The 144,179-nt window shown below is 41.2% G+C and overlaps 3 protein-coding genes across 3 annotated transcripts; all 3 read right to left on the bottom strand.

Moving 5' to 3' along the window:
* Positions 1-18,927: 18,927 nt before the first annotated feature.
* EREG (epiregulin) lies at positions 18,928-34,458 on the bottom strand. The gene is made up of 5 exons (XM_075265149.1): positions 34,256-34,458; positions 24,505-24,588; positions 22,170-22,293; positions 20,739-20,885; positions 18,928-19,760 (listed from the first exon to the last, which is right to left on the bottom strand). The coding sequence occupies exons 1-5, from the start codon at positions 34,296-34,298 to the stop codon at positions 19,694-19,696; spliced, it is 465 nt and encodes a 154-aa protein (XP_075121250.1). The 5' UTR covers positions 34,299-34,458; the 3' UTR covers positions 18,928-19,693.
* A 20,339-nt stretch (positions 34,459-54,797) lies between these two features.
* On the bottom strand, positions 54,798-67,855 carry EPGN (epithelial mitogen). The gene is made up of 5 exons (XM_075283702.1): positions 67,798-67,855; positions 66,369-66,437; positions 64,800-64,908; positions 61,789-61,944; positions 54,798-54,855 (listed from the first exon to the last, which is right to left on the bottom strand). Exons 1-5 carry the CDS (start codon positions 67,853-67,855, stop codon positions 54,798-54,800), a joined length of 450 nt encoding a protein of 149 aa, XP_075139803.1.
* Positions 67,856-79,516: 11,661 nt separating this feature from the next.
* Positions 79,517-129,703, bottom strand: MTHFD2L (methylenetetrahydrofolate dehydrogenase (NADP+ dependent) 2 like). Its single transcript, XM_075285294.1, has 8 exons — positions 129,473-129,703; positions 116,101-116,303; positions 115,158-115,280; positions 100,408-100,560; positions 97,005-97,112; positions 93,377-93,469; positions 80,686-80,811; positions 79,517-79,629 (listed from the first exon to the last, which is right to left on the bottom strand). Exons 1-8 carry the CDS (start codon positions 129,577-129,579, stop codon positions 79,517-79,519), a joined length of 1,026 nt encoding a protein of 341 aa, XP_075141395.1. The 5' UTR covers positions 129,580-129,703.
* Between the last annotated feature and the right edge of the window lie 14,476 nt (positions 129,704-144,179).

The following is a 144,179-nucleotide window of genomic DNA, read 5'->3' as shown; positions in this document are numbered from 1 at the left end:
TGAAGAGCTAAATTCCCTCTACTGGTGTCTTCAGAGAACCAGCATAATGGGGAAATTAATTATAACACAACAGTCTTTATCTGATGCTAATTTTCTGATTCAAATCATAGTAAATATGTTAGGCCTAGTTTTCCCACCATGGCACACCATGATCTCTGTCCACTTCTGTTAACAGTATCGTACAGGGCACAGAAAGTTAGTACAAAAAAGGCCTGTGTGCCAAAGATGTGCCATAACTATTCTGATTTACACGTTTTCTAAACCAAAGCCAAGAATGGCTACAAAAGGAATAGTAAATATATGGGAAGCTCTTATACTTCTACATTCTGCTTAATCTACTTCTGGCTTTGTCTCAAAAAAACCCAAAACAATATCTGCAACCAAAAAGCTGCATTTCTGCAACATGGGACCTCAGCCTAAAGTTGGAAAACCCTGAACATGCAATGAAAGTTTCCATATGTCTTTTCAGTACACTAGCTTGCAGTACACAATTCTCTTCTGATATGAGAACTAAAATTCAACTCATTTTTTTTTTTCTATGTACAGATTGTAAAAGGATAGACTATATGTAAATAACAATAAACTTAACTGTCCCCTTGAATTTCAAACACAGGGGTTCTGTTAGGGGCACAGATGTAGATACAGGGTTAGAGTAGTCAGAATGGAGAGAATCATCAGAACTAAACTTAATGACCGTTAGTGGAAAAAAACGTAACCAAACGACAGAGCAGGATTGGCAGCAGAGATAGCAACGAAGTACAGGAGCGAATGACGGAAGGAGACATCGAGGTAAGTAGCCAGAGTCTAATGCCAGAGAGGGTAAGTATAGCAGAGTAGTAATCCAAAGAGAAGTCCAGGTACACAGTCCAAAGGTCAGAGCCAGAGAAACACACACAGCAGCAGGAACAGGAAGCAACAGGGACGGGAGCTAAAACCAATGTGAAACCAATAGCTGGCATGGAAGAGAGAAATGGAGGGGATTATAAAAACTCAGGTCAGCACATTAATTAAAGCATAATTGCTTAAAGGGGAATTTGTCTCTGTGGACCCGGCAATCTTAAAGGGGCCACAGCAGATGTCTCAATCCTAACAAATTTCGAGCCACTTCGACTGAATGTGTGTCATGACCTGATTGTTTGTGTTGGTGTACTGTTCTGTCGGGGATTTGATCTGGGTTCTGTGATCTGCTGGTGGGTTCCCTACCATTGAGCCATCAGTGTGTATATAGTGTTCTGGTCTTCTGAACACACTTGAGGTTATAGGAGTCTAACCTCAGGTGTTATGTATTGCCATCATCCTATGGGAGGATCTGGGGGCCTTTATTAGGAAGAGGGCTGGCTCCACCAGTTGCCGGTTTTTGTGGTCCCAACTTAGAATTCTTGGCCTGAGGAGGAGGAGGAGGAGGAGGAGTGTTCTGCTTGTGCTTACTGACTAGAAAGGAGTTTGAGTGTTGTTTGTGTGTGAGTTGGTTTTTCCCTCCACACTTCTACTCTGCCCTGGCCTTCACGTCTGTTTGTTTGGCACTATCTGGTTGTTTGAGGTGGGTACCAGTTTATTTTTCCCCAGTCTCGTGTTTACCCTTTCCTCACCTCTCCACTGTCCCTCTCCTCATTTCTCTTGTTTTGTATTGTGTTGTGCTGCATGTCAGTTGTCCAGCACCTCCCGTCCTGTTTGTTTGTCCGCAGCTGCACCTTTATTTCTGCAGGGGTCACCACCCTAGAATCCCCAGTCCCTAGCTTTCTTGCAGCTCTTGCCCTGTCTGTCTGTCAGGTCTTCGTGCTAGAGAGCCAGGAGTCGTCAGGCCCAAGGTTAGCTTGGAGACAGCTGACCACCACCCGTAGGCAGGGCCTAGCTAGCCACCGTAGTGTCAGGGATAGTCTCCTTCCCCTGTCTCCTTAGCGGTGCAATCTGCAGCCTGGAATCTGTGTCTGGACTCTGACACGAACGTGACAATGTGATAGGGGTAGGCGAATGTGGGATAACTTTAAGTATCTTTTCAAAGGAGTACAGTATTTAGAAGGGTCTGGCTACCAATTTTGCTGGAGGAAGTTAACATGAAATCTGTTGATCAGATAAGATCCGATGCTGGTTAGTGTCTTTGTGCACTGTCTCATCAGAGTCAATTGCTTTTAACTATTTCTTTGAGAGAAGACAGCACAAAAGCATTGGGAGTAGGCCGGGCCCCACGTTGCAAAAACGGTGCCTTCTACAGTAGCTGAAAAGTGGATGGAAGTCTTGCTAATCTCACCCACAGAGGAAATGGTGTGATTTCAGAAACACTTGCATTTTTGTAAATCACAGCATGTCAATTATATGGAAATGCTAGCGGTTTCCCTATAGGTATAATAGAGGCAGAAAATCCACAAAGGAAAACTCTGCAAACTTTGGGTATGTTCACATGGAGTGTTCTGCAGGCGGATTTTGACGAGGAATCTGCCTCAAAATCTGCCTGAAAAAAGGTCTCCCATTCATTTCAATTGATGTTCCTCGCTTTTTTTCCCCACTAGCAATTTTTTTAGCTAGCAGGAAAAAGAAGTGACATGCCCTATCTTGCCACGGATTCCGCGGCTCTGTCAGCCGCGGCGCCCGCGGCTCGAGACTCATTTCTGATTAGGCCTATTCATTTGGAATGCATTGCATCGCCATCCCGTTGCAGCTAGCCACGTGGAGAAATCACACAGCGGAAAAGGTTTCTGCTGTGTGAATGGGCCCTTACTGTGAAAAACAATGAGGAAAAACCTCTTGCATTTCCACTGTCGTCTTTTCTGCAGCATTTTTTTAGCAATTTACTGTGTGGGGCCTAAGCCTTAGGCTGCATTCACACTGAGTAACACTGGCGTTTTTTGTGCTTATTTTTGCACATAGCGCCGCATTAACGCCGGGCAATGCCACCGCAAAATAGCGCGGCGCAAACGCGGCGTATACGCGGCGTTAACACAGCGCTAACGCGGCGCTATGTGCAAAAATAAGCACAAAAACGCCAGCGTTACTCAGTGTGAATGCAGCCTAAGGCTGCATTCACACAGAGTAACGCCAGGCGTCATTTGTGTGTAATTTGTGTGTCTTTTACGGCCGTCATAAAACGTTTACATAGAGTTCTATAGGAAAAGACGTCCGTAATTTACAGCCGTCATTTACGGCCGTCATTACAATCAATACATCAATTGTAAAGTCCTGGAAAACCCCATTTAAGGCTAAGGCCCCACGGGCCGTATCCGCAGCACTAAAGCGCTGCGGGAAGAACCGCTGCGTGAACACATTGCTGTTCTTTCCGCAGCGCTTTTAAGAGAAAGTTCACAGAGTTTTCCTCCGCGGACTTTCTCTTAACATTATATCTATGGGAAAACCGTCGGCGTGTCCGTAGATATAATTAAGATTCTGCGATTTGCAAAGCCGCAACGGCTTTACAAATTGCAGCGTGTCCGCCCTGCGATCTTTTCCACAAAGTGGGGATGGGATTCGCATGAATCCCATCCACTTTGCCTGTACTGTACAATGCCGCGATTTTTCCTGCAGTGTCTCCGCTGCAGGCAAATCGCGGCGTTTACTTCCCGTGGGGCCCCAGCCTAATGGTGTGGAGTGGTTTCCTCCTATAATCACTCAGCACGTTTAGTCAGCTAATGCTCAGCAATGCAAGCTTTAAAAAACAAATACATAATTTATGTGAAATAAATATTATATTGTTGTTTCCACTATAAAAAATATCAGGAATATGTACCACCCCGGGGTACCCTTGCCACAGTAGATCTGTAAGAGTGATATAATCATTTGTATCCTCTGACTGGCAGGAAATATAAGGAAACTTAACAGGCAAAAGGAATGTGATTTGCGTAATACTTTTAGGAAATCTATTGTAGAAACATGTATTAACTTATCCCTAGTAAAATCATGAACTTACCTCCAAACATATATTCATATTTAATGTGATATTTGTTTGTTAAGTCAGGAATTGATGTGTCTGGAATGATCTGTAATCAGTGACTCACTTGCTTTATGTACCTATATAGTTAAATTTGACATAAAGTACTATTAAACCCCTCAATTATTAAAGGGATCGGCCAGTTTCAGCATAAACTTGTTAATATTTGTATGATGAAAAGTTATACCATTTTCCAATATACCTTGTATTAATTCCTCACATTTATTTCTCCAGTGCTTAAAAATCAGTTGATAGTTAGATATCTCACAACCAACCAAATTTATCCATCAATAATAAACAAGTAACCCCAAAACTAATACAACTAAACCACAACAAAAATTAAGGAGTACAAAAAAGAATAAATAAAAATATATATTTATTGAAAAAATAATAATAAAACACATACAAAACATATAACATACAATGGAGGGCAACACAGAGGGGTCCGACTGTATAAAAACAGTCCGACAGAACCGTACCCCTCTCACTTACTGATGAACCAGAGAAAACATCCCTATATATATGGTATAAAATCCTAATTACTCTAATCCTTAGAGAAGTAAATAAATGCACTGCACTAACAAGATGCACACATGTAGGATAAACAAGGTGCAAAGAATATAGACCTCCAAAAGGATTATATCCCCTATAACAGAGTCCCCATAATTGAGATATGATAAACATATAATGAAGAGTATCCTGTTAAGAGGTAGATAGGAGGAATAACAATAAATGTCAGGTCCAATGTCAATACATACCCATAGACATGTTGGCAGTGTACATAAACCATAAGGGGTTAACCCCGGAACATCAGCAGTGAGGGAACCAAGACACCCCGATGCGCATTTCGCCTTAGCGTGGCTTCATCAGGAGGTGCTCTGTGTTGCCCTCCATTGTATGTTATATGTTTTGTATGTGTTTTATTATTATTTTTTCAATGGATAGTTAGATATCTGTCTATTGTACTGTGACTATAACAAGCAGTGCTCCTGTGTCCATCACATGGCCAAGGACTGTATATCACACGATCATGGACTGTCTGATCAGCAGACAGTGTAAGGGAATTGCTAGAACAGCAATTCCCCAGTAGCTGCTGGTGAAACCTGGGGGAGGGACACAATAGACAGTGAGCCCTAAGCTGAGTCCCCCCACTGTCCCTTCCTGCTTGCCAGTCTTATACTAAGCAATAGGCGACAACTGGTCGACGGGCCCTTGCTATATATATATGTGACAACACAGAACGCAGACAAGACAAACAACAACAAAGGAAGGTCAGCTAGCCAAGGATCCACTAACAGTTGAGCAACACAGTATAGAATCAAAATCTAAGAGAATAGTCAAAGGGTAAGCCAGAGGTCAAGAATAAGAATACAAATAACAAACAGCAAGAGAAACGCCAGCATGTATGAAGCAATAGCAAGCACCAATGTGAATGTGAGCAAAAAAAAAAAAAAAAAATAGGAAGGAAGAACCTGCCCCAGACCTGATAGGAAGATAGGCTGTCAATCACACAGGTAAGGCTAATATTAACTATTAGAAGGGCAGAGGGAAACCAAGGTGAAGAAGATGGGTGTGGTGGTAAATCAATTACAGAGGTGAAGGAATAGGACAATGTTCGGACAGAGAAACCAAAATCCTAAGCAAGAAATCAAAACTAAACACGCCTCCTGCGCCGCAGCGTGCGAGTGAAGGGCGCATAAGTTCGAATTGGTGCAGATGTAACACTGTGATGGGAATTTATATCCTCATCTGTCAAGAGCCTGTGTGAAACAACTGTATGCAGTTTTGTTATACAGGATATTGTGTTGCCTATGGTTGGAGAGAACAGAAAGATAAGGGTAAGCTCACACTGGGTATTTTGGTCATGATTTTGAGGCTTTATCCGCCTCAAAATCCTGGCCAAAAAGACAGCTCCCATTGAAATCAATTGTTTCGGCTCCCGGAAAAAAGAAGCATTATTCTTTAAGGCGGATTCGCCTCGCGACATCCCCCTGAAGACACTCCCTCCCGATTAGTCCCATTCATTTGGGCCTAATCCGGAGCGGAGTGCATGACTGGATGCCGGTGCACTGCACCGGCAGCCAGCGCAGCTACCCGTATTTTGGACCGAAACCTGAGGCGGCCTCTGCCTCAGGTTCCGGTCCAAAAAACCCTGTGTGAATTTACCCTAACTCATTTGTACATCAGATTGAGATCAGATTGGAATCAGATTGAGATCAAATAACTCAACTAAAGAGAAGGATCCCATGAATTTTCAGATAGAAAGGAATAAGTAAGGGAATACTATCAATACTATCTGCTTGCATAAATTTTAGGCATAACTAAGGTAATACTATGTACTTGTATAAATGTTCTCCCAAAATGACTGGAGGAGATTAATTAATAATGGCACAGCCTATGTAGCTCAAATGCTTATCCAAGTGCAGAGATGTAACTTGAAACTCTTGGGCCCCAAAGCAAAATTTGTAAAGGAGCCCGACCTAACTTGTGTCATTTAGACTATTGGTATATACTGTAGTATGTAGCTCATGGCCTGGTAGCGACTGTTAACACTGCACCCCCTATAGCTATGACCCTGTCCAAATGCTAAACTGAAGCCTTGCCCATTTTTTCAAATTATTGGCTTTCTGCCCAAATGTCATGTTTTTCGATGTATTTATGTCTTTTTTTGGTAAGAATTCATTGATAAACCTGCTCTACTGTTCAAAGTTCTAGACACCAATGTATAACAAAGACATAACACAGGACTTAAAAAAAAAAGTATCGACCTGCAGTTAATACCTTGTATACATTTATCAAAAAACAGCACCCGTCAAGATCTTTTTGCCCAAGCTAATAACTATAACAAGAGGTGCAACTTAACAACAGGGCATCCACTATGTCTAGGTAAAAGAGGGTTTCACCACCAGCATGAATGGGTTTTATGATACAAGAGCAGTGAGACTATGGAACTCTTTGCCTTAGGACGTTGTCATTGTTGATGTCCATCAGTCTAAACATGCTGCTAGAAAGACATATGCTAATATTACAAGGTATTTGTATTAGATTGATGAGATGAGTATTTGATCCAAGGATAAAAATTTTCTTTTAGCATGATGGGATATTACTGGGTTCAAAATGAATCCCTTATAACTTAAGAACATTGGAGGGGATTTATCATTCTCTTATGCTACGTTTCTGACATAAAAACTGTCTCAGGCTAAGGCTCCACATTGTGACCTGCAGCCAATGCAATGCAGAAAAGACCGCAGCGGAAACACATTGGGGTTTTTTCTGCAATGCTTTTCACAGAAAGTCTGCAGAGTTCTATTCTGCAGACTTTCTGTCCCTATTATACCTATATGGAAAATGCCAGCATTTCTGTAGGTGTAAATAACATGGTGCGATTTACAAAAAAATCTACGTTTTTTGACATTGCAGAATTTCCCCTGTAGATATTTTTCGCAACATGGGGCCTCAAGCAATGTTTTTATGCAACCCGCAGCACTTGGAGATGATATGCTGTGGACAGGGCCATCAGCCATGAAAGATTCATCATTATTTATGCCAGCCCAACTTCATGCACCAAGATAATTTGCTATTGCATGATTTGTTATCACTAGGGTTGAGCCGATGCTGACTTTTCAGGATCGATTTTAAAATCCGATTTCCGATCATTTTTCATTTGAACCCGATCTCGATCTCAATTCCGATCTCAATGCAAGTCAATGGGATTTTTTTATTAATCGGAGATCGGATTTTAAAAGCAATCCTATTCACTATACAGCATGGAATCTAACAATTGTTAGAATCCACGCTGTGTAGTGAATCATTAAGTAGCCAGAGGATTTTTTTAAAATCCTCTAGCTACTTAGTCCCCCCTGGTGTCCACTTACCTCCAGAGATGGCTGGTCCGCTGCTCTTCGCTTTGCTGCGGGTCCAGCTGCCGTCTTCTCATCCTCGCTGCCCCCTCCCTGCCAGGTTAGGAGAGTGTGGGCGGGTTAGGAGAGTGTGAACGGGTACTGGGAGGGGAGACGTAATGTCTCCCCGCCCTGGCAGGGAGGGGGCAGCGAGTAGAAGAAGACGGCAGCTGAACCGGCAGCGAAGCGAAGAGCAGCGGAGCAGCGGACCAGCCATCTCTGGAGGTAAGTAGCTTTAATCTCCCATTAGAATGAATGGAGGCAGCCGGCACGCAGGGGGTTAAGGCTGTGTGCTGGCTGCTTCCATTCATTCCTATGGAACCGCAGCGGAGCCTTCACGCTGAGTATACACTATATACTCAGTGTGAAGGCATTGTGGGAAAAGATCACCGATCTCGATCCCACATAAACAGATCGTGTTCGGAATTCCGATCGCGATCGTGAAATTTTCTCGATCGCCGATCGGAATCCGATTTTTTCCGATCACAATCGCTCAACCCTAGTTATCACATAAAGCAAAGATAAAACAAGAAAAGCTATGAAAAGTCATTGAAAAATGTTCTTTTCGATGATTATTTATTGACTTTTGTTGTCTTTTGTGGCATGATATTATGGCAATTTATCACAAGCATATTACGACAAGTGTCATCACAAGTGTATTAAGATAAGCTGCAGTAGCGTTACAAACTGACACTACAAACTTCCCACAGTAACCATTGTTGCGACACACTGCAATGGCATTGGGTTTAGACAAACAAAGGGAAAATCAATTGAGGGTCAAACTGGTTTTCTCTCCTTCAATGGATGGATAGAGAATTATTTAAGGACCAACAAGTGTAAAGATGGTTTGAAAAAAAATTGCTGCCTGTGAAAAAAACCCCTTTAGTTATAATATTTACATACTGCCGAATGAATAAGATACAGTATGTGAGTTGACTTTAATATATATACAGTACATCCTGTTATAAACCATCCATATCTCAGTTATTTATGGTGGCCTTCATTAAATATTGTGCACACCAGCTGTTTCTTGAAAAACCCAAGATGTGTTTGTGACATTTACCTACCATAAAATGCAATATTTGAGACTAACAGCAACATACGTGAAGTATAGTGCGTCTTCTGAGTGCAAAAGAGTTTGAGATGTAGCAGGAGACTGGAGACATACACTGACAAAGCATTGAAAGATATCAGAACGTGGTGATGGAAAAACAAACAAAACACTGAGTCCTTAAAGGCTCAAGTAGCTACATCCTTAAGGAGTTAGTATGCAAAGTGTCGTAAGTAGTAGCATAGTTTCTGTTATACTATCCTGGATTCCATAGGTGGCCATCACATATTTCAAGTTAAGTCCAGCAACATCTTACCTAATAGTCTCTAAGACGGTTCCTTGTTGTAAGTGCCACATATAATATTTTCCATAACAATTCCATCTGAATTAATTTGCGACGAATCGCATTAAACCCTTCTCAATATCTGCTCTAATAGTACAGCGCTGCTGGGAAGGACTTTCCGCAAACCACGGTAGAAGCATGGTACACACAAAAAAACTGTGTGTGCACCCTGCTTTGCTGGTATCAGCCATATGTAATGGCTGATACTGTCCTCTAACACCTCCGCTCAGATCTGAGCTCCGATCGCGGGTGTTAACCCCTGACATCAAATATGACTGCGACATGTCAGGGGTTTTATTATATATTGGAGTCCCGATCAGACCCCAACACGTCTGCCCCATTGCTGTCCCTCTGCATACCTGGTTGATCCTGCCTTGAATGGAGACTGTCAGCCTATGCATCTGCACAAGCTGACAGCCTCCTATATGCTGCAATACACATGTATTGTAGCGTCTACCTATTGAAGAAGCTATCAAAAGATCGCTGCTTCAATCCCCTATAGGGACAAAAAAAAATTTGAAATAAATTAGTGGACCCACAGTATTATATGCTCCCAAGAACCCCCCTCCCCCAGAGCTGATGCTATTATTATACTCTGGGGTGTCTTCAGACTCCAGACTATAATAATCAAAGGCCGAGGGAAAGTGATTAAAAATAACAAACACTTATACTCACCTCACCTTACCTCCTCTGGTTATCCGGCAGTCTGCAGGGTCTTCCTTGCTCCTCTTCTTTCTTGCAACTCAGGTCCTGCTCCCCAGACTTCACTGCTGGGGCCTGTGATTGGGCCTCAGTGGTCACGTGGGGTACAATTACATCATTACGCCAGCACTCTCCACATGACCGCTGGGGCCCTATCAGAAGCCCCAGCATTGAGGCCTGGGGAGCAGGACTACAGTCAGCGGCTTGAGTTCTTTTCAAGCGGAGCTGAGGAGGATCATCAATGCCTATAACACGATCATTATATGGCGTCCCAGCGAGCTGCTGAGATGCCGAAACAATCACGGGCACAGCGCGAGGAACGAATTCAGCGACGAATTCAGTGCCTTTGCCTCAGAGAGAAGAAACAGAGGTACCTCTCCCACAAAATAGAGCAACTAGAGGACTCCCTCCAGGACAGCTCATTCTGGGAGACCTGGCACCATATGGACACAAAGCCCAAGAAAAACTCCCTCCACATCCAAAATGGCAATATCTGGCTCAACTATTTCAGAGGTCTCTACAAAAACATCCCAGAAGAAGACCTAACCCCAGAACAGCAACAGATAACCACCAAACTGAGGGATATGGAGAAAGTCATCAAAGACTTCCAGAACCCTCTGGACTCACCAATCACCATAAAAGATATACAGGAAGGACTTGCCCTGCTGAAAGGCAAAAAGGCCAGCGGCCCTGACGGCATCCTACCAGAGATGATCAAATACAGCCCTCCAGCAATACACGCGGCACTGGCAAAACTATTCACCCTTGTCCCCAACACCGGACACTTCCCCCCAAGACTGGAACAAAGGCCTCATAACCCCCATCTACAAGAATGGGGACCAATATGACCCCAACAACTACTGTACAGAGGGATCTGCGTCAGCAGCACGCTGGGGAAACTGTTCAACAGCATCATCAATAACAGAATCCTCACCTTCCTCACACAACACGGGGTCCTCAGCAAGAGCCAAGCAGGGTTCATACCAAACCACCGCACCACAGACCATATCTACACCCTGCACAGCCTCATCAAGACCCACGTCCACAACACCAGAAGAGGCAAGATATTTGCCTGCTTCATAGACTTTAAGAAGGCGTTTGACTCAGTATGGCACCCAGGCCTGCTCCTAAAACTCCAAGAGAGTGGAATAGGAGAAAGAACTTACGACGTCATCAAGAGCTTCTAGACTGGAAACCAGTGCAGTGTGAAGGTGAATGGGAAAAAGACAGCATACTTCCAACAAGCCCGAGGGGTCAGACAAGGCTGTAGCCTGAGCCCAACGCTCTTCAACATCTACATCAATGAACTAGCTACAGCTCTGGAGGCCTCACCAACCCCAAGCCTCACCCTGAACAATCGGGAGGTGAAGTTCCTGCTATATGCCGACAACCTCCTACTCCTGTCCCCCACCGAGAAAGACCTCCAAGCCTGTCAGTGCTGGAAAAATTCTGCACCACATGGGCCCTACCCATCAACCAGAAGAAGACCAAAGTCATGGTATGTCAGAAGAAGGGCCACAACAAAGCCCCCACCCCACAATTCACACTGAACGGCTCCACACTGGAGAAAACCAACAGCTACACCTACCTGGGGCTGGAGCTCAGCCAATCAGGAAGCTTCAAAACAGCAATAGAAACCCTGAAAGCAAAAGCCTGCAGAACCTTCTACGCCATCAGAAGACAACTGTACCACCTCAAACCACCGGTGAGGGTCTGGCTGAAGATATTTGACACTCTCCCTGATCCTTCTCTATGGCAGCAAGGTTTGGGGCCCAGCCATCTACCCAGACCAGTCAAAGTGGGATTCCAGCCCAACAGAGAACTTCCACCTGGAGTTCTGCAAGTACTTCCTCCAAGTCCACCGCAGCACCTCCAACATGGCCTGCAGGGCAGAGCTAGGCAGACTCCCTCTTTGGCTCACCATGCAGAAGAGGGCGCTATCATTCTGCACATACAGGGCAGCAGTCCTGGCTCTTACCACCACCAAGCCTGGCTGAGCCACAGAGCCCCGAGAAAAAATTATATCCCCCAACCAAGCATCAGCCATCTGCCAAGCCAAAACCCACAACATATCCTGAACAAGGTTCAAATAAAAGGAGTCATTGAGAGAGACAAAGAGCGGTACATTGAGGAATGGAGAAGCGCAATAAATAAATCCAAGAAACTCACCGTGTACCAGTCACTGCAAAGGGACTACACCATGGACACCTACCTGGAGAGAATACGCCACCCCAAACACAGACAGACCCTGAGCCGGTACAGACTGAGCACCCACAACCTGGAGATGGAGATGGGGCGACACAGGCAGACGTACAAGCCACGGGAGAACAGACTCTGCCAGCACTGTGACCAGGGGGCCCTAGAAGACGAGGCCCATTTCCTGCTACACTGTACCAAATACTCAGCTGTGAGGGCCGTCTACTACCAAAGACTCTCTGCCCACATCCCAGACTTCATATCTGCAGACGAGAAGAGGAAACTCTACATCCTACTGGGAGAAGAAGAGGCCACTGTGGAGTTCGCTGCCCAATACGTGTCCAGCTGTCACCAAACAAGAGGAAGACGAGACTCCACGGACTGTTATACCCCAAACCACCCACCCCACCTCCCCATATAGCGGTCACCAACTAAGAGGAAGATGAGACTCCACGAACTGTTGTACCCCAAATCACCCACCCCACCCCCCATACTCTCCCCCTGGACTCCAACTCCCCCCCCCCCCCCTTTACTAGCTTTGGCAATGACGAATATCCATTCGGACGTGCCAATAAAGCCTATTTGATTTGATTTGACTTGATTTGATTTGACAGGCGAGCTTGAGAGCTGCCAAAACGCTGGAGCATGCAGATTATCAATGCCAACAACACGCTCATTATATGGCGTCCCAGTTACACCTGGTTACTTTAAGTGAATATTATAAACTTAAAAAAATACCATAAGGGATGATATTACATATAAAACCAAACTTATTTTCCCAGGACCAGGGCTTTGCTCAAGATTTTTACATATTTCCAACAAGTATTCATTGGATCTGACTATGTTAAACGAATTTTTTTGCAAAAGGAAATTTAAATGATTCAGTCTAGATTGTTGGACTTAAATAACAAGACTGAAGTTAATATTAATGGAGGCAAATTTGATAAATTTACTTCTACAGTTGATACCCACACACGACGACTGTGATCTGATCTGGAGGAAGTAAAGTGAAAAAAATGGAACTGAGATACAGAAGACTACAGAATTGGGAAAATATATAATTGGCAGGCACTAAATTCTACGGCTGCTTCTATTGGACAACAGCCAAGGAAGGATGCTGTATGCAATAAGAGGACTCTCTCAGAAACACTTCTCCAACTCAGAAATCTGTGTCTTCACCATCGTCCTGCTTCTCTTAGCACTCCTTTTTTGACACAGGAGGGATCAGGATTACCAAGAGTCAGAGAAGGACAAGGCGAGGCGGAAGATGCATTCGGTGACAATGACAGAACCAAAATGAATTATGCAAGACCGGTATTACCCAGAACAGTGACAGTTTTAGAATAACAACCAAAAAAAATTAGACAATACCAAAATTACTTTAAAATACAAAAGTAATTTATTAAAAATAAAAAAAAAATACCTAAAAAAACATATATGACACAGGGAAACAAACAAAAGAAGGTTCACCACATTGTGGCAAACAATAGCAAAAACTCTCTCACTGACAAATGAGCAGGGAACCCCCCCCCCCAGGCAATATCCACAATGTTAACAGGGAAGTACCAAAGAAACCAAAAATAACTCAAATAATAACGAATATAGTAAATGAGTAAAGTCACCATAAGTGTAAACTAACAGTACATACCCACAGACATGTTGAATGTAAATGGACGCCAAAAAAGGGGGGAGAAACCACTGTACACCGAGAGTGAGACAAGGATTTACCTTCTTTGCGCAGAAACATCAAGAGTCCGACCTTAAATTCAGGATCATTGATTATATCCTGCCCCCTAGATTTGGAGGGAGCAGGTTTCAGATCTTAAAAAAGAAGGAACTTGAATGGATCTTGCAGATAAATACTCTAAAAACACATGGTTTGAATGTAGATTTCAAGGTAGCGGGAGTAGTATAGAACTAGGTTTGCCTGAGTGTTTCCTCCTTGTGTTTCCTTCTTTGTATTCTTTATGCTTCAGTATAATTAGGTGCATTTTGATAATATTGATATTATATTATACATACTGATAAGAAAATGTTTTTGATAAGAATATATTTGTATTGTACAATTACTTGTAATCTTTTTTATTTATTTGTTTATGGATCATCACAAGAGTTGGAAACATTGATCCCTTAAATTTGATTTTTTTTCTGCCTTTAATATAATCTTGATATCTATGTTATATTAATAAAGTTTCATTCTGTTATATATATTTTACTATCTTTTTGGGCAGTTTTATATATTATTGGTCATTGATGGAAATTATCAGATGACTACACTTCTATAAGGCATGGGCATTATTGGGATGGAGTCTTACGGACTTGTGTTGTTCAACACCACAGTCTGTGTTCCCCACCAGGATTTTACTTGTGTGAGAAAGTGAAAGGCAAAGTACTGGAGTCCCGCTATATCAGCCCCAAATTACTGACTTATGTGTGGTCCATCACGGGTATGGAATAGGTTTCAGCCACAGGTGTGGGTTCTGAGGCTCGCCCATATGCATTTCAAGACAGATCCAGGAAGTTAGGAGGTGTATGGGTCTGTCCTGTAACCTTAAGTCTGATGAGACCAATTTGTGCTTGTGTTTTTCGTGTGGCTGGTAGTAAGCTACACGTATAGTTAGGTTATAACTTCTGTTTAGTTAGTTGCTCGGACAAGCAGGAATTTGTTTTATTTTTGCCTGAAGTTAAGGCTGTATTTTGTTTTGCTTATCTGTGCCTGAAGTAAACATTTATTTATTTTCCTGTTTTTTGTAAATACATCTTTTTGTGTCCCTGTCTTGACCGTTTGGGTCCACACTACTGCTTCTACTGAGCAAAACTTCTCCACACTTGTCTGTCATAAAAATTATCAACATAGTTATCCCAAGATTGCTTGTGGTCTCTGAGTTGTAATATCAGTATAGCTTGACTCAACATAGATTAGTATAATGTTTCTATCCTAACATGGAAGACATCCTCATTTAAATATTTAAAAGTCAGTTTATAGTGGAATCTTGATATGGGTATATGAATTGAGTACCAGTATTGAGTACTGAGTATTGGGTAGCCCAATATTAGTTTTCCTGTTTGAATTATGTGTATAGATACACAGTGTTTTCAATGGGTAATAGAGGATTACTACATGGAAACTGGCTTCCCTCATCAAATATGGCCGCCTTTTAGCTATGTTCTAGAACTATGCATAGATTACTGTCAGTCTGTCAATGGCACATTGTGCTTAATTCTATACTGCGCATGCGCAAGCAGGTCCTTTTTCCTAATATGTGCTGTTACTCCATGTATGGCGTACTTTTGCGATAGGGAGGCTAAAGGTCTGTAGTAGGTGGATACTTTGTAATACACAAGTATTGTCACTTAAGATTGTGGTTAACTTTAGGTTAATATTATCTGTAGTGGCACAATCTATTTACATGTTCTTTATGTCCTCCACATTGATTCTCTATATTTGTATATTGCACACTTTTGCCTTATTACAGTATGTATAAAAACTAATGTATGTAAATTGAGCTGTATACTGCTCATGAGATAAATACTTGAGATGCATACACTAGCACTTAGCTAAAATGTTCCTACTTGGAATAAACCACATCTATCTAATAGCCCAGTGCCCCACCCGACCATGCCAGCTATCTAACCTACCTAGACAATGACCTGCTTCTTGTCAATATTTTAGTTATAGCTGGAAAAGTATTATTTTCTTCAAGACATAGACATCACATACAAGAGAAATTTAGGCAAACCTTTTTATTTGGTTCTGTAGTACCAGTCTTAGTGAACATCACACACATTAATCTGAACATATTACTAATACATTTAGAGATTGCATTGTCGCACATTTCACTTTAATATTGTCTTGTTTAGAAATTATAAAACCAGTCAGTTAAAATAAAGTAAATCTCCACTCTGGAAAATTTCTGCTCTTGCTCCATATCAACAGTAGTCGTGTGCTAGTGTTCATTGACTTGTAAACACCATACAAATATAGCATTAGTTCCCAAATTATAAAGCAACATAATGGCAGTCATGAATAGTGGTATAAAACCAGGTTCACACAGTGTAAGAAAAGGGAGGTTTGAGTCTTAGATTTATATTATTCCTCCTTTTATCAGCAGAGGGATGTTAATGAACTTTATAGCAAAGCCACAAATACGTATTTTTATTAGTAACATTCAGCAAAATGTCATGGAGACTATTGTTATACATCATATTATATGAATATTCATTACATCTATTGCCAACATGAGCCATTCTTGAAACCATTGTATTGTGCCCCTTTATCAAAAACATTTTCACATATCTGTTAGCTAAATGTTCTCTCAACCAACAGCAATCTCTTCCAAGTTCCCCATAAACAAGCAAGCTGTGATTGCGCAAGAATGCATGCTTATTCAGAAAGGAAACGGAGATAATCTGCTGCCAGCCAATTGTCTGTGGTATTCCTATGCTATCTAGGGACTGTCAAGCTTGCCCCTGTTTCCTGACTTTTATCTATCATGTACACCCAGCTCAAGTCAAGGAATCTATTAGACTCCAATACCAAATGCTTCCATGATTTCTGGAATAGATCCTGCAAGTGAGCAACATATGATTTCAGTAGACTGACATGTACTGATGTAGTAGAACAAAATTTCCCAGGGTACCGTAGTTGGACTTGTTTTTTGGGCTGACCAGTATCACTCAGTGTAGAACTGTAGCTCTTTGGGTTCCCCAGATAAATTGATTCTTAGGGCCTATCATCTTTCTGAAAAATACTCTAGTGGCCTGGTTGTTTTCTTCTGGGACCCATTATTGTTTTATAGCTTAATGGGGGTCTATCAGCACCAAAACTGCTGTTAATCCACATATATCCTGTTGCAAGGGCATTTCTTGTGTCAAGAATTCAATTTTTATTCCGTATGTAAATTGGCAGTTCAGGTGAGACAGAGAGCGCCCCAACTGCTTGAGTATCCTGAACCTCCCACAGCACTTGTTTTCTTTTGTGGTCATGGCCCATTACTAGGCCATGCTGTATACGGAAATATCCTATATGAGTGGTGATCACAAAAGAAATTTGGTAACCCAACAATCACGGCCATGCACGTGAAACACAGCTAGTTTGCATGTGGAATAAACATCGAATTTCTCAGCAGTCTGCATTTTGACACAAGAAAGGTATGAATGGTATGTCAACAAAAAGTGATGGTAGACTTCCTTTAGGATCACCAGAGGATTCTAAAACATTCAGGTGGTCTACACAAATTCAACCCTGCTACTTCTACATAGAAAAATGCTACCACAACCCACAAATTGGACATGGAAGATTGTAAGAAATGTAGCATTAAAAAGTCCAAAGACAAGATAAGTTAGGTTGGTTACATTATAGTGTACTTAATGTCACAATATCAGACAACTTCTGACAGTGTAAGGGGGCGTTCACACTACCGTTGGTGTCCGTTATGAAGGTGTCCGTTTAAAAGAAAAAAAAACGGACACCTATCATAACGGACATTAAATGACACTAACTGATGCTAACTGATGTTAATGTGTCCATTTTTTTAACTGATCCATTTAATGGATCAGTTAAAAAACCGGACACATTAGTATCAAGGCTCGTTCACATCTGTGCCTGGTGTCCGTTCTGCAGGTTTCCGTTTCCTGCACAAAACAGGGGCAGGATACGGAAACCTGCAGGACTCTTTCTCACCCTTTCATTTGAATGGGTGAGAAAGCTGTCCGGCCGTGAGCGGCGGTGAGCGTTTTATGCTCTCCGCCGCAAAATCGTTTTTTTTAATCCGGACACAGAGTCGGACATGCAGTACTCTGTGTCCGGATTTAAAAAACCGGTTTCGCGGTGGAGAGCATAAAATGCTCACGGCCGGACCCAGTCTGTGGTTTCCGTCTTCTTGCATGCAGAAGACAGAAACCACAGAACGGAGACCCAAACGCAGGTGTGAACCTAGCATCAGTTAGCATCAGTTGGTGTCAGCATCAGTTAGTGTCCGTTTTTTATACTGTTCGTTTTTTTCTTTTTGCTGTTTATGCTTTCTGAGCATGTGCAGAAAATAAACGGACAGAAAATAACGGACTGTAACTGATGGACCTCAATGTTAAAAAAACGGACACTTTCTGTCCGTTTTTTCAAACGGACAAAAAAATCCTGCATGTGTGATTTCTCTGTCCGCTTGAAAAAACGAACATGGTTGTTAACGGACCCTTAAGGACACAAACGGACAACAGATGAAATCCCATTGAAATGAATGGAAATTGGTAACGGACACAGCCAGTGTCCGTTGCTAAAATCTTGAACGGACAGTAGCAACGGACACTGCAGTCGGACACCAATGGTAGTGTGAACACCCCCTAATAGAAAGTACGTTTAGATCATCCCTTGATAAATGCCAGAATAGGGCGTAATATGCAGATAGAATTGAGTCCTCTGCTGGACCCCATTAGTTAGCTTAGACAGAGAGCTGGATATCTCTCTACTCTAAAAGACCATAGATTTCAATTAGCACCTTTTATACAGTATCTACACCAAAGGGGGGATTAAACCACGATTCCTGTGTCGACTAATCAGATCACTTGTCTCAGAGTTTAAATATGGAGTCCTCTAAACTGGATCCCCCCTTTTTTTTATAATGTAGATTGTGAGCCCCATATAGGGATCACAATGTACATTTTTCCCTATCCGTATGTCTTTGGAGCATGGGAGGAAACCCACGCAAACACGGGGAGGACATACAAGCTCCATGCAGATGTTGTCCTTGGCAGGATTTAAACCCAGGACTCCAGCTCTGCAAGGCAGCAGTGCTAACCACTGAGCCACCATGTTGCCCCCTGTACTGGATCCCCCTTTGAATAATTTTTTAGAACCATAATTCAATTATTTTCTTATCATAAATTAATTTTTAATAAAAGTTAAGGGTGGGATTCATTTCACAGTGATGCATCCTTGACAGACAGCAGGGATATGCAGCATATTTTATAGGCTTGGTTGTGAAAGCAACAAGCAAAGCTGGACACTATTGCCTTACATATAACTATAGGTAAATATTAATTATGAGACTGATTATACCAGATCTGAACAATAAGTTAGGGAACAGATTTTCCACATTTCTGTACAATCATTGAAATCATGGCATGGTATGAATATTCATAACGTTAGTGACACCAGCAGTCAGACATTACAAAAATATTTTTAAATACATTTACAACACATAAAAAGTACATAAATATTTTTTTTATAAAATGTGATATACAAAATTGTGTTTGTTTGTTTTTTTACAAAATACATATATGTTTTATGAAGTGTTGGGAACAAATACTATATACAATATTTAACACTACCCTTAAATAACACATTTATGGTTGACCTGTAGTGCATAATAGGTACTTGAAGGGCTCGCTTATGGCAACCGGCGGGAGCTTTTCTAAGACGGCTAAGGTAATACTCAAAGTAAACAATTAGCTTCTTATGCCATGACACAGTAGTAACAACCCCTTTAAGTCATATAAATAATTTACATTAGAAATGAATTCTTCCATTAAGGTCCTCACAAATGTTGCAAAAGAGTTCCTGCGACCCTTGTGATAATCATGGATTCCTATATGTTCTGTGTACTGACTTCTTTGTATTTCTGGTTGGACTCGCTTGATCTTTTTAATGTATACCTGCAAAGAAAGAAGAAATCCTTATTCATAAGCATTCATCCCATTCCTATTAGGAGGGACTAAGTAAATACTTATACTACATCGTTCTTCATTCTTTACTAATAGGATTGGTGAAGCTATAGGAATATTTGGTGTTCTGAATTAGCCATGATGTTTGGGAGGATTGAGACTGTGTTTGAGAGGACTGAGACATGCTATGAGTAAGTCACAGTTCTAGATGAATGGGTACAGTGATGGCCCCTGTTGCTTTACCATAACAGTAAACACGGGATAAGGAGGTGGATTGACTCGGGGTACAAACCAGCCCAGAAACTTAAATTATGACCCAAATTGAACCCCAGTGAAAGTAACTGTTTAAACAGCCCCGTATAGCAATTCAAATTCTTTGCCATATAAGCATTTCTCATAGGAGAAAGGCAGTCAGAATGAGATTTACAGTAGTTTTATAGCCTCTTGCACAGAGTGATGTGCATGACTGCATTATGGGTGAGCAGCGTGGTCCTGCAGTGTACTTTGTGTGCCGCCATGTGATACCTCCTTCACGGGTAAATAACCGTGATTGGGTAACTGGAGTGCCGACAGTAGCTGACCCCTTCTCTACCTGACCCCTGACTCCTTCTCTACATGATCCCTGACCCCTTTTCTACCTGACCCCTTGCTCATTCTCTACTTGAAGCAGAAAATACCATCAAATACCGTAAATATATGTATTTAATGTAGCATAATGAAGAGCCTATGTGAACCTCCATGGATTATTTTACGACCAGAAAAATGAAGCATGAATCCACAGATTTTTATGGGTATCATGTTCACACTATTTTGATTAAAATTAATGGAACTAGATTCTTTAATCTAACAAATCCCCTTAAGAAAACATTAATGTTTAAAGGCAGAAGATACAAATAATATCTTCAACTGCAATAACTTTTAATAGCTATGTAACATGAAATAATAATTTAAAATTGTATCACCACTTACCATTTATATGCAAAAAACACTACTAGGGCAACTGATAGAAGCAACAATGCTGTTAAAAAGATAGTGAGTGCCAAGTATTCCTCATTCATTCTTCCTTTCACAATATCTGTGTCAGTACAGCGAAGACCCATATAACCCTGTTCACACCTGAGAATAAACAATGATATTATTTCAGATGAAAATAATATAATGCAGTATCATTTATACCATTGTCAATATTGATTGTTTCAGAATATCGAATATGGAGACAGACTAGTTTATCCCACAGAAAAGTATTACTCTCCCTAGCTTAAATGATGCGCAAAAATAGACTGCACAGCCAAAATAAGAAAGAAATTAGGTTAAATGTCTCTAAATATTCAATGCCAGTATAAAAATGAACTGAAGGTGGTAATAAACAGGGTTGGGGGGATATCGTCACTCCATAGGGAGAGACCACCCTATGGAGTGATGATATCCCCCCCGACCCTGTCTATAGCCTCTCACCTCTACCAGGTCAGTACTCTCTACACCAGGCTGAAGAGATGCAAACACATTGAAACAGCCATCCTTGGTTGAGATATTGAACCTGGTAAAATCCCAGCATCATTGCAAACACAAAGCCTCTGGAAGGTCAGGCATGATGTTAAAGTGAGCGACCCCTATAGGGGTGCATGGCTGAGGTTCTGTCTTCCTAATTACATCATGGAAGACAGACTTGCACATCCTCAGCTAGTGCCCTCTATTGGTGTGCACATACTGAGGCACTGACTTCCTAATTACATCATGAAAGACAGATTTGCATATTCTTCCCATGGTGGTAATAAACATCAGACAGCTGAACAAGTGTGCTTGGCCAAGTAATCCAATACCAGACACGGAGACGTAAAACTGGGGAGAACCCTTCACAGGGTAATTCACATTTGGCAAACTGGGGAAAAAGTGGGAGGGTCATTCCAAGGTGGGAATGGTCTTTGTAAGGCTAATACACCACGTAGTGTGACGCAACCAAAAAGCGTTGTGGAAAAGACTGTGGCAAATCCATCAAGTTTTTTTTCCAGTGCGCTTTTCACAGAAAGTCTGCAGTTTTCTGTCCCTATTATATCTATATGTATAATAATTATATTATAATTAATTTTTGGTGTTATGTCTACCTTTTAATACTATATTAAAAGTTAAGTTTTATTTAAATTTTTTCTAGTAGGTTTATTCCATTCTGTGAAGCTCAAAACATGTTTTATTTTTGGTGGGGGGATTTAAAGCCTGCATCTGCATGGGTTGTCAGGTGAGATAGCTGTTGGCTAAATGCTCTCCTATATGTATGGACAACATTAACATTCACAGCCTTGAATGAAGGCAGGTGATCTGGCAGCTCTACCATTCCAGATCACTTTAAAAAATGACTTGATTTACCAACGACTAACCCCTATGAGCAGGTGGTCCTGTACATACCTGCAGTAGTGTTCATCCTCATCTAACAGGTACAAGCATTGGCCATTTACACAGTATTTTTTTACGTCTGCAGCACACTCTACTATTCTTGGTGATGCCCGACTTGGACTTGTAGTTGAATGTACTAAAAGAAAACAAAATATAGTAAATACATGCAAATAAAATGTGTATAAAATGTATACTGCATACACATTACATACATACTATATATAATACAGTATATCTATATACAGATTGCATACATACTACATACAATACATCAATATATACATTACATAATACAATATATTCCTAAAGGAATCAATAAAAATAGGAAATATGGGCATTGAGTAAGTAAGTTTAATACATTGTTCTGTTGTATGAAAAAAACATTGTTTTTGGACAATTAATTTTATATCACCTGTATATGGTTAGTAAACAATGGATAGGACACTGCAATTCCATTTGCCAATAAAAATTAACCTTGAGATGTAGGCCTTACCCTCTGGGGATACTGCCAGAGCTGGCGGAGAGGTCAATGACTCCTGCAAGTCTGAATCTTATAAGACAAATAACTCTGGACTCAAAAGTCCCTACTGGAAGGTGCTGACTTCATGGTCCACAAACTGTTAAGGGACTGTTCTTATTGGCTGCCTGACATTGTGGAGTTCCAGTAATGGAGCATATGTGGGCTAAGTGTGTGCGTGTATGTGCTTGGTATATATGACTGCCCTTACAGAGTTAGTTATCCCCTACCTATATCCTTCCCTGTGTTCCTCTCCCTTAATTAGTTAGATAACCTGTTATTATTAGAGAAGAGCGAGTAGTATTCGATCGAGTAGGTATTCGATCGAATACTACGGTATTCGAAATATTCATACTCGATCGAACACTACTAGCTATTCGCAGTAAATATTAGATTCAGAGCCAGATTTGGCAAATCAATGCTGGTTCTGCAGCAGGCTCATCCTTGATAGTCAGGAGAGCTGGCAGCTTACTGTTACGAGCGAGCTGACTTATTTTCATAGGAATGAATAGACCAGTGTTGATTGGCCAGTGTACAGCATTCGGCCAATCAATGCTGGTTCTGCCGACAGCTCGTCTGTGAGGAGGCGGAGTCTAAGATCAGACCACAGCAGTCTCCATTGTGGTCCGATTTTAGACTCCGCCTCCTCACAGACGAGCCTCCAGCAGGACCAGCATTGGTTGGCCGAATGCTGTACACTGGCCAATCAACGCTGGTCAATTCATTCCTATGTGAAAGAGAGTCAGCTATCTCGTAACCGCAAGCTGCTAGCTCTCCCGACTAGCAAGGATGAGCCTGCTGCAGAACCAGCGTTGATTTGCCGCAGCCCCGTCCTTACTAGTCAGGAGAGCTTGGCAGCTTGCTGTTACAAGCGAGCTGACTTTTTATCAGCGCAACTGCAAGCACTGTGCATTTAAAGCGCACGGTCCCCAAAGACTATAATGGGGTCCGTGCACTTTAGCTGCACAGCGCTCCTCCTAAACACTCTCCTCCTGCTACTCGTGGACTTGGTGATTCTCCTTTAGTCGAATAGTGGTTCCCCTGAAACGAGCATTTTTTCCCATAGACTATAATGGGATTCGATATTCAATCGAGTAGTCGAATATTGAGGCTCTACTTGAAACGAATATCGAATCTCGAATATTTCACTGTTCGCTCATCTCTAGTTATTATATTTGCTTGTACCATTAATAAAATCCGCTTTTAAAGATCCGGACATTATTATGGTTAATATACTATTAGCTGGAATCCCAAAACTCAGTGGATTTCACATTTGGTGACCACGAAGGGAGAAAATGGATTCATAAAATAATTGACTAAAGCCCCAACCTAGACTTCTCTACAAAACTCTCTCTTAAAGGCTCAAACTTCTACAATATATCCTTATACCTTACACTAAGACATATTTCTTCAGAAAGCAAATGCACAACTAAACCAGCAAACAAGAATGACTCTAATAAACATAAAACTTACTACAGCAACTCATATGTAACAGTAAAATCAGTTACATCTATATGTCACCCAGCACTGACCCCATTGCTTGAGTGACATCTTCCACTTTGTCACACTTTTTGTCTGTAGTTAGGGGCAGTTATCTAGAATGGAGAGCGAAGCCTTTGTAGAAGAAACTCCCCTAACGTTAAAAGAGTACAACAGTGCCTTCCATAAAAATGGAGATGCAATGCAGAATATGAAAGACATCTTTGAAAAGAAGAGAAGCCGCTCTACAAGGTACTGTCATTAGTTAGATAGTGATTTTCCTGCGGACAGACTCCCTTTTACTTGAATTTTAATCTATCATGATATTCTGAAAGAAAATCAATATCTTACTTAAACCAGTTGTGCAGTTTTCTCCAGGTTTACATGTAGGCGCTATTGTTGTATCACCCCACACAGTCTGTAGAATGTAAAGACCTATGGAAGAGAAAAAGAAAAGTGTCAACTAATACTTATAGTCATTGAAAAATATACATAAAAAAGATGGCATATAATGGAAAATAAAACCTGATGTAATGTTCTAGGATGTCAGGACATATGGGAACTCTGGTATTGCAGTTTAGCCCTATTCACATCAATGTAAGTACAGTAAGTTGCAATATTACATATAGCCCATTGACAAGAACAGCACTGTTTCCTCATCTTGGATGACTTCTTGAGAATTTAAAGTACTTCAAACTATTAGTACAGTACACTGAAAAAAATCTTATGGTGGACACCAAGGACAAGTAGGATTGAAGTCTGTCAATGTACCTGCAGACCACCATTGAATTGTTAACCTCATGGCATCAAACACGCTGTAGTTATTTGCAAAGAGAATCCGAAGCTTCGTGTCAGCGCAGAATGTGTGACAGATTCAATATTTGTCCTTGTCGTATATGTAGTCATAGACTATGGGAGTGCCATTGTGGTTATCACATCCTCAACCTCCTGGTTTCCAGCAAGCTAAGAAAAATCCCAAACAGAACTCCCATATACTGCTCTAACTCTAGAAAAAGGCTGTGTGTGGGTTTGTGGCTTATGTATGAGGAAGTAAGAGAAGCAAGTACACGTGTGAAAGCATGTCCTAACATACTTCTTATTAATATGTAAATGATCATTTTCCTTGGAAACATCTGGCTGCCCTCAGGTGTCTTAAAGAACTTTGCTTTTACATTTTTAATTACATTCCAAGAACTTACATTGCACATTGCACTCTCCGGTCACCGCACATTATACAGGACGGCCTGCAAGCAAGGTATATACTGCCGGTCATCACAAAGCAATATAGGGCTCAGGTTTTGGCAAGCTAATGGCCATGTCTTCTTAGTCCAAAGCAAATATTGGCTTTGTGCTTTGTAACCAATAACATACTCTCCATAGTTACAAGATGCTTATCAAAACTTTATTTGTTCATGTATTAACTTTAAGGCAAAGATTTCCTTTGCATACTTTCTATAGCCTGTCATGTATTTGAATATGAAATACCAGTGGGCAATAGAATTTACATCGGCAATTTTTGAAATATGATATATTTTTATAATTAATAGAGACAAAAAAAATCTTTCACATTTCCAAACAGTGTAATGCTGGTTCAGGTCTCCGAATGTATATGTACGATGAGTTCCCTGGTTATGTGCCCATAGCTTGAATTCCAATCTGTGGCCTTCATTCTGTTTTTCTGTTATGTCATTGAAGCTAAAGATGGATCTATCCAAACTGGCCAACATAACTTTTTTGTATGGAATGTTTAATGAAATCTGAACCAGACATACAATTGTATACATAGGCTTGGACTGGCCAATAGGGAAACAGGTGAATCCCCTGATGGGTCACTAGTGGGCCCTTAGCGCCCCAACATCAGCTAGAGTGGTGCATGCTGTAGGCGGCCGGAATAAATTCTACTAGTGGGCCCTAAGCATCCCAGTTTGACACTGTGTATACATCTGGGTCATACCTAAGTAGTCCATATCAAGAAAGTAATGCATAGACATGGTATGAACCCAACCTTATTTACTATGGGTGTTCCTCTTACATAAATTATTTACTGTATCTTCTGTTCACTATGGTATCTTCGAGTTCACATTATTATGGGAACATATCTGTGCTATTGCTATTTCTATTGCTCCATCATGTACAGTAGGATTTTCACATGCACGCTTCATTAAGTAGGTTTTTCTACAATTCATCACTGGCTTACACAGTGGTTAGAAAAGGAAATTTTAGTCATGGGAATTGGGAAAGGCAGTTGAACAAAGTGACATGATGACACAGTTAAAAGGAGTCTCTAAGAAGTAAATTGGTAATAAAGCTAATCCCAGTACCATGTAGAGTTGATTCTACAATGCCTAAATATGCCTCTGTTATCCAGCTTTGAAGCCCCAATTTTTGGGGTGTGCCATAGTTTGGCTGAGGTTTGGTCTCTACAATTCCAGGCAAAGTACTTTCTCCTCATTTACATATGAATACAATGGTGATTTACACAAAATGGGGCTTCAAAGTTGAGTAACAGAGGTATACTTGGAAAGTGAAGAAACACTACAAGGTACTGTTTGGTTTTTATTGAATTGACTTCTAACAGACCCCCTTTAACACTGCTGCAATATATCAGTTGGGTCAACATTTTCTTTGTAATACTTTAATTTGTGTTCTACAGGCTCAGTATATGTGATGTATGTAAACTCTGACTCTTCACACAATAAGGTGGTGCCAATGAATAGTGTCCGTAATTGGCATGGATAGTACCAGGGGGAATTTACTAACCCATTCACACCAGTTTTGGCACAAAGATGGGTGCAAATGCGACCTATCTTTGACTCTTGGTTCTTTCTTACGCCATAGATGTACCTCATTGTTCTTTCTGCTTCCAGCTCACCTGCTCAGCTTCCAGCTCAACTTTTTATGAAGTGGGCAGAACGGGGAGGAAACCAAGGTGTTCCAGGGTGGGGATGCCTCAGCCTTACAAATTACCTATAACTCATGCCAGAAAGATGGTGTGAGTTATACCCAAAATCTACGCCAGTTGCTGTTTTTCTAATCTCAAAAAATACCTTTAAATTTGCCTAAGCATGAGTTTTTTGCAGAAAAAAAAATAAATGCATGACTATATTAATTCTGTTCATTATTTCATTAATTTCATTAATTCTTTATTCTGTTAATGAAATTAAAAAAAAAAATTTAAGTTAGGACTTTAGTTTATATGTGGGAAGGGGACTGAAATGGTTATGGAATAAAGCTCACAGTTACGTAACAATAAAAGAAAATCCAGTACTAGCCTATGTACCTTGCTGACATGATAGTAACAATGTCAGCATTTTCACAGGCCTGCATGTAATGGGTGAGATCAAAGTTTGCACCCAGCCCTGTTTTTCTTTACCTGTATGGAATTGTCAGCACTTTGAAGCTTTTGACAATGAGAAAGAGGTAGCCGTCATAAATGACTTAACACACACCTCCACCCGTCCACTCTGTATACTATATGACTGAGAGTCGAATCACATGACTCTAGTGGTGTGCACCTTTATAGCAGATTTTGCGCAACGTACACTAGCTTGTCCTATGACATTGTAACTTGCCTATAGTTGCCATAAATATCTTTATTATTATTAAAAGTGGCATCATAATGAAGCTCATCACATCTGTCTCTTGTCCAAAGTCCTTAGTACTTGAAGCTATTATGTGTTGGGCAGAAGTGGATTATAATATGGCTGTTTTGGGAAGCTTGTCGGAGAGCCTATGGCCAACCAAATCTTTCAGCAACTTTAATAAGTGTATGCCATTTAGAAGTGGCCTAGAATATCAGATGTACCTGTATAAAAAGACCTACGTGCAACTAGCCTCCTGTAAGCAAGGGGACATCATCCTAATGTGGGTGGTGCTTGCCTTCTTCAGGCATAGCAAGGGTCCCAGTTGCTCTTTCACCACCAAAACTAAAATTATTGTCAGCTACACCCGTCTAATCCCTGGGTTTGCTGGTATCCTGGATGTGTGTATGCATGTGCAATGTATAAACCAAACCTAACACTGGGAATTGATTCCTATGAATTCCTAATCAGCTGATCCATATAAAAGACCCTGATAATTTTCGCCTGGTGGGGGGCTCACAATGTTAAAGGCTGTTTAACATTTTAATCTATTATAAGGAAGATTAGTGATTGTTGTATTGAGCAACTATCATTATTGTTGTATCCAAGAAAGTATTTGGCAAAAGGCATCCATTCCCATCCCCTTCCACCAGCGGTGGCATATCCGATCATATCAAGAAGAATCAATAACCAAACAATAAACTGCGACCTAGGAATAAGAAATCAATATCTACTACCATTTTCTTTGTGTCAACTACTTTTTAATGATTTGAAATATTTGTTATAATAGTTTATTATAATAGATATTTAATAATAACTATGTTACAATTCTGAAGTACAACGGCCATGAATACACCCTACAGTTAATCACATATAGGTTATTCCCAGTTGTCTGCGGACTGTGGTCATAGAATGACTGACAACAGTTACTGCGCCGGCTTACATCATCTTCCCAGCATTACAGAATAGAGCACTTACTGAACATCATTTTCTGAGTGGAATGCCATTCACAAAAGTACAACAAACACTGATGTGGTTTTGTGGAATGTGATTACAATGGTGATGTGATCATAGCTATTAGCACGGCTATAGAGAAAGCTCTGATAAGACAAATCCTAAAATAGCTGCTTTTCAATGTCCCTACCATTGTAAATGACCTTATATGCAAAAATAGGCTGATGATGACACTGCAAAAAGCCCATGAAAAAGCTATCTTTGTTGGAGAAGGACACTTTATATCTACATGCTGACATAATGAACCATTATATAAGTGTACAGCATGATATTATATGTATGGATTTGTTTAGCAAAATATTAGAATTATGTACAAAATATTCAGTGCCATGTACAAAATGGAGTTTGTAAGCTTAGTTTAACCCCTTATAGTGGTTTTAAGTTAGCCGATGGGAGGACTTTTGATTCACTCCCTTTTATGGTGGCAGTTCAGAAGGAGATTGCAGTGCCATAAAGTTGGAATCCAACTGTATTAACCTCTGGTGTGCCCGAGGTGTACTTGTAAGAGGGAGGGAACTTGCTGTCCTAGTGGCCTAATGCTATACTGTGACAGACACAGGCCTTACTATGGCCCAAAGGGTTGCCTTAAGTATTTGGATATTAGGCCAAGCCGAAGGTATGGCCTAAGGGTGCATTCACAAGGAGTAAACGCGGCGCCCTAATAGTCACGAAGTAGTGCATTGACACAGTTTTCTGGTGAACAGGGTATGAAAAAGTAGCAATTTTTGATACAAGTGAATGTTTTTTGCATAAAAATTGTGGCTTTTTCAGTTTCACCACATTTCAACAATTTGGAAGAATAGGGCAGAAATCTAGGTGGGCTAGGGCTTTACTATAACTCACACAAGAAAACTCATATGAGTTATACCAGAAATCTATACCTGTCCCTGACTGGTATAGATTTAATTTCTGGCACAAAGGACCTCCTGTAATAAGCCTGAATTATTAAGGGAGCCACCCTGCCTCCCCCCCCCCCACCCCCTCAAAAAAAGAAAGAAAAATTGAAAACCCAATTTTATTGTGCAAAAGTACTACGTACATATATAGAATGTGGCTTTCATCTAGTGCTTGTCAATGCAAGCAGACACCCATCTTTTCCTGGTTTGGATTTGCCCGTGGACCTGATAGTGCTGACCCTACCATTTGATGTTCCATATTTTATGTAGTCGGATATTTGGGCTCAGTATAACCAAAAAAAATAATACATAAAAAGAAAAACATAATACATTTAGTTGAATAGTCAATTTGACCATGCTATATATAAAATATTTTAAGCTTGGCTCTTCCGGACCTATAATCTAATTATGTATCCAGTATGACATTGACATCATTTTGGCGCTCCTCTGTATATGGGTAGGTGTTACTATTGTAATATACATAAGCCTTCAAAATGTGATGCAACTTCCGTTTAATAATACAAGTTTAACTCAGAAGTGATATAGTGATCTGTCAGGTTAATGATAAACTAAAAGAGGATTGAAGTGACCTTGGACAATGGTTTTGTGGTTGGGTAACTGGAGAGCTATTCTAGTAGTTTTTCATTATCCTCAGGCTGCACTTTGTACACCATGGCTGATTATGATGATCCGAAACCAACTAAGGATCCTATTACATGCGCAGATATCTTTTCAGTAATACGTTTCGATCAATGATTTTTAATTTGAAAGATGGGCCCATAAACGACACAATAAGGCTGGGTTCACAAGGGAGTTTTCAGGACCGGACTTTGACGCAGAATATGCATCAACACCCGGCAAAAGAACCCACCTCCCATTGAATTCAATGGGTTCCTTTTTCCGCAACCGATTTGTTCCCGCTCGCGGAAAAAAGAAGCGATATGCCCTTTCTTCACGACACTCCCTCCTGACTAGGCCCATTCATTTGGGCCTAATCCGGAAAGGAATGCATCCAGTCGTGGCTAGCCGATTTTGACGTGGATTACACAATAGAGAGGATTCGAATACTAGATTCGAATACCTCGCTCCATAGGAATGCATGTTAGCGGCCGGCGCTGCTGCCCAGTGCTTAACCCCTTGCGATACGGCCGCTCCCATGCATTCCTATGGATTAAAAACTATTCAAATCTAGTATTCGAATCATCTGTAGCGAACAATGATTGAACAATGACTACCACAAGTATTCCTCCACCTTACGGCTACATTGATTATTGACAGGGCAAAGTGATACTGATAATCTGCATCTTTTATGTTATAGCACAATTGGACCTGGCCGCTATCAGGAATGAGTGTTCCTAGGAGTGCTTGTTACTGATAATTGCCTTGAATATAGAGCAGCGTAATAGGGCCATGAAAGGGGCTATAAACATATCATGAACTCCCTACTGGATAAAAGATGTGTGCAAAGTTAATAATTTCAAGGCCTCTGCAATAATACCTGAGGGTCAGTGATGGCTCTCAGAAGCCAGATTTGTGACCCCTATTGACATATAACCTCAAGCACCACGTTATGACATATTTAGTGTCTTTCCTTCACACGCACATAGTATATTCATACTTCATGTAGATACTTGTTCAGGTATGTATGGCATAGCACAAACGGCAATACAAATTGTATCTCTAACATGCAAATTGTGAAATCCAGAAAATGAAGTCATTACACGGATAATTGGGATTTCTGCTCATATGAGAATGTAAAAAAGTCACCACGAAAACAGAAACTATGGTAGCTCATATTTAATGTGGGTTTGGTTAGAAATGTAATGTGCAACCTATAATTATGAATAACAGTGTCCAAAAATGTAGCCAGGTTTAGTAATCTGGCTCATTCTGGATCGCAGACATTTTTGTGTTTAACCCCTTTCCTTTGTGTTAATGGGAGGGATATGTAGACTTTTCACATGGTTAGTCAACGAACATTTCTAAATACCTGCTTGTCATAAAAAATGTAGTTTAACAGCCGCTACAACAGGATATTGCCCATGTTTGTTCAAGTATAGCCTCGACTTCTTGAAACTGCTGTGTCCTATGGGGAGGGCCCTGGTTCCTATCCAATTGCTGGTAAGTTAACTCTAGTTCTGCTAGTTTATTATACTGAGGAATGTGAAATAAACAGGGCACTCCTGAATATGGCCTACCTACAGTCCAGGTAGATCAGATTACAAGCATTTTCTGTATTGTCTCCTAATCTAGAAAAGGATAGGAAATACTATAGGCTTGAAACTTAACCTCCGAATTTCTTTCAAGATGTTAATTTTCCTAGTTGTGTCCACAGCAAGTTTTCCGATAGAAATAGATATTATTGCGTCATTAATACGTCACACTCCTAAGGCCTGGTTCACATGGAGGAATATAGAGCTGATTTGGAGAGAATCTGACTATCAATGATTTCAATGGGAGGCAGTGAGGGATGCACCTTTATATCAGCACCCTGAAAAAAAATCATCCTGCTCGTTTTACCGCAGATTCCGTGGCGGATTCATCTGCAGAACCTACAGCGCAAGGCTGACACTGGTTAGTAATATTATATCTGTGGTTGATCTGCAGTAGAAAGCTGAAAACTGCTTCAAATTCCTCTCCAAATTCCTCCATGTCAACTTACCCTGACTGTTCAATGCTTGTCCAATATAAATGCAGGAAGACGTGCACTCCATTAACCTTTGGAGGTATTCTACAGTACAAGCCATCACTAGCTTCTAGTGTTAGGCCTTCCAGCTAATTCCTCATGACGTAACAGGATATGCTGTCTCTTGTGTCTCCCCCTTCTACCGCATAGATTGTAAGCTCCTGCGAGCAGGGCCCTCAGTCCCATTGTGTGAAGTGATTGTGAATTATCTTTTTGTCTGTTCTTGAACCCTACAAATTGTACAGCGCTGCGGAATATGTTGGCGCTATATAAATAAAATGTATTATTATTACATGTTGTATAGAATCCATATTGGTCTGTATTTGCTCTCCTAGGTAATTTGGTATATTATGGACCCTCAAGGTGAGGAAAATGGTATTTATGGATAATTGAGACAATTTCAGATAACAAAATAGTAGTACCCATATACAATATTATAACATCAACCAATGCCTCTCTACTAATAGATGATGTCAAGGGAAAATTGGATCAGACATGTTGAATTTTACAGGGGTCTTCCTTTTGTCCTTAAATAAGGACAAATAGGTAATAGGTAAAAAAGTAGAATCTGGAGTGTATATCTCCCCATTCAGAACACATTTAAGCATGCTATGGGTGGGGAGGCTGCAAGGCATAGCTGTGGGCTATACAAGTATACTAGGTGTGGGGGAAATCTTAAGACCTAGTTTAAATGGTTGTAATTCATCCACAAATTTACGGTTCATATTACAATAACCCCAAGATCGTGACTAGCCAAATTTAGATCATCATATGATATTATGTTGTTATGTTCAGCAGAACAATATGGTGTCTTGGCGTTCTGGCTATAATATTATGGCTATTATGGTCATTTGTAGAAATGCAATTGGGAGGAAAACCATCAAACTTCAGACAATCAGAATAAAATCTTTGCATATCATCCAGGTAAGATTCATACATGGGACCTCAGTGCTGCTCAGTAAGCCACTATACTGGAATGTACGATCGAAAAATACATTGTAGAAGGATATATATATTGTGTGTGTGTCGGTGTGTTATTTAATATAATTATATAGTTAATAAAATACAATGGTTGCTTGGGGATGCCTCATAATACAACTGGGAGTGAAATATTACAACAGATAATCTGTTTACATGCTCATAGGTCAGTGCTGTCACCAAGCCTAGTCATCTACTTTTCCCAGGCTCAAAAAATCCTACAGCAATCCCTGTCAGGTAGTTTCAGTGACAGTGCTATACATAGCATTGTTACTGGATTAACAGATAATGATGTCATTATTATGAAATCCATCATTGAGTTACTGCTAGAATATTATGCAGTATTGCAAAATTATAGATGGCCATACACAATGTGGAGTTGTCAGACAAGAAACCGCTCGAGTGACAGCTATCAACCTTGGTGCTGGCCAGACCTATATGTCTACAGGGATATCATGGGTGACTGCCTACTAGACACCTTTGGCACCAATAACTCCAGAAAAGCAAAAGTGATCCAAATGATATAGCAATAAAAATATTTGCTCATATCTGCGAATAATTCTAGTCTAATTGTTCCCATAATTAATATAGTGAACATTTACAGTAATACATATTAAAACAATCTCCATTTTAACTATTTCAATTTTAAACACATTTGGTTTATTTCAAGGATCAAACCTTGAGAATATTTAGAATATCTGTGACCTCGTATACGAACGGTATGTATGTTAACATGATTGTCAAAGCTTATATACATAAATATATATTTTTAGTATTTTGTGCAATGTAAATCACTTGTCTGGAAGATATATCCATAGTAATGGTCGGAATAATTCTGTGTGTTCTGATATGTAAAACTGTCAACTATATATTATAAAGTACTTTGACCATAGTTCAGTACAGTATATAGGAAATAGTATACATATGAAGGAACAATTTATACTCACTTAAGAAAACTAGTGAACTGGAAATCCTTGTCCAACAATTCATGCTGGCAGTTGTCCTGAGAGGTAGGAGAGCTCTCTTGATCTTCAAGCTTACTGTCAAACTTTTCTTGAATGGTACTTGCAGGTTAGGTATGGAGTACTCAGCGGGATGACTAAGACGGCTTAGTGTTCAGACAGGTTTCCCTCTCACCTAGGAATGTTACTGTTAATTCCTCAGCTCTGCTGTGACCTCTGAGCCAGCACGTCATTTATATAACCAGCCCTGCTTGGCTCACACTCCACTGTAGACGTATAATATTGGGGAGGAGATTTTTTTTATCCCTGTCATTCCTTTTTTTTTTTTTGTTCTTCTGCCCACCAGCCGGAAGTTAGTTTCTTAAGTCTAAGTAAATCATATGATCCCACATGTGTTTATTGAGAGTAGTAAATTCTTACAGTGTGATTGGTGGCTGCAGATAAAGTCCCGAAGAAAAAGTATTGTCTTTCATCTTCTTCCTGCTACCTTCACTTCTCACACCCAGGTAAAAGACTCACCCTTGTAACTAGTTTAACTCTTCCAATTCATAAACTCTCTAACAAATAAAAATTATACTTAGAAGCAAAGCAGTGGTCAGCTCACCTAGAAGAGTGCACTTAATCCAGGCTCTGGTACACAGTCCAAAGGCAGCACTTTGTTAAAAGTCAATTATTTTATTAGTAAGCAATTAAAATCCACATATACAGTACTGTATATGGACTAACACAAACATAGCAGTGTACCCCTGGAGGGCTCTGGTTCACGTGTTTCTGGCCTGCCGGTCTTCAGTCATAACTATGTCGGTCTGAAAACCTACAGTAAACCCCAGGGGTGCACTGCATGGATTTTCGATGTCTCTACAGGTCTATCTAAACAGTACCAGCTACATTTATTTTAAATGAATCCCCTTTGAACTTAAATAAATACATATATCATGCATAAAAAGTCGAATAACTTTGTACATACCTTTCATTACTTAGAATGTTCTCATTGTCAGTTACAGACTGTAACATGTTCAACAGCTGCATTTATAGTACTTTAGACATCAGAGCTGAAATCTTGTTGGTGCAATGCATGCATAGAGCTTACTCAGGTGACTTGAAGGTGACTAGCATTCGAGGAAGTGTCATATTTTCTACTAACTACATAGTAATCCTTTGTGGAAAAACTAACTCTATAGGAGTTACACATAGACATTGTTTGATTTTTAGTACTGTATGGCTTTGTTCCCACAAATGATAAGCTGCCGCCAGCGATGTTTAGCAGAGGCTTATTCCCCTTTCACAGGGGATGTGGTGATGGTTAACATGAACAGCCACATAAGTCCAGTTTTACATGGTCAAGCCAGGAAACTCAATCCATGCATTGGCTAGATCAGTAGATCCAGCCAACACAGCTCAGCTACAATCTGGCCAATATACTGATCAGGTTTGCCAACTGAAACTTACCCCGGGGACATCGGCCTATAAGTGGGATGCCTGTTTGTAATGACAATTTGGAGAACCATGAATGGCTGTGGTAGATGGAATACCAGATATGACAGTGATAAAGACTAGAGATGAGCGAGTAGTACTCGATCAAGTAGGTATTCGATCGAATACGACGGTATTCAAAATACTCGTACTCGATCGAGTACCACTCGCTGTTCGAATGTAAAAGTTCGATGCAGAACCAGCATTGATTGGCCGAATGCTATACAGTCAGCCAATCAATGCTGGTTCTTCTCCTACCTTTAGAAGTCTTCTCCGTGCAGCTTCCCCACGGCGTCTTCTGGCTCTTCATTCACTCTGCCAGGCATAGGGCCTGGGCAGAGCCGACTGCGCATGTCCGCTTGTAGTGCGGGCATGCGCAGTCGGCTCTGTCCAGGCCCGATGCCTGGCAGAGTGAATGAAGAGCCGGAAGACGCCGTGGGGACCCAGCAAGGAGAAGACTTCTCGGAGGATCCAGCCCGACCCTCACTTGTGGACTTGGTAAGTATAATTTGTTCGAACGTTCCCTACCCCTGAAATGAGCATTTTCCCCCCATAGACTATAATAGGGTTTGATATTCGATTCGAGTAGTTGAATATTGAGGGGCTACTCGAAATGAATATCGAACCTCGAACATTTTACTGTTCGCTCATCTCTAATAAAGACATAATTCAAAATCTATAGCAAGATCAGTGCCACATCATAAACGTGTTCACAAACTTATTTATCTTTTAATGTTACATATACATATGGCAATGTCTGTAGAAGCACTGTGGAATATGTTGGTGCTATACACGTAAGCAAAAAAATAACTAAAAACACATTTCATAAAATGTGCCAAAAGTGTACTCATGCATTAAATAGTGTCAGCCCTGGGGCAACATGGCTCAGTGGTTAGCACTACAGCCTTGCAGCACTGGAGTCATGGGTTCAAATTCTACCAGGTACAACATCTGCAAGGAGTTTGTATGTTCTCCCCATGTTTGAGTGGGTTTCATTCTATACTTCAATAACATACTGATAGGGAATAATATAGATTGTGAGCCCCATATACAAAACATTACTAGCACCCATTGTGTATGAATAAAGAAAAAACACTTCCTTAGACTCCTGTGCTGATACTCCCATTGCTGGAAATGAATTGTGAACAAGTGGCAACTTGCATATCATTTCCTCTGTAGCACTAATTTCTAAACACTCCTAACAGATATCAAGACTTGCCTGCTGTCCCAGTCTCCCCATATTATAGAAGGCTCATTGACAATTCGGGAAGTGAATGCATAATGTGCATTAATTACACAAGAACATGTTGCGGTATGATTCACAGGCTCTACCCCAGGTCAGGGTGGATTAGTTGTCTGATGCTTGAGCCCCTACTAGAAAACATATCATTTTCTAATAATGTAAGAATCTATGGTCGTGTTCTTTAGGCCTTAGCAGAAGATATTATTTCACAATAGACATGTTTAGGAGGTTCAAAATTTTTTTTAGTTAAAACATGTTGTTTGCTGAATTTGTTATATGGCATATGTCAAAGTTTTATTATGAGTTTATCATTAACCCCTTCCTGACATCTGGCGTAAATGTACGGCGGATGTCGTTCATTTAAATATGGCAGCCACCATAGCCACGAGGTCTCTGCTATATTATACGGTGCTAATGCCATGCTAATGCAGTGATCGCATATAAGGCCCCTGGCGCCTTGGTCAAAGATGACCGAGGTGCCATTTTGCCAGCAGCGCCTGGGAGTTGCCATTTTGCCAGATATCGACAGCTCCCAGAGCCTATTGTATTGAAGACTCCTAGGCTTGTTTCCCATATATTTGTATGGCAGACTGAAATACAAATGCTGATATATTGCAATGCATTCAATACATTAGCATTGTAATACATTGCATTAGTCATCAGACCTCCTGGGTTTCTAGACCCCTAGCGGATATACTAAATGTAATAATAAAAAAAAAGTTTATTTAAAAAAAAAAAAAATTAAAAAAACAACTACAATTTTTAATTACTATAACTTATACAAATGAAGAGCTCAACGGAAAAATGGCCTAAGTCCAAAAATCAATATTGTGAGAAAAACGAAATTTAAAGTTTTAGCCTAAAGCAAACGGGCATTATTGTGGAATATATCTATCCAATGTAATCAGCTAATGAACACCGTTAATCCTAATCATAAATTGTATTATTTATTAAAAAAATTGCAGCTTCATGTATAAATATTATTTATTTAATATTATTAATTAATTACTACTATTATTAAACGATGAAGAATAATAATTACCTGCCTCCCTTTTCGGCGCTAAATATGTGCAAAAGTCGATTTAGAGCCTTTTAAACAATAAGACAAAGTTTTTACACTAATATAAACAACAGACCGGAAGTCACGATTTCAATGAAAAAATGACCAGTGAGAGTGAAGTAAGTAAGTTTGTATTGGACTTAGGCCATTATTCCATTGAATGTAAATTCTTCTGCATTGAAATATATGGACTTAGGTCATTAATCCTAGGTACCTTGTAAACCCAATGCATAGAACGAGGTACAAAGAAGCTTTCTAGGTAATAATTTGAAATATGACAAAATGTGGACTTAGGCCATTTTTCCGTTGAGCTCTTCAAATATTTTTCATCTAGGGTGAACGCCATAACGGGGGGGAATAAAAAGTGCCAAACCGCCATCTTTTCGCTGTTTCACCTCTGATTCAAAAATGTTGATAAAAAGTGGCCAGAGCAATATATATTCCCCAAAATGGTACAACTAAACCTAGCCAAGTAGAAAAATGCCAAATATGTAAGTATCAAAATATGGCGACTTTTAGAAAAAAATTTTTTTTGTAAAGTTTTAGATTTTTGTAAGGGGTTAAAATGTAAATAAAACTATATAACTATGGTATCCCTGTAATGGTACAGAAACACAGAATACCGGTGATATGTCATTTTGGCTGCAGAGTGAACGCTATAAAAACGAAGCCAGTAAAAAAGTTGCACAAATGCACTTTTTCTTCAAATCTACCCCATTTCAGTTCTCCAATTCCCCATTCTGAATGTTTCCCAGTATAATGTACAGCATAATAAATGGTACCATTATAAAGTACAATTTGTCCTACAAACATTAAGCCTTCAAATGACTCTGTGAATTGAAAAATAAAAAAAAGTTATTAGGTTTCTAAAGCGAAAATAGAAAATCAAAAATTCCTCTGATGGGAAGGGGTTAACTGTTAACTGAGGTTTTTACTGCTGGAAGAGCTGAGAGTCACACTAGATATCAATCATTGTGCTTGAGTTTTCATTGACATACCCCTATGGAATGGAGAACAGAGAATAAGCCAAGTATAAGCCATTTATATATTGAAGGGGTTGGTTGACAGACCCCGATATGCATTGACCATAGACACGGCCATCCCAATGGTGCATCTAACAGCTCTTTTGCATACGGAATAAAAGTTGAATTTCTCAGGAGCAAAATGGAACATTGACACAAAAGTGATATGTACACTATACCACTTACTACCACCAGAATAGTATATAAATGGTGAAGAAGAAATTTTGGCTGTTGTAGACAAAAAGCTCCATTTCATAAAGTGATGGCCCGTCACTCGAACAATGATCAAGGAGGTTCACCCTCTCGAAACCTCACAATCTTCAGTGCTGGTATGGTGCTGCATCCCCTTGCTCCTTGGGGCTTGGAGCTTCTCTACACAGGGAAAACTTAGAAGAGGACACAATACTAAATGAGTGTAGCAGACGCTTCATTCTCAGGAGTCCCAGAGAAGCAAATTTTACAATCCTAATTTGAGAATTGTAATATACATTGCTCATATATTCTTGTTTAGCTTCAGGTTTCTTGAGTGATTTCCATAAAGCTGACTGTACTCATACCTAGATTTCTTGAATTTTATTTTCTTGCATATCCAGATATAAAACCTGTATAAGGCACAAAGCTTCCCCCAGCTGGTCAACACAGAAACTGCATTGAGCCTGAGCCTGAAAAAAGCACAGAAGCAGGGTAAAAGGGAAAAAGGGTCAATTTCTAAATGATTGTAGAAGATATGGGCAGGAAGGAATGAGATACAAAGATAAGGTCTTTGGAGTGATCTAAAATGTAACCTTACCAAAGTTCTGAGTGTCAGAGGATACTTTCTTGCAATGTAACGTTTCTTGCCATGGCAAAAAACGCGACATTTTACAGTCCTAACCAAGTGTGTGAAATTCTGGCTAATTTCATCCATACATTGCAGAAAATAATCTTGCATTTTTGTCAATTATACCTACGGAATCGCAGGCAGCTTCCCTGTAGATATAATGGAAGCACAAAGTCCACTCTGCGAATTTTTTTGTGAAAAGCGCTGCGGAAAAAACTGCAATACGTTTACGGTTTTTGCCATAGCATTTTTTTACTCTGGCCTGCCACATGGGGCCTTAGCCTTAGACTTTTGATAATGATATTTGTGTATATATAGCTTATTAAACCTAAATGGATAACGGAATACCAAAAATTAAAAATTAAATAGTAACCAAAAGGGGTTTTGGTTACTATATATAGCTTATTATCTTAAATTTACTTCAGTATTTCTGTAATATTTCAACTAAAGTGATGCAATAGTCGAAATTCCAAGCAACAGAATCGTCACCATTATCTGTTTAACTGATCATATTGCTTCACAGAAAGTTCATACAATGTTATTGGAATATATGTTTACCCAAAATGATTGCAAGTCACAATGTTATTGAAGTATTTAATAGGCATGACAGAAAATGGAATGTAAACGTGCACGCGTTCCGGAAACGCTCTTGCCTGTTATGCAATCTCCAGGGTCTATGGCACTTCACTGCAGCTGTACATGTTTATAAGAGTTTCAATGCAACAGATCACCATAAATAACAATTTATACAAGATTATACAAAAAAATACGACTTCCTGGAATTCTGAACTAAAACAACTAGTGATGCCGTGCTGAGATTTCCCAAGTCGCTGGAAATAAACTTGTGATGTATTAGGCACCCAGTAGTTATTTAGTTTTCCGTTTTTCTATTGAGAGATGAGGCCATTGCAGAAGCATGGAGCAGTTACAAACTGTCTCTCAGTCGGGAAGGCTCAGTATATCCAAGTATTACACAGACACCCTATTTATATATAATGCTTTATTCTCACTGTGGTAGATCTGTAGGAATATTGAGTAGTTTTTCCAGGTTACAGCTGATCAGAAGTGTCCCTGCCATGAGAGAACTAGTGATCAGTTTTTAATGGCCCTTCTCATAAAAATTTATTGTATATTCATTTGTATATTTAACTTCCAAACACATAGGGATTATTTTACTGAAAACCAAAAGTCAAGATTATATCTAACATACAAAATAAAAAAAAATTTAAAATTAAAGTCATAATCGCAGTGTTGTCATCCCCTAGTAACTGGGAAAAAATTATGTATACCATAGGAGATGCTACAGTTTTAAAAACTGCTTCATGCCCTAATACCCTACTGCTCTTTGCTGTTACATATGAATAGAGATTAAAAAAAAAAAAGCATAGACTAGAATTTGTTCTTGGGATATATCATAATCATTGGGGAAACAGCATTAGGCCGGGTTCACACGGAGTATTGTGGCTCGTCATTTGGTACCAAAATAGCGCCACGTGTATGGTACTGGCTCCCATTGAAGACAATGGGAGCGTATACGGCCCACAAAAGATCCCGCGGCGTGTACATACCAAATGACAAGCCACAATACCCGGCCTTAAGGTACCAGATGCGCCGTTAATAGCGGGTCACACCTCCGCGAGCCCAGATAACTGCAGCAAGACGATGAGGCATGGACTCCACGAGGTGTTGGAAGAGTTCTGGAGGGATATTGATCCAAGCAGTCTGCACTGCAGCTCACAATTGGTCCTGTGTAGTTGGCGCTGGGTCCATGGAGCAGACACTGGTATCCACAGCATCCCATAAATGCTTTATGGGGTTGAGGTCAGGCGAGCGGGCAGGCCAATTGAGGGTCATGAAGTCACTGGTGTATTCCTTAAGCCACTTTGGTGCCACCAACAAGCGATGACATGTTGCATTGTCCTTTTGGACTAAACTAATGCTCTCTATGCCACTTGATAGCACTCCTCTGCTTCTGCATCATGCTGTGTGCCCAAACAATAGTTTATGGACACATACACTCACCGGCCACTTTATTAGGTACACCTGTCCAACTGCTCGTTAACACTTAATTTCTAATCAGCCAATCACATGGCGGCAACGCAGTGCATTTAGGCATGTAGACATGGTCAAGACAATCTCCTGCAGTTCAAACCGAGCATCAGTATGGGGAAGAAAGGTGATTTGAGTGCCTTTGAACGTGGCATGGTTGTTGGTGCCAGAAGGGCTGGTCTGAGTATTTCAGAAACTGCTGATCTACTGGGATTTTCACGTACAACCATATCTAGGGTTTACAGAGAATGGTCCGAAAAAGAAAAAACATCCAGTGAGCGGCAGTTCTGTGGGCGGAAATGCGTTGTTGATGCCAGAGGTCAGAGGAGAATGGCCAGACTGGTTCGAGCTGATAGAAAGGCAACAGTGACTCAAATAGCCACCCGTTACAACCAAGGTAGCCAGAAGAGCATCTCTGAACGCACAGTACGTCGAACTTTGAGGCAGATGGGCTACAGCAGCAGAAGACCACACCGGGTGCCACTCCTTTCAGCTAAGAACAGGAAACTGAGGCTACAATTTGCACAAGCTCATCGAAATTGGACAATTGAAGATTGGAAAAACGTTGCCTGGTCTGATGAGTCTCGATTTCTGCTGCGACATTCGGATGGTAGGGTCAGAATTTGGCGTCAACAACATGAAAGCATGGATCCATCCTGCCTTGTATCAACTGTTCAGGCTGGTGGTGGTGGTGTCATGGTGTGGGGAATATTTTCTTGGCACTCTTTGGGCCCCTTGGTACCAATTGAGCATCGTTGCAACGCCAAAGCCTACCTGCCTTTATGACCACAATGTACCCAACATCTGATGGCTACTTTCAGCAGGATAATGCGCCATGTCATAAAGCTGGAATCATCTCAGACTGGTTTCTTGAACATGACAATGAGTTCACTGTACTCCAATGGCCTCCACAGTCACCAGATCTCAATCCAATAGAGCATCTTTGGGATGTGGTGGAACGGGAGATTCGCATCATGGATGTGCAGCCGACAAATCTGCGGCAACTGTGTGATGCCATCATGTCAATATGGACCAAAATCTCTGAGGATTGCTTCCAGCACCTTGTTGAATCTATGCCACGAAGAATTGAGGCAGTTCTGAAGGCAAAAGGGGGTCCAACCCGTTACTAGCATGGTGTACCTAATAAAGTGGCCGGTGAGTGTATATAACATTGTTGTTGTTGCATTACCCACCTAGCAATGTCATATATAGATATAAACTGTTTGGGCATGCAGCTTGGCACAGAAATGAGGTTTTTTGTTTTTTTCAGGAGTTCCTGGAATGCCACTAAAGTGAAATTCATTGGCATCTGACACCATTTTCCAAACTTCACCCCTGATGGAATTTATCCAGAAGGGTACTGATCATTTTATCTCCCCAAGAGTTTCATTAATGTATTTTTCAGAAATGAATGTGCATTGGATGGTGAAAAGTGGAAATTTTTATTTTTCGAGAAAAATACAGCATGTCTCAAAAAATACAACCCAAAAGCTATTGTACCCTGGAGAACCTGCTTAACAGTTTTTGAGTGTGTGTTTCTGCCAACACAAGCTAGGCACAACATATTGAGAGATGAAATTGTGTACCTCAATGCTCCCTGACTTATGCTCATCATGTGTTTCAACTAAACTCTATATTAAGGCCCCTTGAAGATACCTCATCGACCGCACATTCAGCGTCTCCCACTCGCACACCACCTCCTCACCTCGCCCTCTCTCTGTAGGTGTCACCTAGGGCTCCGTCCTAGGACCCCTCCTGGACTCCATCTACACCCTTGGCCTGGGCCAACTCATAGAATCTCATGGCTTTCAGTACCACTGCTATGCCGATGACACCCAAATCTACATCTCTGGACCAGACATTACCTCCCTGCTGGCCAGAATTCCAGATTGTTTAGCGGCCGTAGCCTCCTTCCTCTCCTCCCGCTTTCTCAAACTCAACACGGAGAAAACAGAGTTTATCATCTTCAGCCCATCCTGTATGGCCCCTCCACCTGACCCATCTATCAAAGTTAATGGAACCACAATTACCCCTGTCCCACAGGCCCGATGCCTTGGGGTAACCCTGGACTCTGACCTATCCTCCAAGCCACATATTCAAGCCCTCAACACCTCCTGCCGCCTCCAGCTCAAGAACATCCACCGAATTCGCCCCTTCCTCACCCAGGAAACTAGCAAGATGCTCGTCCAGGCCCTCATAATCTCCCGCCTAGACTACTGCAACACCCTTCTCCATGGACTCCCAGCAAATACCCTCGCCCCCCTCCAGTCCACCTTAAACTGCGCTGTTCGCTTAATCCACCTCACCCCCAGATCTTCATCGGCTGCTCCCCTCTGCCAGTCCCTCCACTGGCTACCTATAGCCCAGCGAATTGAGTTCAAGCTACTAACGCAAGCTACTAACGCTAACATACAAAGCCATCCACAACCTGTCCCCTCCATATATCTCTGAACTAATCTCCCACTACCTGCCCACACGTAACCTCAGATCCTCCAATGACCTCCTGCTCCGCTCTGCTCTCAGCCACTCCTCACACAACCATCTCCAAGATTTCTCCCGTGCATCCCCCATACTCTGGAACTCCTTACCACGACACATAAGACTGACCCCCACAATCACAGGCTTCAAGAAGGCCCTGAAGACTCACCTATTCAGGAAGGCCTACAACCTCCAATAACACTATCACCGCACTGCCATCTGTACAGTCTCCCCCTCTCCTTCTGTCTCTACCCCCCTTCCCTCATAGATTGTAAGCCCTCGTGGGCAGGGCCCTCTACCCCACTGTGCCAGTCGGTCATTGTTAGTATTATATCTACCTGAATATTCTGTGTATTGTATGTAACCCCCAAATGTAAAGCACCATGGAATTAATGGTGATATATAAATAAATAATAATAATAATAATAATAATAATAATGAAAGTCCATGGCCGTGGTCAGTGTGCCATCCGTGTATTTCACAGGTAGCACACTGACCCATTCTTTTCTATGGGCCTGTACACACGACAGTGAATTTCATGGTCCTGAGTGCGGGCTGACACTCTGGGCCGCAAAATATAGAACAGATCCTATTCCTGTCCTATTATGCGCCCCGTGTTTCCGTGGCTCCTATTCATTTAATGAAATTGCTGCAGAAGCATGACCCATCCATGGGTGGCACACAGAAAACATCCACATCTCCCCCATGTGCTGCCCGTGCTTTTAATTAATGGCAGGCCAATCATCTTTAACTGGCCTAACTCATAAAACTGAAAAAACATATGATGGACCCAAGTGAGCTTCACGCAAACTTCTATAAACTGGCAAACAAGCCTGAGAAATTGCTAGCCTCTAAACTCAGGGCTAAATATGATATATCAAATATGGTAGTCGAGTGAAAGAATCATTTCCATTCCCAGAAATTGTACTCCGCCCCCACCTCTGCCCATTCCCCAGAGATCACCTCCTTCCTGTGCTCCCTCCACCTTCCTACTGTAATTGTCACTCAAGCCACCTCCTTAAATTCACCATCTATGCACTGAAAGCGTAACTAAACTTTCAGACACCTTTTGTTTTTCTGACAGTATTTGTGTTATTCATACATTTTGTAATATACTTTATTACCAAACTACCGTATTTTTCGGACTATAAGACGCACCTAGGTTTTAGAGGAGGAAAATAGGGAAAAAAAAATTTGAAGCAAAAAATGGTAAAATATTTAATATATGGGAGTTGTAGTTTTGCAACAGCTGCAAGGCCACATTGACAGGTGACCCTGCAGCTGTACGGGGATGCAGAGAGTGGGTTTTTTTGCGGGGCCAGAAGTACTTTTTAGTTATACCATTTTGGGGAATATCTATTGCTTAGATTACCTTGTATTGAAAAAAAAACCCGGTGGTTTATGACATATGATTTTCTACTTTTATATATATATTCTAGGGACAGGAGGTGATTTAGAACTTTTATTTTTCATATTTTTATTATATATTTTTAAAGTTTTTTTTTTTTGTTTTTTTTTACTATTTTATTCCCCCCGGGGGCTTGAACCTGCGGTCACTTGATTGCAAGTCCCATAGACGGCAATACAAGTGTATTGCCGTCTATGGGACGTTCTGTATATTAGTATTACGGCTGGTCATAGAGACCAGCCGCAATACTAATATAGCCGTGACAGGCCGGGGAGCCTCATTAGGCTCCCGGCTGTCACCCGGACAGGTCGGCTCCTGCGATATCGCCGCGCAGGAGCCGGCCTGCAACTTTACAGGTACGGGGCCGGTGGGGACCGGCCCCGGGGGAGAAGAGGCCGCTGACAGACTGCAGACCCGGCATCCGCTGTACTAGAGAGGCGGATGCCGGGGAGGGATAGACGCCAGGGCCTGAGACATCGCTGCCCTGCCCTGCATGAAGCCAGCGGCGGGGGGACGGAGGAGCGGAATAGCATCACCCCTGCCGCTGCTGTCTTCATGCAGGGCAGAGGATCGTAGCAATGTCTCAGGCCCCGGCACCTGTAATGGCGTCTATCACTTGCCGGCATTCGCCTCTCTATTACGGCGGGTGCCAGGCCAGGCACATTCAGACTATAAGACGCACCCTTCTTTTCCCCAAAAATTTTGGGGAAAAAAAGTGCGTCTTATAGTCCGAAAAATACGGTGATTTTGGATCCATTCTGCATTTTTTCACTCTTTCCCTTGTTTCTGTATTAAGAGCTGCTCCTACCTCTCGCTGAATGTTACTGTTCCAGAAGCGCAGGGCTGTGTAAAATGTAGAGGGGGTCACTTCAAACAGTTAAGAGCAGTTTTTTACCTTTTAAAAATTTTCACCAAATTTCATATTTTTAATAAATAAATGCAAAAAATAGCGATCAAATTTTAATACTAACATAAAGTACAATGTGTTACGAAAAAAATGACATCACCTGTATTTTTTGGGTTGGTACAATTCCATTGATGTCAAATTTCTATATATTTTTTATGTTTTAGCCTCTTAAAAAAATTCCAAATTTTTGCCCCCCCCAAAAATAATTCTTGGAGTTGCCATATTCTAACTTTTTTATGTTTATGTGTATGAAAATGTGTAAGGCATATTTTTGGAAGGGACATAATTACTTTTTAGTTATACCTGTTTAGGAATGTCTGTGATCACTTTTTATTAAAATTTTTATGAGAGCGAAAACAGCGAAAAAATGACAGTTTGGCCCTGTTTTCCGCAATATGGTGTTCCCCAAACGGGAAAAATACACACACAGATACCTAATGTGTATGTGTTTCACAGTATTTTTTTTATACTTTTATATGTGTTCTAGGGAAAGGCCTTGAAGTAATTAGAACTTTTAATTTTTACTTTTAATTTTATTTTTACTTTTTAATTGTGTATTCATTAGACCCCCTAGGGTCTAATAAAATGACAATTTATTAGAACGAAAACTTATTTTACCCCAGGCAGTCTGATCATTTTTATGTATTGCAAAATACATCCATTTGCATAGAGCAGCCTGTAATACAAATGTAATACAAATGAATGGCAGTGCAAACCTGGGAGCCATCAATAGGCTCCCACCTGTCATGGTAACTGACTCCAGCCCCCGAATGCTGAGGAGGCCTTAGGGTGAGTTCACATGGAGTAAAGTGCCGCGTGATGTGGCACGTATACACCGCGTGAGCTTTTGCGGGCCATTCACGCTCTCATTGATTTCAATGGGAGCCAGGATTGTATACGCGGCCGCAAAATCATGGCCGCAAAATAGCACCGCCACATCACGTGGCACTTTACTCCGTGTGAACTCACCCTCAATGTCTGCAATCAGTGCAAGCAGGGTCCATTCACATGGAGGAAAATGGTGAGGAATTTGGTGTGGAATTTCAGCGCTGAATATAAAGCCTCCCATTGACTTCAATGGGTTCTTTTTTCTGCTAGAGGAAAAAAAAGCTAGCAGAACCCATTGAAATCAATGAGAGGCTTTTTTCAGCGTGGAAAATTCCACACCAAATTCCTCACCATTTTCCTCTGTGTGAATGGACCCTAACACTTCTATTTTTGAAAATATTCTTACTTTGCAGCTTTTTTTCCACACCTGCCTAAAACATTTAAACAGTACTTTATGCGAGCATTAGCTTAGAAAATGTGTTACAATGCCTTAAAATAATTCCACCAAAACCTGTGCTTTGAAAGCCTAATGGCACTCCTCCCTTTTGCGCCATACTGTATGCCCAAACAGCAGTTTTCATCCAAATGTGGGGTATTTGGGGAATTTGCATTACAAATTTACGTGCCTTTTCTCATATTACTTCTAATTAAAATGAAATTTTGGAGCAAAAATAGATTTGTTTATTAGATAAATCATTTTCACAGCCCAAAGTTAATGATTTCTAGGAAACGTATATATATATATATATATATATATATATATACACAGTATATATATATATATATATATATATATATATATACACAGTATATATATATATATATATATATATATATATATATATATATATACAGTCCTATGAAAAAGTTTGGGCACCCCTATTAATCTTAATCATTTTTTGTTCTAAATATTTTGGTGTTTGCAACAGCCATTTCAGTTTGATATATCTAATAACTGATGGACACAGTAATATTTCAGGATTGAAATGAGGTTTATTGTACTAACAGAAAATGTGCAATATGCATTAAACCAAAATTTGACCGGTGCAAAAGAATGGGCACCCTTATCATTTTATTGATTTGAATTCCCCTAACTACTTTTTACTGACTTACTGAAGCACAAAATTGGTTTTGTAACCTCAGTGAGCTTTGAACTTCATAGCCAGATGTATCCAATCATAAGAAAAGGTATTTAAGGTGGCCAATTGCAAGTTGATCTCCTATTTGAATCTCCTCTGAAGAGTGGCATCATGGGCTACTCAAAACAACTCTCAAATGATCTGAAAACAAAGATTGTTCAACATAGTTGTTCAGGGGAAGGATACAAAAAGTTGTCTCAGAGATTTAACCTGTCAGTTGCCACTGTGAGGAACATAGTAAGGAAATGGAAGACCACAGGGACAGTTCTTGTTAAGCCCAGAAGTGGCAGGCCAAGAAAAATATCAGAAAGGCAGAGAAGAAGAATGGTGAGAACAGTCAAGGACAATCCACAGACCACCTCCAAAGAGCTGCAGCATCATCTTGCTGCAGATGGTGTCACTGTGCATCGGTCAACTATACAGCGCACTTTGCACAAGGAGAAGCTGTATGGGAGAGTGATGAGAAAGAAGCCGTTTCTGCACGTACGCCACAAATAGAGTTGCCTGAGGTATGAAAAAGCACATTTGGACAAGGCAGCTTCATTTTGGAAACAAAAATTGAGTTGTTTGGTTATAAAAAAAGGCGTTATGCATGGCGTCCAAAAAGAAACAGCATTCCAAGAAAAACACATGCTACCCACTGTAAAATTTGGTGCAGGTTCCATCATGCTTTGGGGCTGTGTGGCCAATGCCGGCATCGGGAATCTTGTTAAAGTTGAGAGTCGCATGGATTCCACTCAGTATCAGCAGATTCTTGAGAATAATGTTCAAGAATCAGTGACGAAGTTGAAGTTACGCCGGGGATGGATATTTCAGCAAGACAATGATCCAAAACACCGCTCCAAATCCTCAGGCATTCATGCAGAGGAACAATTACAATGTTCTGGAATGGCCATCCCAGTCCCCAGACCTGAATATCATTGAACATCTGTGGGATGATTTGAAGCGGGCTGTCCATGCTCGGCGACCATCTAACTTAACTGAACTTGAATTGTTTGTCCAAAATACCTTTATCCAGGATCCAGGAACTGATTAAAAGCTACAGGAAGCGACTAGAGGCTGTTATCTTTGCAAAAGGAGGATCTACTAAATATTAATGTCACTTTTCTGTTGAGGTGCCCATACTTTTGCACCGGTCAAATTTTGGTTTAATGCATATTGCACATTTTCTGTTAGTACAATAAACCTCATTTCAATCCTGAAATATTACTGTGTCCATCAGTTATTAGATATATAAAACTGAAATGGCTGTTGCAAACACCAAAATATTTAGAACTAAAAATGATTAAGATTAATAGGGGTGCCCAAACTTTTTCATAGGACTGTATATATATATATATATATATATATATATATATATATATATATATATATATAAATTCCTTGTGAAGTATAGTTTCCTAAATAGTGTAATTTATTGCGGTTTCCACCAGTCTGGTACCTCATGGTGCCTGAAAACAATTTCAGCAAATTCTGCCCTTCAAAAGTCCAATGGTGCTTATTCCCTGCTGCATCCTGTTGTTTGCCCAAATTTTTGTTAACTTTTCTAACCACTATCTATAAAGTGCAATTGCAAATTATCCATCTGAAGTGTATTATCCATTTCTGTTTGAGTGATCATGCCAGTGTTGGTCCATGGGATATATTGTTAAGGCCACAAATGATCATGGCTCCATTGAAGGATGTCCTATCACATTCAGCCAGGTCAAAAGGAAAACACACACGGGCCACATGGTGGCTCAGTGGTTAGCACTGCAGCCTTGCAGCACTGGGGTCCTGGTGTTCAAATCCCACCAAGAGCAAAAAACCATCTGCAAAGATTTTGTATGTTCTCCCCGTGTTTGCATGGATTTCCATCCCATATTCCAAAAAAGACATACTGATAGGGAAAAAAAATGTACATTATGAGCTCTATGTAGGGCTCACAATCTACATAAAAAAAAGGAAAACACACATATATATTACTTTTTCCACAAAACTTGCATCTTCTCTATATATTTTATTCAGCTTAAAATGGGTATGGACTGACTAGAAAAAAAACTATTTCCAAAAGAGATCTTCAGAAAACAAAGGCCATGGATATTAATATAAACATGTATATAACTCAAGAAAAGTTTATCTATTATTCACTGCATCCTGGCCCTCCACCAAGTGCTCATATTAGGGCTCGTTCGCACAGGGACAGAGGGGGCGAATTTTGGTGCGGAATCCAATAATACGCCCCCTCACAATGGTGGTCCATGGAGACCACTAGCGATCTTTGTTCTGTGAGCGGCATTTTACTACTCACGGAAAAAAGAAGCGAGCTGCCCTTTCTTCAGGTGGATTCTGCGGCTCATTGAGCCGCGGCGTCCGCCTTGCGCTAGCATCCTCCGGACTAGTCCCATTCATTTTGTGCCTACTCCGGAGCGGGAAGCCATATTTTGGTCCCAATTTTGATCCCGCTATATATATAGATATTATATATAAATATGCTATTCCGTTCCCGTGTTAACTAGGCCTTAGGGTGCATTCACACGATGTAACGTGCTGCGTGATCTGGCACGTATACGGCGTGTGAGAGTTTTCGCACCGTAAAAGCTCCCATTGATTTCAACGGGACTTAGGATCGTATACGCCGGGTTATTTTGCGGCCATGATTTGGCCGTATGCGTGCCAGATCACGCGGCATGTTACATCGTGTGAATGCACCGTCATAGTATCATAGTAGACCTATAGCTTTGCTGTGATCTTTACATTAGTGCTGAATACAAGGCTTTTCATTATTATTTCCATAAATACTATCAATGTCATACAGTATATCATATTTCATCCTTAGGGATTTTATGGTTTTGTGGCAAATGGAAAATATAAAAGGTCTACAGCCTACAGCTAAATTCCTTTGCTATATGCTAAAGGTTAGCCATTACTTCACATGTCAAGCTTATCTAAAAATATGCAACACATTGTAAAATTGCTGAGATGCTAGCCATAAATTCTTTTTTTCTTAGTTTACAGTGATATCCATCCACAGTAAAGGAAGTTAATGTTGAGAAAAGAATTACATTACATCCTGAGCTTGCGCTACTCAATATGGATGATCATTTTTATATTATCAACCACTTTCTTAATAGACACAACTAAGACTTTAATAGATATGTGTGGTAGAGAGAAAGATAGTCCTAACATTACAAGATGACTAGCACATTAATATTTTGAGAAAACAATCAATTTTGGAAAATATAATAAAAATGCAGTACAGTAAATTTGCACTTTGACACGAAAAAGGTAAGTCCACAGTGACCCTACAGTAGAATGTAAGTGATTTAGAAGTAATTTTGGTAGTGGTAGACTCCCTTTAAATACAAAAGATCTGAGTTATCTCTCGATCACTGTGCTGTACATATGTGATACAACATTGGAAGTAGTTAAATGGGCATTTCAGATACAAGAAGATACCCCCAAAGGATAGGGGATAGCTTGCTTATTAATGGCTGCCCCATAACTGAGACCCCTCCAATCTTGAGAACCAAGGTGCTCTGCACCCCAGTTATAACCAGGGCTCGTCTCATTTTAATGGGAACCACCAGAGATAACCGAATGTTTACTCGGCTATTTCTGGCAGTCCTCATTTAAATTAATGGAGCTGTAGACACTGTACAGCTAGGAGCCCTGGTCATAACTGCGGTGCACAACACCCATTTAATAGTTGGTTGCCTGCTGTTAGGAATCTCAGTGTGCTCCTCACTGCAGCACTGATCGCTGCTGTTGCCTGAAGGTTGCCATGCCAACATGTGAAGCTTTCTGCAGCTAATCAGAGCACTGAGATGCTGAGTCAATCAGCAGCTGAGGAGGGATATTTAAAGTTTGTTCTGGACTCCCCATGTGCCTGCTATTAGTTAATTGTGACTAGTTTTAGACTCCTGTGCTCTGATCCTCTGGTTTGCAGTATTCCAGACCTTGTCTTTTTTACTGAATGTTCACTTACTTTTTGATGTAGCTATGACTGTTAACTCCTGATTGACCTCAGCTTTGATTCCACTCTCTTGGTTTGACCTGCCTTGTGAGTTTTACTGTGGGTTCTGGTTTGATATCAGTTTGTAGTCCATCTATTTTTTAGAATAAATTTGTGGGATGATGATCTGGGTCCATATCCAGCTCAAGACCAGCCAGCTTTGCAGTGGGCTCCGCTGAAGATGTTTGGGTAGCCTTAGATTCTATCTCCCAGCACATTGTGAGATCAAGGTTAGCTTATTTCACTGCTCTCTGGCATCTGCCAGTTTCTTCATTTTTGGAAATTGGTTGTGGAAATTTCATAAAATCTACGTTAGGGCTACTCCTTTTTATATGTTCCATTAGAGCATATAAATGTTATGGAGCCTTTCACTTGTGATTCACTTTTATTAACCATAGAGGAGAGCAACTGCAAAGAATATCTTTATCTGTAGAACCCAGCAAGTACAAAATGTTTAACGTATGTGTATTATGTGGACAGCCTATTAAGCTTCTCATACTATATGTATATTTCTCCAGTGGTGATGAAATGCAGGAAGACGGGGGTCTGCGCTCACTGGTAAGACTTGAATAATAGCCGGAAGAATAGATGTAGTGGTAGAAAGTAGGTTCCTTTTATTGTAAAAACAATTAAAAGCACGACGCGTTTCAGACCACCACGGGTCCTTTCTCAAGTGAAGATTTAGCTGAGTGAGCCGGGCTGTATACATCCAGCCCGGCTCACTCAGCTAAATCTGCACTTGAGAAAGGACCCGTGGTGGTCCGAAACGCGTCGTGCTTTTTACATCTGTAAGAGACACATTAGAAAAAAATGACAAATTAAGATTAATTCAGAAGACCAACATTAACCACGTAGCCACCAATATAATTTACATTTAAGTAGAAAGAGCCATGAAAATTAACAGGGTTTTCCAGGATTGACTGCCAACTCCTGGTACTCCAAGTGTGAAGATTTAGCTGAGTGAGCCGGGCTGTATACATCCAGCCCGGCTCACTCAGCTAAATCTGCACTTGAGAAAGGACCCGTGGTGGTCCGAAACGCGTCGTGCTTTTAATTTTTTTACAATAAAAGGAACCTACTTTCTACCATTACATCTATTCTTCCGGCTATTATTCAAGTCTTACCAGTGAGCGCAGACCCCCGTCTTCCTGCATTTCATTTTCTCTCTCCGGTTTTCCGGTGTTTCTGCGGGTTTTGCTGCCACTCCCACCTGGATTTTCACTCCATTTGTGATCACAAAGACACAGACTCTTCAGGTGAGAGGCCAACTGGTATATTTATTTAAATTCATAATTACTACAAAACTAGTATTAATACTACGCTCAGAGCACTCGGTGTCTCTCGTTTTTTGTTTTTGTACTGCTCTCCAGTGGTGATGCTGCAAGATAGATTGATCAACACTAATTGTTAGGGAGCAGAGCAGCAGGATCCCCTATATTCAGCTTATTCTCAGGAGACTTCAAAGTAGGCAATCCCTATTAGTCTACTTAGATCAGTTTCTTAGATCAAATATTGAAGGGTGATATAATTGCTGTATTTGAAATGCAAGATATTCTAGCAAATACAGTTTTCAAACAGCCTAAAATTTCCACATAGCCAATAACACCAGTAACTTCCTTCAAAACACTGAAGTGACAGCATGGGCACAAAAATATAATAATAAAGTAGGAAATATGATTATTGATAACATTATGGTCCTCCAATCTCATAGTTCGTCACTGCTCCCATGTACACATGATGTCCATCATGGCAATCCATCTGCTGGCTGTATCACTGAAGTTCCATCGGCATTGTCACCGGTCCGGTCATTACACATAGAGCAACACCAACAGTAAGGGATCACTGATAAAGAACTCTTTAGGGCAATGCAGATATTTTAAGACTTCAGAAACCCTATTAGATCAATTTTCACTTTGTAACTAGGTTTGTCAGATATTAAACAGAAGTTCAGTAGCGAGGCCTTGAGGACAAGTTTTGAGCAGTTCGACCAATGAACATTTCCACATTGCAGGGAGTGAAATTTTTTGCAGCCACGATATTTGATGAACAGGTGACTTGTGTTGTTTGTCCTTTTTAGTATATTGCAAATCAGTCCAATATATGGATTTATGGCATTGTTTCCTCTATATTACATTTTACGTGATTTTGGGCTGACTTTTTACATCTGTAAGAGACACATTAGAAAAAAATGACAAATTAAGATTAATTCAGAAGACCAACATTAACCACGTAGCCACCAATATAATTTACATTTAAGTAGAAAGAGCCATGAAAATTAACAGGGTTTTCCAGGATTGACTGCCAACTCCTGGTACTCCAAGTGTGAATAAACAGCTACATTCCTTCATTGTTTGCAAGGTACTGCAGTCCAGTCCTATTCACCTGAATGGGATTGAATAGCTGTGAGCTAGAGTACCAGGTAACAAGCAAACGTAAAGTGATATGCATGATAAACAGTAAAGGGGACAAAGCACAAATGATGTACCACCCTGGTCCCCAGTGCCTTACAGTTGGACCCTACTGATAAGATATTGATGGGCTATTTTAGGCCCCGTTCACACGGGGAACGGAAGGGCGGATTTTGGCTCCGAGAGTGATGCGGGGAGCCTCGTCACTCTCGGGCCAAAATGCACCTGCCATGACTGTCGCAGATTCCGACAGTCGCAGCTTCCCACTCCGGAGTAGGCTCAAATGAATGGGTCGACTCCGGAGGTTGCTGCCGCAAGGCGGACGCCGCAGGTTAACGAGCCGTGGAATCCGCCTAAAGAAAGGGCAGCTCGCTTCTTTTTTCCGCTAGCGACAACATGCAGCTAGAGGAAAAAAGAACGCTAGCGGTCTCCATAGACCACCATTGTGAGGGGGCGGATTATGACATGGACGCCATAATCTACCCCCTCTGTGCCCGTGTGAACCTTATAAGAATAATCCATCAATATTGTAAACTCATAAATACCCTTAAGGTTAAGGCCCCATGGGACATCCTGCAGCAAAAAAGCACTGCAGGAAAAACCGCGACAACAATGCATCGTGGTTCTTCCCGCAACGCTTTAGACAGAAAGTTTGCGGAGTTTTCCTCCGCAGACTTTCTCTTACAATTATACCTATGGGAAAACTCCACGACGATTTTTGAAAATCGCCGCACTGCAGTTTTTACTGTAAAGTGGGCATGGGATTTGCTAGATTAAATTTTTCCTGTGGCGTTTCTGCCATGGCAAAATTGCAGTATTTCCACATTGCAAAAACGCAGTGTTTTCAAGTACCTGCAAAGTGGATAGGATTCTGGATAATCTCATCCACACATTGCAGAAAAAAATCTGCAGCGGAATTTTTTTTTTGAAAATTACAGCATTTCAATTATATCTATGGAAACACTGGTGTTTCCTGTACAAGTATAATAAGAGCATAAAGGCCGCAGCTTTTTTTTTTTTGCTTCACTTTTCTACATGGGGCCTTAGCCGTAAGGTCTATATATCTATACATAATAATCTACTCACTATGTTAAAGGGTTTCTTGGCTTCTGTCAGTAGACATTACTATGGGTATTTTTAACATTGGCTGTATTTTTGACATTACTAATACACGTGATAAGCTAAGCTTAAGGGGTTGTCCCATCTGGAACCTTTTATGGATGGCCGGATCCTGTGCATAGATGAATTAGGCACAGCCATTTATTACATATTCGAACATTCATTCATATTGGCATGATTCATATAAATAAATAGTAAATTTCGTCTAAAGGGATTGGCCATATTCCAATGGAAATAGTAGCAGAAGGCCGGGTGTTAGAGATGTTAGAATTGTGAATGATCATCATAATAATAATGAATTTTATTTATATAGCGCCAACATATTCCGCAGCGCTGTACAATTTGTAGGCAGTGGCGTAACTAGGAATGGCGGGGCCCCGTGGCGAACTTTTGACATGGCCCCCCCCCCCGACCGACACCGACGACCTTGACCGACCCCCTCCTACGCATTTCTGCGCGTTCTATTATGCCCCATAGTGGCCCCCTAACACAGTATTATCCCCCATAGTGGCCCCTGCACACAGTATTATGCCCCATAGTGGCCCCTGAACACAGTATTATGCCCCATAATGGCCCCTGCACACAGTATTATCCCCCATAGTGGCCCCTGCACACAGTATTATGTCCCTTAGTGGCCCCTGCAAACAGTATTATCCCCCATAGTGGCCCCTACACACAGTATTAACCCCCATAGTGGCCCCTGAACACAGTATTATGTCCCTTAGTGGCTCCTGCACACAGTACTATGTCCCACTGCGGACACCCATAAACAATTATTATACTCTGGGGTCTTTTCAGACCCCAGAGTATAATAATCGGAGACCCGGGGGAATAAAAACATAAAAAACTACTGTTACTTACCTGTCCCCTGGCTCCTATGCTGTCTTCTCTGCTGCCTTCTGCGCTGCTGTCCCTGTTCAATGACGTCGGACGTCACATGACCCGGGACCCAGGCCGGGTTCATGTGACGTCAGAGACGTCATGAAGGAGGCCTGGCAGGATCGTGGAGAGGTAAGTAACATGTTTTTTATGTTCCTTACCTCTCCCGGTCTGCCAATCATTATACTCGGGGGTCCGAAAAGACCCCCGAGTATAATGATAGCAGCGGTAGCAGCTGTCACCGGGCCCCCAATGTGCCAGGCCCTGTGGCAGCTGCCTCTGCTGCTATAGCGGTAGTTACGCCACTGCTTGTAGGGTTCAAATACAGACAGAAAGAATGACTTACAAAGAAAGTCATTTTACACAATGGGACTGAGGGCATCAAAGTATCTCTATCCCAAGAACCCAATTCCATAAACTGGCTTCTGTTTTCAACTTATTCGTTAGGAGATATAGGGAAGATTTACCATTAGTGTCTTAAGATGCATGAATACATGAGCAAAAATGACACAAAACATAGCAGAGGTGTGAATAAGTCAATGTAAAATTCGGAAGTGAGCTCAGCAGGCTATGTGCTTTCCAATACTTTCCTGCTACGGATGCCCACCAGTGCTCTATGAATTATTACATAGAAGTGAAGTCATTGTGAAGTCTATTTTAATGTATCTATCATCTGATTTACTAAGACTAAATGCCATATCCTGGTCATTTTTATGTTCGGTGTAAGGCTTAGTATGCTTTAGTAAATCTTACCTTAACCTTTACATGACAGATACTACATGGGCAGACACATTCTTCCAGAAATATGGTATTTTAATGACGTCATTAAAATTTGTAGAAGATTAAATAGACAATAAGAATGGACTACTGTCTATTTCAGGTCTTTATATATCACCAATTTCAGGTATTGTGAATTGTGGCTTCAGTTTCACATATAAGAGTTTAATGTGCTCTCAGACAACTTGGATTTGGATGCTGGTTGTTGAGCATTTGTATATCATTTGTAGTATAAAATAAAATGCAAGGGTTGCTTGACTGTTATCAAGTGAAATGCAGAAGTTGCTTCTTGACAAGGTCATATATAATAAAGGAAACTTCTATCTTGCATCTATAACATACAAATCAACCTGCAGATCAATATGTTCTTCCTCTTTAGCTTGACTTTTCGGATGACATATTCCACCATTTATTTCTAACTCATATCTAAGCCGTTTATTGCCACAGATTTGTATGTCACAGGTACAATATGTTTTATTCTACTGCTGAACAAAACAGCTACTATGCTGATATATCTGACTCTAAATATATAGGTTGATAGATATACTATTTTTAACCCCTTTCCACACATAATGGAAATGTGTGCCTTAATTCACCATGACATACTATTATGTTGTGGTAATGTCACCCGCTCAGAAGCTGTTGTAACACCTGACACCCGCCTGAAACACCTGCATCCAAAGCCGAGCTCCGATCGTGGGTATTAACCCCATAGATGCAGTGATCAGTCATGATCATGGCATCTAAGAGTGCATTCAAAAGGAGGAAAATGGTGCTGAATTTGGTGTGGAATCTGCATCAGATTCAGCGCTGAAAAAGGAACCCATTGAAGTCAATGGGAGGCTTTTTTTCTCACCACTGAGTCTAACGCTGATTCCAGATAAAGGAACCCATTGAAGTCAATGGGAAGCTTTTTTTCAGCACTGAATCTGACGCAGATTCCACACCAGATTCAGCGCCATTTTCCTCCATGTGAATGCAGCCGAAGGGTCCTAGTGTCTTCAGCACTGTCTTGATGTTCATTTGGTAGTCAGGGGCCTGTTCTGTGCCCCAGGTCTGCAATCCTGTATTCTGGCAGGATCGATTGGTTAGGTCTATTAGCCTATACATATGCTTACAACCATTACACATTCCAGTCCCTTTGTATTGGAGGGTATAATAATGATTCAACAATCATAAGATTACTGGTTCATGTCCCCTATTGGGAAATGTAGACAAAAAAAAATAAATCTATGTTTTTGCATTATTCCCCATACACACAATATAAAAACAAAAACTTATTATAAAACATCAAATTTTTCTTATTGCCACAACCTTTACAAACGGTACAATAAAACGAAACCATTAGTTAACCCGCAAAGTGAATGTGGAAAAAAACATTTTTTGCTGTTTCTTCTCACATTCTCAATATATAAATAAAATTGTTATGCTTCTCAGAAGACAATTCTGCAAAGACAATTTATTTTTTTCACCCAAGTAGCGGTCCCTGTTGTCATAAGCAACAAAGAGAATGGGGATCCATGCTGGAGCCCAGGGGAGGTAAGTAATGCAGCTTTTTTTAATGTTTGATCACCTCCCTGGGCGTCTGCAGAGACCCCAGAATATAACAATTGCCCTATGCATCCACATACATGGAAAAATAAAAACTTCTGGGTGTCTAACAAATTTCTTGCAAAGTTTTGGATTTTTGTTAAAGGGTTAAAATGTAAATAAAACTATATAAATTTGATATCCCTTGAATCATACTGAAACATATAGGTGGCAGTGGCGTAACTACCGCCATAGCAGCGGAGGCAGCTGCCACAGGGCCCGGGACATTGGGGGCCTGGTGACAGCCGCTACCGCTGCTATCATTATACTCGGGGGTCTTTTCGGACCCCCGAGTATAATGATCGGCGGACCGGGAGAGGTAAGAAACATAAAAAACATGTTACTTACCTCTCCACGATCCTGCCTGACGTCCTTTCTGACGTCTCTGACGTCACATGAACCCGGCCTGCGTCCTGGGTCATGTGACGTCAGACGTCATTAAACAAGGACGGCAGAAGAGAAGGCAGCGGAGAAGACCGCGTAGGAGCCAGAGACAGGTAAGTAACATTAGTTTTTTATGTTTTTATTCCCCCGGGTCTCCGATTATTATACTCTGGGGTCTGAAAAGACCCCAGAGTATAATAATTGTTTATGGGTGTCCACTATGGGGCATAATACTGTGTGCAGGGGCAACTATGGGGTATAATACTGTGTGCAGGGGCCCCTATGGGGGATAATACTGTGTGCAGGGGCCCCTATGGTGGATAATACTGTGTGCAGGGGCCCCTATGAGGGATAATACTGTGTGCAGGGGCCACTATGGGGAATAATACTGTATTAAGGGGCCACTATGGGGCATAATACTGTGTGTAGGGGCCCCTATGGGGCATAATACTGTGTGCAGGGACCCCTATGGGGGATAATACTGTGTGCAGGGGCCCCTATGAGGGATAATACTGTGTGCAGGTGCCCCTATGGGGATAATACTGTGTGCAGGGGCCCCTATGGGGGATAATACTGTGTGCAGGGGCCACTATGGGGGATAATACTGTGTGCAGGGGCCACTATGTTGGATAATACTATGTGCAAGGGCCACTATGGGGGATAATACAGTGTTAAGGGGCCACTATGGGGCCTAATAGAACACGCAGAAATGCGTAGGAGGGGGTCGGTCGAGGTTGTCGGTGTCGGTCGGGGTGGGGGGAGGGCATGTCAAAAGTTCGCCACGGGGCCCCGCCATTCCTAGTTACGCCACTGATAGGTGGCATTTTGGCTACAGAGTGAACGTCGTAAGAACAAAGTCTGTAAGAAAGTCACACAAATGCACTTTTTTTTCCAATTCCAATTTTTTTTCATCTTCCCCATACATTGTACAGAATAATAAATGGAACCATTATGAAGAACAATTTGTCTGGCAAACATTAAGCCCTCATATGGCTCTGTGAATGGAATAATACAAAAGCTACAGGGTTTGGAAAGTAGAGAGTAAAAAACTAAAATTTAAAAATTCCACCAGTAGGATAAAGTTAAAGGACAATTAAAAAATGATGCCAAAATAAAGTAGAGATATGATCTATAATATTTATTACAGTATTTGAGTGAGGGGACAATCGTACACATCAGGGAGAGTGTGTGCCTACATAGGCAGTACGGAGACTTATAAGTCATTCCTGCTCCGCTAGGGATTCTGGGTAAAAAATATGCAAATCTATTCTCCAGGATGTAATTAGGAGAACAGTGCACTCTGTACGCCACCCTATAGAGGGCAGCATCCTTAACATCATGAACAACTCCGTTATAAAGTCTTTTTAATCATAATGTGGATTTAATTGCCAAATCAGTATTTCTGTCCCAAAAGGAACAGATTCCCAGCTATGGGCAGCGCTGTTTCGGCCTATTGGGCCATCCTCAGCATAGTGTAGGGGAATAGATTTGCATATTTTTTACCCAGAATCCCTAGCGGAGCAGGAATAACTTCTGTACTGCCTATGTAGGCAAACACTCTGCCTGATGTGTACGATTGTCCCCTGACCCTGGTCTATAGTCTCTCACTCTGCCAAATCAGTATCCCTACGCTATGCTGAGGAGGCCCAATAGGCCGAAACAGCGCTGTCCATAGCTGGGAATCTGAATCAAGAAAAATAATTGTGGTAGCCAGTGACAGTTAGATTTTTAGAACAAGCACAGGGAGTAAATTATGGAATCTCTCAATTCTGAGGAAAAAATTATGGAATCATGTAAAGCAAACAAACAAAATAACACTCCAACACATCACTAGCACTTTGTTTCACCACCTCTGGCTTTTATAACTGCTTGCAGTCTCTGAGGCATTGACTGGAGTGATATTCTGGGCTCTGGTGACGGATTCCCCTAAATGAACATACCTTTTTTCCTTGTAGAAGTAGATAAAGGCGATCACTGCGCTGATAAGCAATGCTATTCCTATCCCAATGGCAATATTTGTTGCTTCCATTTCTTTTCGCTTTGATGCTAATAAAATAACGTGTTCACATCTTTCTCCTGTGAATCCAGAATTACACCTATATGAAAGCAGAGGAAAATGGTTTATCTATGCACATATACATATAGCAGTATGAAATTTACATTTTTGGGCCATCTCATGTCCGGGAGAGATTTTTATCCACATGCAGTAAACAATGAAGGTTCTTTTTGAAGGACTGCAAGCAAAGATTTTAAAAACCTTGGTCGCTTTCTGCAAAATTCTGTTTGACCAAATCCCCTCTTCTACTTCTGTTATGCTACGTTAAAGGGGTTTAGTGAGACTATCGATGTCCTACCTGGTCCAACATCTTTCGGTCCTGCTGATCAGCATATTGAAAAGGCTCATATTGAAAAGTTCATTGATCGTTCATGGCCGTACTGCAGCTCAGTTCTATTCAACTGACACTATGCATGCCTGCTATACAATCTACAGCGCTGTGTTTAGTGTGCTGTGCAGAGGCTGCAATGCTAGTCCTCATTTGGGGGGTACCTGGTGTCAAGCAATGTACATCACCAATGTCATACTGGTGGAAAATTCCTTTACAGCAATATAAGGCCACATGCACATGACCATGTATGCAGGCCAAGGGGTCTTGGAATGTACTCTGATGACAACCGAGTGCAATCTGTCCTCCATTGGAGAAGCATCAAAACCCTCCTCGAAAGAGCCTCGGGCTTCACATTCAATTGTTTGAACAAGGCCTCACTGACGCAGTTCTGTCTCCTTTCAATGCTTTGTTCTGTGAATTTCTTTATGACAGTGATTTATAACTGAATTTCCCTAAGACTCTCAGCTCCTTGGGACCTGACCAGTTGCTGTGTTATTCATTCTGCATGTAGCCAATTATTTGCATTATGTGACATCATCACCAAACTATCTACACTTATAAATATATGCACATCAGGGGAGACTTAAAGGAGTGTTCCAGTTCCTTTTTTATCCCCTAGCAAGGCTTACAATAATAAACACTATATGCTCACCTCTTGGCTGGGGATCTAGCAGAGAGTCTATGTTTGGGTCCTCTGCTTTCCTGACCTTTGGCCCGCAAATGAGGACATCAGTCAGTCAGTGGTTGAGCAGTGATGTTGTGTCCATACGCTTGTGTAGTAGCACTTCCCTCCAGAGCGCTACTGCGCAGGCTCACTCGCCATTTTAAATGGCAAGTGAGCCTGCGCAGTAGCACTCCGGAGGGAAGCGCTACTATGCAGGTGCGGGATTTGAAGAGAAGAAGCCAGAAGAAAACATGGAACCAGAAGGCGTCACTACAAGAAGACAGAAGAGGCAGGCGTGCCCGAATCTGACGTCGCATCGTGCATCCCCGCCCATGGTGCACTTTCGGTAAGATTTGCATATATGTTTTAATGCTTTTATTTAAAAATGGGACAGGGGTTAACATAACATTTACGGTGCCCGAATAGCCTTTTTAAAGGCTATTCACGCATATGTGGGGCTCTATTAGCATAATTTTGCTGATAGAGCCCCTTTAATACTCGAGCTATTATATGAACTGCACCCTCTTGATGCTTTGGTCAAAACTGATGGAAGCACCATGACAGCTGGTTGCCTATTGAAGGTTCCCAGGCTTCTGCTATAGACTTCTATTATAGGCTGCACTGTAATAAATGTATTGGGATTTTACAATGCATTATACTAGTGATCAGACCTCCTGGGGTTCAAGTCTCCAAACATACTTATTGGTTAATGTGTGTGGGAAATATAATTTTAAACCCAAGGGTAAGGACTAATGTCAGTGGCAATAATGGAGATGCTCCATCATTATGAACTAAGGTAGCAACTAGAGATGAGTGAACAGTAAAATGTTCGATATTTGATATTCGCTTCGAGTAGCCCCTCAATATTCGACTACTCGAATATCGAATCCTATTATACTCAATGGGGGGAAATGCTCGTTTCAGGGGTATGCAACATTCGATCAAATTGAACTTACCAAGTCCACGGGTGAGGGTCGGGCTGGATTCTCCGAGAAGTCTTCTCCGTGCAGCGTCCCCGCAGCGTCTTCCAGCTCTGAATTCACTCTGCCAGGCATCGGGCCTGGGCAGAGCCAACTGTGCATGTCCGCACTACAAGAAAATGGCCACTTACAGTCAAAGCGGCCATTTTCTTGTAGCGCAGGCATGCGCAGTCGGCTCTGCCCAGGCCCGGTGCCTGGCAGAGTGAATTCAGAGCCGGAAGATGCCGTGGGGATGCTGCGCGGAGAAGACTTCTAAAGGTAGGAGAAGAACCAGCGTTGATTGGCCGACTGTATAGCATTCGGCCAATCAACGCTGGTTCTGCATTGAATATTTCCATTCGAATAGCAAGTAGTATTCGATCGAGTACGAATATTTCGAATACCGTTGTATTTAATCGAATACCTACTCGATCGAATACTACCCGCTCATCTCTACATAGAACCTATAGCAAATGCTAGGGTTGCTTCTGTGGTATGAAGAACCATGGATCTCCATTATAAACAACTACTACAAGTACTACTATAAATCAGTACTACTGCATCATGAGGACACCTGCTAAGGATCCCGAAAATAGAGTTTACCTCCAATACTCCTACAAGACTGGGCAAGTCTCTTGGACCCAGCAGAATGCTCCCACTACCAGTCATTTAATATGTAACCTGGGCATTTTATATGGCAGTTATGTCCTAAAAAATGGGCATGTCTGTCACAAAAAGGAGGCATGTTGGGGAAGGGTATAAGTGAGGTGTGGTCCTGCCTATAGGGAACATTGTCTTGATCTGTGTGACATTTTCACAGCTCTCACTGAGCCATAAGACATTTCAGCTATGCTGTTCATTTACAAAATACTTTGAAAATACTTGTGTCTAGTGAGTCAGCAACCAAATTGATAATGTATATAGCATATAATATATAATACCTGCATATTGGCTCTTCAAGAGATTTAAGGACAATACATTGACCATGAATGCAAAAGCTGGCATAATCTTCAGTGCACCCTTCTTCATGTAGTTTGCTGTCTTTTGATTCTGGTAAAATAACAACATATTAAAAAAAATGTAAAATTACCTAATGTGTTTTATTCACTTTAAATAGGCCAGGGAGCTTCATTCTCTGCTGTCGCTGCCTAATACAATAGCTAGAGCATTGTTGTTTAATGGAATGAATGTTGTTACTTTTAGTACTGTGAGAAAGTGACAGGTAACGTCTTGGAAGGACGCTATATCTCCCTCAGAGTCCTCTCTTATGTATGGTGAGTGAGGTCAGTACAGGGCTGTAGTAAAACCTCAACTGTGATTTTAACCCCTTCTTGTCCTACAGCAAGAAGGAGCTTTCATGCACGAGCCTATAAAGCCTGACAAGACCTCAGTCCTGGGCAGTTCCTTGGGAAAAGTGAAGGAGCCGGGTTCTGTCTCTACAGCCTGACTTCTGGTGAGAGACCTGTGTGTGAACCACAGCCTCTGTTTTGTGTTTGTTTTTCCATGTGGCTAAAGCAAGCCACATGTATAGTTAGAGTACTTTTGTTTAGTTAGTCGCTCAGCCGAGCAGGTTTTGTTTTACTGTTTTTTTCTAAAGTTAAGACCTGTTTATTTTCTGCCAGTTTTGCCAAATAAACATACAGGGTAAAACCTGTTGCTACCTGATTTTTGTGTGTCTTTCTCTGATTGTCTGGGTCCACTGCTGCTACCGCTGAGCCTACTCCTCCATAGTACCAAGGCACAAAATATTAGCACAGTATTTCAACCTAAGCATAAACAGCAGGTAGCCAAGTTACATGTCAATTAGGTCAAACAAACAGTGAATAGTTGTTTGAGTGTCCTCCCCCAACCGCTCAATGTCCCTGAACAGTCAGATGTTGACACCTCTGATAATTGCTTATCTGACGTGGATGTGACATTGGTCATGTAGAACCGTAATACACCAATTCTTCTTTCCTTAGATGTGTGACCAGGAGACTGTGGTTGCGCAGCACGGTGTCTCAGTGGTTAGCGTATGTTGGATTGCCCCCTCATACATTAATTCTGGACCATTTCTGCTGAAATTTTTAAGCTCATTATACATACAGTCATATTACAGCTCCATTTTGCCAGCTGCGGTCACTACATTTTGATCTAATCATTGTCTATTTTGGTAAATATTTGTATACCCCATACAAAGTCTGAGCATCTTTTCTTAGTATCTTCTTCTACGTTATCCTGTGCCAATGTTATTCGTCCTACAAATTTATGAATAAATTGAGAACTGGGTGTTACCAGTCAAGGGTGTGTCCCTATACAGTCAGGCACTATTCAATCAGAGCTGACACCATGAGACAGTTTAGAGAAACCCCTTTTACAAGTGGAATGGTAACACCGACTTGTCAATTTATTTATAAACTTCTAGGAGGAATAACAGAACAATGCACACTTCTAAGAAGCGATGATCCAGAATTGTTATTGACATTTTTACAATGTATATGATTAATATACTACTAATAAAAAAAAAATACCTGATATTCTTCTGTTGGTATATGGAGATGTGGTGCCTGAAGGCTCTTCACTAAATACAGTCATCACATCTTAATAGGAAAAGAACAGATATTCAGTAAGATAAATGGACACTATAAATCGAAGAGATATTTATTTGATAATTCATATTACACCATTAAATGATAATCCCTGCAAGTACATACTGTATAATTGTAGGCATGGAGATATAGTTAGGAACCACGTCACTTATGTCTCGCTGGCTAGAAAATGCTGGTGATGGTATGTACACCTTTAAATAATCGGAAATGTATATAAATAAACCCAATTATAGGTATAGAGACTTATTTATTATGTCATTGCTGGAAGAGAGCACGGTGATATATAATGTAAATTCTGCATGTCTTAGAATCTTCTGGTCAGACCAGTAAGACAGGGAAATTTCTAAAAGCATCATCCCATGTGTTCAGAAGAAACATTCCATAGATTGTGTTTAGTGATAATAATTGCTGTGACGTGGTCATAAAACACATGTATGACAACCCAAATAATGGCATGGGGCTGCAAACAGGTGTGGGGCTGAAGAGTGAAGCAATAACTAGGATTATGTAACACAAATGTTTGTATAGTGGGATGTAATATAGCACCACCTTATACAGGTTACTCAGATAGAATACACAATAAATACACTCATATAGAATAGCTCACTGCTTGTTACACCTGTACACGTCACAGTCAGAGGCATAACTTGACGCTTCTGGGTCCCAATGCAAAATCTGTACTGGGACCCTACCTCACTTATACCATTTAAAATACCCTATAGCTAAACCCCAAATCACCATGATAAACTGTAACATATGTAAACCTTACTTGGACCTTTTATCATCGAGCCTTAAGACTCTGTGGACATAGCTCCTGGTGGGTCAGTAAACCAGTACTCACACAGGTCAAAGACCAATCCTTCATCCATCTCCATTCCTCGTGATCTTTTTTGTTTGTTTGTTTTTATGGGACTTTAGCCAACTCATACCTGCCATATTTTGGTTAAGTCTATACATTGGTTTGGTCCCCATTGGCTTTCTGTCACTAGTAGTTAACATGTTTATTTAGTGGGTCTTACATATGAAGAAACTGCGGGTTCTCATAAAACATCAGTTACTCAACACATATACCATTAGTTCAATGTATATCAAACTCCACTTATTTTACAAAAAAACTAAAATAAAAGTTAAATTCTGCTATACGTAAAATGCCTAGACACCCAAGCCTTGTTAAACCCATGGATATATGAAAAGTTAAACCCCAGACACATTGGCAGAGCTAAGGTGAAAACCTATAAAATGACAATATAAATAATAATAATAATAATAATAATAATAATAATAATATCATTATAATATACAGGAGACATATGCTACCATATGTCATTGAAAAGTAAAAGTAGTGACCTACCATATGTCAGTACTGAGAATACAATGTGTAATACCAGTGTTAAAATCAGTCTTTCCATCTTGTGTTTCCTCTCAAGTATTATGAAGTCAGTGAGATGAAGTGTCTTCACTTATATAGAATGCGGAATGATGTGACTTCTCGAAGCAGTCACCACTGTCTGGATGGCCACCTACCACATAACTCCCTAAGGGCATCAAATTAACTATTTAAGTAGCATAATTTCACTTGTGTGGGTGACGTGAGACATGTCACAACAGCACTTTCCCTTTTTAGCACTTAAGATAGTACTATCGATAGTATGCCGAGGGCTAAACATTAGTCTCGTACAGAAACCAGCCCACTCAGTTTTCTATGCTATTTACCTTTATTATCTTTGTATTCCCACAGGGTAGAAATGTTTCATTTCACATGAAATATAAACTTCAGATATTTGGAAATGTGTCACGTCTTTATAACTATTGTTAGGATGAAAAGCCAATGGGAAAAAATGCAGCTATGACAAAGATGTGTCTAACATATAAAACTAGAATTTAGGACTTATTAACATAAGGGTGAGTTCACACGGAGGAAAGTGGAGCGCAATCTGGCACGTATACACATGCCGGCAGATGACGCGCTCAAAATGCTCCCATTCATTTCAATGGGAGTTAGGATCGTATACAAAATCACGGCCGCAAAATAATGCGACGTATACGATCCTAACTCCCATTGAAATGAATGGGATGTTTTTGCGAGCGCAATCTGCTCACATGTGTATACGTGCCAGATTGCGCTCCACTTTCCTCCATGTGAACTCACCCTAACAGTGTTTAATTCATGAAACAAGGTTCATGTGTGAGCTGCATTTCCTGCACTGACCACAGTCAAGTGACTACATACGGTATATAAATAAAGATACATTAGATATCTCCATGTTGCAAAATCCCCAAACTATGTAAATTTATTCATCCCAGATGGTGAGAGCCGCAGAGGAAATAAAATGCCTAATAGACTGTTTTTGCTGTTTTGGTTCTCAACATAATTTGAATAAAAAGTGATCAAAACATCACACCTAGACCAGTCTCAAGAGTTATATTCATATGGCAGGCCTGGGAGCCTTCAGAAGAACATCCATATGAAGAGGACCAACCCCAGAGGCGATTTTTTAACTTTGTATGGGGATATCGGCATACAGTGCCCGTGATCAGAGTGGATGTTTCTGCCATGGCCAAACCGCAGGGTTTATGCCACATGGGGCCCTGGCCTTAAGGTGGTTTTCAGTTGTTGGCGGTCAGAAACTATGACCGACCGAGCAGTCAAAAAAGCTCGTAATAGCGCTGTATCTACAGCACGTTCTAAAAACTGTATGTTTGTGAGCCTCTGATGATGCTGGCACTGTGAATTAGTCAGCTGAAACGCGTCAGGAACTACATATATCTCGCTCTTATTTTAATAAGTTTGTGTGTGTGTCTAAGCATGTGGGTTCCAGCTTGTGTCTAATAGCCTACATCCCAATGCCCGAGAATAGCCCAAACGGAGATTAGTAATGTCACTCCCCTCCCTAGCTATTTGCTGCATGCAATTGTGAATACTTGGTGGTGTGTTTGTCAGAGAACTGTTACTCTGTATACTAGGTTGATACTTAGTGGCAATTTATACACCATTAGTACGCAGCTATAGTGGAATATTGGGTGGTAGTGACTATAATTGGGTGGGATGCTAACAGAACACCAAACCATTGAGAGTTTTTCCCTTGTACCTATTTAGGGGGAACCCTCTTTTGGTGTCTAAAATAGCACAGCGGCCACATGACCACATACTACGTGAGGAACGTTTAATTGTGTTATTTTGTTACATTGAGACTTTTAACGATCACTATTAAAAGTTATATTTTAGTGTGCATAAAAATTCCCCTAAAACCTTGTTTTGTTAATTGACCTAGTGCACACATACCTTTGTGCATCTATTTATTAGTTTGGTTTTCAGTTGTGTCCTCAAGGGTTAAAGACCAATTTTCTTATTTTTTTTCTCCCAATATACTCCCTGGAAGCTGTCTCTCTGTAAGAAGACCACATACTTATCCAACACAAGACAAATTTTTAGAGAGGGCCTTTTGAAAAGACCACACATTGGACTTACATACACTGTGAGACCAATGTGAATGCAGTTATGTGCATCACTGGACTGCAGGAAGCAAGAGATATTAGCAGAGAAGGTTTGCCATCATCACACTGGAGCACAGTTCATGTCATAGTCAATACAGTATAAGGAAAATGTTTGTTTTCGTACCATGTTAGCCAGTGGGTAGGAAATATAAAAAAAAACAAACTTGATAGTCTTTAGTAGTTGATACCTTTTTAATGGCTAACTAATAATGATGACAGATGGAATGTCTAGGCTCCTTTCTCAAGTAAATTTAAAAACCATTTCTGAAGGATGCATATTTATATACAAAAAGGACACATAGGGACAGAATTGTAGGATTTCTCCTACTTCGTGATAACAAATCACACAGCTCTGATCAGGAGTTTTAACCCCTTGGATGCCACGGTCAAACATGACGAGATTGGGAGGTGCTGTCATGATTAAAAAAAAAAAAAAATACTGATACTCCCTTGTCCTGCATCAGCATCCACTCTGGCGCTCTTCTGGCCGGTGACTGAGGTCCTTCTCCACAGGCTTCACTGCTGGGGCCTGTGATTGGGCCCAGGCAGTCATATGGAGCTCGCCGGGGTAATGACGTCAGCGTGCCAGCGCGCTACATGAGATTCACTAATTTCTATACGTACAGAGTTGGTTTCTTTCCTGTTCAATTGCTTAGCATCTGTTTCATTGCATGTTGAGCTTAGGTGAATAGATGACCATAGATCAGCTGTATCCATCTCTCCATTGCTTGGTGTTGTGCATCTCATCTGACTATATCTACATCTGAAGCCAGCTTCCTTCATTTCCTGGTGCAGTGTATCATCATCAGTATAGTTAGTGGGCTGAGCTGAGCATAAGTTAGCAGCAGCAGATAGTGAAGCTCATTGATGGAAAGCAATGCCCCTAAATCCCCTTTTCTACTCATTTACATAGGGATAAAAGAGCAATTTTTACAAGAATGGAGCAGCAGTTCTGAATAAGAAATACACCATTATAAACTGTGCTGACAACCCTACAAGGTACTGTGGTTAGTTTATATCTCAATCTTGTGCTCACAGACTAAACTTAAATGGTAACCTGAATTACTTATCACTTATCATATCTAAACTAGTGTTTTTTGAGGGGACATTTTTATATATTTCCATCCTATTTATTAAACCTGTACATTGTTTTCCACTATAGAGCTGGTTCCTTCCTTGTTCATTTACCTAGCATCTAATTTATTGCATATTGTGCTTATACTAGCCCTTGATGAGCTATATACATCTTTCCATTGCTTGGTGTTGTGCAAATCATCCAATAAATATATATATACCTTTGCTTGAAGTATAACCAGAGCCTGGACGTTGCATTACTTACTTGTATATTCTATATTCTGACTATATCTACGTGTAATTATATATACTGGGATAACTTTAGCCATCCTTAAACTACTCGTCCCCTCTAAAAAGAGCCTTTCCTTACCCTAATGTCTGAGGGTTTATAATCCCCTCTAGTTTCCAACTGACAGTATATGTATGTGATGATGGCTGTCTATGGAATTTTATATTTACTACTGGAACTCTTTGTCTCCTGTTGAACTTTCTAACAGAGGGAAATGCGTCACGATTCATTCATCTTTCCAGTATTTTAATTGGTTTCTCATTAGGTTTATTTTGAATTATTTATCACATGTGTTTGCGTATATTTGCATTAAAGGTTATGTTTTAAAGTGTGAATAAACTTTCGGACAACTTTTGATTTTCTGACATTGTTTTTGTCATTAATAAATTTTGTAAAATACTTTCTTAACATATTTTGGATCCTTTCTGTGAAATCCTGCATTTTTTCACTTTCCCTTGCTTGTGTATTGATCTTTGTTCTGCCTCTCACTGAATGTTACTGTGTATGGGTTAATAAAGTATATTACAAAATGTTAAACTGAGATTTGTTCGACATACTCAACTACGTCCTAGTTGACATTGGTATCTTCCATTACAGATACAGTCCTATGAAAAAGTTTGGGCACCCCTATTAATCTTAATCATTTTTAGTTCTAAATATTTTGGTGTTTGCAACAGCCATTTCAGTTTGATATATCTAATAACTGATGGACACAGTAATATTTCAGGATTGAAATGAGGTTTATTGTACTAACAGAAAATGTGCAATATGCATTAAACCAAAATTTGACCGGTGCAAAAGTATGGGCACCCTTATCATTTTATTGATTTGAATACTCCTAACTACTTTTTACTGACTTACTGAAGCACAAAATTGGTTTTGTAACCTCAGTGAGCTTTGAACTTCATAGCCAGGTGTATCCAATCATGAGAAAAGGTATTTAAGGTGGCCAATTGCAAGTTGTTCTACTATTTGAATCTCCTCTGAAGAGTGGCATCATGGGCTACTCAAAACAACTCTCAAATGATCTGAAAACAAAGATTGTTCAACATAGATGTTCAGCGGAAGGATACAAAAAGCTGTCTCAGAGATTTAACCTGTCAGTTTCCACTGTGAGGAACATAGTAAGGAAATGGAAGACCACAGGGACAGTTCTTGTTAAGCCCAGAAGTGGCAGGCCAAGAAAAATATCAGAAAGGCAGAGAAGAAGAATGGTGAGAACAGTCAAGGACAATCCACAGACCACCTCCAAAGAGCTGCAGCATCATCTTGCTGCAGATGGTGTCACTGTGCATCGGTCAACTATACAGCGCACTTTGCACAAATAGAAGCTGTATGGGAGAGTGATGAGAAAGAAGCCGTTTCTGCACGTACGCCACAAATAGAGTTGCCTGAGGTATGAAAAAGCACATTTGGACAAGGCAGCTTCATTTTGGAAACAAAAATTGAGTTGTTTGGTTATAAAAAAAAGGCGTTATGCATGGCGTCCAAAAAGAAACAGCATTCCAAGAAAAACACATGCTACCCACTGTAAAATTTGGTGGAGGTTACATCATGCTTTGGGGCTGTGTGGCCAATGCCGGCATCGGGAATCTTGTTAAAGTTGAGGGTCGCATGGATTCCACTCAGTATCAGCAGATTCTTGAGAATAATGTTCAAGAATCAGTGACGAAGTTGAAGTTACGCCGGGGATGGATATTTCAGCAAGACAATGATCCAAAACACCGCTCCAAATCCTCAGGCATTCATGCAGAGGAACAATTACAATGTTCTGGAATGGCCATCCCAGTCCCCAGACCTGAATATCATTGAACATCTGTGGGATGATTTGAAGCGGGCTGTCCATGCTCGGCGACCATCTAACTTAACTGAACTTGAATTGTTTGTCCAAAATCCCTTCATCCAGGATCCAGGAACTGATTAAAAGCTACAGGAAGCGACTAGAGGCTGTTATCTTTGCAAAAGGAGGATGTACTAAATATTAATGTCACTTTTCTGTTGAGGTGCCCATACTTTTGCACCGGTCAAATTTTGGTTTAATGCATATTGCGCATTTTCTGTTAGTACAATAAACCTCATTTCAATCCTGAAATATTACTGTGTCCATCAGTTATTAGATATATCAAACTGAAATGGCTGTTGCAAATACCAAAATATTTAGAACTAAAAATGATTAAGATTAATAGGGGTGCCCAAACTTTTTCATAGGACTGTATATTGTGTAGCTAACTGTTGCATAACATATTAATTATATTTTGATGATAATATTCTTTCACCAGGTTCATACATAACTAAGCCATGCAAAATATAGCCCTAGGGAACATATATATATATATTAAATACTGTAATACAGATATGATAAATACCTACAGGATATCATAACATAGTTATGGGTAATATTAAGGTATGGCCAGGAAAGAAATACATTTTTATGAAGACTTTTAAAATCTCTAAACTGTTGACAAATGATAAATATTACAGCTGTCAAAAAGCATCTACCTCGTGTGTTGTACATGCACATTCTCATGGCCGTACCTCTGATTCCACAGAAGCTACAGTGTGGGGTGAATGAACTGCTGAGAAAGTAAGGCACAGCACATTGTACTGCATGGGAAGGGTAAAGCACTATTGTATGGTATGTTATGCAATAGAATGGAATTACTTCTACACAGGTTGGTGCTAATTTCAAAGGAGCATATATGACTACTACCATAAAAGTGTTGTATGGCCCTGTGAGACACCAGCCCAATTTGTAGTCGCAGCCGTGGGTAAAAAAAAAACATAATGTATATATATATATATATATATATATATATATATATATATATATATATTAGAAAAATAAAGAATATATATATATATATATTTATATATATATTTATTTATTTATTAGAAGGACCTGGCTTCGCACGGGTATATTTTAATTTTTTGTTTGTGTAATGGCCCCATAAGAATAGGTTGGTTGCTTTGGAAACCAGGTGCAAAGCTGTGTGTATGTGAAGACTGAAGAACCTGCAAGTTTCCATTGGTCCATAAGCATCATGTGATCATATGTATCTCGGTTTTAAGATCAGTGAAAAGCCTGCGACCGGTTATTATGGAAACCTGGAGTAAAGCTGTGTGAATGTGACCTTGCATAACAGTGTCAACAACAGCGCCCTGCCGCCTTAAAGCTGACCTACATCAGTGAAGAAAAATGGCTGGGTTGTTATGGAAACCTGCAGTAAAACTGTATGTATGTGACCTTGTGTAAAATTGTCATCCACAGCCCCTTTAAAGCTGACCTACAGCAGTGAGTGGAGTAAAGTTGTGTGCAAGTGGAGACTAAGCATCTGCGAGCTTCTATTAGCTGATAAGGTACATGTGACTGTGTGTATGGCAGTTGGAATATGAGTGAAACACTTGCCAGCTTGTATTGGCTAATTGGTGCGGCTGCCACGCTATGCCACGCCTATTATGTGAATAGGAGCAGTGCTGCACACAAAGCCGTCCACTATTAGCTCCCTGCTTCCGGAGGATGTTAGAACACATGATCTGGACAGGATCAGAAAGTGTAATCAGTATGAAAGTTTGATTTCGGTCCTGCAAACCCCTTTATTTCAATTGTAAATTTCTTCATTTTCCATGTGGCTAAATAAGTGACTATAAAATAAAAAGCTGTTTATGAGAAAACAAGGTATAAATGATATTTTTAACAATCAACATGTTTCATAATAATTTATTGTATAGGTAGGATATAGCAGTTTTATCAATAAACACTATACAAAGATTTTCTTAAATGTAATTCAAATACTATAGCTGTAAGTATAAATATCAATTGTAATGGAAGAATCATTTATTGTAAATGAATAGAAAGCTTTAAAGGGGCTGTCCATTGTAATACCCAGTGTAAGAGACAAGGTTATCATTTGTATAACGTTATGAGCAGGCAGATGAAATGGTCATGGACTGTATATCACATGACCATGGACCGTATATCACATGATCATGGACTGTGTATCACATGACCATGGACCGTATATCACATGACCATGGACCATATATCACATGACCATGGATCATATATCACATGACCATGGACTGTATATCACGTGACCATGGACCGTATATTACATGACCATGGACTGTATATCACATGACCATGGACTGTATATCACATGACCATGGACCGATTTTTATCCAAAGGAAGTAAACAATGGATAATAGAAAGCAGAGAAAAGGTATGTGAGGAATTGAAACAGGAAGTATATTAGAAAATTGTATAACTTTTCATTATACAAACAATAAGATTTGTCTCTCAATATTGCTTTGAGAGTGGCCAAACCCTTTAAGAATCTTCACATCAGCGCATCACATCAGTCCTACAAAAGGACCTAAAGAACAGAAAGACAGCACTTTTTTGCACCATACAGCCATTGCAGATGTGAACCCAGCCTTTCATGGATCATTTGTAATAATATGCTTTAATTTTTCTTGCCAAACGTATATGTAAATGTAAATCCAAACAGCATAGTGTTGATTCCGATTGTGTAGTATGTTTACACTCACAATGTATTTTCCTATGGATTGCAGAAACGCAGCATTTTGTGTTGCAGATATTGCTGCGTTTTTTTGAGCCAAGGTCAGGAGTAACCAAGGTCAGGTAACCATCTAAGAGCTGCCTATATGTTTTTTTTTTATTAATTTTCAAGCCTCTCCTGACTTTTGCTGAAAAAACGCAGCAAAATCTGCAACAAAATTATGTTTCTGCAACTTGGGACTTCAACCTAAAGCAATATTCCAACAAATAACAGTCGTGTTATATCTGAACATTATGGGATCTGTATCCTTCAGAAATGAGCGGATTCAATATCCCTTATTTTAGTGCTAAATATGGCCACTTTGCTTACGACAGGTACGGAAACAACTGTGCTAGCTATAACTACCTTAGAATGTAAAAGAGGGAGAGGCAAACTACTGTATGTTCTGTTCTGTCTTGCTGCAGGGTGTAATTCTTCAAGAATCCACACAGCTCTCTTGTTCTCTAAGTAGGTTGGTAATGATCAGGCATTTATGGCATTTTAGACTCGGTGTGCCACACATGCACAGGGAAGCTAGGTGAGCTATCCTTGGCTTCATTGGAGAAATGTACAAATGCAGACTTCATCTCTTGGTAACTATTAGGCTAAAGCCCCACGTTGCCGAAACACAGCTTTTTTTTGTTGCAGCTTTTGTTGCGGTTTTTTGAGCCAAAGCCAGGAGTGGATTCAGGAAAAGGCAGACTTATAAGAACTTCCTATATCTCTCCCATCTCTTTTGTAGCCATTCTTGGCTTTGGCTCAAAAAACTGCAATAAAATCTGCAACAAAAAAAACTGTTTCCGCAATGTGGGGCCTTAGCCTTAAAGTGCTTTTTGTTTTTAGGAACCATGGGGTGCACAGACTAGCATAGACAGTTTTTGGACACTATAGCACTGATGTGTAAGAACATATTGGTGGTCTCTACATCTGCTGGCCAATTCCCAAAGTATGTTCTCCTTCAAACAAAATATATGGCCAGTGATTTGTCCAACTGGAGTGATTTTAAAAGAATTTCAAGTTACTCAATGCATTTCTATTGACAATGATACGAGACAGCAATTATATTTAGTTAAAGAGGTTGTCCAGAGTTAAGGTTTTTATAAACTTTAAAGTCTACTGCATTCTGCCACAAAACTGCCCCAGATGACAGAACCATCAGATTGATGCAATTATAAGCACCCTCTAAATGTTTTTGACTAAGGCCCCAAGTTGTGGATAGGTGATTTTTTTGTTGTTGTTGTTTTGCTGCCTTTTTGAGCCAAAGTAAGGAGTGGATTGTGCATTAGGGGGAAGTATAAGTACTTACTTAATATTTACCATTTCTTTTATAACCACTCCTGGGTTTCTAAAAAAAAATGCAGAAAAATCTGCAACAAAAAAAGGCAGCATTTTAGCAGCATGGGATCTTAGCTTTAAAGGGGTATTCCTAACTCAAGGATCTTACTATATCTATAGTATCAAGCTTATAAGTTTTCTCTAAATTCATTGCTTCATTTGTCTGATATGTGAAAGTATTCCTATTATTGTTTACACATTGTTTCCTTGGTCCCCATCCTGTAACAGAGAGCCACTGCAATCTGGAAGGGCTGAATTCTCTCTGCTGTATGCCCTGAAAAATTAGTTGACTAATTGCAGTTATCTCTCTATGTAACCACAAAGATAACATTGAATTTACTTAAAGTCTGTTCTTTCATGTATTTTTTTTCTCTCCAAACCTATATAATGTAATATATATTTACCGTGCATATTATTTGATCTGCATTTGTATTCAATTTCAAATAATGATAAAAAATAATTAAACAGTGGTAAAGGCAATGTCTGTATCTAATGAGATACATCAAAGTGTCCTGTCCAGCAAACAAATTTGCCCACCAGCTTATTGAAGAATGTAGGAAGTGAAAGGAGAAGACAACAGGCAAAGCTACTGAGAGAGGGAGATGAGAAAACCCCATTAGGCCGGGGCCCTCACATTGTGAATACACTGCAGCAAAATACGCTGTATACCTGCAAAAAGGATGGATTCTGATTAATCCCATCCATACATTGAAGAAAAAATTCTGGAGCAAAAATGGTACGATTTCAAAAACCATTGCATTTTTGTAAATCACAGCATGTTAGAAAGTATAATAGAGACAGAAGTTTACAGTGTAAGGGCCCCTTTACACGGCGTAAGCGCGCCGCTCATGTAGACACGTATACACATGTCTGAGCGCGGCGCTTCAAAACAGAGCCCATTGATTTCAATGGGAAGCACGCGCTTCCCATTGAAATCAATGGGCTCTGTTTTGAAGTGCCGCGCTCGGACACGTGTATACGTGTCCAAATGAGCGGCACGCTTACGCCATGTAAAGGGGCCCTAAAACTCTGCAGACTTTCTGCAAAAAAAAAGCTGTGTAAAAAATGCAAAATGCTTCCACAGCAATTTTTGGCTGTTGCTCCCTTAGGCTAAGGATTGAAAAACTGTGCAAAAAAATTAAATTTTCTAACAGTCGCCATATTCTGACACCCATAACTTTTTTATATTTCTGTGTATGGGGATGCATAAAGGTGTACTTTTTAGTTATACCATTTTAGGGAATTGCTATTACTTTGATCACTTTATTTCAAAATTTTATCAGAGGCGAAACAGTGAAAAAACTGCAGTTCAGCACTTTGATTTTTTTTTTCCGCTACAGCATTCACCATACAGGAAAAACATTTTCATAGGTTTGCAGACCGGGTTTTTTCAGACACAGGAATACCTAATATGTATTTGTTTCACAGTATTTAAGTACTTTTATATGTGTTCTAAGAAAAAGGGAATGATTTGCATTTTCAATATTTTTATATGTTTGTTTACTTTTTAAAATGATTTTATATTGCATTTAATAAACCCCCTAGGGGTCTTGAATCCCAGGGAATCTGATCAATAACACAATCCATTACAATGCTAATGCATTGCAATGCACTGCAAAATCTCAGCACTGCTATTTCAGGCTACATAGAGCAACATGCAATAGAAGGTAACGCCAGACAAGCCTGTGAGCCTTCAATAGGCTTCCGACTGTCATGGTAACGGGACAATGGGCCTGGAGCTTGCTCCAGGTGCTGGCAAGCTCTTGCAAAATTGCGCCTTGATCAGCTTTGACCGAGGTGTCAGGGGCCTTAATGCCCACGATCATTGCGGGTACTGATCATCCATCATACTATTACGACGGATTTTGGAATAAAGTTAAATGATAGTAAATCTGAAGGATCTGATGGTCCCGTCATATTCTCTTTCAAAAAGGTGCACAATAGAGCGTAAAAATCCCACGTGCAACATATATTGTCAGAAGTGTCTTTTAGGAAGTCACAAAGCGCTGGTTTGTGTCTTTTTTATGCCATAAAAAGTGGACTAGAAGAGAATGAATAAATCACAAATACAACCACTAGCAAGATTTGATCTACATTACAATCTACATTATGTACCTTTCTATTGGGCAGGAGAATTAAAAAAATTTGAGGAAGTGTTTCTTCAAGTTAGCATTGTTTACAAATTCAGCTCAGTATATGTTCCCCATTGAGGGCTCCTTATTATATCACTACTTATTTTTGCATATTTTTGCCTAATTTGCATAATTATTTCAGTAAATGGTTTCTTTTCATCAGAACTTTTTAGCCCAAATCTTCTCTTAATAAATAAGTTTCTTGGCAGCCATCAGTGTGTTCTTCAAAAGCATCGCGACTGTCATTGGTCCCACACCTCCAGGCACTGGTGTTATGTAGCCTGCTTTCTCTTTGACTTCTGAAAAAAAAACAAAAAGAAGTAATTATTATAACTCTCTCAATTGTAAAATTTAGTATAGAGGTTTTTTTTGTTTAAGCTCTGAGCACACTGCCATTTGGAAAATTTGAGCGGGCCTATTACATTCCCTACATTCTGCTTTCACTGATTCCAATTGTGAACGGTCCCCGTAACACCTACACTGTATACCCTATATCTGTACATACAGATACTGACTGGCTCATTCCATGTACTGATTTGTTTTTTTGGTTTATAAAAATGACTGTACAATCTTCTATACAAAACGTATACATGATATATAATTCATTTTATATAGATATGTCATTTAGTAGTAGTAGTTTGTATATCTTTCTGCCCACAGACTATATGCGGACACTCCCCCCATACTCTCCTCCTTTTAACTTAATAGTATGACCCACTGGTTGTTGTCTTACTATTAGGCCAGATTCAGACAGGGGTTTTTGGGCCGGATTTTGATGCAGAATCCACGTCAGAATCCGGTTAAAAAAAAATGCCTCCCATTAAATTCAATGGGAGCCAAAAGAAGCAACATGCCCTTTTTCAGGCGGATTCTGCGGCTGAATCAGCTGACATCCGCCTCCCTTCTGATTAGGCCCATTCATTTCGGCCTAATCTGGAGCGGAATGCCGCGACTGAATGGTGGTGCACTGCATCGGCATCCAGTCGCAGCTGGCCGTTTTTTGGACTGGATTCTGAGGCAGCCTCCGTCCTAAATTCCGGTCCAAAAAACCCCGTATGAACCCGTCCTTAGGTTATAAAGAGACTGAGTGACACATTTGTAAGTTTGGGTTAGCTGTGTAGGGAGTGTGGTTAGTAACTTATGTGCAGGGTTATGTATACTGACACGCGGTTAAGTTAGCTGTTGGCTTCCAGTCAGGAGCCGACTCCCATCATTCACTTCAAAGAGTCGGCACAGAGTGAACAACCCATCACTAGTAGTTTGGCAGTGCGTAAACAAGAAGAAGAAACTACATATATTTGTGTATATTAGCATACCGCATGTATAGGAAATATGTGTCAAAGGAAACAAATTACCTTCAAAATCCACATCTCCAACTAATATTGTTGTTCCAGTAACTGGATCTTCTATGTGATTGATGCCGACATCTATTATAGCAGCCCCTTCTTTAACCATATCTGCTGTGATCAATTTTGGAATACCTGGAAAAAATGTTTTTAGTTTCATATCTATACTGATGGAATACTGTAGAAAATTTTCTTATGACAATATACCAGCCATTATGCAGAAGGGATATTCCAAGCTAAGCAATATGGGGGGATTTATTGACTTCTCCAGGCCAGGTCTGTTTCGGGCCTTAAAGAGGACTTTTCACCACTTCCAACAAGTCCAGTTCTTTACATCAATTAATAGGCAGTACTCCTCTGCACAGTTGAAATGTTATCTCTACCACCCTCCACCACCGTTCCTGGGCAATCAGGGCTGTTAGTTTTGGTGCCTTATATGCTATTTAGGCTCTGTGCTGTTAGGAGGGCAGGCTCAGTTAGGAGCAGGCAAGGTGTGTGATTCTGAGCTCTGACACTGGATACCTCTTATTGTAGCTCTGAATCACACCCCCTGCCTGCTGACACGTCCCTTTTGACATTATAGAACTTGAAGAGGACCTTTCACCACCTCCACCCATTCAAGTTCTTAGTATCTGTGAATAGGTGATGCTCCACTGATTCAAGCACAGTTGGAAATTTTCTCTCCAGCCGATCTCCAATCAGAGACAGCCGCTGTCAGAGCTCAGAATCACACCCCTTGCCTGGCCCTGCCTGACACCTCCTTCCTGGAGTATAGAGTCTAGATGGCACATCAAACATCAAGACTAACAGCATTGATGCTCAAGATTTTGTGGAGGCTAAAGAAAAAATTCCAACTATTCCAGAATCAGTGGAGCAACACCTATTGCCTCTGGGTCTCCGCCGTAATGTACAGCGGAGACCCAGAGCTAATGCCTGCAATCATAGTCCATTTTAATTGTGGGCATTGCAAGCCAGGATATCTCCCACAGTCAAAAAGCACCCCAGGGCCAACTCCCACCTGCCCTGCACGTGACGGATTCACGGGAGCTGAACTATTCCCATGCGAGCTGGAAGCATTCTGAAGTCTTTCAGGCCTGCAATAGGGATATTACTATTGTGCTTGTTCTATGAGAATTCTGCCTGACAGTACAGAAGCTAAATAACACGAGGCAGTAGAGGCTAGAGAAAAAATTTCAGATGTACTGGAAACAGTGGAGCAGCACCTATTAAATGATCAAAGAGATGATCTTGGTGGTGAAAGGTCCTCTCAAGGCTAAGGCCTCACGTAGCATCCCGTAGCAAAAAAAAAACGCTGCTGGAAAAATGTGGCAGCAACACATCCCAATTTTTCCTGCAGCGCTTTCCACAGAAAGTTCATAGAGGTCTCCTCTGTGGACTTTCTGCTTCAATTATAACTACATGAAACTCAACAGCTTTTCTGTATAATTGGCATGCCGCAATTTCCTAAACTGCAACAGTTGTGGAAATCGCAGTATGTCCACTGTGCATATGTTCCTGCAAAGTGGGGATGGGATTCACTAGATTTCCATCCACTTTGCAGTGACTGTAAAATGCTGCAACAAAAAAGCTGCGTTTCCACAACGTAGGGCCCCAAGCCCAAAGAAATGTAACTTTCCAATTTAGCGACACAAATTCTACAAAATTCTAACTTTATTGAGGCAATCTATTACCTACTATGACTAGAGTGAATATATTTGGCAATCGACTTTTAGGCTAAGGCCCCTGTTGCGGAAACGTAGGGGTTTTTTGCAGTTTGTGGTGCTTTTTTTTTTTTTTTGAGCAAAAGCCAAGAATGGCTACAAAAGGAAAAGGGATGTATAGGAAGTTCTTATACTTCTACCTTCTGCTCAATCCACTTCTGACTTTGGCTCAAAAAAATGCAGCAAAAACTGCAACATAAAAAGTTGCATTTATGCAAGGTGAGGCCTCAGCCTTACTGTTATATGCTAGTGACATTCTCTTTACCTACTTTCCTTATCGTGTTTATATATATATATATATATATATATATATATATATATATATATATACAGTGCTCACAATTATTTATTCCATATTTTTTATGGAAAACAAAGATTAAGTGGGCCTCGAACGACTTGCTCTCTGGAACTTCATGTGGCTGCAGCCATTTCATCCATATGGCATTGCATTATGGAAATATTCTAACAGAGTCAGACCAAGGAACCCTTCATGTTTCTCCATATGACATTGAGATATATAGATACGGTATATAGTAGGGTGCTTTAGAAGGTTATTGTCATCATGTTGCAGTTCCATATTGCAGTTGTGTAGGGCTAAAAAACACTCATCTTTATAAAGTCTGTGTAGCCTATTGCAAACACCACTAAACTTTAGAGTTTATGTAGCAGTGCTTAGAGGCAATACTAATGTTCTCCTTCCCTGCAATTATTTAAGGTGTGTAGAGTACAGACATTTGGGAGTGTATTATTTTAGGAATTACTACATGAAACAAACCAGTTTACAATATGTTTTACATTTAATGCAAATTTGTATACAATACTGAAAAAAACTGCTGTGTCTGCTATGAAAGAAGCTTTGTTATCGAATATAGACTCTCTCATACCATAGTGGAAAAAAAAGCTTTAAAAAAATATAATAAATAAATAAAATAAATAAAAGTTGTAAATCCCTCCTTTCCCTAGAATACATAAAAAAGTAGAAAATTACTGTGAAACACATACACATTAGGTATCCCTGTGTCTACTGAATATAGGGTATCTGCAGTGCTCCTGTTCCGTCGGGAAGGGGTTAATAGGAGCACTGCAGAGACCCTATATTCAGCCAGGCTGAATTCCACGTGGGGGAAAAAACCCAGTCCTCAAGCTCAGGGAAGGGGCAGCCAGACAACCAAAACACCCCCTCCCCTTCCCCAGCACCCAGCAACTACTGCACCCAAAAACTCTGACCATTTTAATTTTTGAAATTTTCCAGTAGCTGCATTTCCCCCACTCAGCTTATACTTGAGTCAATAAGTTTTCCCAGTTTTTTGTGGTAAAATAAGGCGCCTTGGCTTATATTCTGGTCAGCTTATACTTGAGTATATACGGTAGTTTTAATAAATTTGACGCATTTTCTCCCATGATGTATGGATTGAGGCGTGCACACCTCTTAATAAATTTGATGCATCTTTTGTTGTCCTCACATCAGGAATTGAAATCTATTCCTCCTATAACAAGGTATAGATTTGTTATTTCTTATAAAGTAAGTTTTGTTGCTTCTCTAGAAACCCCTTACACTTTTATTGCAACAAAAATTCAGTTTAAGGTTTCTCCAAGACATTTTATAACATATCTTCTTCCGCTATGAACTGTAGACATAGAGCCCAGGCTGAATATTCTAATAGAGTTGCATTCCAATAAAGTAGAATATCTATGAAAAGTTCATTTATTTCAGCAATTCAATTGAAAAAGCTTTTCATACACACAGTGTTCTAGTTCAAGTGTTCATCTCGGTGAATGTTGATGTTAGGGCTTACAGCTAATGAAGGCCCCGAAGTTACTATCTCATAGAGTTAGAGAATTATGTAAGACAAATTATAAAAATGGTTTTTCAATGCAGAAATGTTGGTCTACTGAAAGGTATGTATAGTATATGCTCCTTTTGCATGAATTACTGTATCAATGCAGCAATGTGGCATGGAGGTGATCAGCCTGTGGCGCTGCAGAGGTGTTATGGAAGACCAGGTTGCTTTGAGGAATTCAGTTGTCTGCATTGTTGGGTCTGGTGTCTCTCATCTTCCTCTTGACAATATTCCATAAATTCTCTATGGGTTTAGGTCAGGTGAATTTGCTGGTGATCAAGCACAATACCAACAGTGATCCAACACCAGCAGATTTCAAATTATCACTTACAGTAGAAAATTCACACAGGACCTCAAGCTTCTTGCATTATATGCCTCTACATTCTTCCTACACACTCTGAGACCTCAGTTTTTAAATTAAATTTATTTTTATCTATAAACATGACTTTGGACCACTGAACAACATTCTAGTCTTTTCTCCCTAGCCCAGATAAGACACTTCTGACGTTGTCTCTGGCTCATGAGTGGCTTGACACAAGGAATGTGACAGCTGTAGTCCAGATCCTGGATATGCCTGTGTGTGGTGGCTCCTGAAGCACTGACTCCAGCAGCAGTCCACTCCTTGTGAGTCTCCCCAAATTCTTGAATGGCCTTTTCTAGACAATGCTTTCACTCAACTTTCCATTAATGTGCTTGGATACAGCACTCTATGAACAGCCATTTTCTTTCTACCCTGGTTGTGGAGGATGCCAAACACTGTCTTATAAACGTCTGTTAAGTCAGTAGTCTTCCACATGATTGTGTAACCTGCTGAACCAGACTGGGGGAGCATTTAAAAGCTTAGGAAACCTTGGCAGGTGTCTTGTTTTGATTGAGTGTGATATCATGAGTCTAAAATAATCAAATTTTTCTCCATATTCTAATTTTCTGAGATGGTAATTTATGGTCACGCAAAGTTTTTCTCCAATCCACCCCATTCTGAATTTTTTTCCAGCTTCCCAGTAGATTGCACATAATATTAAGTGGTACCACTACAAACTACCATTTTTTTTTTTTTTTTTTTTAATGTAGATTGTGAGCCCTATATAGGGATCACAATGTACTTTTTTTCCCTATCAGTATGTCTTTGTAGACTGGGAGGAAATCCACACAAACACGGGAAGAACATACAAACTCCTTGCAGATGTTGTTCCTGGCAGGATTCAAACCCAGGACTCCAGCGCTAACCACTGAGCCACTGTGTTGCCCCCACTACAAACTACAATTTGTCTAGCACAAAAATATTAAGCCCTCGTGTAGTGCTTTGAAAGGAAAAAATTAAAGTTATGGCTTTAGGAATGAAGGGAGTCAAAAACAAAAATCGAAAAACGCCTGCTGCAGGAAGGGGTTAACTTGTTATATTAGCATACAAAATGTCATTGGGTCCAACATTATAACACATGCTTTAAGTCAGACCAGAGAGTTGTGTCAAGTTTAACTCTCAGATTAAATAGTCACTGTTATTTCAGCAACCTTTGCATAAACCAATAGAACAAACAGGTATAAGAAAGCTTGTAATATATCTTAACAAAAAAATCTGCATTTTTTTACCTTCTTCCCCCCCCCCCCCCCCACCTTATTCTTCAGTCTCTATTATATCCATCTCTAGATGTAGTGCAAGTCACTTGGACCAGATTAGACATCTAAAGAATGGAGATTGCAGGCGGCAGAAATATGGAGGGAATGAGGGAGGGAGGGTGGGAGGAAAAGAGACAGAGGTTTAGGCTGATGCTGGAGCTTAATCATAAGTTTCTATCACAGTACAAGTACTTTATTCACATCAATACTTATCTGTATATAGAAGAAATGAGGCAGCACTCCCAAAGATTATCTGAAGTGGTTTGCTTTTCTTTAACATAAGTTTATAAAGGATCATATCAGGAATGACATCATAACTCTAGGATATCCAAAAACACAATGCACAATGCAACGTTTTGGGTTTTAAACCGTTCATCAAACATAAAGTATTGGACTGAAAGAAAGAAGTCAGCAGATGTGATACCTGATGATATCACACCAGGGGAGGGGAACCAGTGGCCTCTAAGGATCTGGAACTATATACTTGAATTACGATGGCTTTATTTATTTATGTTGCTTATTTATATAGCGCCAACATATTCTGTAGCGCTTTACTGACATTATCTGCCACTGTCCCATATAGGATTCACAATCTACATTCTCTATGAGTATGTCTTTGGAATGTGGGAAGAAACCAAAGTAACCTAGAGGTAATCCCCACAAACATGGGAGGAACATACAACTCCTTGTAAATATGTCTTTGGTCAGATTTGAACCTAGGATTCCAGTATTGCAAGGCTGCACCTGAAGTGATATTTTATATAAAGAAAAGCAAACCACTTCAACAATCGGATAACCTCTTGGAGTGCTGTCCCATTTCTTCTACATTGGACTAATATTGAGAGTTTGGTCAGTTCCGCCTGGGAACTTGCAAGCACTTATGGAGTCTCAATTGTATGCTACATGATATCTGAATTACTAGGTGAGAGAGAGAAAGTTAGGAAGCAGATTTTCCTCTTCTTACTGTGAGCAATGTATGGTAGCTAGGCTAGACCTTCAAGCTTGGGATAAGCTGAAAACTATTAATGCTAAATAATTCATAATACAAGTTATCTAATGGCCAATAATAGTGTTATTTATTGTGTAGCTTATCCTGTAAAGTCACCTGAAACGACAAGTACACCCTGAGAGATCTGGTATGCATTCAGAATATACAAAGTAAACCTTATAAAGATGAATGATCAGCAAAATTAGTAAGCTAAAACATAACTTTTATTGGTATCAATCACTAAAATAGTGTCAAAATAGGTGTGGACATGTGCAACAACAAATCATAATTAAAATATGTGCCATAACCCTGAATAGATAAGAAGGCTATCCCAATGGCTGCTAATTAATCAATATCAGCACTTGTAAAGTCCATATCCCCTATTAATAAACCATCATTCGGTCATGTATAACAACAGAGTCGGTATGGGATTCTCCTCTCACACCTCAGTTTGTTCTTTTGACCAAATGGTAAACCAGGGAACCAGGGGTAATAAATCAATAGACGCTATTTATGGCCAACCACTAATGCCATACCCTGCCCCTCAATTCCACGTCACTGCCAGGGAGCCAATCAGAGATAAGTATCTCCCACCAGCCTCCTTACATGTCATAGAAGAGAGGCAGAGATCCTGGTAAGTGAATAAATGCACATGGCTACTACAGGTACTATGATCATGCTACTCATAACAAAGTGGCGAGTTTATGCTCAGTTGGAATACTCCAATCAGTATATGATTAATCAACTAGAATAGGAGAAATATATCCATAAGAAAAGCACCTGATATACCAAAGGCTCTCTTAAATATATATAAAGAGAGAGAGACAGAGAGTAGAGGATCGCTCAGGTAGATGCTCAGTAGCAGTTCACGAAACAGGAACACAGAGACTGGGTTACACTCAAGTTCAGCGTTTATTTCACTTGAGGTGCATAAACTGCCTCTGCAAAGGCATAAACAAACAAAACAAAAGCCTTCTTGGCTGAGAACTAACTATAACATGACACTGACTATACAGGAACCTGGCTGCCAGACTCTTGCTCCGGTAAACATCAAACAGGTGGCACAGTACCTGGTTTGGACAGGTCAACTCTGTCAGTGCGGTGCCATAGCTCCTAGTCCTGACACACAGTCTATATCAGACCTTAATTACACAGCTGACCTCCCTGGTGTGGGTCTTTACCATACACTCTGTAGCTGCCTGGCTGGAACATATCTGTCCTCCCAGGCCACACCCTTTACTCTCTCACAATATATATATATATATATATATGTATATTACCCTACTATATTATACCCTACTAGTAAGCTAGTACAGAAGGTTTGTCTAATCAATTGCGTACATTGAATACTCTGTTTAAGAACTGCATTTTTTCATCATGCATTATAAGCATATGAGCACTTTTGAATTGGCCTTGCATGCATAGTAACTGAATTGCCTTTGATCCTTAAATCTTTATATTCTTCTGCATATCATATCTGCTACAAGTGGACAAATAGACAAAAAAAACTTTTGGTTTCGCTAAACAACCCACATATCCAGTTCATATGGCTTACAGCTTGGGCAGATCCTGGGAACATCTTTCCAAATCTCTATGAGCCAAAGGCATGTTCCAGTAAATTAACCTATAGGAAGTGCCAAACCTACTGAAGTAGGACACTTAATGTGATTATAAAATGTTATAAAGGTTTACAATTAGAAATGATAAACTATTTAAAGCTCTTTGTAATTATATGGAGATTAGCACAATCATTCTAGGATCTTTCTACATGTGCTAGAAGCTGAAATGTACAGTATACGTACAATTACAGATTGTACAATGGAGATGAGGAGTCAGGGGGATATCTGATAGTGGAAATTCTGAGGGTGTGCATGGCCTTGATGAAGTGTATAGGACCTAGTAACTGGGTCAGGGTGACAAGGTGAGAAATCAAAACGGTGGTGGCAGTGGTGATAGTAACAATTCCAGCCATTGTGCAAACCCAACATGCAAAAAGCCTACCTGGGGCAGACCTAGAGGAACATGCATGGTGGGGGTGATGGTACTGGTGTTGATGGTGGTAGACTTGTTCCTACTCCTGCTGGTGGCAGGAACTACACGCAGTCATCTCCAAACAATAAATTTATGGAAATGTGCAAGATCTGCAAGCAGAAACTTAGCCCTGACCATGCATTTAAAATATCATCTTAACATACTCACATGATTCCACTGTGTTTCGCTAACTGATGGCATGCGCTCAACCTCAATGGAGGATACTTAGCCACCATTATTTCTCTATGAAAGCTGTCCCTGTGTCAGAAAATGTGGGCCTTTCCTTGGATACATCAGTCTGGGAAAAGGTACATGTAACCTTTGCCACGTGGAGCAGCACTTACATCCCACCACTGAAGAACGCCATACAGCATACCAGCATTCTTCAGCATCACGACGTAATGGAAGCAGCGGCAATTACAGCACACCATGGAGGTAGTGCAGAGGTTGGCCAGGAGTATGGACAGAAGAGTAAACATTATCGGCTGCCTGGTTCATCGTATTAGTCCCTGCCACACTGCCACATGTGTTGCCACAGCTACCACCAAGGTCAATACACAAACATGTCCTGGTGCCTAGTCCACCATCACATCCCACTATATTACAATGTTTGTGCCACAGTGTTGAGATATCTAATAACTGATGGACACAGTAATATTTCAGGATTGAAATGAGGTTTATTGTGCAATATGCATTAAACCAAAATTTGACTGGTGCAAAAGTATGGGCACCTCAACAGAAAAGTGACATTAATATTTAGTAGATCCTCCTTTTGCAAAGATAACAGCCTCTAGTCGCTTCCTGTAGCTTTTAATCAGTTCCTGGATCCTGGATGAAGGTATTTTGGACCATTCCTCTTTACAAAACAATTCAAGTTCAGTTAAGTTTGATGGTCGCCGAGCATGGACAGCCCACTCTCAAATGATCTGAAAACAAAGATTGTTCAACATAGTTGTTCAGGGGAAGGATACAAAAAGTTGTCTCAGAGATTTAACCTGTCAGTTTCCACTGTGAGGAACATAGTAAGGAAATGGAAGACCACAGGGACAGTTCTTGTTAAGCCCAGAAGTGGCAAGTCAAGAAAAATATCAGAAAGGCAGAGAAGAAGAATGGTGAGAACAGTCAAGGACAATCCACAGACCACCTCCAAAGAGCTGCAGCATCATCTTACTGCAGATGGTGTCACTGTGCATCGGTCAACAATACAGCACACTTTGCACAAGGTGAAGCTGTATGGGAGAGTGATGAGAAAGAAGCCGTTTCTGCAAGCACGCCACAAACAGAGTCGCCTGAGGTATGCAAAAGCACATTTGGACAAGCCAGCTTCATTTTGGAAGAAGGTCCTGTGGACTGATGAAACAAAGATTGAGTTGTTTGGTCATACAAAAAGGTGTTATGCATGGTGTCCAAAAAAAAAACAGCATTCCAAGAAAAACAATTGCTACCCACTGTAAAATTTGTGGAGGTTCCATCATGCTTTGGGGCTGTGTGGCCAATGCCGGCACCAGGAATCTTGTTAAGTTGAGGGTCGCATGGATTCCACTCAGTATCAGCAGATTCTTGAGAATAATGTTCAAGAATCAGTGACGAAGTTGAAGTTACGCCGGGGATGGATATTTCAGCAAGACAATGATCCAAAACACCGCTCCAAATCCTCAGGCATTCATGCAGAGGAACAATTACAATGTTCTGGAATGGCCATCCCAGTCCCCAGACCTGAATATCATTGAACATCTGTGGAATGATTTGAAGCGGGTTGTCCATGCTCTGCCACCATCAAACTTAACTGAACTTGAATTGTTTGGTAAAGAGGAATGGTCCAAAATACCTTCATCCAGGATCCAGGAACTGATTAAAAGCTACAGGAAGCGACTAGAGGCAAAAGGAGGATCTACTAAATATTAATAATATTAATGTCACATTTCTGTTGAGGTGCCCATACTTTTGCACCGGTCAAATTTTGGTTTAATGCATATTGCACATTTTCTGTTAGTACAATAAACCTCATTTCAATCCTGAAATATTACTGAGTCCATCAGTTATTAGATATATCAAACTGAAATGGCTGTTGCAAACACCAAAATATTTAGAACTAAAAATGATTAAGATTAATAGGGGTGCCCAAACTTTTTCATAGGACTGTATATATATATAATTTCACATCTGCTCCAATCACGGGATGATTTACGTGTATATATACTTAAAAAAAAAAAAAAAAAGCCTACAGCACTTAAAAGCCATCAAAAATGGCTGTTTTTTTCTACAAAACCGTTGCTTTTTGCAATATAACTGCCTTGTGTGTCTAAAAAGCCACAGGCGTGCACCTCTTCCCCCCAAAAAAAGGATAATTTTTTTGAGTGTGTTAAAGGCATAAACGCGAGTGTCAGCGCAGTGTATGATTGTATCCTCTGCTTACCATTTGTTTTTCCATAGACATACATGTCCCTTTCACTTTGACATAACTTCTGCAGCTAGAGCTTCCTTAGAGAGCTAGAAATTCCGTAGTTTTCTAGAAGCCACGCAAACCCAAAACAAAATTAATCTTGGACAGTTCGCCAAACTCTAATGTCCACTGGTTCATCATCCCTATACAGCGAATTTTCAAATGCCTTATTTAGGGAATTCTAAATTAATAAAAGAGGGGCGTGGCCTAGCAATGGAAGTGTGAGGACGTGTGTCTCCTCAGCTCCCTCCCGACTGCAGCTCCGTGCCTGCTTCTCAAGCTGACCAGCCCCATCCCTAAGCTCCTACGGTGAGGTCAAAGAGAGGACCTACCTCTTTGGCTCCTTTGCTAGTACCGGCGGGCCTTCCAAGATGGAGCCCGCCGCGTGCTCCACACTGCCTGGTGCTCACCCGTGGTCTTCATCACTGCAGGAGGACCCTGGCCACTCACCTCCGGCCTCCCTGGCTTCCAGCCCTCCATCACCAGTTGATGGGACTGCTTTTGTCAGCACGTCTCTGTCGCTCCTCACACCAGGTACCAGCAGTGTGCTTCATGGAGCTACCTCCCCCTCCCCCCCCCCCTGCCTCCATTATGGCACTGGAAGAGGACTGGCCTTCCCTCCCTGCTACCCCTATGCATTCTCAGGCCCATATGAACTCTGGCTCACCTGTGCTCTCCCCTCAACACCATGATGACCACATCCCCACCATTCTCAACAGATACTACCCGACGTGGTTCCACAGCATCAATCCGAGTTCAAAATCAAAGGGGGTCTCCATCGCCCTCTACCGCTCTCTCCAGTATGAGTTATTGGGCTCAGTCCTCGATACGTCCTCCGGGCCAGGACACACATGCAAAAAATCAAGTAGAAAAAATTTATCCAGCACGATGCAATAGAAGTCACAGGGGTATATATACCTCTACTAACACACCAATCAGTATCGCTATGACTAAGGGGTACTCCCCCGAAACACGTCAGCGGATCATTATATCGTGTTGAGAGTCTTGTTTAGTACTGTATGTCTCTGGATTCTCATTTTATGTTTTATGTCGTGTTGTGAGCAGATTTTTATGGACTATTTTGATGTCATAATAAAAGTTAAGTTTTAGAGACTTCTATTGCATCATGCTGGATATATTTTTTCTACTAGACGTTTTTATTGCTGGGGAGGAGGTGTTTTATTTCTGGTACCGCATGGCCTCTTGGTGGGACCTTGGGCGTATGGCCCTTTTTGTTTGATACTCCTGTTTTGATTATTGTACTGTATTCTCTGTTTTCGTTGAAAAATTTAATAAAATTTGATTATACCTAAATTAATAGAAGGGGTTCCCCCATTCAGGTTCCCCTCATCACTGAACCAGAGCAGAGGGTGACCATAAAGAGTATCGCCCTCTCTGGGCCACACTGCACATCCACACATTTGGTCAGATATGGTACCATAAGCTCAACCTTTCTGCTATTTAAAATCAGCAGAGCTATTGGTACTTTATTAGCAAACTCACTAGTTCAATGCACACTTATACACATATCGTGAAGTAGGTTAGTGCTGACACTATTACTGTGATCAAGCTTCCGACTAACCATTTACCAGGTCCCATGTCTGTGGACTGAAAGAGTCTTGTGAGCTAAGATGAATCAGTCAATCATTTAGTATCATGGAGCAACTTCAACACAACCAGCTATGAAATTGATTCCTTCCCATCAAGTCAATTTTGGTTTTGTATTTTTGCTTTTGCTCCCCACTTTAATTTTTCTGTTCACAGAGCCCAGTCATGGCTTATTTTTTGTGGGACAAAATGTACTTCACAATGATATCATTTAATACAATACAATGTACTGGAAAGCTGGACAAACAATTCTATTGGGTTTGTTTTTACAGTGTTCACTGTACAGCAAAAATATCATATCTATATTCTGTGGATGGTATGATGACGGTAATACCAAATTTGTATGATTTTTGTTATTATTATTATTGTTTATTTATATAGCACCATTAATTCCATGGTGCTTTACATTTGTTATGTTTATATTAAAGAAAAGAGAAAAAAAAAGGTGTACCTGCTGCCACAATAATTATATCCGCTATCAGAGTATGGACCTTCAGAAGTTCTCTTGGGGTGTATCTGTGTGTAATTGTCACTGTAGCATCACCTAAAGGAAAAAAATACATGTGTGTATATATTTATTGACATCCATTTAGCTATGACACTTTATATATACTTTATAAATACTACATATTGATGCCAATAACACATTGTCAGCTACATAAATTTTAGTCTTATTGATACTCAACATTTTTTGAGGTGTTATATCAAATTAATACGTCAGATATCACGCTGAATATTATTATATAGCAGCAGCGGATACATATTGACTCTATAAATAAATTCAAGCATGACACCCCATTATTGTTTATGGTTTCTGTGGGTAACCACTTTTTAAGCAGATTGGGTTTCTGTTTTTTGGGTCCCCACGCAGACCTGAAGACCGGAAACCTGAGGGCAAGTATGACCCTGGAGTAAGAGTGGAATTTCTTGAGTCAGGCATAGTATGACAATGAGAACTTTGCAGTACAGAGTTCTTTACAGCATAGCAATACTTTCCTGTATATTTCAGGAGGTGCTGAACCATGACTCAGAATTCAATGCACTCTCTTCACACTGTTTAGCATCTATATTCAAGCAGATCTTCATGTTGCTATTTTTGGCAAAATTTCCACATGATGCAAGCAATTCTCAAGCCTATTGTTTATGATCATGCGATACATTTGACTGGAAATATATTTAAATAGTTATTGAATTAATTCTACTGCACTGCAATAATTCCTGGAATAACAAATCGTATTTCACTGAAAAGACAAAATAAGAATGTCATGGTGACATATTTATTAAAGTGAGATACTAAATCCCACCTGCTTTTTCCACCTTGTGAAAAACCTCTGCTAGTAATTTGATGTCACCTGAGCCATTCACACCATGCTATGTTTAGTACAAGGGTATGACACATATTAGAATCCAGGGAATAATTTAAGAAATGTACTTCTTTATAGTAACATATCTATAATTTAGACTCAACCACTTTCTGTTACTGTACAGTGTCTGCACATCCTAATGTTATAGTGACATACCTGGTATAAAGACATGTAAAGGCAGTGCAGATTGTCCTCCAAGTGTTAGGACGAGCCGGGGCCTTCACTGTGCTGCGCAGAGGCTCCCGGCCCACTCTGTGTCCAGCACCGGAATGGCGCAGCTGGTCCCGGCGGGGGGTAGGCCGGAGCCTCTGCTTGAGTCTGCAAAGGTTCTGGTTTCCCTCTAGTGGGAGACCAGGACTTCCAGGGTCAAGAGGCTATTTAGGCCTCATTAGGCCTCATTCTGACCCTTGCCCCCCGCTGGTTATTCGTTTTTCCACAGAATCAGCTCCGCAGTGTTCTCCTGCCTCATGTCCTGTTTTCCTTGTTACCTTCTTGTATGTGTATGACCCCTGGCTTGCTTTACAGACGACTTCTTCTTGAATCTCCTGACTTGGCATTTACCTGACCTCCTGTGCATGACCTTTGGCCTTTCCTGACCTCTCCTGTCTGACACTTGTTTTGGCTACTCCACAAACCTCCTGTGTATGACCCGGTGCTCCTGACTACACTTCTGCCTCTCCCTCCTACTACAACGTGACTTCCTGTTAACCGACTTGGCTTGACTGACTACTCTTTGACTTCCTCTGGAACCTACTTTGACCTCTGGTTACCTACTTGCCCTGTACATCTGTTTCTCCTGTGCTGATCTGCTCTCCTGAACTTCATCCACGGAGGTTAGTGTCTGGGTTTTTTGGTTCCTCTTAACTTGGGATTCGCTGGGTTTGCAGCGCTCTCTGGGTGGCTGCAGATCTGGGCCCTGGATTTTACCAAGTCCAACTCTACCATCAGGAGCTCTAGGAAAGAACTCCAGGGCCAGGTTTTGCTCCGGTTAGGAGAGTGTAGTATACTCAGGACTGTTTTTGCCTTTGTGCCTTGGGATTCTTGTTGGCCAAAACTTACAGTGATTAATGTTGCATCGGGTTTCTAACACCGAGATTGTGATTCAGGGGCTGCCCCCTGTCACCTCAGTTTCTACCCACTACATGTGCAGACACAGTATCAAGTTGTGAGCGGGGTGGGAATAATAATTGCCACTGTCAATAACTTGCATGTTCATCCCAATAGATCTCTATTATAAGGGGACATTATTGAGGGGTGTTTTCTCCTATTGGCGGGCACAATATATTATACCACCACATAAAGACTTGATATTTAGCACTGTGGGGATAATATCTCAAATCGGTGCCTACATGTATTACAAATACGTTTTTGCAGACATTCATTCTTTTTAGAGTATATTTACAGTATTTCAGTTTGTATTTTAACGACATTACCTATTAAAATGTTGTTTTTATTTTTCTGTTTATACCTATTTCGTTTAAGGACCTATTTGTTCTGAGACTGTGTATCATTTCAGGTCCTGATTACCCTCTGTGAGATGTAAAAATAGCCCTTTGAAGAGGCCATCAAATTTGTCAGCAAGTATCATCAGCATCATCAGCGATGTGACCCCCTCTATTGTAAGTCTTAAAGGAAACACACTCATGAGATCGCCCTGGGTTGATGGAGAAGGATGAGGATCATTGTTAGGGTCATTATAGAGGAGGAACTGCAACTCCAGACTGGAAGGAGGATAACTGTGCCATTTGCCAATGGAATTCTGGGCTAATAGATTAGATTACCTATGTCAAAATGAATCACGCAGTGATCCATGAGGATTTTCACACCCTCCTTCTGATGTCACCATCTCCCATTATCATCATATTGCATTTAACATGAAAGATTATTTCTTATGAGTACTTGAAATCTAATATAAATGCATATCAAATAATATGCACAGTAAATTTATATTGTATTGCACAGATTTGCAACAAAACCCCCTCAAAAAAACTTAACCCACGAAGAAGAGTAGGTTTGCCTTAATCTCAACACTTGTCACTGTGAGATAACAGCCCTGAGCACATTCCTGTCTATGCCTTTATCAATAAATAACAGCAGAAGATAACAGCAGAAGATAACAGATCTGGAGAACTCAGATTCCCCCCTTCCAGAGGTCAGTGAGTCACATTACCCACCCTGAGATCAGATAACAGGTCCAAGGAAATATTCTGTAAACAATGGGAGGAATAATGTCACATAGCAGGTAAACAAAGCAGCATTTCTAAAGCAATGTATTTAGGAAAGCTCTTGTATTTACATAAGTTATAAGTTTTTATAGGATCCTTGAAATGGGAATACCCCTATAAGTGGCCTGAGCCTTAGGTATCAGTGAGTAAAAATTTAAATAAAAGTGGATCAGGTGGGCTATTACAACCAAAAGTCAAGGTTCAGCTCTTAAATTATGCTTAGTTCTCTGTGAAAGAGTAAAACTTTCTGCTGGTTTGCTTGGATGGTGACTTCTGTGCTTAGTTGCTTGCACTTATATTCTTCTGGTTTCTTGAGTTAGACATTGCCTCTCAATTTTGGTGCTTAATGTTTTTTGTTTGGTTTTGGGAACTAAAAAAACATCAACTGGAAATAATAAGTAAATTAAATAAGTAAAATGATACAGCAGAATGCAGATTTATATGGGTAATTTATTAATTTAAAATCTGTTATTTTTTTAATAACTCTTACCCCCGGGTCTCTCATGTCTTCCATCTGTGTGCAGTAGCATTGAAATAGGCATCCCAACATTCTTTGATCTTCCCGCAACTACCACATTTTTGCCAAATGTTTTTATCCCTAAAATACAGAAAGACAGACAATTCCTAAATATGATTTCACTTTTATGGATTTGTATGAGTAATTGAAATACAATTAAAGGATAAGCTCATCTTTGCAACCCTTTATTTGTACCAATGCATCTAGAATGAAAACACAGTGAGACCTTAAGCTGAATCCAGGCTTCATTTAGAGCAACGGACGGAGGCTGAGGCCCCATGTTGTGGAAATGCAGGGGTTTTTTCTTGCAGATTTTGCTTTGGATTATCGAGCCAAACCTAGGAGGACACTGAGCAGAAGGTAGAAGTATAAGAGCTTCCTATATATTTCCTATTCCTTTTGTAGCCATTCTTGGCTTTGGCACAAATAAGCGCAACAAAATCTGTAACAAAAAATGCTACCTTTCGGCAATATGGGGTCTCAGCCTAAGGATCATATCTCCAGACCGGGAGAAAGGAAACTGGAGTGAATTACAATTACCTGCTTCTCTATTGAAGGTTAAAGCGTAACATTGAAACAAGTTTTTTTTATCATTAATAAATTTTTAAATATAACAAATTTTGGCTTGTTTTTGAGAAATCCTACATTTCTTTATTCTTTACCTTGCTTCTTTATTTAGAGCTGTAGAGTAGGGAAGGTAATGCTGGAAGGGGGTATAACTTCAAACAGATCTATGTTTTAAAATTCCCAAAATGCAACAGTAGTTCTTATGTCTACCTGTAAAATCTCCTGGGGAATATCCAGTTGAAAACACAATCAGAATTAGCATATTCATATGCAGGTGCCATCTCTCCAAATCCCGACTATGTTTTCAACTGTTGTGAGGTCTGTAAATTATCGGTATGGTGAAATAATCTTGGCATTATAAGCTGAGAATGTTGTCTTTCATATGACACTAGATTTCATATGACACTAGACACACAGTGGCCCCTACACACAGTATAATATCCCATAACAGCTCCTCCACACAATCTAATGTCCCATAGAGGTCCCTTCAAAACAAATTTTCCAAACATTTTGGTTTAGCAGATTCCACAATTTTGGGGGTTTACCACTCAAGATCTATTACACTCTGGGGTCTCTCCAGACCCCAGAGTATAAAATGTAAAGACCCAGGAGACGAGAGGAAACACCCTGGGCTCCACCTTTGACGCTTCTGCCTGATGTCAGTGACCTCTGATTGGGTTTCAAGAGTCATGTTGGCATCGTTATACATCATGATGCCAGCATAACCCTTGAGGTCAGCAGTCTCTGACGTCATGCATAAGCAACTGGAGAGGGGAACAGGGAAGGAGATTGAACAGCCCACTTACTTGAGATTTCCACAAGGAATGTATAGTTCCACTGGGTTAAATGAAAATACTTGATACAGGAATGGATGAAGCACGCGATAACTGCCCGTCGGCCATGGGACGATTATAGGAGATACATAGAAAGGAATCCGGCTCCTACTCCAATTCCATAAAATATAACTTTTAAATGTCATGTTGTCATGCATAAGCACCGAAGACAACAAGGAGGCTGCGTCGGAGTCCAAGGAAGGTGAGTAACATTGTTTTTTTTTGTTTGATCATCTCTCCTGGGCCTCCACTTATTATACTCTATGAGGAGACCCCAGAGTATAATGATAGCAGTTTTATTTCAGATGTGTTTGGTCCAAACAAAACTTCTGGCTAGTTTGCACAAGTGCTGCCTCACAGGGTCTGGGGCTGCTGTTCCAGGGAAAGATGCCAAGAGTGACACGCATGCCAGGGTTGCCAACCCCTGCAATACATTGTATTATTGACCAGAGTTCTTGGGGTTCAAGACCCTTAGGGGTTCTAAAAAAATAATAATAAAAATTCAACACACTCCTTTTCCCTTGAACACATGTAAAGGGAAACATACATATTAGGTATCCCTGTCTCCAAAAATGCCTGGTTTACAAACTTATAAAAATATTTTTCCCTTACTGTACACTGAATTCAATAGTGGGGAGAAAAAAAAATCAAAAGAGCTGAACCACCATTTTTTTCACAGTTTTGCCTCCCATAAAAATTTGGACTGTGGGGGGCTAATAATATCTTATGAAAAATTGTGTATAGAGTTGGGGGCTGGGATTGTTCTATCTGTCCAGAGATGAGCAATTTGGAGACTTGCCAGACTGGTTATGTAAATACTATGCTCTGTGTATTGGGTGATGCTATCTTACAAAGGATGGAGACAGATCGTCTGGAACCAGGGGCATTGTTAGGAAAGGATCAAAGACCAAAGACCCTTTTATAGATAAGGGACAAGAGAAGGGTAATTAAGCTAATTGTCTCCAACAAGGATGTCTATTGTCTTTAGAATACCATGAGATAGACATCTAGGGTGTGTATTTGAGACATGTGTGTATTTGAGACAACGCTGGTTTTGCCGGAGGCTCGTCTGTGAGGAAGTGGAGTCTAAGATCGGACCAGGATGGAGACTGCTGTGGACCGATCTTAGACTCCGCCTCCTCCAGCAGAACCAGCGTTGATTGGCTGAATTCTGTACTCTGTATGGCATTCGGCCAATCAACGCTGGTCAATGCATTCCTATGGGAAAAGTCAGCTCGCGCATATCGCAAGCTGACAGGGATCCCGACCAGATAGAGCCCCAAAGAGCTGGGTGAGTAACATTCCCACCTAAATAAAGGTAATCCCTAGCTAACCCTGCTTGTAGATCTATCCCTGTCTCACAGTTACATAGTTCACAGTCTCATATGAACCGGATATTAAATCCACTGTTCGTATAAATTGGAGGTCACCTGATTTAGTCAGCCAATTACTTTTTCCAATTTTTTTTTCAATGCCTCCGTTGTCGTAGTTCCTGTCCCACCTCCCCTGCGCAGTTATTGGTGCAAAAAAAAAAGCACCAGGGAAGGTGGGAGGGGAATCGAATTTTTAGTGAGTTTGCCACCTGGTGTTCGACTTGAATCTCGAGCAGCATGATATCTGATCGAACATGTACTCGATCGAACGCTGTTCGCTCATCTCTAATGTTTACATTTTAACATCCACACTTACTAAGACTGATGTGCTTTAAGCCTGTCAAAATATAATAAATGGTTGGGGTAACTTGCACCAAATGTTGTAAAAGGAGCATGGCTCATTAAAAATGGGGCTAATGTGCAAGGTCTAGCTGTCAGAAAATCAGATTTATTCTTAAAACCCAATAGTGAACTGACCATTTGTATTTTTATGAGGCTTTTACTTTTTTATTCAATATATATATATATATATATATATATATATATATATGTATATATATATATATATATATATATATATATATATATATATCATCAATACACCTGTTCTCTGAATGATTTCCCATACAGCCGCAGCAGTGGCAGGAATAATAGATGACTGATCCAGGCAGAGTCTTCCGATATTCGCTATGTGAAACCCATCCACGTCTTTCTCTGGAGCTACAGCATTACATATATCTCGTTCATTGATATGCTCTAGAACAATAACAGATATTTTATTACTATAAAAAGCTATCAACAAAGATAAATATGACAGTAATGTATTCAGTTTGTTTAAATCATATTTTATTCATACATGCAATATATACTTTTTTTTTTTTTAATTTCTCCAACATGACAGATTTGATATGGCTAGAACAGTTTCAACAAAATCCTTATATTCTACTACACTACTTAAAAACTGTATTACCATTACTTAAATAAAATATACTGATATAATAGAAGAATAATTAAAGCAATGTAATGGACAGCCCCAATATTATATTACTATTTCAGTTAAAATTGTAATAGCTGCTTAACTAATAAATAAATAATTCATACTAAACTGTGATGGTTGTCAGTTAAGGGAATCTAATTGTAACTGGTGGAGATGGTACACAATAGCCATATATATATAATTGGTATACTATATAACCAATAATAAATCAATCAATATACTATGTAAGTCTACACGAAGAAACAAAGCACTAATGCTAATTCATCTATCTAATAAAAGTATAACATGATTAGTAGCCATTGGTACAGCAATTATGAACATGAAAAATAATTTTAGTAAATAAAAAGTGCAATAAATAAAGAGTAAATGTATCAAGTGTATCAATCAAAGAAGAAATCCTTGAAATTGTAAAAAAAAGTTATCCGACCAAATTCATACAAAAACTTGCACCTTGTAGTAAAAATAGGAAAATGGGAAGTTAAAATACTCCTATAAAAATATATTATAATACCCAAAACAAGGGACAGACTACAATAATTAAATAACAGTCTATTTAGCTTACTTTAGAATATTTATATGAAGCTGCATAATATATGATATAAATATCCCAATCCTGATTGTGTTTTCAACCTGTGATATCGCTGGAGATAATATAGGTAGCACTACAAGAAGAGAATCTCCTCTTTCATATGACATCAAAAGCAGGTTTGTACATTTTATAGTGCTGAGATATAACCATTTCACGTGACCCTCATCTACCTCATTTTCTCTCCATATTACACAGCCTCTTAGTCCATTACATCCAGTAATAGGCAGAGAACATCTCTCAATACAGAAGCAAGGTAAGAATAAAGAGATGCCGGATTTCACAGAAAGGAGCCAAAATTTGTTATTAAAGTATATTACAAAATGTATGACACAAATACTGAGAAAAAAAGCAAAAGTTGTCTGAAAGTTTAGTTACATTTTAATGATTGTGGAAAATGCGGACAAATCACTTTTCCCCACTCTCTCCCTCCTTCCCCACAACCATCAGATCAGGTCAGGTCAGATCAGTGCTGGACAGGAGAAATTTTCCTGTAAAATAGTGAAGCTGTCTGGACCTCTACCTTCTGTCCCTTAATAATGATAGTGGCCGGGAGAAGAACTTCTCTACTGACTGCTATCGCTAACCCCTGATACATTACAATATTGGCAGCAGAGATCAGTAATTGCCTGCTACCACTTATGTAATAGTGCTAAAGAGGTTCAATCATAGGCCCCAGCAGTGACGTCTGGGGTATGTTTACCTCAGGCAGGTGAGGACCAAAGAAGATGTAGAAGAGAGCTGGATGGAGCAAGAACGCCCAGGAGAGGTGAGGCAAGATGAGTATAAGTGTTTATTTTTAATCACTACCCCTGGGCCTCTACTTATTATACTCTAGGGTCCGAGGAGACCCCAGAGCATAATGATAGCACTTGCCCTTGGGAGCATATTTTACTGTGTGGGGTCCACCGTGGAGCATATAATACTGGGGGGGGGGGGCACTGTGGAGCATATTACACTGTGTGGGGGCCACTTTGGGCATATTATACTGTGTGGTGCAATTGTTGAGCATATTATACTGTGTGAGGCTCCTTCACTATTCATATCACATGCCATCTGTTTTATAGCAACCATGCACCACTGCGTTTTACAATCCCTGCAAGGCGAAACCCATTCACACATTGCAGAAAAAATACACGCAGCGGAATTACTGCAATTTCCAAAAGCGTCACAGTTTTGGAAATCGCAGCATGCCAAGTATACATTGTTCATTGATGTACAAAACTTTATTAGAATGTTGATGTAGTGCAAGATGCAATGTATAGTGTAGGATCTGTGCCAATAATCTGTTATGCTTCTGCGCTACTTAGTATGCATGCAATAATTATTGTACCTGTACTGTGCTCCAGCCTGCGCTGCAACACAATACATTATATATATATATATATATATATATATATATATATTTGATGACTAATTGTAAATAAAGCTATTTCCAATTTTTAAAAAGCTGCCTTTCTGCAACCTGAGTTATGCAAAATTTTGTACCTGGAATGTAATCACATCTACTGGGGCACATGCTTTTGTGCTTCTAAGGGACTGCCTGAGATACCCATCCTGGAGTACTTGCCTGCAACAAGGTTGTTTTATTAGTGCTATTCTTTTGCATTTTTTTTAGTTTTCTATGTTCTTCTTTTTCATTTTTTCTATCTCTATCTCTCTCCAATGCAAGTATACGAGCCTATACTTGTACTGCACATGACTATGGCTGGATTGATAAGGCATATATGAATGGTGCATGTGTGGTATATGCACATGCCGTCAGAGTAAAGTTAAAAAGAAAATCTGTTCTAAATGCTGGGAGTGTAAACAGCAAGCTGAGTAGTTACAAGGAAAAATACTCGGCAATTATTTTACTGCAGATGTTAGTTTTTTAACCTTAATGTTTCATGTATTTAATGAAAACAAATAAAATAAAAAATTAAGTGAAAGGTTTGGACTAATAAATGGGAGATCAAAAATTCACAGTAGTTAAAATTCACAGTTTTACTTACTGCCCTCATCCAGTCCTTTATACAGCTAGGTTTTCACCTGTGCCCGGACTACGATGGGGATTCTGTACCCCATTCTGCTATAAAAATGAGGAGAGAAAAGTCCTGCAAGCAGTGCTTTTCTCTCCGCATTTCTCCACCCTTTTTGGGTGGAAATCTGGCAGACCCCATTATAGTTTATGGAGAATGTGGGTTTCTGAGGGTAACCATTTTTTTAAGTGGATTAGGTTTCGGTAACCCAAACACAGGTGTGAACCTAGTGTAAGTCTAAGGGCTTTAAATGAAATGTTAGGAACAGTGGCAGCTGCCACAGGGCCCGGGACATTAGGGACCCAGTGACAGCCGCTTTTCAGACCCCCGAGTATAATGATCGGCAGCCCGAGAGAGGTAAGAAACATAAAAAAACACTGTTACTTACCTCTCCACGATCCGGACAGGTTTCGTCCTAGACGTCTGACGTCTCATGACCCCGCCCTGCGTCCCGGGTCATGTGACGTCTGACGTAATTGAAGATGGACTACTTCGGAGGCTGACAGTGTAGGAGCTGAGAGATGGGTGAGTGACAGAGATTTTTTTTATGTTTTTCTCCCCCTGGGTCTCCGAAAAGACCCCAGAGTATGTATAATAATTGTTTATGGATGTCCATACTATAATACTATACTATAATACTGTGTGCAGGGACCACTATGATGCATAATACTGTGTGTAGGGGCCACTATAGGGGATAATACTGTGTGGAGGGGCCACTATGGGGGATAATACTGTGTGCAGGGGCCACTATGGGGCATAATAGAGCGCACAGGAACGCGTAGGAAGGGGTCGGTCGAGGTCTTCAGCGTTGGTGTCGGTCGGAGAGGGGGGGCCCATGTCAAAAGTTTGCCATGGGGCTCCGCCATTCCTAGTTACGCCACTGGTCAGGAAATGTATTTTCTCTTTGACTTCAGCATCTCTGTTTTTTACTTTCTTTTCAGATAATTCCCTTTGTGAGAAGGTGATAGGCAGATTGCTGGAGTCCAGATATTTCAGCCCAGGTTTCTGACATGTGTGAGGTCCAGGGTGGATCTGGAGTAGGCCTCAGGCCAGGTGTAGATCCTTGGCTCATTACTGAGCCAGAAAAGGCTGCAGCTCTTGCATTGCAGTGCAGTTCCATGAGGTGAAAGGAGGTGTATGGTTCTGTCCTGTAACCCTGAGTCCGGTGAGACTATATTACTCCTGTTTTGTTCATGTGGCTGAAAGTAAGCCACACGTATAGTTAGGTTATCAGTTCTGTTTTGTTAGTTGCTCAGACAAGTAGGTTTTTTTATTTAGTTTTTTGCCTGAAGTTAAGGCTGTATTTTGTTTTTCTCATTTTGTGCCTGAAGTCAAGATTTATTTATTTTCTTGCATTTTTTTCCTAAATAATCCTGTTTGCTCCACATTTTGTGTCCCTGTCTTGACTGTTTGGGTCCGCACCTCTGCTTCTACCAAGCTAACTTCCCTACACCTTATACTAGCATAAGCATTAGTAGAAGCTCCTAGTCCCTGATCCTAATGCCCTACTAGTGCCATATCCTGAACTGCTGCCACTTTATATATTAGAGGACCTGGTTTTAACTGCATCCCCTATAGTTAGAAATCTCTAAACTGAATGTACACTTTGAGTTTTTGGTTCTTTTTTTATGTAGATTGTGAGCCCCATATAGGGATCACAATGTACATTGTTTTGCCCTATCAGTATGTCTTTGTAGAAAGGGAGGAAATCCACGCAAACACGGGGAGAACATACAAGCTCCTTGCAGATGTTGTTCCTGGCGGAATTCGAACCCAGGACCCCAGCACTGCAAGGCTGCAGTGCTAACCACTGAGCCACCGTGTTGCCCCTGTACACTGAGTTTTGTAATGGATTTTTTTATTCTTTTTTTGACAAGTCCTTTTTTTCTTAAATTGTAGATAACTTTAAACAACGCCATTAAATGTAATGAAATCTCATTGAACAGGTTTTTTTTAATACTATTTAATCAGAATATAAAACTACACAGATTGGCTGACACTGCTGATATCAGAACGATGAAAAAATATTAAAATATAACTTTTATTAATTGGCCCATAAGGCTAAAAGTGTCCCCACCCAAACAAAATGAAAAACGTGTGTATACACACTCCAACTGAACAGGACTAGAAGGACAACACTTCACTGCTTCAGTATCCTATACAAGGGAAATCCCCATGAATCTATATCCAACCTCTGTGATCAATTTCTTTAGTCGGAACCAGTTGCAACACTTATGTTATAAGGACTAAAGTAGGAGTAATTCCCTAAATATCCTTGGTCCCTCATTTCAGAAACCAGAGGCAATATTTTGTGAATTAGGGCTATAGTTGGAGTATTTCCCTAAATGCCCTTGGTTCCCGATTTTAGCAACCAAAGAATCAGAATATAGTTACACCATGATGATATTAGGTATTAATTTGTTATAACTAGTATGTAAGGTATGAAGGAGGGGCAGATAAAAATCAATCCTAAGGCAACGAGAAAGCTGAACAGCTCAAAAATAAATAGTTTGAGACATTTACGCAACACAGTCAAGTAGCTTTCATGTGTTCACCTATAATAACATATTTTCTGAAGCTATGATTGCTTAAAGGTCCTTGTATATGGACTCACTCTATATAAATAGAAAATTTAAACAGTTTTTACATAAAGGGTATGACTAATGTTAAGCCTAAAAACAAAGACTTCAAAAACTTCATCTAAGGGGGAGTTCACACGGAGTTACGTGCCGCGTGATGTGGCACGTAGACGCCGCGGGACCCTTTGCGGGCCGTACACGCTCCCATTGAAATCAATGGGAGCGGGGATCGTATGCGCCGCGCTAGTTTGCGGCCGTGCATTTATTCGGCCCGCAAAGGGTCCTGCGGCGTCTACGTGCCACATCACGCGGCACGTAACTCCGTGTGAACTCCCCCTAAGTCTTATTTAGTCACTTGTGTTACTTCTAAGCCAGCTGTGGCTTCCTAAAGTGTATGATGTTAACACAAATTCACACTTAAATTCTATAGATACTTTAGAAAAAAAAAAATTTACATTTTGTTAGTGGTAAGTAACTTGAGATAAAACCATACTTGTCATTCCAGCATCCCCATAAAAAACCCTACTGTAATATTAGACACCATGTACCAATCCCTCCTTGAACATTCAACAATGATTTTCCTCCCTATATTTACCAACATTAGGAAATGAAGACCAAGCTATTCTTAATGCTCCAATTACAACTGAAGAGATATCTATAGCTATATTCTTTAACAATTTCTCTCAGTTCAGGCCCAGATGAATTTACAGCTTTATATTGTTTTTTTTTTTAAACGTGTTTTATTAAAGGATATCACAGAGCACAAATAAATAAAAAATGTATGACTTAGGGGGCGTTCACACTACCGTCGGTGTCCGACATGTAGTGTCCGCTCCTAGTGTCCGCTCAAAATCTGTCACGGACACTAGGAGCGGACACTAGCTGTGTCCGTGACACCTGTCATTTATTTCAATGGGCATCGGGTGCGTTCTTTTGCACTCTGTGCCCATCCTTTCCTGTCCGCAAGTGAAGATGTCCGACTTCTCAAGCGGACAGAAAAACCCTGCATGCAGGGCTCTGCGCGCCGCGACAAATTTAGCCCCGCCTACTTTTCTGTTGACTCCGCCCATTCTCATTCATTTTTCATGTGCTCCCACACAGTATAATCCTCCTACAGTCACCCGTAAATTATATGCCTCCCCTCCATCTCTCCCCCAGTTTCATATACACCCTTCCTCTGCCCTCCCCCAGTTTCATGTCCCCCCTCCATCTCTGTCCCCAGTTTCATGCTGTTCTCCCCCTTTCAACTGCCCACAGTTTCATGTCCCCCCGTCTCTGCCCCAGTGTCATGCCATTCTCCCCCCTTCATCTTCCTCAGTGTCATGCCATTCTGCCCCAGTGTCATGCCATTCCCCCCCTTCATCTGCCCCAGTGTCATGCCGTTCCCCCCCTTCATCTGCCGCAGTGTCGTGCCATTCCCCCCTTCATCTGCCCCAGTGTCATGCCGTTCCCCCCTTCATCTGCCCCAGTGTCATGCCGTTCTCCCCCCTTCATCTGCCCCAGTGTCATGCCATTCTCTCCCCACCCCCTTCATCTGCCCCAGTGTCATGCCATTCTCCCCCCCTTCATCTGCCCCAGTGTCATGCCATTCTCCCCACCCCTTCATCTGCCCCAGTGTCATGCCGTTCTCTCCCCACCCCCTTCATCTGCCCCAGTGTCATGCCATCCCCCCCCTTCATCTGCCCCAGTGTCATGCCGTTCTCTCCCCACCCCCTTCATCTTCCACAGTGTTATGCCGTTCCCCCCCTCCCCTTCATTTGCCCCCCAGTTTCATGGGCCCCTTCATTATGTTCCAACTTAATGTTAAACACAAAACAAACACTTACACTTACCTCTTCCATCGCTCCCCCGCCACTCCTCCCTCTGCTCACTCCACTGACGAAGCCGGGCAGCAGCGTTTAAAGCAGGAGCTGAGCTGTCACAGCTCCTGCTTTAATCGTGTATGTTTTCAGCTCATCGGCGTCCGACAGACGCCGATGAGCTGAAATCGGGACCGGAAAGTGCTGGGGCGGGCAAGTGCCGGGGGGCCCCCAGAGGCTCTGTGAACTCCGGCACTTGCCCGACTATGCCCTGCGCTGACGCCGGCCCTGAATGACTGCTGCGGGCGCAAGGGGGCCGGCACACGGTGGCGAGCCAAAACTGGGCCCCCTCCATTTTTAAATTTTTCCGGGCCCCTGACGCCAGTACCAGTAATACTGGCCTATCGGCGGCCTTGCTCCTTGCTAGTGGGCGTTATATGTGAATTGACAGAACCCCTACGGTAATATAGTCCCAGAGCGACCATCAGGGACAATACTCATCTATCTTCATCGAGCAGTTATCTACAACAAGAGTCTCACATGGAGTCGAAGGTGAGTAATGGTAACCAAACCTAGGAGGGGGAATGGGGAGATCAGCAGCCTAGGGAGTTCAGTATTGCATCTGCTTCAGCTGGTGTTGCAAAGAAGTGTATCCCGTCGTCATGAATAACTCGAAGACGTGCTGGGAACATCATGGAATAGGTTATCTGAAGGTCTTGGAGTTTCTCCTTAAGCCCCTCTGTTAGAAAACCTTCAGCTCTGACCACATGATAACCCCACCTAAAATTATCAGCAGATGGACAGGTGTGTGATGCAGCCCCTCTATTAAAAAGCATACATGACTGTCTCTCTACACCGAACCTGGTTCTCACGGTAAGAAAGGTTGGGGACCACTGGTCTAGAAGTTGGTTGCAAAGATATGGCTGAAGAGTATAACAAAGTCATTGCTATGTAGCATGCATTTCTTCATTAGCATTGATGCAGGTCCTGAATGATTCTGTATTTGGCAACACATGACAGTAATTTTACCTAGAGTGCTCATTTAAAGTGGTATTCCTACCAGAGAAAATGGGTCAGATATGAATACCCCTTTATGTTTTACTGAGATTGATACCACTGGTATAAACTATCAATGACAACTATTGATTTGCTGGGAGTAGGTTTAGCTCTGTCAAATTTTATCCCTGAGATACTGTATGTGACATCTATGGTATTTAAACATTAAACCTAGAGGCGTGTGAGTAAGCATGACCTTATACCACAGACGCAAGATAACACATGAATTTATTCTTTGATACCTGTGGGAATGTGCCTATGTAAAACTCATATTTCATAAGCTATCTTAAGCTATTTTACATCATATACAAGGCAAACTACATTACATACAGTGGTGCTTGAAAGCTTGTAAATCCCTCAAAATTTTCTTTATTTCTGCAGAAATTTGACCTAAAATTAAATGAAATGTTAAAAGTCATAAAAGTAAATAAAGAGAAACAAATAAAAAAAAAAGAGTCCAAAATATTGACTTTGTCTTCAATTTATAAAATGATTAATATCTGAGTCTCTGAAAATTTGCTTTGAATATCTGATATAACCCCCTTGTGTAGATATACACAGTCCAGTCACATTAATGTGACCACCTGTCAGAATCCAGAATAACCACCTTTCGCAGAGCGGACCACTGCGAGACGTGCAGGAAGAGAGGGGATGTTGTGATGATGTTCACTGGGATGTTGAGCCATGCCGACTCCAGTTCAGTGGCCAGCTGCGCTAGGTTTGAGGTGGTCCCATAGATTCTCAATTGGGTTCAAGTCCAGGGAAATTGCTGGCCAAGGGAGTACGGTAAACTCATCCTGGTGTTCCTCAAACCATGCATGTACATTGTGAGCTTTATGGCACGTCGCATTGTCCTGCTGGTAGATGCCATCATCCTGAGGAAAAACAATTCACATGTAGGGGTGAACATGGTCCGCAAGGATAGATACATACTTGTGTTGATCTATTCTGCCTTCCACAATGATGAGTGCACCCAGATGGCTGATGACACGTGCCTTCTGCGATTGGTTATTTAACGTTGACGTCAAAAGTAGGCGGTGGTCACATTAATGTGACTGGACTGTGTATATTTACAATATATTTTGTTGCACAGAGGTTACATTCCTCAAATAAACTTTACGTCTTCATAGGGAATTCACACTTTTTTGTTTGGTCTGATAGTTTGTGATTGATGTACACAAAAATTTCGGGTTCTGCTGGACCCAAAATTTTTGCAATATTTGCCATGAACACCATTGGAGCCATGATGGGACATAATACTGTGTGGACAGACCATTATGTGACATTGTACAGTGTGCAGAGGCCACTATGGGATATTATACAATGTGGAGGGGCTGCTATGGAACATTATACTTTTTGGAGGGTCCACTATTGGACATTATACTGTATGGAGGCCGCTATGGAACATTATACTGTGTGCAGGGGCCACTATGGGACATTATACAGTGTGGAGGGAGTTTGATAACTAATGTCTTGCATTCCAATGTGTTGTAATATATCACCACACCACTTCTATGGCAGGCTGCCTAGTGCAGCTGGCAATAGAAGGTAATGTCAGAAAGGTCTGGTAGCCTTCAAAAGGCTCTTGGCTGTCATGGTAATGGGAAAATGGCAAAATGTGGGCGCCTGTGCTCCACCAGGAAAGTGGCGCTTTGGTCACCTTTGAGCGAGACGGCAGTGGGCCTTATTGTGGGTATAATACAGCAGAGACCCAAAGAGTGGCCACCATATTTAAATACAGCTGCATAATTGTATGGCGGATGTCGGGAAGAGGTTAAGCTCTATCATGTCAGAAGGACAGTGTCAGACAGGGGGGCGTGATTGAGAGCTCCAATCAGGCAGCCAGTATCAGAGCTCAGTATCCCACCAATTACTTGCTCCTGCCTGACACCACCCTCTTGACAGTACAGATTCTAAATAGCATTTCAGGCACCAAAAGTAACAGCACTGATTGCTCGGGAACAGTTAGAGAAAAAATTCCCTATCGCCCCGAATCAATGAAACATACATAGCTCCCAACTGTCTCGGGTCAGGCGGGACAGTTCCGATTTTACACTGCTGACCCGCCATCCTGGACAGCTTACGGCTTGTCCTGCTATGCCCCTGAAGTATTTTGTTTGTTAACAAACTTTGCCACGATCCACTGGCTTTTATCCCAGGGTAAAGAATAAATACTATACTCGGTAAGGACCTTCTGACATCAGACGGTCACATGGTATTCTCTAGTTTTGCTTGTAAGATGATCCTTCCACATGAAGAAAAGTTTATCCCATGCTGTGGAGGAACATGGAGAGAATTGGGGTGCAGGGTGTACTGTGTGGGGGGTAAGAGATGTGGTGTGCTGGATGTACTGTGGTGGGGGAGAGATAAGGCATGCAGGATGTATTGTGTGGGGGAGATGTGGGGTGCAGGGTGTACTGTGTGGAGGGAGAAATGTGGGGTGCAGGGTATACTGTGATGGGAGGGAGATGTGGGGTGCAGGGTGTATTTTGTGGGGATAGAGATGTGGGGTGCAGGGTGTACTGTGTGTGAGGAGGGAGATGTGAGGTACAGAGTGTACTGTGGTGGGATAAGAGATGTGGGGTGCAGGGTGTACTGTGGGGGAGAGATGTAGGGTGCAGGGTGTAAAGTGTGTGTGGGGGGAGATTTGAGGTGCAGGGTGTACTGTGTGGGGGGAGAGATGTGGAGTGTAAGGCGTACTGTGGGGGAGAGATGTGGGGTGTATGGGTGTACTGTCAGGGGGATGTGAGGTTCATGGATGTACTGTGGGGGGTGGATGTGGGGTGTAAGGTGTAGTGTGGGGCGCAGATATGGGGAGTGTAAGGTATACTGTGGAGGGAGAGATGTGGTGCATGGGAGTACTAAGGGGGGGAGATGTGGGGTGCAAGGTGTTCCCAAAGAGAAATGGATGGAAATGGGCAGAGTCAATTTAGAAGTGAATGGAGCTAAATTTACAGCAGCACACAAAGCACACCCACATTATGTCCCTCTTTCTGTCCTTTAAAAGTTGTGAGGTATACAGCATAGCCTATTACCAGAGAATTGGAGATTGTGGTATATATTAAATAATATAGATATAGAAATTCTTTACATCTAAAACTCAGTAACAGTTGTTGAAGGTTGTAAATCACTTTTTGTGGTAATGCCAGGAGCTTTATCAGGATACTGATAAGTATATAAGGTGCACGAGAAAAAAAACATGGAGCAGCTCTAAACTTAGTGTCAGAGGAGCAGCCTATCCTGACAAGTGACTGGGGAGCCAAGAGGTGAATACAGAATAAACACTCATCTTTGTGTTGGGGGACACTGTATGATTCCATTATATTGTATGGAGACAGTAACGGGGACTGTTATACTGTATGGGGGAGTAATGGGGGCTGTGAGGGTAGTGATGGACCCTTCATTCTGTATGGGAATACAGACTGTACTACAGTGTACCAACAACATGGTAGCTAATATACAGTATGTGCAACATTGCTGACTCAGTAATGAAATGTTTCTTAGTTATGGAGACACAGGTAACTTTGTAACAAAAGCCAGTGAACTGTAATATAATAAATAGTGTAGCTGGTGAACTAGTGGCCAGTACATACCAAAAAGACGTTCCAAAATAACAAGCAGTGCCCAATGTGCAATTCACTTGAGTTTTGTAAGCAGATATAAGATGGTGTTCACACAAGAAATTTGACATTGACCTTGGCAAGCAAAAAAAAATCCAATTCAGGAATTTGAAGCAGATTTTTTTTCTACTTGTCAAAAAAGGAATTTGAAGCAGAATTTGCAGATTATGTTGCCTTTATAGACAGGCACAAATTATAAATTCCACTAGTGGATTTTGACAAATTGCTATGGAAAAGGTATATTTTCCACCTCCCATTTATTTCAATGAGAGTGCTCAGACAGAATCTGCCTGAAGCACTTGCAGGACGCTTATTTTTTTCTGCTAGCTATAAATTAAATAAAGAAGGAGCAGTAGCACCTGTCCTATATACATTCTTCTGCTTTATGATCCACACCGGGTTTTGGCTTCAAAACCAGGAACGAAAAAACCAGAACAAAAGACCAAAGAAACCTAATCTTAATGTTGTGCATTAGGTGAGCTGATATCACCCCCTACTGGATATAAACTTTCAGACAACTTTTGATGTCTGCCAGTATTTGTGTCATCATAATAAATTTTGTAATACCGTATATTTTATTAACAAAGTAATAAATCCTGCATTTTTCACTCTTCCCCTTGCTTCTGCAATGACAGCTGGTTCTGCTTCTCACTGAATATAACTGTGTACGGGAGTAGGGTTGTGTAAAATGTAAAGAAAATAAGGGTGTGTGGGGGGGGGGGGGTAACTTCAAATAGTTATTATTATTATTATTTATTTACATAGCACCATTAATTCCATGGTGCTTTACATTTGGGGGTTACATACAATACACAGAATATACAGGTAGATATAATACTAACAATGACTGACTGGCACAGTGGGGTAGAGGGCCCTGCCTGCGAGGGCTTACAATCTATGGGGGAATGGGGTAGAGACAGAAGGAGAGGGGGAGACTGTACAGATGGCAGTGAGGTGATAGTGTTATTGGAGGTTGTAGGCCTTCCTGAATAGGTGAGTCTTCAGGGCCTTCTTGAAGCCTGTGATTGTGGGGTCAGTCTTATGTGTCGTGGTAAGGAGTTCCAGAGTATGGGGATGCACGGGAGAAATCTTGGAGACGGTTGTGTGAGGAGCGGATGAGGGCAGAGCGGAGTCGGAGGTCGTTGGAGGATCTGAGGTTATGTGTGGGCAGGTAGCGGGAGATTAGTTCAGAGATATATGGAGGGGACAGGTTGTGGATGGCTTTGTATGTTAGCGTTAGAAGCTTGAACTCAATTCGCTGGGCTATAGGTAGCCAATGGAGGGACTGGCAGAGGGGAGCAGCCGATGAAGATCTGGGGGTGAGGTGGATTAAGCGAACAGCGCAGTTTAAGGTGGACTGAAGGGGGGCGAGGGTGTTAGCTGGGAGTCCATGGAGAAGGGTGTTGCAGTAGTCTAGGCGGGAGATAATTAGGGCCTGGACGAGCATCTTGGTAGTTTCCTGGGTGAGGAAGGGGCGAATTCGGTGGATGTTCTTGAGCTGGAGGCAGCAGGAGGTGTTGAGGGCTTAAATAGTTATAGTTATATCTTAGTTATATCTAGTTATATAATAGTTATATCTTGAAAATTATAATAATATTAATAATAATAAAAATTTATTTATATAGCGCCAACATATTCCGCAGCCCTGTACAATTTGTAGGGTTCAAATACAAGACAGAAAGATGCATTACAAAGAAAGTCATTTCACACAATGGGACTGAGGGCCCTGCTCACAAGAGCTTACAATCTATGAGGTAGAGGGGGTGACACAAGAGGTAGCAGGGGCAATATTGCTTATACAGAGGTCAGACACTTTTGTAATAGAGGTTACTGTCATTACACAAACATAAAACTTTATGAGCCGTCACTAGTAGTGTCCTTTAACATGTGGATGGAGCTTGGTCCTATAAAGTTAGCCTGAAATGGCATCATATCACGTGGGGAAATGTGGGAGCGGGGACAGAGGAGGGTTAAATTTTGGGGATTCTAATTATAGTACGGAAGGGTTTACATTAGAAAATGTGATAGGCCTGTCTGAAAAGATGTGTCTTTAGTTTGATTTTGAAACTGTAGAAATTGGGAGTTAATCTGATTGTCCGGGGTAGAGCATTCTAGAGAAGTGGTGCAAAAGTACAAATGTGACCCTAAGGTTGCAGTGTGTCTAAATTATTTCCAGAGATATAAAAAGCACAGTCGGGATTAGGATATTTCTATGCAGCTGTATAATATATATGATATAAAAATCACAATCACAACTGAGTTTTTAGTCAGTGATATCTCTGGATATAATTCAGATAGCACTGCTGTGTAGTTCACATGGAAGAAGAGAATTTCTTTTTTCATATGACAACAAAACCAAGTTTGTATGTTTTATAATATCTAACTATTTGAAAGGACGTGCCGTCACTGGGGGGGCCTGAAGTGAATCCGCTCAGATACTCATTGAAAGCAGTCACTAGGCTCAGCAGTCACATGTAGGGTACTGATAACTTCATTGCTAACACATTACCGATACCCAAATGATGACCAATAAAGCAGTGATTGTTTGCAGAAGTCTATGTCCGTCCAACCACCATGGGTTTTCCAGTTTGTCCAGTAGGTGTGTATTGCTCATATCATAAAAATATCAAGTGCTAAATAACTTATACATGAACAATTATAGACTATAGTCATATGTAAGACTGGTAGAACTCACCTGGCAATGGCAACTGCACCAGCAGTCCACTAACATTAGAGTCATGACTTAACTTGCTTATGACATCCAGCAATTCTTCTTGAGAGACATTGCTGGGCTTAAGTATTACTTCACTGGAAATTCCTAAAATAAAAAGACTCAACTGTGTACATATATTTTATACAACATGTACAGTATATGTTTCCACAATGCCAGCAATGTAGAAGGTCATAAAGGATAAAAGTGGGTCTGCCCAGTACCAGGTCTATACCACAGAGATGTCAACTTGAGACCCCCTTTTACAAGGTAACATTCAAGCAGTAGATAATGGCAAATATGGGAGTGGTCTTTTAGAGAGGCATGGCTATTCTAGTGCAGGTGTAGTACCTCAGGATACAGCAGTAGTATTCAGAACTGCGACTCTAATCTCAAATAGGGTCATAGAGAAAGCTATAAAAATGCGCTTAATAGGGGTGCCCTACTGATGGGGAATTGATGTATCCACTGGATAGGACATATATACTAAATTACTAGATTACCAAAAAAGGGGACCCCAATCCTCCATTACTCATAGCTGCAAGACTACAGGAGGAAGAGTTGACAAGGAGCGATGGTCCAGCATGTGCCCTGCTGCTGTATTCCACGTCTATAAAATATACTGGAGAATTTATCAAGCCCTTCACATCAAGCTCTTAATACTTCTGGCTCGCCAACGGAGGACCCATTTACCAGAATTGAGATCTATGCCAGCGAGGGTCTGAGGTAGCTTTGAGGTATAGCTGTGTGATGGCGTGAGTAAATCTATTGGGCTGATGTGTCCCTGGCCAGCCATGATCCTTGTCTTGGGGAGGAGCACTTTTGGGTACAAACAGTTGTACACCAAAAATGCATTGCTTTTGTGGCAGAAAATTGGCAACGCAAATTTAATAAACATCTACTACAATCCTTTTTTGACTGTCATTACCTACAGTAGTTGCAGCTTTTATCTTGTTCTTCACATAGGTATGGCTTGCAGGATTGTCGCCCACAAGAATGACACTAAGATGGGGTCTTTTGTTCCCAAGCGATAGCCAGGATTCTACATCTGTCTGGACTTCTTTCTTTATTTTGTTGGCAAGTTTATTTCCTGAGATAACATGAGCTTTACACCTATAAAATGTCATGAAAATAAATAATGAAATATATTTATAGCAAAATTATAAATGTGTGTGTGTGTGTGTGTGTATATATATATATATATATATATATATATATATATCTGACAGAAGACAAAAGTATTGGCACCCCTGCAATTCTGTCAGATAATACTCATTTTCTTCCAGAAAATGATTGCAATCACAAATTCTTTGGTATTATTATCTTCATTTAATTTGACTTCAATGGAAAACCACTAAAAGAATTGTCAAAAAGCCAAATTGGATATAATTCCACACCAAACATTAAAAAAGGGGGTGGACAAAAGTATTGGCACTGTTTGAAAAATCATGTAATGCTTCTCTAATTTGTGTAATTAACAGCACCTGATACTTACCTGAGGCACCTAACAGGTGGTGGCAATAACTAAATCACACTTACAGCCAGTTGAGATGGATTAAAGTTGACTTAACCTCTGTCCTGTGTCCTTGTGTGTTACCACATTGAGCATGGAGAAAAGAAAGAAGACCAAAGAACTGTCTGAGGACTTGAGAAGCAAAATTGTGAGGAAGCATGAGAAATCTCAAGGCTACAAGTCCATCTCCAAAGACCTGAATGTTCCTGTGTCTACTGTGCGCCGTGTCATCAAGAAGTTTAAAGCCCATGGCACTGTGGCTAACCTCCCTAGATGTGGACGGAAAAGAAAAATTGACGAGAGATTTCAACGCAAGTTTGTGTGGATGGTGGATAAAGAACCTCGACTAACATCCAAACAAGTTCAAGCTGCCCTGCAGTCCAAGGGTACAACAGTGTCAACCCGTACTATCCATCGGCGTCTGAATGAAAAGGGACTGTATGGTAGGATACCCAGGAAGATTTCACTTCTTACCCAGAGACATAAAAAAGCCAGGCTGGAGTTTGCCAAAACTTCCCTGAGAAAGCCAAAAACGTTTTGGAAGAATGTTCTCTGGTCAGATGAGACAAAAGTAGAGCTTTTTGGGAAAAGGCATCAACATAGCATTTACAGGGAAAAAAGAGGCCTTCAAAGAAAAGAACACGGTCCCTACAGTCAAACATGGCGGAGGTTCCCTGATGTTTTGGGGTTGCTTTGCTGCCTCTGGCACTGGACTGCTTGACCGTGTGCATGGCATTATAAAGTCTGAAGACTACCAACAAATTTTGCAGCATAATGTAGGACCCAGTGTGAGAAAGCTGGGTCTCCCTCAGAGGTCATGGGTCTTCCAGCAGGACAATGACCCAAAACACACTTCAAAAAGCACTAGAAAATGGTTTGAGAGAAAGCACTGGGGACTTCTAAAGTGGCCAGCAATGAGTCCAGACCTGAATCCCATAGAACACCTGTGGAGAGATCTCAAAATGGCAGTTTGGAGAAGGAACCCTTCAATTCTCAGGGACCTGGAGCAGTTTGCCAAAGAAGAATGGTCTAAAATTCCAGCAGAGCATTGTAAGAAACTCATTGATGGTTACCGGAAGCGGTTGTTCGCAGTTATTTTGTCTAAAGGTTGTGCTACCAAGTATTAGGCTGAGGGTGTCAATACTTTTGTCCGGCCCATTTTTGGAGTTTTGTGTAAAATGATCAATGATATACTGGTCGTGTGAGGCATAGACATGCAACCAACCGACCCGAAATCAAGACACTGCTCACAAACTTCCATACAAACACCTATCAGCCAGACCAACAGGGAGTCACCAGAGCTGTGAAGGACCTCAAGTACATCCTACAGACCACAGCAGAACTAGCAGGCCTGAAACGAACCAAACCAATAAGACAAACCAACAAACAGTCCCACAAATGGTTCGACAGCGACGGCAGAGCACTACGCCATACCCAAACAGCCTCCAACCAAAAACACAGGGACCCCAACAACAAGGAGGTGAGGGAAGCCTACAACAACCTATGCAAGCAATACAAAGGCACCCTCAGAAAGAAGAAACAGAGGTACCTCTCCCACAAAATAGAGCAACTAGAGGACTCCCTCCAGGACAGCTTATTCTGGGAGACCTGGCACCACATGGGCACAAAACCCAAGAAAAACTCCCTCCACATCCAAAATGGCAATATCTGGCTCAGCTACTTCAGAAGTCTCTACAAAAACATCCCCGAAAAAGAACTAACCCCAGAACATTAACAGATAATCACCAAACTGAGGGACATGGAGAAAGTCATCAAAGACTTCCAGAACCCCTTGGACTCGCCAATCACCATAAAAGACATACAGGAAAGAATTGACCTGCTGAAAGGCAAAAAGGCCAGCGGCCCGACGGTATTCTACCAGAGATGATCAAATACAGCCCTCCAGCAATACACGCGGCACTGGCAAAGCTATTCACCCTCATGCTTAATGCTGGACACTTCCCCGAAGACTGGAACAAAGGCCTCATAATCCCCATCTATAAGAATGGAGACCAGTACGACCCCAACAACTACAGAGGGATATGCATCAGCAGCACCCTGGGGAAACTGTTCAATAGCATCATCAATAACAGAATCCTCACCTTCCTCACACAACACGGGGTCCTCAGCAAGAGCCAAGCAGGGTTCATGCCAAACCACCGCACCACAGACCATATCTACACCCTGCACAGCCTCATCAAGATGCAAGTCCACAACACCAGAAGAGGCAAGATATTCGCCTGCTTCGTAGACTTTAAGAAGGCGTTCGACTCAGTATGGCACTCAGGCCTACTCCTAAAACTCCTAGAGAGTGCAATAGGAGGAAGAACATACGACGTCATCAAGAGCTCCTACACCGGAAACCAGTGCAGTGTGAAGGTGAATGGGAAAAGGACAGCATACTTCCAACAGGCCAGAGGGGTCAGACAAGGCTGTAACCTGACCCCAACGCTCTTCAACATCTATATCAATGAACTTTCTACAGCCCTGGAGGCCTCACCAACCCCAGGTCTCACCCTGAAAAACCGGGAGGTGAAGTTCCTGCTATACGCTGACGACCTCCTACTCCTGTCCCCCACCGAGAAAGACCTCCAAGAAAGTCTGTCAGTGCTAGAAAAATTCAGCACCACATGGGCCCTAACCATCAACCAGAAGAAGACCAAAGTCATGGTATTTCAGAAGAAAGGCCACAATAAAGCCTCCACCCCACAATTCACACTGAACAGCTCCACTTTGGAGAAAACCAACAGCTACACCTACCTGGAGCTGGAGCTCAGCCAATCAGGAAGCTTCAAAGCAGCAATAGAAACCCTGAAAGGTAAAGCCTGCAGAACCTTCTACGCCATCAGAAGACAACTGTACCACCTCAAACCACCGGTGAGGGTCTGGCTGAAGATACAGTCCTATGAAAAAGTTTGGGCACCCCTATTAATCTTAATCATTTTTAGTTCTAAATATTTTGGTGTTTGCAACAGCCATTTCAGTTTGATATATCTAATAACTGATGGACACAGTAATATTTCAGGATTGAAATGAGGTTTATTGTACTAACAGAAAATGCGCAATATGCATTAAACCAAAATTTGACCGGTGCAAAAGTATGGGCACCCTTATCATTTTATTGATTTGAATACTCCTAACTACTTTTTACTGACTTACTGAAGCACAAAATTGGTTTTGTAACCTCAGTGAGCTTTGAACTTCATAGCCAGGTGTATCCAATCATGAGAAAAGGTATTTAAGGTGGCCAATTGCAAGTTGTTCTACTATTTGAATCTCCTCTGAAGAGTGGCATCATGGGCTACTCAAAACAACTCTCAAATGATCTGAAAACAAAGATTGTTCAACATAGTTGTTCAGCGGAAGGATACAAAAAGCTGTCTCAGAGATTTAACCTGTCAGTTTCCACTGTGAGGAACATAGTAAGGAAATGGAAGACCACAGGGACAGTTCTTGTTAAGCCCAGAAGTGGCAGGCCAAGAAAAATATCAGAAAGGCAGAGAAGAAGAATGGTGAGAACAGTCAAGGACAATCCACAGACCACCTCCAAAGAGCTGCAGCATCATCTTGCTGCAGATGGTGTCACTGTGCATCGGTCAACTATACAGCGCACTTTGCACAAATAGAAGCTGTATGGGAGAGTGATGAGAAAGAAGCCGTTTCTGCACGTACGCCACAAATAGAGTTGCCTGAGGTATGAAAAAGCACATTTGGACAAGGCAGCTTCATTTTGGAAACAAAAATTGAGTTGTTTGGTTATAAAAAAAAGGCGTTATGCATGGCGTCCAAAAAGAAACAGCATTCCAAGAAAAACACATGCTACCCACTGTAAAATTTGGTGGAGGTTCCATCATGCTTTGGGGCTGTGTGGCCAATGCCGGCATCGGGAATCTTGTTAAAGTTGAGGGTCGCATGGATTCCACTCAGTATCAGCAGATTCTTGAGAATAATGTTCAAGAATCAGTGACGAAGTTGAAGTTACGCCGGGGATGGATATTTCAGCAAGACAATGATCCAAAACACCGCTCCAAATCAACTCAGGCATTCATGCAGAGGAACAATTACAATGTTCTGGAATGGCCATCCCAGTCCCCAGACCTGAATATCATTGAACATCTGTGGGATGATTTGAAGCGGGCTGTCCATGCTCGGCGACCATCTAACTTAACTGAACTTGAATTGTTTGTCCAAAATACCTTTATCCAGGATCCAGGAACTGATTAAAAGCTACAGGAAGCGACTAGAGGCTGTTATCTTTGCAAAAGGAGGATGTACTAAATATTAATGTCACTTTTCTGTTGAGGTGCCCATACTTTTGCACCGGTCAAATTTTGGTTTAATGCATATTGCGCATTTTCTGTTAGTACAATAAACCTCATTTCAATCCTGAAATATTACTGTGTCCATCAGTCATTAGATATATCAAACTGAAATGGCTGTTGCAAATACAAAAATATTTAGAACTAAAAATGATTAAGATTAATAGGGGTGCCCAAACTTTTTCATAGGACTGTATTTGACGCAGTCATCTCCCCGAACCACGGGAGAATAGACTGTGCCACCCCTGTGACCAGGGGGCCCTAGAAGACGAGACCCACTTCCTGCTACACTGCACCAAATACTCAGCTGTGAGGGCCATCTACTACCAAAGAATCTCTGCCCACATCCCAGACTTCACATCTGCAGATGAGAAGAGGAAACTCTACATCCTACTGGGAAAAGAAGAGGCCACTGTGGAGATTGCTGCCCATTATGTGTTCAGCTGTCACCAAACCAGAGGAAGATGAGACTCCACGGACTGTTATACCCCAAACCACACGCCCCGCCCCACCTCCCCATATAGCGGTCACCAACTAAGAGGAAGACGAGACTCCACGGACTGTTATACCCCAAACCACCCGCCCCACCCCACCCCACCTCCCCATATAGCGGTCACCAACTAAGAGGAAGACGAGACTCCATGGACTGTTATACCCCAAACCACCCACCCCACCCCCCCATACCCACCACTCACCCACCCGAATCCAACTCCCCTACCCCCCCCCCCCCACTTTACTAGCTTTGGCAATGCCAAATATCTATTCGGACGTGCCAATAAAGCTTGTTTGATTTGATTTGATTTGATTATATACTGGTTGTGTAAGGCACAGATATATATATATACTGGTTGTCTGAGGCACAGATATATATACTGGTTGTGTGAGGCAAAGATATATATACTGGTTGTGTAAGGCACAGATATACTGCTCGTGTGAGGCACAGACATATATACTGGTTGTGTAAGGCACAGATATATATACTGGTTGTGTGAGGCACAGATATATATACTGGTTGTGTAAGGCACAGATATACTGTCGTGTGAGGCACAGACATATATACTGGTTGAGTAAGGCACAGATATATATACTGGTTGTGTGAGGCACAGATATATATATATATATATATATATATATATATATATATACTGGTTGTGTAAGGCAAAGATATGCTGGTTCAACAGCATCATCAACAACAGAATCCTCACCTTCCTCACGCAACACGGGGTCCTCAGCAAGAGCCAAGCAGGGTTCATGCCAAACCACCGCACCATAGACCATATCTATACCCTGCACAGCCTCATCAAGACGCAAGTCCACAACACCAGAAGAGGCAAGATATTCGCCTGCTTCGTAGACTTTAAGAAGGCGTTCGACTCAGTATGGCACCCAGGCCTACTCCTAAAACTCCTAGAGAGTGGAATAGGAGGAAGAACGTACGACGTCATCAAGAGCTCCTACACCGGAAACCAGTGCAGTGTGAAGGTGAATGGGAAAAGGACAGCATACTTCCAACAGGCCCGAGGGTCAGACAAGGCTGTAGCCTGAGCCCAACGCTCTTCAACATCTATATCAATAAACTGGCTACAGCCCTGGAGGCCTCACCAACCCCAGGTCTCACCCTGAAAAACCGGGAGGTGAAGTTCTGTCAGTGCTAGAAAAATTCAGCACCATATGGGCCCTACCCATCAACCAGAAGAAGACCAAAGTCATGGTATTTCAGAAGAAAGGCCACAATAAAGCCTCCACCCCACAATTCACACTGAACGGCTCCACTTTGGAGAAAACCAACAGCTACACCTACCTGGGGCTCAGCCAATAAGGAAGCTTCAAAGCAGCAATTGAAAACCTGAAAGGTAAAGCCTGCAGAACCTTCTATGCCATCAGAAGACAACTGTACCACCTGAAACCACCGGTGATGTCTGGCTGAAGATATTTGACGCAGTCATCTCCCCGATCCTTCTCTATGGCAGCGAGGTTTGGGGCCCAGCCACCTACCCAGACCAGCAAAGTGGAATTCCAGCCCAACAGAGAACTTCCACCTGGAGTTCTGCAAATACCTGCTCCATGTACATCGCAACACCTCCAACATGGCATGCAGGGCAGAGCTAGGCAGACTCCCCCTATGGCTCACCATACAGAAAAGGGCACTAGCTTTCCAGGCACACATTCAGGGGAGCAACCCCGACTCCTACCACCACCAAGCATGGCTAAGCCACCTGTGCAAACCAGACACTCACCAACCAAACAGCCAACCACCAAACCAAAAACACCAACAGATGATAACCAAGGCCAAAATAAAGGCGACCACAGAGGCAAACAGAGAGCGGTACATTGAAGAATGGAGAAACGAAATAAATAACTCCAAGAAACTCACCGTGTACCAATCCCTACAAAGGGACTACACCATGGCCACCTACCTGGAGAGAATATCCCACCCCAAACACAGACAGACCCTGAGCCGGTACAGACTGAGCGCCCACAACCTGGAGATGGAGACGGGGCGACACAGGCAGACGTACAAGCCACGGGAGAATAGACTGTGCCAGCACTGTGACCAGGGGGCCCTAGAAGACGAGACCCACTTTCTGCTATACTGCACCAAATACTCAGCTGTGAGGGCCGTCTACTACCAAAGACTCTCTGCCCACATCCCAGACTTCATATCTACAGACGAGAAGAGGAAACTCTACATCCTACTGGGAGAAGAAGAGGCCACTGTGGAGATCGCTGCCCAATACGTGTCCAGCTGTCACCAAACAAGAGGAAGATGAGACTCCACGGACTGTTATACCCCAGGCACATATATATATATATATATATATATACTGGTTTTGTGAGGCACAGATATATATACTGGTTGTGTAAGGCACAGATATACTGGTTGTGTGAGGCACAGACATATATACTGGTTGTGTAAGGCACAGATATATATACTGTTTGTGTGAGGCACAGATATATATACTGGTTGTGTAAGGCACCGATATATATACTGGTTGTGAGAGGCACAGATATATTGGTTGTGTAAGGCACAGACATGTATACTGGTTTTGTAAGGCACAGATATGCTGCTTCATTCAGAGGCACAGATATATATACTGGTTGTGTGAGGCACAGATATATATACTGGTTGTATAAGGCACAGATATATATACTGGTTGTGTAAGGCACAGATATACTGGTTGTGTGAGGCACAGATATATATACTGGTTGTGTGGGGCACAGATATATATACTGGTTGTGTAAGGCACAGATATATATACTGGTTGTGTAAGGCACAGATATACTGGTTGTGTGAGGCACAGATATATATACTGGTTGTGTGAGGCACAGATATATATACTGGTTGTGTGAGGCACAGATATATATATACTGGTTGTGTGAGGCACAGATATATATACTGGTTGTGTAAGGCACAGATATATATACTGGTTGTGTAAGGCACAGATATATATACTGGTTGTGTAAGGCACAGATATATATACTGGTTGTGTAAGGCACAGATATATATACTGCTTGTGTGAGGCACAGATATATATACTGGTTGTGTAAGGCACAGACATATACTGGTTGTGTAAGGCACAGATATATATACTGGTTATGTGAGGTACAGATATACTGGTTCTGTAAGGCACCGATATATATACTGGTTGTGTAAGGCACAGATTTATACTGGTTGTGTAAGGCACAGATATATACTGGTTGTGTAAGGCACAGATATACAGTATACTGGTTGTGTAAGGCACAGATATACTGGTTGTGTAAGGCACAGATATATACTAGTTGTGTAAGGCACAGACATATATACTGGTTGTGTAAGGCACAGATATATACTGGTTGTGTAACGCACAGATATACAGTGGGGCAAAAAAGTATTTAGTCAGTCACCAATGGTGCAAGTTCCACCACTTAAAAAGATGAGAGGCGTCTGTAATTTACATCATAGGTAGACCTCAACTATGAGAGACAAAATGAGAAAACAAATCCAGAAAATCACATTGTCTGATTTTGTAAGAATTTATTTGCAAATTATGGTGGAAAATAAGTATTTGGTCAGTAACAAAATTTCATCTCAATACATTGTTATATATCCTTTGTTAGCAATGACAGAGGTCAAATGTTTTCTGTAAGTCTTCACAAGGTTGGCACACACTGTTGTTGGTATGTTGGCCCATTCCTCCATGCAGATCTCCTCTAGAGCAGTGATGTTTTGGGGCTGTCACTTGGCAACACGGACTTTCAACTCCCTCCAAAGGTTTTCTATAGGGTTGAGATCTGGAGACTGGCTAGGCCACTCCAGGACCTTGAAATGCTTCTTACAAAGCCACTCCTTCGTTGCCCTGGCGGTGTGCTTTGGATCATTGTCATGTTGAAAGACCCAGCCACGTTTCATCTTCAATGCCCTTGCTGATGGAAGGAGGTTTGCACTCAAAATCTCACGATACATGGCCCCATTCATTCTTTCATGTACCCGGATCAGTCGTCGTGGCCCCTTTGCAGAGAAACAGCCCCAAAGCATGATGTTTCCACCCCCATGCTTTACAGTAGGTATGGTGTTTGATGGATGCAACTCAGTATTCTTTTTCCTCCAAACACGAAAAGTTGTTTCTACCAAACATTTCCAGTTTGGTTTCATCAGCCCATAGGACATTCTCCCAATACTCTTCTGGATCATCCAAATGCTCTCTAGCAAACTTCAGACGGGCCCGGACATGTACTGGCTTAACAGTGGGACACGTCTGGCACTGCAGGATCTGAGTCCCTGGCGCGTAGTGTGTTACTGATGGTAGGCTTTGTTACATTGGTCCCAGCTCTCTGCAGTTCATTCACTAGGTCCCCCCGCGTGGTTCTGGGATTTTTGCTCACCGTTCTTGTGATCATTTTGACCCCACGGGGTGAGATTTTGCGTGGAGCCCCAGAGCAAGGGAGATTATCAGTGGTCTTGTATGTCTTCCATTTTCTTATTATTGCTCCCACAGTTGATTTCTTCAATCCAAGCTGGTTGCCTATTGCAGATTCAGTCTTCCCAGCCTGGTGCAGGGCTACAATTTTGTTTCTGGTGTCCTTTGACAGCTCTTTGGTCTTCACCATAGTGGAGTTTGGAGTCTGACTGTTTGAGGGTGTGCACAGGTGTCTTTTTATACTGATAACAAGTTTAAACAGGTGCTATTACTACAGGTAATGAGTGGAGGAAAGAGGAGACTCTTAAAGAAGAAGTTACAGGTCTGTGAGAGCCAGAAATCTTGATTGCTTGTAGGTGACCAAATAATTATTTTCCACCATAATTTGCAAATAAATTCTTACAAAATCAGACAATGTGATTTTCTGGATTTGTTTTCTCATTTTGTCTCTCATAGTTGAGGTCTACCTATGATGTAAATTACAGACGCCTCTCATCTTTTTAAGTGGTGGAACTTGCACTATTGGTGACTGACTAAATACTTTTTTGCCCCACTGTATATACTGGTTATGTGAGGCATAGATATGCTGCTTCATTCAGAGGCACAGATGCTTTTTGTAACTGAACTAAGAATTACCCTCTATTAACGTTAACAAAATGTATTAATAAGGTCCTTTACAAATAGTTTGTGTCATTACTGTCACATTGATGGAGAACATGATGAATAGTGTGTTTTAGTAACAATAATTCCCCTCTGTGTATTCCTTGTGCTATATCTAGTTTTCCAGCATTTCATCAAATGCTGATTTTAATAACTTACAAAATGGTCTGATCCAAAGATGTGGCTACTTATTATCATCATCATCATCATTATACTAAAGCACACTGGCGTCCATAAACCTGACCCCAATTATTTTCTTGTGCCATGATCATTGATGACTGCAATCTTGGAGCTGGATGGGTAATAAATCAAGTGCCAGAAGGGGGAAGAAGATAAGCCTTATAAGATAGCCAGGTTAGCCTACCAGCTGTAATGGTCTTCTCACATAGCAAATATGGCCAAACACATCATTAAACCTTCCTGGATAATACTGGTTTATTATATCTTTCAAAACTAATAATTCACATTTCTTAAAGAGCATATGTCACGGCTCCTGACATGTCTGCTGAAGTAAATGCTTATATTCGCCAAGAAATAATAATAATAATAATTCTCTGAGTTGCGCCATTCCTTCATTGAAATATATGAATACATTAACAACTGAATGTTCCCATTCCCTTTGTAGGTGTCTCTCAATATGGTGCAGGGCCACAATCTTAAGGGGTGACACTTATTTATACATTTATAGGATGAATAACTAAGGGACAACACAAAAGATCCTCCAGAGTTGTTATATCATGGGGATTATAATTATTTGCAAAACAGACACATCAGGAGAGCCCACATATCCTCTTTAAGGCGGGAACCAACTGTCCGGAAACGCCGCGGTAAAAATTGCGGTATTTTACAGTACTTGCAAAGTGGATGGGATTCATGTGAATCCCATGCCCACTTTGCGGAAAAAAAAAATCGCAGCGCAAACACGCTGCGATTTCCAAAACGGTTGCGGTTTTGAAAATCGCAGCATGTCAATTATATCTACGGAAATGCCGGCGGCTTTCCTATAGATATAATTGTAACAGAAAGTCTGCGCAGGAAAACTCTGTGAACTTTCTGTTGAAAGCTCTGCGGGAAGAACCGCTATGCGTTCACGTCGTGGTTCTTCCCGCAGCGCTTTAGCGCTATGTTTCCGACCAGTGGGGCCTAAGACTGAGACAATAGGTGCAGAAACTCAGCTTTTTTCTTTTGTTGCAGATTTTGCATCAGTTTCTTGAGCCAAAGCCAAGAATGGCTACAAAAGGAATGGGAAATATATAAGCAGCTCTTATACTTCTCCCTTCTGCTCAATCCACTTCTGGCTCTGGCTCAAAAAAATGAAGCAAAATCTGCAACAAAAAAGGCTGTGTTTCCGCAACATGGGGCTTCAGCCTTAGTAGAATCAGACGCAGCAAAATAGAGGTAGTATTAGTTTTAGATGAACTTTACATGGTGTATCTACTGCACTAAAGACAGTAGTTCATTGCTTGTAATGAACGTTCTTTTAAGATACTCATAAATACATTAGCAATAGGAAGGCTGAGTGACTCCTGTGGGGTCTCTTATGAGCACTGATCCTATGCAGCCACTGTTCATTATCTGTTATATTCATTATCAGTGGTATTTCTATGCCTGTATACTTAGATGTACATGCAGTAAAATACAGCAGAGGTCACAAGATCTTCATCATTATGTGTACATATCTGCATGGCAAACAAAAAGTAGTTATCTGCTGTGATATCACAACTTGCATTAAGCTATAGCCATAATATCAGTTTGGTTGCACGAAAAGCCATATACTGCAGAAATTAAGTAGTCTGGTGTCTTCACTCATTGATAAAATATAAAGTTCATTCACTTGTGACTGAATTAGCAGTGCTGGTTTATGTTTCGTATATTGCTGTAGTAGGTGTCGTGTATATGTACACCTACATGGCCTCTGTCTAATCTATACAGTTACCAAGGTCATACTGTATTAAAATATTACAATGGTTCAGGCTGTAATGGAAGATGTGGAAATAGCAATAAAATATGCAATAAAACAAAGGAAAGGGTGTAAATAAAGGGTCTGCCATATGGGGAGGCTGAGCCTTTTCTACGTCTTTAGCTCTGCAGTCATCATTTTAAACTAGTGGAGTGTGAAGGGGAAGCTGCAGCTGCAATAAACATTATAAGCCCTAATCTATGGTATGACCGAAAGACAAAGCACTCTTGTATAAAAAGAAAAACGCACAACAAGACAACAGAAAACACATTATATACGTATAAAATAAAAAATAAAAAATACAGTACATATAAGGAGTCTATATGGACAAGTCAACTAGATATAAACACTATATTTATTATATAGTATAGCTTCTTATTGATAGAAATTAATTGTACTTCTAAATAATCCAATAATTAAGGAAAAACAACATTTTATTTAACTGTCAACGTTAAACACAGGATATATCGATTTTTATTTCTGCTACAATATAACAAACTAAATGATAATGTGAAACAATGTGTAAGACAGCTATTTATGTAATATCCAAATCTATCTAAATAAATAAAATACGAATAATAAAAAATATAAAAAAAACCTTGATGATCTGCCTTGGGTACATCTATTAAACCATAAGATATGTGTGATATATTAATACTAAACTAAAAAAATCATAACTTAATTAGAACAGCAAATATATAGTTATGTTGCACTAAAGTTAATAATCCTACATTATATGTAAAATGATGATAAGAAATGCACATCTATAGAAAAGTATATACAATGAAAGCAAAATGGATCATAAGATATGTACATGCATCAAACTGTATTCATTTTGCTTAACTCAGTTACACAATAGTCGATATGTATTTTTCTTCATATACTAACATTTGCTTCATATGTATACGTATATGTATACAGAAGGAGATTTAATATGTCCTCACCTGATACATCCCCTGCCTATGTAGAAGCCCCTTCTCCAGTTGGTTATGTTGGATTTTGCAGTTCCATATACTGTCCTCTGAAGGATATACATATTGCTTATGATAGAGGCCATTAGCTCTGTGTATAAGAATAGGATACACTGAGTAGAAGAGCATGAAATGATAATCCAGATGATCACCCCTGCAGCAGCAGAACCCTTGTACGTATCATGTGCAGTACAGTCAATGTTACTTTCAAGGACCAGGGGCTGATGAGGAATGAAGCACATGAGTAAGTGAGTGAAATCTCCACCTCTCTGTACCAGCGATTGGGTGATGGCTTCACCTGTACAAGGCAAGCACAGCAAACCAAATGGACTGCTAGACAGCTTCACTCTAAGTTTTTCTATCAAACATTTTTGACATGTTTGTGGTCTTTTTAACAAAATAAAATTCACACTGGGCACTGAAAAAATGGCATAGGCTGACACGTCCTGGAATTTTTCATCATGTTCTGGGCAGAGTCGATAGCCATTTTTTTTTTATCAGTGGGCAGTATTACAATATAAGATAATTGTACAACTAACCAGTGACAGACACAGAAGGCTGATAACAACCTCTTGTGATCCTAGGTTCAGGTTTTTTCCAACCTCTTTTCAAGTGTCCTATCTGCCCTCTAGCTGTTCCCAAAATGACCACATAGATTGAAAATCCCAATATGCAAGGAAGGTGCACCAATGGACAGTAGAGGGTTAAACGGCATTGTTTTGTTAGGGTCGTGGATTTGTGATACGTGGATCACTTTTGAATTACACCCGTATTATGTGGTCTGTGAGTGCAAAACTGGAGACATGCATGGAGTATTTGTTGCTTTTTTGTGCAGATTTTGATACAGATTTATGAGTCAAAGACGGATGTGGATTCAAACGGAATGAGAAATCTAAAGGAATGACTTATACTTCTCCTTCCTGCTGGCTGAAAACAGCATCATATTGTGCAACAAAAAAACAACAAAAACTTCATGTATATCTAGAGGCTTATATTGACATGCAGCCAATTAAGCCCTGCTTTAGCTATGGTATGAATACTGGATTATGTAGATAATCTGTTATCCCTTAGTTCTAACAGCAGCACAATACAGGGTATTTTCTGCCCCTGTGTGCTGGTAGGACAGGCAGAATTTGTAATCAGCGAATTTAAATATACATGGCTTTGACCCTTTAAGAGGGCACAGGGACCTCCCCCTGCATGTAATATAACAATAATAATAATAGTAGGGCAGGAAGCCTTGTGCCGCTGTTAGGAGTAAGGGTAAACAGATTATCTACATAATCTAATATTCCCTGTCGTCCTACCAGTAGCACAATACAGGGATATAGCAAGTAATCTCCTAGGGTGGGACCTCTCTGCATACAGAGCTTAATACTGATCGCCCAAAAGCGATGGCTTCTGAGGTACGCGTACTTAGATGGTAGTGACTCACGAAGGTTGATTCGGAAGCCCAGGAGGCAGCAACACAGATTTGGTCCAAGGGCAGAGCCCTATTCTTCGCCCAGGATGTGGAGACCGCTCTTGTGAAGTATGCTCTTAAGAGGTCTGGTGGAGATAATCCTTGGGCTACAAGATAAATTTTTAGGGCCTCCCTAACCCATCGCGAAATGGAGGCTTTAGAAGCTTTAAGGCCTCTTTATCTTCTGACGTAATTTGCAAGGATGTTTTCAGACTTTCTAAAGGGATGCGTGTGATGTAAATATATCTTAAGGCACCTGTTCCACTGTATGGAACCTTTCTTCTTCTGGAGAGGAAGGAGAAGGACAGAAGACTGGCAAGGATATCAGCTGACTGATGTTTGAACAGGAAGGTACTTTGGGCCTAAAGCCCGGAAGAAACCTCAGCTGTACTCGATCCTCGAAGAATGAAATATATGGTTCTTCAGAGGAGAGTGCTTGGAGCTCTCCTACCCTCTTGGCCGATGTGATGGCCAGAAGAAATGCAGTCTTATACATCAGGAACCTTAGTTCAGCGTCTTCTAGAGGCTCAAAAGGTGAATTATAAAGTGCCAACAGGACCATACTGAGGTCCCACTGGAACATTAACTGCAGGTCCTAACCTTGTGGCCCCTTTCATAAAGGTGTTCACTAGAGGTTCTTGAGACAGACGCTTCACCAGATAGACGGACAAAGCGGCTACATGTACCTTTAGGGGGGAAGCATCGAGCCCTTTGTCTAGGCTGTCCTGCAGAAAATCCAGGATCATCCTCAGTGGGGAATTGGAGGAGTCCACCTCATGTTTTAGACACCAGGTGTTGAAAATATTACCGATTCTGCAGTAATTCTTGTTGGTTGATTCTGCTCTGGCGCATGTGAGAGTCTTCAGGACAGCTTGAGACAGTCCTCTATTCAGTAATAGGGACTGGTCAACCTCCAAGCTGTCAGGTTGAATTTCCTCAGATCCTGGCATCTCAGCTTTCCTTGGGTCACCAGGTCTGTGAGGAGGGAAAGCTTCCAATATATGCCTTGACTCATCCTTATGAGTTGGGCAAACCAAGTCCTTTTTGGCCAGAACGGGATTATGGCAATACCCGAGACTTGTCCTGTCTTATTTTCATCAATACCTTTGGTATGATGGGAATTGGAGGGAATATGTATATTAGCCTGAACCTCCATGGGATGGACAGGGCATCTGCTGCCAAGGGGTTGTCCACCTGGTACAGTGAGCAGAAGCTTTCCACCTTGGCGTTGAGTCAGGTTGCCATAAGATCGACCTCTGGAAGACCCATCTTTGGACAATCTGTTGAAAGACGTCTAGATTGAGTGGCCATTCTCCTGATAAGGTGATACCCTGACTCAACCGATCCGATACTATGTTCAGGGAGCCCTTGATGTGAACAGCAGATAAGTGGGACAGGTTCTTCTCTGCCCATTTGAAGATTATGAACAACATGCCATCATGAGCATTTTTAATTGATCTATTTTTGTTTGTACCATATTCCTTATGTTTGCATATTAAATGTTAAGTTTTAACAAGGAAGTGTTTGCTGGAATCATCTTTTGAAAACATTTGAAGATTAGACTCGCCTCTCTCAGCAGGGCTGGAGACCTGGTACCTCCTTGTTTGTTGAGATAAATTACTGTGGTCATGTTGTCTGACCGAACTTTGACAGCTTTCCCCCTGAGAATCGGGGCGAAGTGACAAAGCACCAGATAGACTGCTCTGAGCTCTTTCAGGTTGGAAGTTCCCATTTCCGGTCTTCTCCAATAACCCTTGTGGGGAACCGCTCAGGTAGATGCTTGTAGCAGTGCAGGAAACAGGGACACAGACACTGGATTGCACACAAGTTCAGGCTTTATTCACATGTAATGCATACACTGCTTTTGCAAAGCCACAGGATAAACAAAAACAAACGCCTTCTCGGTTGAGAAAACTAACTTAAGCATAAGGAAACTTTTCCCTGACTATACAGGAGACTGGCTACCAGTCCCACCTTGGCAACAACAACGGGTGGCACAGTACCTGCTTTGTGGTGCCACACTGCTAGACTTCACACTCAGACTGTTATTAGGGCCTGATTAGTCAGCTCACCTCCCTGGTGTGAATCTTTACCATACACCCTTTAGGTGCCTGACTGGAATGTACCTATCTTCCAGACCACACCCTTCACTCTCTCACACCCTGTATGGTCTTGTCATCTAGATGGGCTCCCCATCCCGAACGGGATGCATCTGTTGTCGACAGGGTCGAATGAGGTTGGACCGAGGACCTTCCGTCTTTTAGGTGTATCCACCATGTGAGGAAAAGACGGGTACTGATTGAAAGGCAGATCTTCTTGTGCAGTCCCCGTGCAGACCTGTTCCAGGCGCTCAACACTTCCATCTGGAGGGGACGCAAATGCCATAAAGCCCAAGGGACTGCCCTGGCTGAGGATGACATCAGGCCGAGGACACTCATGGCAGTGCGGATGGTAACTTGCCGGGTCCAGAAGAGAGAATGGGTGGCAGCCTCTATCCTCGATTTCCTTGGGCTGGTGAGCAAGATCTACATCTTTTCTGAATCCAATATTTTGGATTTCTTCTGGGTGGATGGCACAATCTCTGATTTCTCCCAATTGATTAGCCATCCAAACTTCTGTAGGAAGGAAATGGCTATCTGAAGTTGTTGTTGGAGAGCTGAAATAGACTGAGCTTTTATGAGCCAGTCGTTGAGGTAGGGAACTATAAATAGGCCTTGCAGTCTAAGGGTGGTGGTGACCGGTGCGACCACCTGAAACGTAGGGGGGCTGAAGAAATGCCGAAAGGGAGTGCGGGAAATTGAAAATGCTCTCTGTGGCCGGCCATCTGGATGGTGATCCTAAAGTATTTCCTGTGTGGACGTTAGATAGAGACATGAAGGTATGCGTTTTTTAGATCCAGGGTGATCATAACCTCGCCTTGCTGGAGAAAGGTTGTTACTGACTCCACAGACTCCATCCTGAATGGTTTTCTTTTTATGTAGAAGTTGAATCTCAGGTCAATGATCATTCTCCAGTCTCCTGAACGCTATGGAAGCAGGAAGATTGGAGAGTATACCCCCAGACCTATCTCTGAGGGGGGAACCCTCTCTAGGGCACCTTTTGAGATGTATTCAGCAACAGATGTTTCTAGGATGGACTGTTGAGCAGCAGGCAGCGACCGAGTGATGACAAATCGGTCGTGGGGAGACTGGTTGAACTCGATGGTATAGCCTTGCTCTACTACTCGCAGGACCCATGGATCTTTTATGAACTTTTGCCACGGAACAGAGAAATGGGAAAGGCGACCCTCCTACTAGAAGTTTGGCCACAGAGCGCTGTGTCCTATCAAAAATTTGCCTTCTTCTTAGGCTCCTCTTTGGAGAGCCCTAAAACAGCTCCCCTAGGATCGGTACCAGGAGCTGTACCTGGTACACCTCTGTGGCTGTGGTCTGAACTGTGAAGATGATTCTCAACCCCTAAAAGGGGGAGGTCTTCTGCCCCTTGAAGCTTGAGTTAGTGATCTTCCTTTGCCTTCGGCAAGCCCCTCTATCAAGTCATCCAGCCCATGGCCAAAAACCTTCCCCGGCTCAAAGGGAAGGGAGCATAAAGCAAATTAGTAGACATTAGTGCTCCAGGGTTTAAGCCACAATGGCCTCCTGGTGGCAGTGGTCAGAGCTATTGATTTAGAGGCAAGCTTTAATTGGTGCCTCGAAGCCTCACTGATACAGTCAGTAGCCATGTAGATGTTACCCATGGAGGCCAAGATATCATCTCTGTTCACGCCTATGTCAATATCACACTCTACTTGAGCAAGGTGGGCCCGCATGTTGTTGGCGACCTCGGCTGACGCAATGGCTACCGAAGCCTGAGCTTACGCAGAGGAGTATACCTTTTTTAAGGTAGAATCCACTCTTTGATCTAGGAGATCCTGCAAGTTTGAGCCGTCTTCCAAGGGGACAACTGTCCGATGGGACAGTTTAGATACAGTTAGGTCCACCTTCAGGGAAGGTCCCCATCGATCCAACTGTGAAGGGTTGATTGGATATAAGGACTTGAATATTCTTGAGGCCACAGGCACCTTCTCTGGCTGCTTACACTCTTGATCTATGATTTTGGCCATAGAAGCATCCACTTGGAAGGCCCTTAGCCCCCCAGTGGTGGACGTGGAGGCTTCCCCGTCAACATCCTGCTCCCTCGACCGGATGGACTTCAGCCTCTCCATCAAGGCGCTGTTTTTTTGTTTTGTTTTTTTTAATGTAGATTGTGAGCCCCACATAGAGCTCACAATGTACATTTTTCCCTATCAGTATGTCTTTTATGGAATATGGGATGGAAATCCATGCAAACACAGGGAGAACATACAAACTCCTTGCAGATGGTTTTATGCCCTTGGCGGGATTTGAACACCAGGACTCCAGCGCTGCAAGGCTGCAGTGCTAACCACTGAGCCACCGTGTGGCCCCATAGGCGCTGTTTTTTTTGTGAGCTGAGATAAAGAGGTATATCCTTTAGGGAATCTTCCTAGAAAAGAGAGGAGGATGCTTACCAGCAGTGAGGAAGTATTTTCCCACATAACTGCTAGATCCGTACTCACCATATACTCCTTGACCCAAGCTACTACCTCTCTGGTGGAGAATTCCTCCGGGGAAAGTCCTCTACAATTAAGGCAATGTGACCAATCGTAGCCTAGAAAACATGGCAATTAGTATTCCAACTTTAGGGAATAGTAAAGACAAAAGACTGCAGCCTACAATCGGGGAGCAGAATGTCACAGTCAATACACACCAAGTGTTTCCTCTGACGACCCTTTCCTTCTCCTTTGATCACAAGGAGGAGTAGTGGAGGACAACATTTTACCGACCTACCAGGCGCAGATGATCAAGTCACCTGTATACAGAGAGAGAAGGTATTAAGGAGTTTGAAACAGGCTTAATAAATATAGATAGCCTTACCAAGTAAGCTGAATGAGCACTTGACAACAGAATCCGGTTAGCCTTTTGTCAGTCTTTCACTGATAACAGCAAGTTACTTAGACAAACTAGGGAACCCCACCAGATGACTCCAGAAGGGCACCGAGCCCAAAACTAGGCCTTCCTTTAAAGGCCCGACCCGGAAGGAGTAGGGCTACCGCCGAAAATTCTGAGCACCCGTCATAATGTACAATTTTATAATTATACTCATTCCCCATATTCCCCTTCTGAGTAATCTCTAAATCTGGAGTAAAACCAGACCTCAGACAGACGTACAGGCGGCCTCAGAGTGCTTCAGTGCTTCCGGCCGCTGCAAAACCAGAAGCGCTAGGCCGGACCGGAAGACTCTGTTCTCACGGGGTATGGGATGGCGTATTTTGGTCTTGATTTTGACGTGGGAAGCAGAGTCAGAATAGGACCAAAATGTGCCTGCTATGATTGTTGCGGCTTCTTGCTCCGGAGAAGGCCCAAATGAATGGGCCTAGTCCGGAGGGTGCTGCTGAGTGGCGGACGCTGCGGCTGAATCAGCCGCGGAATCCGCGGGAGAAAGGGCAGTTTGCTTCTTTTTTTCTGTGAGCGGGAACATACAGCTCATGGAAAAAATGGAAGGTAGCGGTCTGCATAGACCTCTATTGTGAGGGGGCGGATGCTGACGTGGATTCAGCACCAAAATCCCCTCTTGCCCCATGTGAATGAGCCTGAAGTGCGCAGAGGAGAAAAAGTGTCCGTTCGTGAATGCAGCCTGGAAAAAAGGTTCCGCCACACTGGACAAGGCTGTGGTGTTGGCGCTCAGCTGATGCGGGCCAGAGACACTCCCACACACCAACGGAAGGTAAGACTAGTTCCCCAAAAGGTAACACTAAGCGGCTAGGCCAAAAAAGGCCTAGAAAGGGTGCACAGAGAAGTGCACAGCACTTTAGGTAAGGAGGGAGGCCGGATGGGAGGGGAGAGCGTGATTTCTTAAGACTCCTGCAGACCGTCTCCTCATTTTCTTCCCACAGGAAAAGGAGACAAGCCTGCAAGGAGAAACGAAGAGAATGAAAAGGAAGAAGAAAAGAAAGCAAGGACAAGACCCAGGTAAGCCCTAGGCCTTCACCTCTTTAGAGTCCTCCCCACCTGTCCAGTCACACAGGACAGAAACAAACACACGGGGGGGGGGGGGATTTGAGGTCTCTGTGTCCTCTTAAAGGGTCAAAACCATGAATGTTTAAATTGGCTGATTAAAAATTCCGCCTGTCCTACCAGCGCACAGGGGCAGAAAATACCCCATTATTGTGCTGCTGGTAGAACGACAGGGAATGGTGGTTTCTGTTAAGCCCCTCCTTGTAATAGTCACCCATCAACACCCAATGATCACATTGCGGGGGCACAGATGGAATACTTCTATTAGGTACCTGATCACCCAAGATGATGCAAAATCAGGTGTCAAGCCATGCATCAGAACTCACACTTGCAGTAAGTCATTTAAGGCTAAGACCCCACAATGCATATTTTTGAAGCCAAAGTCAGGAGTGGATTGAGCAAAAAGTAAAAGTATACAAGCTTCTTATATATTTCCCATTCCTTTTGTAGCCATTCTTGGCTTTGGCTCAAAATTCGCAACAAAAAAGCTGCGTTTCCACAACGTGGGGCCTCAGCTTTACTATGTCTAGCTGTAAACTGTAAAGTTTCTATCCACTAACAGTAAATCTTTAAAAAGGTGAATTTAACTCTTTCATGGTCAGAGATTTTTGGACATTTTTCACATCTGGTAGGTGGGGCTAGTGTAGCATGATACAGTTCAGAACTGGCAGGAATCAATTTTTTATACTAAGCGGGGTGGTTGCAGACTGACCTTTTGGATCTCTACAGACAAATATGTATCTTTGTAGTACAGTGTCCATGCACAGTGATACAGGTCACTATACTAGATGGTGACAGCCTCTGCTACTTCTTTCACTTCACAGGCCAGCAGTAATAATACAATGCAGCAGAGCAAATCATGTGTGTCACACAGGTCCACTAGAGCAAGGCTCCTTTGTACATATTGAGCGATATATGGAAGAGCCGGGAGGGACACATAGCACTCTGAGAAGGATGCAGGATGAAGTATATTCTATGCAATAATGTGGGTTCAGCACTGGTATTATACAGCTGGCAATAGTTCATTATGGGGCAGAAAAGGCCAGTTTTGGGCATTGCACACTTACCACCCTTCTGGTGTTAAAGGGACATAAGACAACAGAAATTTTGAGCAGTGGTGAGTTTAGGGGTACCCACCAATAGCCCATATAAGGCCCACATTCTACATTTTTCCCTTTCATTATGTTTTTGGAGTATGGGAGGAAATACAAGGAAACTCAGGGAGAACATACAAACTCCTTGCAGATGTCCTTGGCAGGATTCGAACCCTGGACTCCAGCACTGTAATGCTAACTACTGAGCTACTGTATTGACCCTAGCTCTTTTCTTTTTAGCTTTATATAGTTCATGGAATCCATATGCACTGTGATCATCATCATACTAGAAATCCAGAAAATAATGTTTCTTTATCTGCTATGACCAAAATGCTCACAGCAGTCTAATATTTCTGCTAAGTCAAGAATTGTGTCTCATATGGTTGACATCTAGCACAGTGCTTCTAAGAACCTGAAACACTCCAGATATTTTTTTATTTGTAATCAATTTTACTTAGAGAATTTTGATATAATTATGTATTGTACTGTTCCCTCTAATAAACTCACTGGCATTACACTGAGCTGCGGACCCCCCAGATTTTATTATATATATATATATATATATATATATATATATATATGGTATCGTACCTTTATTTATGCCGTACAGCTCCTGTGTGGTAAGTCATCCTGTTGCTTCAACAGTCACAAGCCTTCTGAAAGCTCCCAGACTCGTCACAGTAATATAGCTAATGAGACTGCTCTATGGCAGTCTATGGGACATCCAGTCATAGGATTGCAGGTTCAAGCCCCAGCGGGGCTAATAAAACTATATTGTGTACTGTGTGGGGCTCAGGGGAGCATACTATATTGTTGAGGGGGCAGGTTCTGAGGTGTATAGTATACTGTGTGGGGTCACTATGGGAATTATACTGTGTTAGGGCTCTGAGGGTTATATTATACTGTGTGAAGCATTATTATATCATGTGGGGCCACTATCGGGAGCTCAGTGGAGCATTTCATATTGAGGGGGGCACTGTAGAGCACTACACACACCATGTGGAGCATTATACTGTGGGGGGCTCAAAATTCCTGATGGCAGTCCTGTGTGCTATGCCTGCATCCCAGCTCCCTCACTATAATCTTGTGCACAAATGTAGTGCTCCATGGCTGTGTCCTTCCCTGTACATGCATGAATGGACAATGGCGCTATTGGGGAATGCACAGCACTATAGCGGATGATGATACTGGAAAATACTCCATTATTCTGCAAAGTCAGAACATATGCAAGATTTCAGTGAAGGAGCTGAGTTGTAGGCTATTAGGAAGCTGGGAACAAGTCTCTTTGGTGCCTTGGCCTTTACTTACATTCTGGGGACTAAGGAGACCGCACCAGAACTTAGCAGAGAAACACCCTCAAAACATAATGTTTCCACTCCATGCTTGGCAGTGGGGACGGTGTTCTTTGGGTCATAGGCAGCATTTCTCTTCCTCCAAACATGGCGAGTTGAGTTAACGCCCAAGAGCTCAATTTTTGTCTCATCTGACCAATCTGGATGATTCTCAGAGTGATTGGGAGAAGGTGCTGTGGTCAGAAAAGACAAATTTTGAGCTCTTCAGCATAAACTCAACTAGTGCTTTGAGGAAGAGAAATGCAGCCTACGACCCAACAACACTCTCCACGGTAAAGAAAGGAGGTAGAAACATTGTGTTTTGGGGGTGTTTCTCTGGATAAAACAGGGCAGGTGATAAAAAAAAAAAAAAAAAAAAAAAGAGTGGGAGGAGGAAACACTCATGCTGTACTACTACTAACAATAAGAATGTGGGTGGCAAGAGCAACACCACCCGTAGCCGCAGAATTTTGGTACTTCATGAGAAAACCGATGACATTTTTGATTACTATTTGGCTCTTCACTGACACAGATGCCTTGGTAAGGGGGCGTTTACACTTGAGCTCGTGTCAGCCCTGTGTCACTCCACTTCCCTGCAGTCAGCTTTAAAACCAATTCATTTCAATGGGTTTTTAAAGGTAACCGCCGGTGTCCGCCTGTGGCCTCTCCACGGGAAAACAGTCTTTTTCAGCCGGACACAAAGTTGGACATGCAGGACTTTGTGTCCGGCTGAAAAAAAAAAAAAAAACGGTTTCCCTGCGGAGAGGCCTCAGGTGGACATCAGCGGTTACCTTTAAAAACCCATTCAAATGAATGGGTTTTAAAGCTGACCGCCAGGAAGCCGTACCCTGTCCAGTTTCTCGGGGCTGAGGACAGGGTACTTTCCAAAAATCAACGTGCAAAGTTAATATTGAACTTTTTAAGAAATACATAATTTCAGTGCACAATATGGTTTAGACATCTATATAGGAAAGACTTCTTTTACAGTTAAGAATAAGCAAACTATGGCATGCCCTACCGTAGAAGGTAGCTATTGCAGATTCTGATATGACAGGTTGATGTAGGTTTATTCTGACAGCCATGTTCAAGTCAAAACTGTTTTTTACCTAACTCAGTAAAACTGGCATCCACTGCATAAATGGCTGACAGCCAAAGTTGTCAGTAGCAGTAAAAATTCTGAAAATTGAATCCCTATGAAAGTAAATACATAACAAACTATGCACCTACAGTGCCTTGCAAAAGTATTCAGTCGCCTTGAACTTTTCAACCTTTTGCCACATTTTAGGCTTCAAACATAAAAGGTATAAAATTTTACATTTTTGGAGAAGAAACAAGTGGGACACAATTTTGAAGTGGAACGAAATTTATTGGATATTTTAAACTTTTTTAACCAAGAAAAAAAATGAAATATTGAGCATGCAAAATTACTCTGACCCCTTGCGTTAATACTTTGCAGCGCCACCTTTTGCTGCGATTACAGTTGCAAGTCGCTTGGGGTATGTCTATCAGTTTTGCACATCGAGAGATTGAAACTCTTGCCCATTCTTCCTTGCAAAACAGCTGGAGCTCAGTGAGGATGGAAAGTGTTTGCGAACAGCAGTTTTCAGCTCTTTCCACAGATTCTCGATTGGATTCAGGTCAGCACTATGACTTGGCCATTCTAACACCTGGATACGTTTATTTGTGAACCATTCCATTGTAGATTTTGCTTTATGTTTTGGATCATTGTCTTGTTGGAAGATAAATCTCCGTCCCAGTCTCAGTTCTTTTGCAGACTCCAACAGATTTTCTTCCAGAATTGTCCTGTATTTGGCTCCATCCATCTTCCCATCAATTTTAATCATCTTCCCTGTCCCTGCTGAAGAAAAGAAGGCCCAAACCATGATGCTGCCACCACCATGTTTGACAGTGGGGATGGTGTGTTCAGGGTGATGAGCTGTGTTGCTTTTTTGCCAAAGACATCATTTTGCATTGTGGCCAAAAAGTTGGATTTTGGTTTCATCTGACCAGAGCACCTTCTTCCACATGTGTGGTGTCTCCCAGGTGGCTTGTGGCAAACTTTAAACAAGACTTTTTATAGATATGTTTGAGAAATGGCTTGCTTCTTGCCACTCTTCCATAAAGGCCAGATTTGTGCAGTGTACGACTGATTGTTGTCCTATGGACGGACTCTCCCACCTCAGCTGTAGATCTCTGCAGTTCATCCAGAGTGACCATGGGCCTCTTGGCTGTATCTGTGATCAGTCTTCTCGTTGTTGGAGATGAAAGTTTAGAGGGACGGCTGGGTCTTGGTAGATTTGCAGTGGTCTGATACTCCTTCCATTTCAATATGATTGTTTGCACAGTGCTCCTTGGGATGTGTAAAGCTTGGGAAATCTTTTTGTATCCAAATACAGCTTTAAACTTCTCCACAACAGTATCTTGGACCTGCCTGGTGTGTTCCTTGGTCTTCGTGATGCTCTCTGAGCAGAACCCTGAGGCTATCACAGAGCAGGTGCATTTATACGGAGACTTTATTACACACAGGTGGATTCTATTTCTCAACATCAGTCAATTAGGACAACATGGGATCATTCAGAGATCCTCACTGAGCTGAACCAAGTGAGTTTGCTGCACTGAAAGTAAAGAGTCCGAATAATATTGCACGCCCCAATTTTCAGTTTTTTATTGGTAAAAAAAAAAAGTTTAAAATATCCAATAAATTTCGTTCCACTTCACAATTGTGTCCCACTTGTTCATTCTTCCCCCAAAATTTAATTTCTTTATTTTTATGTTTGAAGCCTGAAATGTGGCAAAAGGTTGAAAAGTTCAAGGGGGGGGTTTGAATACTTTTGCAAGGCACTGTATTTATACAATATTAATAAAATGTTTAAATATAGAATACATTTCCATGGCAACACTATATATACACACACCTTTTTGCTGGGGCAGGGTGCATGCCTTAAAGATCCTGCACAAGGTCCCAACTCAATATAAAAAGCAAAAGAATATTAAAAAGGTCCTTTCACGTCCTCCTGAATGTGCAGTTTTGTATACTGCTAGAAAGCCAAAGAAGAAAAATAGTAAAACATTCTTTTGGATGCTGCCGATTCTTTGCTTTTTATATTTAAATATACAGTAGTTACAACTCTGATACCATTCAAAATTAATTCCGACTCCTCAGCCCTGGCTTCAACACTGTATGATTTAGGTTAGAACACATGTAATTTTTTTTTTTTTTCAACTAATTTTTTTCCTCCTTTCTTCTTAAACATGCTACCAATGAGCAGTGAGGGAGCAATAAGTCTTTAAAGCTCACCTTGTATCTCCTTTTATTTCAGTTAGCCATTAGCAAGACTGTTATTTGCTCTCATTGAGTGCAATAAGACTGGCTAACACAATACCAAACTTTTTTCACCCTTACACTGAACAAGTAAAAAACTTAACTACAAAACAGACATAACCCTTTAAAATACATCCAATTAAAAATTGTACTGCTTATGGTCTAATACACTTCACATTAAACCAGAGGAAAATATTTACACAGTATAGAGCAGTGGTTCTCAAGGCATGGTATGGCATGCGAGCTGCATGTGGCCATCGTTAACAGACCAGCATTATTAAACTGTGTAGGTGGCAATAATGGAGCAATTAATAAGAATATTTTAGCACTTAATGCCGAAAGAATGGTGTTAAACAAGTAGTAGTACAGTTAGTGGTTTGCGGAGGGGTCACATTTCAGTTTCTTGAGCCCCAGAAAGAGGAGTTGAGGCGCTAATTAATGTTAGTGCTATTAATGGGTTAATAAATGCCACCAAATACCTTTAGCAGTGTTTTGAGCGATTTCTGGGGTTCTCAGTGAGTGCATAACATCCTCTGTGTTTGTTTACATCCATAACTTCCTCTTCTGTATTTCTTACAAGTTCCAGGATAACTCACTTCTCCTCCCTCTCACTAAGAGACCCCCTCCCTGTTTCCTTAGCTATCCCACCCACTACAACCTCATTAGCTATAATTATAATACTAGCTATGCCTAACTACACCTCCCTCTCTCTCACTGTCCTCCTCCCTTTTTCTCCTAGCTAGCCAGCTCACGCATGCGTAATACCTCGCTGCACCTGTCAATGATGATGCAACCAGAGAGGAGATGGCAGGAATTAATGGTATATATGCCAGGTCTGGTGTAGAGAGAAAACGGGACAGGAGGGCAGGGCTGGAGATAGGAGGGGAGGGAACAGGAAGCAAGGATCCGGGAGGGCAGGGCTGGAGATGGCTTGGATGGTCACGTGACCGCCCCAGTGATCAGTGTAAATATTCAGCTTTGTTAATAAAAGTAAATAATAGAGCAGATTGGGGGGGGGGGGGGTTTAGTTTAGGGTAAAAATTTATTCTGGACAACTCCTTTAATGATATATTATATCTGATTGATTCATGCAAGAAAAGGCAGAGATGACAATACTGAAGTAATTATCCTGTCAAATAAGCAATTGCTTAAGATCGTGAAAAAACACAGGCTAGGGAGTCCAAGTTTTTTTGGCTTATGCCCTGTTCACATCTGCTTTTGTATTCCTTCCGGGGAGAGTCCGTGTGACGACCCCCCGAATGGAATACAAACGCCACTGAAAGCTCTGTGCTGTAAAAGCACACTGACACAATGAGGTCCGTGTGCTTGCCACACACTGCCCGCAGGAATCATGTCTGCGGCAAGCACACGGACCCCATTATAGTCTATGAGGTCCGTGTGCTTTT

The sequence above is a fragment of the Leptodactylus fuscus genome, chromosome 1 (genome assembly GCF_031893055.1).
Source record: "Leptodactylus fuscus isolate aLepFus1 chromosome 1, aLepFus1.hap2, whole genome shotgun sequence".
NCBI lineage: Eukaryota > Metazoa > Chordata > Amphibia > Anura > Leptodactylidae > Leptodactylus > Leptodactylus fuscus.
The sequence above is the reverse complement of the archived record's forward strand: the minus strand, read 5'-3'. Positions and strand labels throughout refer to the sequence as shown.

What these genes read in the sequence shown, in the direction of transcription:
- EREG (XM_075265149.1), bottom strand. Translation starts at nt 34,298, where the DNA reads ATGAATTGTTGGACAAGGATTTCCAGTTCACTAGTTTTCTTAA. An exon ending in CAGTTCACTAGTTTTCTTAA is followed by an intron (nt 24,589 to 34,255) that starts GTGAGTATAAAT and finishes TCTCTTCCATAG; the next exon opens with GTCTTTACATTCTACAGACT. An exon ending in GTGTTTTTTGCATATAAATG is followed by an intron (nt 19,761 to 20,738) that starts GTAAGTGGTGAT and finishes CTTTCTTTGCAG; the next exon opens with GTATACATTAAAAAGATCAA.
- EPGN (XM_075283702.1), bottom strand. Translation starts at nt 67,855, where the DNA reads ATGGAAAGACTGATTTTAACACTGGTATTACACATTGTATTCTCAGTA. An exon ending in ATTCTCAGTACTGACATATG is followed by an intron (nt 66,438 to 67,797) that starts GTAGGTCACTAC and finishes TTTCCTATTAAG; the next exon opens with ATGTGATGACTGTATTTAGT. An exon ending in TACTTCTACAAGGAAAAAAG is followed by an intron (nt 54,856 to 61,788) that starts GTATGTTCATTT and finishes TGTCTCTTACAG; the next exon opens with ATGTAAAAAGTCAGCCCAAA.
- MTHFD2L (XM_075285294.1), bottom strand. Translation starts at nt 129,579, where the DNA reads ATGGCCTCTATCATAAGCAATATGTATATCCTTCAGAGGACAGTATAT. An exon ending in GGAAATCATTCAGAGAACAG is followed by an intron (nt 97,113 to 100,407) that starts GTGTATTGATGA and finishes TCTGTATTTTAG; the next exon opens with GGATAAAAACATTTGGCAAA. An exon ending in TATAATTATTGTGGCAGCAG is followed by an intron (nt 80,812 to 93,376) that starts GTACACCTTTTT and finishes CATTTTTTCCAG; the next exon opens with GTATTCCAAAATTGATCACA.